Raw genomic sequence first — 144,179 nt, 5'->3', positions numbered from 1 at the left:
AACTTTTACCTCAGCAATCTACGTGTAATTTAAATAAGATGTTAGATCCGCACGCATACTCGCTAAACTGACTGTAGTGACTATGTGAGCGGATCTAACATCTAATTTTAACTAGATTGGTACTTAAGTGGCTTAAATTTATTCAACTTCTTTCAGGAAGATTTTCAATTTTCTTGTCATAAATGCATATTGTCAATTATTATGCTTCCTGTCAGTTTGTCTCTACGTAACCCATACCCTACTATTCTTGCATAGTGTTCTAAGGATTTAAATAGCATAAGCATACTATGCCGAAATAGTGCACGACTTCATTTTCTGAAGAAAAACTGACTGCGCCCACGCCTGGGAGCGAACTCACAACCCCGAGATTGTCATTCCGACGCGCTACCGATTACAACACAGACGCCGTTATAAATATCAATGTACTATAATATATATAAACTTAGTTTCAAATATTTTACACTTAAGTAGCTGCAGAACTGTAGCTCTCAGAAAAAATATATGTTGACAGACCAGAGAGCTACAGTGCCACCCATTGAAAAAACTGTATATTTATTGCGCATCTTCGAAATTCTTACCTCAATTGAAAAAAAAGCTACATTTCAAAAAAGTCCTTACTCCTCTATAACTTTCGTAGTTTACACTTGTACTAAGTGCGTTGGACCGAATTCTCGTGAAGACCAAAATGGCAGTATAAATAGGCAAAATTTTCAATGATTTCAATTTCAGGGCCAGGAGGGCTGTTAAAAACAATTATAAGGAATGTTTTATTGTGGAAACAGTGAAAGAATATGTTAGAAACACACGTTTAGTAATATTTTGAGATGACAGTTTTAAAAACACTGAGAAATAAATCGAGAAACAGCGCACAAAAAGTGCACAATAAATATACAGTTTTTTCTATGGGTGGCACTGTATCTCTCCCGTCTGTCAATATATATTTTTTCAGAGAGCTACAGTTCTGCAGCTAACACTTAAGATGAAAAATAAACAAAATAATTCTTCTAAAATAGTTTCTTGCAATTGACCCCATCACTCAACTACTATTCTCTAAAACTATCTGTACATTATACCTAAAGCCTCCGGCTTGTACACCATGTGTCAAACCCTGACTACTTTTTAAGAATAGTGCATGCAAAATACAACACTATTATATAAATATGCACACTTCATGAGTTCCCTAGTTCATTGAATAAAGGTACACATACCTTCATTTTACATTTAAGGACATACGCAAGATACCTTACCTACTGATAATTTTTCAAGATATTCTAAATTTAAACTTATAATACATGTACCATTTAACATATTTTTAAACAAAAAATCAGCATGCATTTCCAGGGATTTTGAAAAGATATTAAAGTTTGAAAAATTTTGCATTATTCAAAGAAAAATGTACAAAAATTACAAAACATAAATTCCAGATTTTTTTTATCAAAATTGTTTTAGAAGAGATTTACAAATCCATATATAGACAATAAAAATATTGCACACAGGTCCTTCATTTAGTGGAACTCTTCAACTCCAGGGAAGAACCCAATAAAGTGCAAACTACGTTGCGTATGACCTTAAATGCCCGTTTATATAAGAGAAAAATAAATTAAAGAACTTGTTCTAATTAAAATAATGAAAAAAAAATCCTTATTTAAGCCTTTAAGTTTAATTTTTAATTAAGAAATTGACAGATGAATAAGAAGAGTAATATACAATATAATACTTCTTAAATTAATTCTCTTGGTTCCATTCATTAGATATTCAATATTCGAGTCAACACTCTATACATGAATGAATTATCAAAAGTTTTGTCCTTAAAGTTTTCAATGGATCCACAGATCATGAGGTGATGTCTCCTTTTATGTGTATGTATCTGTGTACACTGAAAAAAAAGAAAGTCGCTGTGTGATGAAAAGGATAAACCAGAAGTCTCTGATGAGACTGTAGCTCTCCTGGTCTATATGTATAACAAAGAAAAAGTAACACTTGGATTTGAAACTTTGCAACAGACAGCAATAAATAGAATTATGTATCTAAGTGTAGTCTACTTGTGTGCCACATTATATTGAAATCATACCAAAATTGTAGGTGGAGTAGCGTTTTAAAGGAATTTTACAGAAATTTCTATTTTTAGTAACCATGGCAGCACCGTTCATTGAAATGTACCTTAGTGCAGTCTAAGTTATATTGAAATCAGAATAAAACTGTAGGAGGAGTAGTGTTTTGAAAAATTACAAACAGATAGACAGCTAGACAGACAGACAACTAGAAGCCATGGACAGACAGACAGATGGACAGCTAGACGGATGGACGAGGGACACCTTCCTATCCCATAAGCTCTTCTGGTCTCTGACCAGTAGAGCTAAAAAAAATATCAAATTTGATTTTTTTTCAATGTTAAAGAAATAAAACTGCAAAATTAAATTGTAAATGGTTGGTTGCGTACTAATTATTCAAAGTAGTTTTTGTTGTATGGTTTGAAAAATTTTATTATTCATTCTCTCTATTTTCACAAAGAATTACCTTTGCATTTCTTGTATCTACAAGGGGGACAAATCTTCAAGTGGTACATGTACACTATATGTCAGCTACTATACCTTCATTTTCTGTTAAAGAAAAAAAATAGAATAAATCATACAATACCAATTACATGTATAATAACAAAGCATGGATTAAATTTTTCACTAAAATTAGAAAATGAATTGAATATCGATCACTCAAATTTCTTGATCCAGCCAAAATGACTGACGCTAAAATTTACCCCTACTGAGGTCGAAGTATAAAAGTATAAATTATTTTTATCTATCAATATACCATAAATGAAACTTTGTGCATGTTCTGCATTCATTTACCGGTATCTGTATATAGTAGTTTTATGCCCTTGAGAATTTTTCATGATGTCATGCCATAATATTTCCATGTCTGTTTTTTTTTTTCTGTTATCCTGCAACATTCATGAGAATGCGGTCTTTATTTCTTTATTTCTTAAACATCCAATATCCTATCAATTCTAATAAAAAATCATATTATTAGTAATAAAGCTAGAACTTTTTTTTATTTCATTTCCAATTAATAGAAAAAATATTTTCACAAATAAATAAGTAAAATAAAAAAGTCCTAGCATTTTTGTCTTTCATAATTTACTTACACATAAGCATCTACATGATGTATATTTTTTCCCCTCAAAAGAACATGAACATAACTTAATAATGATATTCCTAAGTATGTATTCATGGTATAAAAAATGAGTTTAGCAGTATAAAGATTGATTTTTCACTCAAAGTTTTAAGACTGTTTTTCAGAGATTAAAAAAAAAACATTGATTATATCAATAATCATGTGGGTACATGTCCTATGTAAACTTCAGAGGATCAACCAATTTTCTAACAGAGAATTAGTAATTTGATATTTGGATACTTCCAAACAATATAAGTAGGAGTTTGGGGGTTATTAATTATGTCCATCATGACATGTACTATAAGCACTGACCCCCCATATCTCAAAATTTATCTTGACACCAAAAAAAAAAAATAATAGTACTTGCAACACATGCAATGTTTGTTAATCCCTAGTACACTACAGTAGTAGGATACTTTTAACCATGTCTGAGAGAAGATAATTAATTTTCTAATCAGTAATGCTGATGACTGTGATCAAGATACTTATAAATTGTAACTTGCAAATTACAGACAAATTTAGACATGACAGTATAATTTTTTAAGTACAATCATCAGCTGGTGTACACATTGAGAATATTCGAACGAACGAATACTAGCCTACAACGTTGTCATTGAGGAAATTCGAACGAAAGAATAATATTCCGATGTGTATAATTTTCTGACGATTATTTACTTTGTTAACTTGTATAATGTACTACTGAATAACCCCATCGACTGCTAGCTCTGCAAACACTTTACAGTGACAGAAATTCATAAGATTGTTTCATCAGTTAACGAGGAATCAGGATGATCTATAGATCTTTAGACTTCAAAAAAAAAAGAATCTATGAGCCATGTATTAACATGCTTTAAATGAAATAAATAACAAATTCAATAATTCTAGATCTACTTACAAAAATAGAGCAGGTCTTCGTCATAATTTTGTTTACAAACATCATGTGGAAATTCCAATATCCTCATAATCTTGTCGCCGTTTTTTTTTTTTTGGTTGGTATTGGGTAATTCTAGGAATATAATGCATCCGTCTGCACGGTAACTGCGGTACTACTCTTTTGCAGGGCAAAATTATAACGTTTGGCGAAGTTTTTGTTAACAGATAATTAAATGACGTATATTTAACAATTACTTTTACGTCATATATCACCAAACTAAATCATTTTGCCCTGCAAAAGAGCAGTACCGCAGTTACCGTGAAACGGTCTATTTTTAAGAAGTGAATCCATAGATAGAATATTACTGCTTCTTTTTATTTATTGGTTTATCTTTTTTTTAATTTAAACAATGCATAGTTCACGAGAAAACAAAGAAATGAAATAAATTATCAGGCCTATTTTTTCAGATTTTTTTTGTTGTTGTTGTAAATACTGCCATGGGTAATAATGGTAATTAAAATGCCCAATACCAAAAATATTAACATTTTATATAAATGGGACATCATCATGATCATTGAGAACATGATAAGAAGGAGGAGGGGTAGTGGACGGGTGGGTAGTCTCTCTGTATCTCTAAAATAAAAATTAATGTTTCCCTTGAAAAGTCAAGAAAATTTTATTTGCATGGTCAGTGGGATATTCAGTACAAGTTTAAAAGTCCAGTCAGTACATAGCCTCAATAAAGCCCCTTCTTCTTCTTTTAATTCACGACATTTTGATATATTGGTAACTTTCTATGATGTTCAAAATTGTATCATTCACCAACCATCCTTCATGTGATAATCAATAGTAACCTATAAATTTTTGTCACTTCAAATCCCATTTTTGTGAAACATAGAATGAAAAATCAAAAGCTATACGAGCATTCATTTTACTTTCATAAACATGATTCAAGTTTATATTTTCGAATTTTTTGACAAACGTTTGTTTGTATCATCTGTCCTTAAGGGGGGGGGGGGGATGCAATTTTATATTAATTGTTTGCTATCAATTATGAACGATGTAAAATTGTTTGGATTTAATTTTTAAATTGAAAATGAAAAAAAAAATATGACTTAATCCAAAGGTTTAGTAAAAGCATGGAGTTTGTTTTTCATGAATTTCTATTGTAGATTCATTTGTTAAATCGACTTGCTGTGTGTTAATATCCCTTGTGTATGTTTTGTTAGTTCCAAGCAAATTGTGACAGTTTTGCTACCTGGGGAAAACAAAAGACTCTTAAATGCCTCTAGGTATATACATACATGTATCATACCCTATGGAGATCTGGGGTGAAGATATTGGTTTCTTGGAAGTTAGCAAGGGGAGGGGGGGGGGGGTAGGTTTAACAGCAGACTTAAGTTGCTTTATTAGTATTCAAACATTTACTGCAAGATTAAGAAAAACAGGTAATACGACAGAAGTTGATTATTTTTCTGTGAAATCAAACTCAGATGACAAATATCAAAAAAAAAAAAAAAAAAAAAAAAAAAAAAAATCGGATTGAGCTTAACTTGGGATCGACACCCCCGTCCAAAAATATAGTCCCGTCCAAAGCTAAAGCGTTTAGAAGTCAGCAGAGTCAATATCTCGAAGTGGGTCTTGTGACGCATTTTTGAATATGTCCTATTATTGTTTTTTATCGATAAAATAAAAATAAATCATTTATAAAATTATAGCTTTAACTCTAGCTTAAAGTTATCTATGTCCGATCTAGGACACTATAGCATAATACGATACTCTTTACAGAGTTATGTCCCTTTCTAGAATGTAAGTTATAGATTTTAAATACTTATGGTCTTTACGTTTACGTGATTTATTTTTTTCATCTAAACAATAATAGCCAATGTAACTTTTATTTTAAGAAACTTTGGACGAAAAGGAATTTTTTTTAAAGTTTAGTAGAAAAAAATGACAATTTATAGATCCTTGATTTAAATTATAGTAAATAATCAAAGCGGTCCCCTTAGGACTGTTGGTATATAAAGAAGATAATATGTCATTCTACTATATAACTTCAATCACCTTGTTTTAATGTTATCCTGTAGATCACATTCGCATTTAAAAATATCTTTCGTGGAAGACCAAACTGATTAAATTGTAAATAGTAAAAATGAATAAAAATATATAATTTGATATTTGAAAGTTAATGATGTACCAAATGTAAATTCCGTGTGAAAAGTAATACACATATACTTAACTTTCCTATCAATAATCTTGTATTCAAAGTGTACAAACAGTACATTTCAGATACTAGATGCAGGACTTGTGAAATAAAACAAAGGGCTAATTGCAGCCATATGTCTGCCGATAAGGCCACTTGTTTAATTTCAAGTCTATTTCAGGTTTTTTTTTATATACATGTATTGAAATCTTACGAGATTGTACAAACTTAGCACTGCACATCAACACCAAATGCAGAGTAAGAGTGGAAAGCTAACGATTCACACATTTTATCGTTATTCAGTAAAACAAAAAATAAAATTAAAACAATTTTAAAAAATCAAGCAGAAGAAATGTTGCCCCCATATGCAGACGTCTCTTTTACGCTACAAATATTATGCAACAAAATTATAAAAGTTGTATGCTTCTATAAATTCTTCATCAGTTGAGCCCTCCTCCTTACATGTACCCCACCCCATCTCAAAAGAGTACTGAAATTGCTTCCAAGGCTTGATTGTATTTCAGTATCTTTGATTTGCTGAAGAATTTTCAAGAGATCTAGAGTAATTTATTGATTCTGGAAAATCTTATAAAAATGTTGTAAAAGAGTGATCAGATTGAAATCATTGAATGGATTCCAATTTCACACCTTTGAAAATATATTGTAAAATTTAGCCTGAAGGGAATATTCTCACACCTTTTTTTTTTCCCAGAACTTCAATGTAAACAGTGATATACACATATATTCAACAATTCATTTCCACACCGACTGATGATGACTCGAGCCATTTCCTGTTTATTATCAATTTGTGTATATACTTTGTTTTGGAGTACCTACTCTAAAAATTATTTTAAAACATTTTCCAAGAAAAAACAACAACATTTTAAAGTGTTGATTAATGGACATACAAAAATATGTATAGTTATAGTTTTTTTTACTGCAAAACAATGAAGATGACAATGGCTAATAATTAGTAAATATAGTTAACCTTGTTAATTAAGTTTAGGTAACAACATGTTGGACTAATTATGTTGTTAGTGCTATTATCACATGAAAACAGTTATTGGTATCTGTTTCAAAAAAAAATAAATAAATAAATTCAAAATACATGTATTTGAATGTACACATGAGGCTTCATGGTTTGCTCATTCAAAGATCTGTTGCAACTCATTTTCATAATTAAAAAACCATCATTTATTCAACATTTTATTTTTTTCTTATTTAACAGATTAAAAATATATATTCATAAAATATACTTTTCTAACATTTCAATTTAATTTTACCAATTTATATATATGCATACATATAATATGACCTTTCCTATTACAATGCATTCAGTACTGTCTTTTATGGTGCAGATTACAATCACTTACAGAATTTAGACTCAATTTACCAGAAATTGTATTTTTCATTTCATAACTAATTGTTTGGGAAATTTAATGATAATAATAAGTGTATAAATTAAATGAAGAATATCTAACTGTGCCATATTTCATCGTAAGTTTTTGTATGAAGAAAAACTATATAGGTATACATCTCAGCTCTTTGATTCATTCCTTGAAAAAATTATCAATATAATTACAATCCTTTAAATTTAAAAATGACCCAAAATTTAAAGTTATACTGATATAGAAAAGAGTAGAAATTCTGATACAGAAAAAATTAAGACTTCAATTTTCATAGGGAACAATTGCCATGTTAATTAAACTCACCTAATCATACTGGTGTGTTCTCTTAAATGGCTATATATAACTTTTTTTATTTCTCAATGAAAGAATCTGGGGGGATAAGCCGAGCCATATGCCTACATAACGATCGATAAAAAATCAATAAATTCATTTTACAAAAATTTCACTTTTTGTTGAATTAATGTAATGCTTATTACCATTTGCATATAAATTTGACAAAATCTGAATACTGTAACAGCGAAAATGATTCTGATTAACACAACAAAATGGCATCACGCTCAATTTTCACAGAAACTGACATAAATTGGATGATATAACTACATTTTTTAAATAGAGTGGGTCATCGTACCATTTTTTTGAGAACGATTAATGAAAGGCAATGGAAAGATGTTGCTTTTTACACTTGCAAAAATTTGGTATGAAGACCCACTCTACATAAAAAATTAAGTTAACTTACTTAAATTTTCACCGTGGTCTTAAAAAATTCTAAGTCCAAAAACCCTTGCTAAATATAGAGAACTGTATGCTATTTAAATGGAAATGTTAGTGTGACTCCGTGGTCTAGTGGCTAGCGATGAGCTCTTTAAAGGGACGTTTATTGAGGAAAGTGTTCGAGTCATGCTCTGTTTTTTTTTTTTTTTGTTTTTTTTTTTGTTTTTGTTTTTGTTTTTGTTTTTGTTTTGTTTTTGTTTTTTTTTTTGTTTTACTTTATAAAAAATGTCTATAGGAATAACATATTTTTCACTGGAAATAAAATATATACATGTAGTAATGAACTTATTTACAGTAAATTATTTAAAATGCCGGATAAAAATTATAATAGATATTTGAATACTTTTATTCCCGTTTTATTTATTTTAAATAAAAGCGCTTCTAGATCACCATTATCATTATATACGATGTTAACATTTTTATAATATCCCCGCAATAAGTGTAAACACTCAATATGCAGATTAATTAATAGAAGTCCTTACCCATGATACACATTTGTGACAGTAAATGAAAGTCAACTGTTTAGCTTGTTTAGAATATAAATATCATTTTGAAAACTACGGTAAACATTAAAATGCTTAAGTAAATTCGAACAATTGAGAAATTTTTTCCAATAAATGTTCTTGCATAGCCGAAAAATGGGCATGGGCACATGGCTCGTCTTATCCCCCCAGATTCTTTTGCCAATTTGATATTATTTTGCTTGCAATAGCATGTACTTTCTAAATGTAAAATGATAAATTGTAAGAGGACTGAAATTTTCATACGGAGAATCCATCATCATATTATACTCTGTCAATCGTACTGGTGTGTTCTCTTGAATGGCCATAACTTTTTTATTTCTCAATGAAATTTTGCCAATTTGGAATTATTTTGCTTGCAATAGCATGTACTTTCTAGATATAAAATGATAAATTGTTAAAGGACTGAAATTTTCATAGGGAGAATCCATCATCATATTATACTCTGTCAATCGTACTGGTGTGTTCTCTTGAATGGCCATAACTTTTTTATTTCTCAATGAAATTTTGCCAATTTGATATTATTTTGCTTGCAATAGCATGTACTTTCTAAATGTCAATTGATAAATTGTAAGAGGACTGAAATTTTCATAGGGAGAATCCATCATCATATTATACTCTGTCAATCGTACTGGTATGTTCTCTTGAATGGCCATAACTTTTTTATTTCTCAATGAAATTTTGCCAATTTGATATTATTTTGCTTGCAATAGCATGTACTTTCTAAATATAAAATGATAAATTGTAAGAGGACTGAAATTTTCATAGGGAGAATCCATCATCATATATACTCTGTCAATCGTACTGGTGTGTTCTCTTGAATGGCCATAACTTTTTTATTTCTCAATGAAATTTTGCCAATTTGATATTATTTTGCTTGCAATAGCATGTACTTTCTAAATGTCAATTGATAAATTGTAAGAGGACTGAAATTTTCATAGGGAGAATCCATCATCATATTATACTCTGTCAATCGTACTTAATTGTGTGTTCTCTTGAATGGCCATAACTTTTTTATTTCTCAATGAAATTTTGCCAATTTGATATTATTTTGCTTGCAATAGCATGTACTTTCTAAATGTCAATTGATAAATTGTAAGAGGACTGAAATTTTCATAGGGAGAATCCATCATCATATATACTCTGTCAATCGTACTGGTGTGTTCTCTTGAATGGCCATAACTTTTTTATTTCTCAATGAAATTTTGCCAATTTGATATTATTTTGCTTGCAATAGCATGTACTTTCTAAATGTCAATTGATAAATTGTAAAAGGACTGAAATTTTCATAGGGAGAATCCATCATCATATATACTCTGTCAATCGTACTGGTGTGTTCTCTTGAATGGCCATAACTTTTTTATTTCTCAATGAAATTTTGCCAATTTGATATTATTTTGCTTGCAATAGCATGTACTTTCTAAATGTCAATTGATAAATTGTAAGAGGACTGAAATTTTCATAGGGAGAATCCATCATCATATATACTCTGTCAATCGTACTGGTGTGTTCTCTTGAATGGCCATAACTTTTTTATTTCTCAATGAAATTTTGCCAATTTGATATTATTTTGCTTGCAATAGCATGTACTTTCTAAATGTCAATTGATAAATTGTAAAAGGACTGACATTTCATAGGGAGAATCCATCATCATATATACTCTGTCAATCGTACTGGTGTGTTCTCTTGAATGGCCATAACTTTTTTATTTCTCAATGAAATTTTGCCAATTTGATATTATTTTGCTTGCAATAGCATGTACTTTCTAAATGTCAAATGATAAATTGTAAAAGGACTGAAATTTTCATAGGGAGAATCCATCATCATATATACTCTGTCAATCGTACTGGTGTGTTCTCTTGAATGGCCATAACTTTTTTATTTCTCAATGAAATTTTGCCAATTTGATATTATTTTGCTTGCAATAGCATGTACTTTCTAAATGTCAAATGATAAATTGTAAAAGGACTGAAATTTTCATAGGGAGAATCCATCATCATATTATACTCTGACAATCGTACTGGTGTGTTCTCTTGAATGGCCATAACTTTTTTATTTCTCAATGAAATTTAGCCAATTTGATATTATTTTGCTTGCAATAGCATGTACTTTCTAAATGTCAATTGATAAATTATAAGAGGACTGAAATTTTCATAGGGAGAATCCATCATCATGTCATATTACTCCGTTAATCTGGTGTGTTCTAATGAATGGCCATAACTTTTTTATTTCTCAATGAAATTTTGCCAATTTGGAATTATTTTGCTTGCAATAGCAGGTTCTTTCTACATGTAAAGTGATAAATTATAAGAGGACTAAAATTTTCATACGGAGAATCCATCATCATGTCATATATTACTCGTTAATCATACTACTCTGGTGTGTTCTCTTGAATGGCCATAACTTTTTTATTTCTCAATGAAATTTTGCCAATTTGATATTATTATGCTTGCAATAGCATGTACTTTCTAAATGTAAAATGATAAATTGTAAAAGGACTGAAATTTTCATAGGGAGAATCCATCATCATATTATACTCTGTCAATCGTACTGGTATGTTCTCTTGAATGGCCATAACTTTTTTATTTCTCAATGAAATTTTGCCAGTTTGATATTATTTTGCTTGCAATAGCATGTACTTTCTAAATATAAAATGATAAATTGTAAGAGGACTGAAATTTTCATAGGGAGAATCCATCATCATATATACTCTGTCAATCGTACTGGTGTGTTCTCTTGAATGGCCATAACTTTTTTATTTCTCAATGAAATTTTGCCAGTTTGATATTATTTTGCTTGCAATAGGATGTACTTTCTAAATGTCAATTGATAAATTGTAAGAGGACTGAAATTTTCATAGGGAGAATCCATCATCATGGTATACTCCATCGATAGGAATTGGTGTGTTCACTTAATTAAATTACCATAACTTTTTGTACTTTTCAATGAAATTTAGCCAGTTTGGAATAGATTTTTTTGTCATAGCATTCAATTAGTAAATCAAACCTAATAAATGAATTTGTGTATATTTTTTGAAACATTAAGAAAATGACCAATGGGAGACTTTTTTTCTACTCAAGACCAGGTTTTAAAATTTAAATAAATTATTTGAAAAGGGAGAGCTTTATCTGCCTTATAAATACAGTCATAATTACTATTCAAAAATAGAAATTAAGTTTTTAAAGTCAGATACCTGCTTGCATATAACATATGAATTTATTTGACCCCTAAATTCATCTGTGAAACCTGAGTGGACTACAAGTTTTCTCCTTTTATTTCATGCAAATTCACTTGGCTGAGTACTTTTATTTGATAACGCTCTCCGAGTGAAAACGCTACCATGATTAAAAATAATTCAACATTCATTTAAAGTAGAAAAATATAGTCGTTATAGAACAATTGAATACTTTATTTAGAATGAAACGAAACGCCCGGAGTGAATCCAAATAGTCGCGACGAATCCACCCAATACCGATCAAGATCTCCACTGCGCTTTGTATTCGTAGTAAAATTACACATTCTGTAAATGCATTGTTGCAACTGTGATGCAAGAACAGGGAAAGATGCAGTCTGCTGAAAGGATTAATTCACGTACTTTTAAATCAATTTAGTCTCATTTATATTCATTTTATTGAGATATTGGTTTAATACGTAATGCTTGAATTAGTCCACAATCACCTCAGCGCAATTAATAAGTCAAAAAGAAAGGTGCTTTAGTTCAGTTCAGTTATGGAATTCCCTCCTATGTATAAGGAGCACCCGAGAAGGTGGTTTCATAAAATACATTTAAAGGTCGGAAGTATTTCAGCACTTATAATTATAACCCATTACAAACCTATTTCAATGATATTTTACAAAAATATTTTAGTTACCATTCATTATGAAATCATTTCAAGATAGATCCATGCAGAAGTCTATTTAAGGTTTATGATAAACACTGATAAAAGTAAAGAATAACAATTTTATATCTAGACCACAGCATGTATATAATATGACAGTAAAGTTTTTTTTTATAGTGATATAAAGCTAGAGTAGAAATATTAAAGTAATGATTTTAAAATGTTAAGTTTGCAATGAATTATATGGCAAAAAGCTTTCAAAAATAATTTTGACCCTTGACTGTATTAGATTAAAAGAAGATGGACTGTTTTTCCCTGTACATTAAAGAGATAAAAACAATTTCCATTCTCCTGTAGGATAAAATATTCTATAAATCATTTTGTTAGAGAACTTTTAATCCTATTAGTGACAATTATAGAACTTCTTGTCCTATTTCACAAATTATGGGATAAAAAATCCCATGTAAGGTTAAAAATGGGAGTTTTGCTTCTATAGGAGAAAAAATCCCACAGAACTCATTTTTCTCCCACAGAATAATGGTGGGATATTAGTTAGGAGAGAAAATCCCACCATAATCCCATGGGATTTCTTGATTGCAGGTGTAATATCTTTTAATCTAGAAGATATTCAGGTGTAAAGGTTAGTCCATGTTGTGCGACTAAAAAAATCCCACCAGATGGCATAAATGGTTTCCATGTATCTTTGGAAAAGTGGTTGGCGAAAGTCCGGACAAATGTCGTGTCCGGAGTTAAATGTCGCACTGTTATTTATAATTTTGTCAATTACTTGCAATTACAATTACATTGATTTTTTCAAATGTAATTAATTACTCTCAATTACTTTGACAAATGTAATTAAATACATTTCAATTACTTAAGTTTTATTTTTAAAAAATATTGAGAACAAATACATATATAAACGGCATTGAGATACGCAAAGCATTATGTACTGAAATGTTTTTTACAGTTTTGAGTTCAGTTTAATCATCATCAGATTTTCAAACACAGCATCACTCAAACGACATCTTTCTGGTCTGAACAGTTTTCCAGCCACGCTGAAAAGTCTTTCAACGGGTGCTGAAGTCACTGGTACAGCTAAATACCTTTGGGCTAACCGAGAAAGACAAGGAAACGTGGAATGATTTTGACTTTAAAATTTTCAGAAACATTTTCTGGGACATTAAATTCATCCAATGCTATTGAATTCATGTTTGGTTTTGAATAAGGTTTTTACTATAGTGAACTTTTATTCAGTGTTTTTGTTCTTGGGTATTAGAGGGGTTCCCACCTGGACAAAATTAGACCTCTACCTATTGCCCTGGGCAGTGTGACATGCTGTATAAACAAATTAAACATTCTGAGACATTTAATTTTGCACAAACACAAGCCCATGCCACACAGGTATACTGAACTGTGTATCTTTAAAAGCACCTTTTAAAACTCATAACTTAAAAAAAAGTAATTGAAATGTATGTCACAATTTGTGATAATGGCATGGAAATATTCCCTCGCTGTAACCAAATCTTTGAAAAAGAACAAAGAGTAAGTGCAAACAAGTTTATTATAGTGCTCCAAAAAAATGCAAAGAATATCTGCACACCTCCACACACACACAACACGCACATCTACAACACTCGCACAAATAAAATAAAAAAAAACAAACAAACAAACAAACAAACAAACAAAATAATAATAAACAAAAAAAAAAAATAATGATAGTATCAATATACCGACTATAATAGAGTCATACCAGACCCGACAAATGTTTTATTGCCATGTGCGAATAAAAATCAAAATCGGAAACACTGACTGGCGAGACCACAGAGGTTGACCCAAGACGTTACCGTATACTGTTCATGGACACACAGTCCTTGGTTACTCATGGAATTACGGTTACGATACTGTCCAAAGGTCGCACGTCCCTCTAGCCTTCAACGCCTTAGTACGTAGAATTTCCTCGAATGTCTCAGTATGCCATAATGTTCATCTGCTACTGTGAACACGCACATACACAGCTGGTCACCGCTGCCAAAGTTCTCAAAATTACTCTACTGTCCACACAGGAAAACTTCTCGAACACACACAAAACATTCAGGCCCAAAGCACGTAGCTATTTCTCTCGCGACCACACAGGTCATACAACATTTGTACTTAGGAAGGACACACCTTCTCACTTCTACGGCCTGCTCAGAACTAACTTACACGTAGACAAAATTGTTAAAACCGGTCTGACAGCCGTGACCAGCTATCCGTAACGACTATACGATGAGAATGAACCTATGGTACACCATAACCAACATAATCAAATTAAACAAAATTGTGACAATGTAATTGAAAAGTAATTGAAAATACATGACATTTTTGGAAATGTATTTAAATACATTCAATTACTTGTAATTGAAGACTGGCTCAACTACAAATTACCTCCAATTACTTTAAAAAATGTAATTAATTACACTCAATTACAAATACTACTTACAATTACCCCATCCCTGGTATCAATTAAAATTTTAGAAGCAAGGTCAGGTCCAAACCTTAATATTTTTCCTAGTCATTAAAGATGAAAAATTACTGTTACCAATTATAACATTACATGTATAATGTCTATGACCTCACAGATAACACTTCCTAATTGGGATAAATTATATACATGTAACTAAAATAGATGTCGATTATCTCGAATCTTCCCTAAGTTTCTGAAGTCATACTTAAGGAATCTATGCTTCGTTTGTTCACGTATGATATTTTTCTTCTTTTCACATATATAATGAAGAAGTTATGAATTATATATAGATACAAATTATATTTATGCAAACCAGCACATAAACTGACCGTTAAGAGAGATGAACAGTTTTTACTGTTAGTCAGGATTTTTCACTGAAAACTGTTTACAGACCGGAATAAGTTTAAGTTTGCAAATAAAACCAAGCTTGCAAGATATTGTAGCCCCTCCCCCTCCCACATGTATTTGATGCATTTTAAAACTTTTAGTCTTTACCATAAGCTTCATTTACTTCAGAAAATCCTCCAATAGTTTAAATCCGTGAACTAAATTCATTTTAGCATCCCTTGGTCACAGTCGGATTGAGCCCTACACTGTATGTATGATATTGATCAGGTAGACGGAACATTCCATAGTCAAATGTACAATAAAGAATTATTAGTATAAAAACAAAAGCCTTACAATCGGTATGAAACACTAACAGCCAATCTGTCTGTCAAAATTGCTCAATTTTTCTTGTAATTTAACGATTTTGTCGAACACAAAACATCTAAGTACTGATTACTTTTAAAGAAAGCTCGGGTATATTGTTGTTATCCTGGTTCGTCAGTCCGCCTGTCCCACTTTTTTCCTTCTCAAAATCCACTTACAATTTAAGCAGTACCTAGTTCATCTTTCAGAATATGATAGTTCACTTGGTGTCTTAATTGTAAATGTACAAAAGGGTTTCAGAGTTTATTTTCACCTTGGGCAAAATGGAAGTTGAAAAAAGTTTTTTCTTTTCAACGGAAACCTGGTTTTCAAAACTCATCTTACATCAGTTTACGCAGTAGACAAATCAAACTGGGGTGTCCTGTAGATGTGTAATGACGTTTCAAAATTTCATTTTCACCGTGGAGGAGGGGGTCAAATGGGGGGTCGAAAAACGATCTTCTTTACAGAATCCTGGGTCCCAGAACTCCTAAAACATTTTACCCAGTTGCCAAATCTTCGTTTGAAAGGTGAATTCGTGGTGTCCTGTAGTTGTCCAATAAGATTAAAAATTTCCACCCTGGAGGCCAAATGGGGTCGAAAAACGACGTTTTTCATTTTAAGGGAACCTGTGGACTTTTTCACAAAATATTTTACGACTAAAACAAAATATTTCCAATTATCCAAAAAGTATCCAAGCTATACAGTAGTTCACAAAAATTATATTTCTATTACATTACAATATGTCGTGAAGAATAATTAAGGGACAATGAATAACTTAATTAAACAAAGAAATTACATAGTTGTCAAATTTTAATCTTAATCGTAAGATTTTTTGTGAAAAGGACTACTGATTCCCAGAATCCCTCTTACTTTTAAGCAGTAGCCATTTCATCTCTTACATGATGATTGGTGGTGTTCTGCATGCATATGTGCACTAAGGTTCTCAAATCTTCATTTTCACCATGGAGGTTAAATTGGGGTGGAAAATTTACAAAAAACCTTGCTCTCAGAAATCCTTTATATAGTTGAAGAATATATAAGTTCACTGAAGTCATTCGCAAGAATAAAAAATACTGGTATTGCATCGAGTACATATGCCACCCCTTCCTCTGTCATTTAAATTCAAGACACATGATCTCGATTTCTTGACCCATTCAAAGGTTGTAGGTAAGAGAGGAATCTGGGTACATTTTTAAAATACACTGATATTTAAGAGCCAGTCAATACGTCACTACTTCCTAGCTATATTCTCGTGAATAATTTACCTTATCCATTGACAGTCTCACAGTAGTATCGTCAGAGTTAATGAGAACTCCTCGGACATTATTATATTCACTGTAAACAACAAATAAGTTTCGAACACTGTACGTACTACACTTAATCCCCCACCCCAAACTCCTCGATGTTGCTATATAATCCAGATAAAACTTTTGTGTTAATGTCTAAGACATTTAATTTAACCTTTGAAACACAAGCAATGAAAAGGGAGAGGACAAGGAACAGTGATCCACCCCAAAAATCCTTTAAACAATACGAATTGTGAACAGGGCAATACACATACACTGTACCTTCTGAAATCACAATAAGGTGGGATCAGGTGCCTAGACTGAGGAAGATTCTCTGTCGACCGATAAACTACAGTAAGCCGTTGTATTGACCAGATAAACGGAGTATTCCTTAGTTAAAATTAGCATAAAAATTGTGGTCTGAACAATCGTAGGAAACATGTCAGTCAAAATGCGACTCAACGATAGATTGTATTTGCAAACAAAATCATAATAACTACCGAAGAATCTGCAAAATACTGTGTTTAAAGGAGATGTGAAAAGCCATGTAACATTAACTTATTTGCCAATAGCCTACCTTGATTTCAAAACTAATTGTCCTCAAACCACGCTCTTAGGAAAATATAGTTGGAGACATAAACACCACATGCGGGTACTAATGTAATATTACCACATAAATAGGGGAAGCTTAGATAATCCCGTTTGTCATATAGTTTAGTTGTTAGTTGACCATTAATGTCTTTAATTGTCAGTAAAAGTTCTAAATATGAGACAGATGTAGCAGACTCTGTGGTGTCTTTTACTTCCGAGTTCACTGGGCTATACATGTATATGAATTTAAAAGTATTGCTAATTGATGATATATATCTAAGTGTCGAATTGAGGGCCACAGCCAAGATGTTCTTTTTCTCGTGTAAAAGTTTCTGAATAAATTATGCTTTATAAAAATTTAAAAAACGAGTCAACTAATAAAAGAGCACAATTTGTGCCCTCGGAATTTCAAAAGATTGTTGGAAGACCTGATCTTCAAAGACTACATAGCTATTGTCAATGAGGAACCCAAGGATCTTCTAAATATCAACTTAAGAGTATGTGTATTTCGAATAAGAATGATTTTTAATTAGGTAATTTTGTAGAAAACCAATTACAAGATATAAAAATTTGCGAATTTCTTTTTTTGTTGAAGAAGCAGTTGTCTATAAAACCAAAAATCTGTCTTTAATTTTTCCTGAGGAATAGTTATATAAAGTGTAATACATATTGATATCATTGACTTTTGGTAATTTCAAATTTTCCATATGCCCTTTAAAGTTTTTAAGAATCCACATTTGATTTATACCACTGAATATGTTGAAGCACAGTTCGTCCGAAATTTCTCCTCCAAAACAGTTAATATTTTTGTGAGAAGTAAAGAGAGAATTAAGGAGAGGTTTGGTAGAACATTAACTGAACCCTGCAATTTATCTTTGTAGGGATTTTTATGAATTTTTGAAATTTAGTATAGGTGACGGTAAATCAAATTAATTTCCGTTGTCTGGAATGTTAAGAGTTATAAAAAAAACTGAAAACTTATTTTTGAAGAATTTCATCCTCTGAAAAGAAAACAGTGAGTATAAGTTTGATTACTAAATATTAGGGATGTCAAATCGGTCGATATTTGATAATCGGTTACTCGGACGATTTTCCGATCGAGTACCCGGGTACTCGGTAAACTTATAAAATACAAATGTGTTAATTTTATTGAGACCAGTTAAGCCCTGTTTAACCCTATCGATATTTTTTTTAACGTTTTTTATGCCTGTACACAAACATCGCGCAAAACGAGAGATTTTTTGCACTAAATTTATTTATCAAATAAACACAAAAGACAACAATGAATACATCAATAATTAGAAATGGTTTATACTTCTTGTTTAGGAAGACGATTTGATCAACGCAAGAGGAAGACAGTATGTAACGTAGATTTGCAATGATTAGACAAGCGCAAGAAATTGTTTTTAAAGAAAGAGACGGTGTCGAGATCGCTAGACATATATTATTTAATTAATACATGTATGTTGGTTGTTTTCTCCATATACTCTATGTTTATTTTGCACAGCTAATATTAAACATATTTTAAATCTTAAGTTCTTGCCTTATGGGGTTTTTATTCACTTTTGAAGTGGTAGCGGCATTTCTTTGTATCGCCGAATTCGCTACTGTATGCGAACTAAATTATTTTAGGATAATAAACCCTAATTAAAGCCATCCAAAAAATAACGGATCGCAAGAGGTGATACATGTAACAGCTGTTTACCAGGTGATTGGTCAAGGTAATTACTGTATAAACAAGTACACAGTCACAGACAATAACGGGTATTAACAGGTGTGGGGGACGCTAATTACAATGTAAACATGGACAATTCATTTTGAAGTTGCATTTTTTTAATAAGTTTTGGATAAAAAAAAAATATACTTTTTCTTTGAAATAGGAAAATATATATATATACATCTGAGTAACCGAGTAGCGATTTTAGTATTCGATACTCGGACGTTCGATCGAGTACCCGGTTAACCGGGTACTCGTTGACATCCCTACTAAATATGGAATTAAAGCTATCTTTAAGATGCAGTTGTCAGCTGAAATCATAACATTCATGTAGTTTTTCTTATTCCTTTAACACTTCCAGTCTACTGAAAACGGATACACAGATATTATACATGTAGTCATTTTGCCTTTTAATCGTTTGATAAGATTCTTTATATACCTCAAAAACTTTTTTTTATCTATTCTGAAAAGGTTTCAAGGTCTTCCCCTCCATATTCAATTAACCCATTCTCGAAGGAATTCAAAAAAAAGAAGAAGAAGAAGAAGAAGAAAGAAAGAAAGAAAGAAAGAAAAAATATATGAAAGATTTCGGCTCCCTGAATTTTAGAACTTTTAAAATGACTGCTTTCAGGTTGTCATTTTCAACTATGTTTACATCACCGATAATCATGTGTACAGCAGGAAAGAAAAGGAAAAACAAAGAAAACTTAGGAGGATTTTAGATGGCCAATTTCTAAGCACCGTAGAGTTTGTTTATAATTGAAAAGCTTGGAAGCAACATTTTGGTTATACATATGTATCTGTAAATATAGGTGGAATGCAAGACTGAGTTTTTATGATTAAGAATGTTGCATATATTAACAGCATCTGTGCCTTTATTTGCAAATTTTAGCTTAAGGAACCGATGGACTGATTCGGAATTGTTACCGTTCGTGACACGTGACGGTTTAAAGAGTATCTGATGGGCAACATCCATAATCACAAAAACTTACCCGTATTCTGTTGGTGAAGAATCCAAGTATGGAAAGAATTTATTTCATTTTTCACGTTAGAATACTATCTCAAAGTGCATCTACTTTATATTAGATCCAAAAAAAGCTATAGAACAAACGGTTTACATGTTCTTGGGAATATACTAGTATTGGGAAAATGGAAAAATGGGGAGAGGACTACCTAAGTTTTTAGAACTTGTGTCCGATCCCATTGACATATTGTCAATAAAATATGTTCAAAAACAATATGAAAGTGAGGCCATCTTTAAAAATATTTTTGTTTGTTCTCACTCGACCGACTGGCTAAAAATTGCCCGACTCAAAACTTTTTTCAACCTCCAGGAAACGATTTTTTTTTTCTTTTCATACCTGGATTTTCTCATTCTGTCAATATGTATATTGAAATTTTCTTGGAAAATAATGCACACCTACCTACCGACCCAATTTTTTACCGAGTCGGAAAAGGGCAAACAAACATTATTTTAAAGATGGCCTGAAAAAATAACAGAATTTCAAAATACGAGTTGTTCTCCCTGATATATCAGTTAAAGTGACTTGTTTCGTAATCTATTGGAATGTACTAGTATTTGGATGGAGAAAATGCTTGACATGTGTACAAGTATATTTTTCCTTTGTAGCCAAGAACATGGCAATTAATTCTTTAAAAAAAAAAAAAAAAAAAAAAAAAAAAAAAAAAAGGCAAAATTTGAAATCTCCGTTTTCAAGGTTTCGCAAAGGGATACTAAATTTGTTACAAGAGGCCCAGGGGCCACATCGCTCACCTGAACACTCTGGCTAGGAAAAAGCAGAAATCAGTTCAGTCTTGAAAAGTTTTGATATAAAAGTGGTTCGGGGGGGGGGGGAGGGGGGGGGGTAATTTGAACTTGAATCTTTACTTCAAAGGGATGCTTTTGAATTAATATGCCAAATAATGGCCATGCTCTTCTTAGGAAGACAATTTTTATTGATATATCATTTGTATTCCTTTGTATAACTATGATCCCCTGTTATGGCCCCTCTATTTTCCTGGGGGGTCATGATTTGAACAAAATTTGAATCTACATTACCTGAGGATGCTTGCATTTAAATATGACTAATTATTGCTTTGCTGTTCTTCAGAAGAAGATTTTTTAAAGGCTTGCTTTTTCCTATGTATTCCTATGTAAAACTTTGATCACCCATTGTGGCCCCACCCTACCCCTGGGAGGTCATGATTGGAACAAACTTGAATCTACACTACCTGAGGATGCTTCTATATAAATATAACCATTCATGGCTTTGCTGTTCTTGAGAAAAAGATTTTTACAAATTCTTCCAATGTATTTTATGTAAAACTTTGATCACCCATTGTGGCCCCACCTTACCCCCGGGGGTCATGATTGGAACAAACTTGAATCTGCACTACTTGAGGATGCTTTCATGTAAATATGACCAATCATGGCTTTGTTGTTCTTGTGAAGAAAATTTTTACAGATTTTTCCTATGTATTCTTATTTAAAACTTGGATCGCCCATTGTGGCTCCACCCTACCCCCGGGGGTCATGATTGGAACAAACTTGAATCTACACTACCTGAGGATGCTTCCATACAAATATAACCATTCATGGCTTTGCTGTTCTTGAGAAGAAGATTTTTAAAGAATTTTCCTATATATTCCTATGTAAAACTTTGATCGCCCATTGTGGCCCCACCCTACCCCCGGGGGTCATGATTTGAACAAACTTGAATCTACACTACCTGAGGATGCTACTACATAAATATAACCAAACATGGCTTTGCTGTTCTTGAGAAAAAGATTTTTAAAGAGTTTTCCTATATATTCCTATTTAAAACTTTGATCATCCATTGTGGCCCCACCCTACCCCTGGGGGTCATGATTTGAACAAATTTGAATCTTCACTACCTGAGGATGCTTCCATATAAATATGACCATTCATGGCTTTGTTGTTCTTGAGAAGAAGATTTTTAAAGAGTTTTCCTATATATTCCTATGTAAAACTTTGAACGCCCATTGTGGCCCCACCCTACCCTCGGGGGTCATGATTTGAACAAACTTGAATCTACAGTACCTGAGGATGCTTCCATATAAATATGACCAATCATGGCTTTGCTGTTCTTGAGAAGAAGATTTTTAAAGAATTTTCCTATATATTCCTATGTAAAACTTTGATCGCTCATTGTGGCCCCACCCTACCCCCGGGGGTCATGATTTGAACAAAATTGAATCTACACTACCTGAGGATGCTTCCATATAAGTTTCATATTTTCAAGCACAGTGGTTCTTGAGAAGAAGATTTTTAAATGATGCCAATAATTTTTCATGAATTCATGATTATCTCCCCTTGGAAGAAGGAGTGGCCCTTCATTTGAACAAACTTGAATCCCCTTCACCCAAGGATACTCTGTGCCAAGTTTGGTTGAAATTGGCCCAGTAGTTCTGGAGTAGAAGATGAAATTGTGAAAAGTTTACAACGACAACACCGCCGACGACGACGACGACAGACAACGGACAAATTTTGATCAGAAAAGCTCACTTGAGCCTTTGGCTCAGGTGAGCTAAAAATACAGTTTGGGAAACAGAAAAGCTTGTCATATTTGAAAGCGTAGCAATGCTTGAGCACGAAGATTACACCATTTATATTAATACTTTAAAGGTATGAACAGTATTAAAAACTGGTTTCATAAGACACAAATTGTCCAGCAAGTGTCATCTTTTGCAGACATTTAAGCTCTTCTAAAAAAAATAAAATGAAAAAAGGCTTTATTTAAAGTCAATTTAAACACAACAGTATAATATAAGCTATTTAGACTGATATAGAGAGTAGAAATGTATAATAGAAAGAACATACTATAGTATAAAACACTGCCATACAAACATGAAAGCACGTGAAATTGAACCTTTCAATATATAAAGTGAAAAGGGCTCACACATGAACAGAACATAATACATAAAATCACATACATGTACATAGTATCCTACCCAGTAGAACAACATGTGCAACATCATTAAATTTGATTTTCAATTTGTTCAGGAAGAAAATTCTGTAAAACTGTGCTACATACATGTATATCTAAATTATATTTCTCCATAATCTTATATGAATTCAATGAATCAAATTGATCATTGTAAAAATTATAAAAAGTAACTTTAATAAAATTCATTGCAATCCAGATCTACAATTAATATGAATGTAATATTCCTCTACAGTATTAATGTGACATGTCTTATTATATAAATATTGCATGTAGTTGAGGTAACATTGAAAATTTTCACCCCAAGAAAACCATTGTCAACCGAGGCGCAGCCGAGGTTGACAATGGTTTTAGCGGGGTGAAAATTTTCGATGTTTATTATATTATACTGAATGTTTTATACAAATACATATAACAATGAACCTTGCGCACACAAATTCTGCGCAGTCACTATTTTTTGGAATATCACCCGTTGTCAAGCAATGTTGACTGTTGCTGTGCTGGAGGGTGTGGCTTGATCATTCAGCGGGTAATAGTGTTTTTTAACAAATGTTTCTCGACGAATCAGATTCAACTAATTTACATTAAAGTATAATATAGATATATATGTTCAAGATATGTTATCAATGTATACATTCAACCAGAAGTACAGGAGTAGATGGGAGGCTATAAATAGCCAATGTCTAAAAACTGACAAGTACCTGTGAAAAATAATTGTCTGGTACAAGTATACTTTTTGTCTCATTTGATGAAATATGAATGGATTTCTCTTGCTAATTACCGTTACTAGTTGCACATTGAATACAATGGTTACATTAATAAAAAGACACCTTCTTGAAAACCGTTAATCAAATTCATTTATAAAACAATACATTAGGTCATGTAAATTAATCTTTAGATTTTTACCTCCTCTAGCCCTCTCAAAGAATACCACCATGGCATTTCATTTCATGTTAATTTGGTTTTAAACTGGATTTGGGAAAAAAATACAAAAAGAAAAAGAAGTTGGGGTCGGTTACATACAAAAAAGGGAAAAAAACATTACATACAATAGTATGGTAGAATTGAATATGTGTGAATAAAGCTAAAATTAATGTGAAAAAATCTGAACAATTTGTATAAAGAGAATACATGTATATAAAAAATTAAAAATGACATCCACACACCTGCCCTATTTTTGCTAATTACAATAAGCCCTACCATGGTGTAAACTACATGTTCTTTTTAATGCCTTAAAATGACTTTACTATCAAAACATTTATCGTAATTAGCTTACATAGTTAATGTTAAAATATGGTTTATTTGAAAATTTTGCAACCACAAAATACACATTGAGTTTCTAAATCTTTAAAATAAAATCTTTACAAGATTAATTCGAACAGAGATTGTCTAACATAAAAGAATGTATAAGTAAGTAAGTAAGTAAGTAAGTAATTTATTTATTTATAGTGACATGTGTACATAATTAAATCCTTTGTTTACAAACTGTATAAAATAACAATTAACACCCGGCCCATCGGGCCTATATGCCACTTTAAACACAAAATTGAAATACAATATATAAAGAAAATAAAGAGCACAACGTTAAGGGATAAACAAAAAAGTAAATAAACATAATTTTGATATATATACATATATGTATTTTGTATGCTAAGATTGGTAGTGTCTGTTATTAGTAGATAAATATGACACTGAAATACATTCTTATTTTCTGAAGATAACGGACTGTCTCCGCATACATGAAAAATATAAATATTTTGCAACCTGTCGAGGATAATTTGAAACAAGTATACTTAGTAAATCCATATCTGACGATGCCGTTTGATTAAGACCAGTGTTTTCAAAAAGTTTTGAACGATATTCAGAGTACATAGGACAATGCAATAAAAAATGAATTTCGTCTTCTACATTATTTTTAGAGCAAAAGGTGCAAATTCGATCCTCAACAGGTTCCCCATGATATCTACCGGTTTCTATTCGTAGTGGTAAAATGCCACATCTAAATTGTGCTAAAATTGAACGTAAATATTTAGGCATATCAAGTACTACATAATTTTCCCTTCCAAAAGTTGTTTTAAAATAAACGTAAGTCCGCAATTTAGGAATGCTTAAAATCTCATTGCTCCAAAGGTTTGAATAATAATTGTGTATTTTTGATTGAACCATATTTATATTTACCATAAGCTTTGACTCAAAATAATAATCCAGCTCTAGTTGGTGTAATATTTCTTTCAAATCACTGCACCAGTTATTCCTACACTTATTGTAATCAACTTCAAAAACAATTCTTGTAATTCGATCATTGCTAAAGGATAAAACTCTATTCCAATATCTGATTACATTTATCCAACGTCTATACTGACTGGGAATCCATCCAGTGTCTCCATAAACCCCCAGTGTGGGAGCAAAGCGGTGTACCCCAATAAAATACCGAATCGCTCTATTTTGAATATTATCTATTGGTTGGAATTTTTTGAAACCCCAGACACTGGATGCATAATCTAAAACAGGTATTACACAAGAGTAAAATAGTTTTTCATAAGCATTAAACCTGAAATCTTTATTACTATGAATGGAAGATATAATTTTCCCAAGAGCACGTCCCCCTGCTTTAGCAAGATTTTCTGCATTTTTCATGAAATTACCAGTGTGCGTAAACGTTATACCTAAATACTTATAATTCTCAACTGTTTCTAACTTATTAAGTCCAATAGTGAATTCAAAATTGGTTGCTCTTGACCTTGTTTTATTGAAATGTACGCACTTAGATTTATTGGTGTTTATAAGAACTCTCCAACGTCTACACCAGCTATGTAGTTTATTTAACATATTTTGTAAATCTTCTGGAGACTTGGCTATTAAAGCAATGTCATCTGCGTATAATAAGATAGACAATTTTCGATCTACTAGTTCTATGCCCAAATTAAGCTTATTAATATCCTGTACCAGATCATTAATGAAAATTGAAAATAAGGTAGGTGATAAATTATCTCCTTGTTTAACACCAGTTTTGCACCTAAACCAATTTGTAATCTTATTATTAACTCTTACACAAGATTCTGAACTTTGGTAAATATTTTTTATCGAGTTGTAAATTTTACCATCTATATTATGTAACAAAAGTTTGTAGAGCATCATATCTCTATCGACAAAATCAAAACATTTTTGAAGGTCAATAAATGCAACATAGAGATTTTTATTGTTTTTAACTAAACTATTCAGTGTAAATAAATGATCTTCACACGATCTATCCTTTCTAAAACCATTTTGTTCATCTGCTAGAATGTCGTTATTCTCTAAATAACTCATAATTCTTTTATTCATAAAGGAACTGTACAGTTTACTAATACATGACAATAAGCTCACTCCGCGATAATTCATAGGAAGACTTTGTCTGAAGAAGGATCCTTAAGAATAGGACAGATTATTGCTTTCCTCCACACCGATGGGATCGTGCTTGCATCAAAAATATGTTGGAAAAGACGACATATTGCGTTAATAACAGCTGGATATTTCAAAACACTGTAAGGAATTTCGTCGAACCCACAAGCGGAATTAGATTTTGCACGCATCACTATATCAGATATTTCCTGAAAAGATACATCATAATTAATTTCTTCATTACACTGATAAAATTCTTCTTCCATCCGACTTTCTCTGATATATTTATCTGATTTTGATTGATTGTAGTGGTCGTTATCAAATTCTGTACTTCCACACCCGTTGTACAGATTTTCAAAATCAACTCTCCATCGTTCCAAGATTTCCCGTTCGTTAGATATAACATTTCCTTCATCATCCAAAACCTCCATTGGTATGGTGTGTTTATTTCTAGGGCCAAGATTTCGAATTTTATTCCAGAATTCATTTGGGTTTGTTGAGCTCATATCTTCAATAACATTAGCAAATGATTTCTTGTAGGTGCGTTCAGCGCGTCTAAGAGATTTATCAAATGTATCTCGTGCTTTGATATATTCCCGTCTAAGTGCAGATTTGACTTTTCTCTCTCCCTTATATCGTATGAATTTATTTTCTGCTTCCCGCGTAGCGTTCCATAGATCTGTTAATTGGTCAGTCCAGTATGGCTTGCTATGTTTAAAACGTTTATTATTATTACTTGGTTTAACTTTAGGGATCTTGGTTTCCATTTCATTATGAATTATTTCACATAGTTGTTCATAAATCTCGTCAATACTTTCCTGTGTTTTACGACTGTTTTCAATCAGATTAATTGTTGCTATCAGAGCAGACCTTCTCAATTCACTTGACATAAAATCATCTGGAATCCTATGAAATTGAAACCGATTTTGACAATGTTCAATTTTTGGGGTATCAGAAACTAAACAACAGTCGGAGATATTAAATTCACACATGATGACGGAATGATCAGGAAGTTTTGATTTTTCCCCTACAAAATTCAATAGTTCAAATTCCGCCACAATGTTCTGTATAGTTAATACCGTAAAGTTCTTGATTCGTCTAAATACATCTATTGGTACGCATATATAATCTACTACAGATTTGCCCTTCCTTGAAATACATGTGAAGTTATCATGTGGGAATCTACCATTCAATACACAAAAGTTTGCTTCATTAAGAAAGTCAATTAATTCATGCCCGTGTTGATTTACAGTGCTGTCTATAGCTGTTCGATTCGGAATATGATCAATGTCTTGAAGTGTGTCATTCAAATTGCCTATTCTAGAATTTAGGTCACCCATCACGAAAATAGCATCACTTTCACAATTTAGATAAACCTGTGTTAAAAGATGTGTATAGAAACCTTGAGCATCCCGTCCTCTGTTAGAATATTCGGGTGGTAAGTAGCATACAAACACAATGAATTCAAAATCAGAACGACAATTTTTCAGTTTTATTCCAAGGATACCATCAAATTTTCTGTCAATCACTATTATCTCAAATTGATCTATTAACCATTCCTTTATCAGTATTCCAACACCACCCGAAGATTTCGGTGCATTTACATGTATATCCTTTCTATTATAACCAAACCATCTATAACCTGGGATATCAATAATATTTCCTTCATTTAAATGTGTTTCACTAATGGCTATTATATCATAATTTAGTGCACAAATAATTTGATTTCTGAGTTCCCCATTTTCTTTAGTCCAACCACAGACATTTAAATGACCTAATTTTAGACTGTCAATAGGCCGGGAAAGTCCCTACAGGTGGTTATCGCGATTTTGATCTGGGAAGTCAGGTGGATTGTTTTGTTGTAGATTATGTGTTTTTTTCACGATTCTTCCATTGGATGTTATGCGAAATTGGTTGCCGTTTGGAATCTGATTCAAAATAGTTTTTGCGTTAAGCTCTATCAATCTCTCTGTGTGTGATTTTGAGGATCTAAGAAAGACCGATTTATATGCTTCGACATTCTGCAAATCCCGTTTCCTTCGTAGAACTTCTATTTTCTCATCAACTGAGCGGAAACTAATTTTGACTAGACCGGGTTTGCCGAAAACTCTGTTCTTTAGTCGTGCCGCCGCAACTACTTTTACAGAATCACTAAGGTGTCTTATCATATCGTTAGCAATCTCAAAAATGTTATCCTCTTCATTCTGCGTAACGTTATTGGCGATTATCGTGAGCTCAGGATCATAGAGTGTGTTTGTATGATTTTTCTTGTTTGTACTAATAACCAATTCTGGTTCGCATTCAGGGCGTTCTATATTCTCAACCCTTTGTATTCTTTCAATAAGTGTGTCAACAGACCGTGACAGCGAATCAATCTGTCCCTGGTGTCTCCCAAGTTCAAGGTCAAAATCTGATTTCATTGCTTTGAATTTGTCGTCAATGCTTGCCATAAACTCGTTTCGAAATTTATCTAGTTTGCTATCAAACGACGACCTGAGTTCTTTTTGACCTTTCTGAAGGCTGCTCAACGCGTCTGCTATAACAGTCATTTGATCAATTATTTTCGTTTCAAAATCTTTATCTTTATCATTCGGTTCTTCCTTCCCACCCGCCATTTTGAGCATTTTGTTAGGGGGCTTTTCAGTTTGCCCGTCTGACGAAAGTCTACGCCTTTCCCTTTCCGATACTTCTGACATTTTCTATTTCATGGACCACAAATATCACACAGGTTGTCAAAAAACACAGATTATACTCACTTTACAAATGTTTTTTCCACACAAAACTCCCGGGTTAAAAACCCTACCTGTCCATGTATATGACGCATAACATTCACATGTACATTTATACATGTTTTTACACATTAGTTTATACAAAATGCCATTCAAAAAGGATGGAATGTTTATCTAATAACACTAGATATATACATGAGCAATAATCCACCAGTTAAATAGACTGATGTTGTGAATAATGTGCACATCTAAAGTCTAACAAATAGTGTGTCCGCTGTTTCAAATTTACAATAACTGGTCATTAACAAAGTGCTTTTATGTAGTGATAGATTATATATATATATATATATATATATATATATATATATATATATATATATATATATATATATATATATATATATATATATATATATATATATATAATTAAGCATCTACACAAAACATAATGGACCAGGGCACAAAACTCTTATAACATCTTTTTCACTGCAAGTACAATTATTGTGATCACAATACATCCAACAAGGACAGCAATATAGCTCAGTATTACGGCAGGTTTGGCCCACTTCTTTGCCAAGACATATAAACCTTTCCTGTAAGTCCTAATAGCTTTCCAAGCATATTTATTGGCGAAAGCCCCGATAGGGAAAAAGAATAAGACACTGATATATGACAGGCACAGAATCTGGTTGAAGGTTTTCCAGGGACGTGGTGTCAAATCACTCTCTGGGACTTTTCTCACGAGGTGAGGCAATGTCATTGTGTGTGGGTTTTCTTTACTAGCTTCAATTTCATAGCTTGTAATTTTTTTATCTTTGCTTTTAGCAGCCTGGTTTTGATTTACAAGAGAGACGTCTATATGCTTTGGATCAGCTTGGCTAAACTGTGACTCAGTTTGAGATTCTTTTTCAGGTTCCTTCTCTTTAACCCGGAAAGCATTCTCCTCCGTGGAATCCATTATAACGTCACAAACCTCAACGATTTCACTGAAGTGAATCTGTTAATTAAACATGAAAATGACAAAATACTTTTGTCGATTTATATGTATAACATCTAAAAAAATGTTCTTTTTGAATTACAATTGAAGCTATGTGGATGCAGCCACTTATTCACTTAAGGTTCATAATTCAAAATAATAATATGGAATATAATGTTTATGAGAACTGAAGATCAATTTCTTTATTTTTCTCTTGCAAACTGGAGTAAATTTTCTATATTTCGTATGATTCAAAAACAAGACACCAACAAGGACTTCAATGTATTTCACATGCACTGTTTTAGGGTCTAAGCATCGTTTTTCAAGGGGGGGGGGGGGGGTTCAGACGAAAAATTAAAGAGAAGCAAAGTAGAAGTAGCTGAAAATAGTTTGATAAGAAAAAGAAAAGAAAGGGGAAAAAACTTAAAACTGTTCTATTTCGATAAACCTATTTCGCGGGGAGAGGCGTAAGTCCCGGTATAGGTTTACTCTCTCTCTTCTCTCTCAAATAAAAAATGAAGTGGGAGAGAGGGTTGCAACTGGTGTTGTAAAGTGGCTTTTCCCTTCTAGACACCCCCCTTGGAAATTTGGTATATAGAATTCTCCTCCCCTAAAAATGGCTATAAAGTAGATTTTCCCCCACGGAAAGATGGCTTAATAGTGGGATCCCTATTTTACAGCCAGATACCCCACGGAAAGATGACTTAATAGCGGGATCCCCCCTTTAACAGCCAGACTACCCCTAGGGAAAACGTGCACGTATATAGTAGACTTCCACCTTTTTCCATCACGGTTAAGGATGCGATTGCAAGGCGTCACGTGATCGAATCATGTGATGTTTAAAAAAAAGAAGATTTACGATAACAATTTCCGGAATAAGCAGCGTGATTATGATTACGCCCATGACAAAAGGTCTTCGAGACAATATTTTTAGAACATAAAAGAATTAAATAAAGATGTGACGTTGTAGAGTGTTGGTGAGCGTCGACGCAGATTTTTTTTTTTTAATCCACGTTTTGTTTTTCGTTTTGACACGTCTAGCTTTTGTCGTAATTCTGTGAACGCAGAAATCTATTTCATTAATAAATTTAATTTACACCTGGATCTTTATGTCCTCTAGTTTTAATTAAAATATTAGAATTTTAGTTGAGATCGGTTTCTTTACATCCTTGAATAGATATTAATTTCCTAGAAGCTTGACGGCGTGATTTCCTCAGTGATTAAAATCTATATAGGCCTAAATGAATGAACAGATAAACGAATGCGATTTTGATATATACGTGTATATAGACCAGTTTGGGGTTACATGCTGGACATGAACATATTTTTAAAAATATCGCAGAGGAAATTGTTTCCCTCTGTAAGATCTTCTCTAGCATTTTCAACACTTACATCGACTATGTAAACATTGATTCATATATAATTGCATATCGCATATATTGCGTAAACATTTGTTGGAAAATGTTTTTTGCACCATATTTGGTAAATAATTGAAACTCAACACACTTCTTCTGACAGAAAAGTTTCTTATTACAAGTTTTCACAAATATAGCAGGAAATGCACGTGTAAGAATGACAGACGAAATAAAGAGAGGTTAACTCTGACAATCGAGGTACTACAGAGGTATACCAGAGAGGGAAAATTATTTTGAGCAGATAATTTTTTTTAAAAAAAGTCAACTCGTCATGCCCAAGGGAATATAGTTGAAAAATGAATTTAATTTTTGAAAATTCACGAGGACATGAACAAAGAGACTTCAAGCCGGGAACCCCGTAAGCATGAAGCACAAACTTATAAATCAACGATTATTTTTTAACATTCTTTGTGCCGCGGGCCTATTTTGGGCCTATTTTCAAAAACTACGTTAAGTGCCATGGGCCTATTTTGGGCCTACTGTTAACTCATTACGTCACAGGTAAAGCTGATTATGACGTTCCGTCATCATTCTGAGCTTCGCGCCATTTTTGCCTCTTGTTAAAGAAAACAATCAATCATTTTACCATTCTATTACTGAAAAATTATCTGAAAGAAAAGGAATTTTAAACGGGTATTTCATTTGTCTTGATCTTTAGAAAATGTGAACAATGCATTCTGATTTGAAATTAAGCAATTTTATCAATATTTTCAATTCTTGTCTGAACGACACAAGCAATCAAAGTTCAAATGGTAGATAAAAAATATTTATCTTAAACACGAGAATAATTTACCATCACCTACAAGAACTTAGTGTTTTGATCATGGAAATACTAGTAATGCAGTATCATATTGTAATTTTTGTAAATATTTTTTTATCTTAAATCGGCATTATATAGTATACAGTTTAACAATGTAACATTTAAGCCTTGAAGAGCCTTTTGACCGACTTCAAAAAGTTTTAACCTCAGGAGCACAACAAAGAGTTTATATTCTACAGAGAAAGTTTTAACCTCAGGAGCATAACAAAGAGTTTATTTTATACAGAGAAAGTTTTAACCTCAGGAGCATAACAAAGAGTTTATTTTATACAGATAAATGCAGTTTACAACAGATTACATGTCACAGATGTCTGTAGATTCCTTATTTTACTCGAGTACTTAATAACGCGAAATGGCCCAATAACGTGAGATCGCGAGAACAATAATTCACGAATGGGTGATTTATCTAGAGATTTTACATAAATTAAAGCACCACAAAAATAAATGCGAGTAGTTTTATTTCGCGAGTGGTGCTATTCGCTAATTACGCGATAATTTATTCCCCGCGTATATTTAGGAATCTACAGTAATCAAAGAAATTCGGCAAAGATACAAGGAACTTTACAGATAAACCTTCAATTCTGGAATACATGTAGTCAGTGCATAACATTGCCAATTGCCGGAGAAGACTGCTTGAGAATTACGGCTCTTATTTCTGCAAGAAACGACTGTGACATTGAACCTCTGCATGTTTATATGTTCCCATCCAATTAATTCCATCAATTCTGTTTGTTCAAATGACCAATACAGGTTTCTTTTAGGCAGGAATTTTTATTTACTGGCCGGGGGGGGGGGGGGGATTACTTTTGTGCATGCTTTTCGTGTCAGATTATAAAATTAATGCAAGAATTGTGGTATAGATTTTTACAATCAGAGGGTAGGCAAAATATCTTGTCGGTCGAAATTGGGGCAAGTACCACCCCATCCCCCCAGGCAAATACCCCTAATATCTTGATTTCCTCTCAACGTAACTTAAACTAGTAGAAATATATTACTTTATTTTCTAACAGCTATGCGTGGCATTTCTAATGAATTAGATATGTCAATTAACGTTTCCCTTTGCTCAAAAGTCCACAACCTCTCCGTTGTAATTTTGAGAAATCATAATATACTTAATATATATACAGTTGTAACCTTGTCCGTTATTTATCTACCATGTTATTTCAGTTGTAGGATCGCACATTAAGTGATGCCGATCGGCAACATGTTTAGCATGATCGTGTACTCTGTTTGAATAACATATGAAAACTTTTATACTTTTTCAGTTCAATTACTACTTACATGTACATGTACATGCACATTGTAAGTTACATGTTGACGGAATATTTAGTTTTAACAAATGAAATGTTTCTTATTTTTTTAAGGACCTTGAAGGTGTTTATATATCTAGCACCAAATTCAAAGCACAAGCACTTGTTTCTTTGATATTTTTTTTTAACCCATAGCATAAAAATAACATTATTACACTATGGGTCAAAAAATTATTACAGAAACAAATGCCTGTGATTCAAGTCATAAACACTGTAGGAAAATGTTGTAATAAAATCACAATAAAGGACAAAATAAGTTTTAATAAATCAAAGTCTTTTCATTTGATTGACTCAAACAATCCACAGATTGCATCCGAGTTGCCGTTCAAGGGTGGTAAGGACGAAGAAAACTTACTGTTGGAAGTAACGTACGTCTTAGTCGGTGTATATCAGATTATTTTTTATAACACGATTACAAAATGTGACAGGAAAAGATCAACGTATAAACGTTTGAACAAATATAAAATAATAATAATCCAAAACAATACAAGTGGTTCAGGGAAAGGCGTGAGTGTGCACAGGCCCGTATAACGCGCGGGGGGGGGGGGGGCACACTTTTTCCTGAGTAAAATTTTTTAATATTAAATCTTTATTTGATGCTGCCCCCACATACTTTTTTGCTGTAAGGTCAAGCACTGGCGAGTTCAATAGGTTTTTTTTAATGTGCACCAAAAAAAGTAAGAACCATCCCCCCCCCAACACACAGATAGAATTTCCATGTTTAAAAATACTTTCACTGGTACATGTAGATCCCTAAAACTTATTAAGTAGTTATTTATGAATCACTGTGTTTCAATTACACTGCATTTGTATACTTTTAACTTTACTCGTGTTGCGATCATTATATTATGCAGTATATACTTGATCCACGGGTACGTGACGTTACATATTGTTCTTATTTAAAAAAAATATAACCCCCTACCTAATCTACTAAAAAAAATATTTGAACATACATTTTGTTTGTTCTGTAAATGTATTTTTTTTTCGGAGAGGCCTGTCGTTGTAGAATTTGTTCTTTTATAATGTTTCTATTTTAACGATTTTCTGCAGAGGCGAAAAACCATTTATACCTAAGTTACCTACATTGTGACGTCACAGTTACGTTACATCATAGTTTCAACGTAATAGATAACTGTCACGGCACTGTACGTAATTTGAACTGGAAATATGTACGGCAGCAAAACAGTTTACACTATAGCTTTGACGTGGCATTATGACGTCACAATAGAGATATGTAGGCTTACCTAGTTCATGAGAAAATGAACTGTTTTCTAACTTGCAAAGAATTTGAAGGAAAAATATTTGCAAATGTAAATATTAAATAGCGAATCACTAAAATTTGTCAATTAAAGATAATAGCTTGGGTTTATATATTTATATTTCGCAGATACAAGTTCTCTGAAATAACCTATTCATTCAATGTATTCAAGTGACTACCCCCTTCCAAGTCACAGTGCAGAGAGATCTCGATAAGTGTTCAGAACATGAACAATTTGGCCATTGGACAATTGTGCACTGGTTTATAATGTATATATTGATAGTGATATGATAACGGGATGAATGTTTTGGATATGGGAAAAATGTCCATGTTGTTGTTTTTGTGTACATAATACTTTTATCAATCTGCTCTACATATAAAATGAGCAACCACCGCAAAATTTTCAGAAAAAAAAATATTAAGTAATCTTTACGTATGTTTTTTATAGTTTTTTTAACAGATTATGCATATTAAAGGTTCAGCAACAAATCATCATATGAAAATTTATGAAATCTTTGAATATTTTAGGAAAGGGGGTGGGGGAGGGGGGTGGTACTAGTATTGAAATGCATGTAGATTCAAAATGAATCTGATGACCCCACTTCATATTTTAACCATAAGTCACTTATAATAATTAGTACAAAATATATTAATTTTAGGAAAATTCATTGGGCAATTTTTTGTCAAGACGTTGAAAACTGCTCTTGGGATGAAAATATTACTGCAAATTTACAACGACTACTCCCCAAAGCAACTGTGGCATTACTACATCTATCAATAGTTTCCGATACAGTTTTTATTTTCAATGAATATAAAGCATATTGCTTAATACCTGGTGAAAATTATTTATTTTGTTTCCATTTTGATACCTGTATGGCATGCTTAAAATTTCACCTCATAAATATCAAAATATTGAAAACCTGTGGTTACCATGGCAACCATATCATCCTTATATCCCTGATGATCATAGTTGATATTTTCATATTATGATACCACTAACGTAAGGCAAATTATATGCAAAAATGAGAAAAATTCATAGAGCGGATTTTTTTCACGGACCCATGCAATCTCTTCCTCAAGTTTATGGCCGACCATTCTTTGCAATTATTTGCAACACATGTATTTAAAAAGACATTATCATTTAATAAGGTAGTCAAGATATATTATTTTGTTATCACTGTTTCATATTTACTCAAACTATGTTTTTTAAAGCTGATTTTAACTTTTTTAGTTAATTAGTTCCAAAAAACTTTGAGGGATAAAAGATCCCATGGCTTGCACATGCAAGCAAGTATCATACAATGTTAAAAAAATGATTTTGAATATTAAGTTGAATTAATTGCTTAAGTTCAATATTCAAGTAGATCTATATTGAGTTCTCATTATATCGCCAGTTTCATTGTATCGCGGTATTTTCCAAAAATTAGGATACATATGTAGGACTCCAAAGTGCGATGGGACTCCAAAGTCCGATGGTCACGCCAAAGTCCGATGATCTGCGCCAAACCCCGATGGTTTGACACACCAAAGTCCGATGGTGCGGAAAACAATTAACGTTTATGCAAAAATGCGCTGCCGCGCCATGCCAAGGTATGATTGTTTTTAAAAAATACAAATAGCGAATCTCGCTGCATTATGTTGTAATTGTTCTATCTATTTCTGTCGTGTTTTCTGTTTTGAATTCCATATAGGTGTTGGTCTTTGGTCGGACTACGTTCTGGTATGCTTTTTCCTTGACCTTTGGTGGACAATGTCGAAGGTTGCGCTTCGGGAATCACAACACACTAGAGGCTTTCTTACAGATGTTATCTATGTGTAAGTTGTTCTTCAAGTTGTCACTGAGTTCAACTCCTATCTATGTATGGATGGTGATCTACTATCTTGAGTGGCTCCCCCTTCATGGTGTATTTGAAGGCTTTCTTTCTTGTTGATGTTCCAAACTGCACGATAGCGCACTTCTAGATGTTAAATTCCATTTGCCAGATATCACTCCAGTTCACTAGTGTACTCAAATCCCTCTGTAGTTGTTCATAGTCAAGTTGGCAAAGTACGGGTCTATAGATGACACAGTCATCTGCGAATAATCGAATAGTTGAAGTGATGTTGTCTGCGATGTCGTTAATAAAGATAAGGAACAATGTTGTTCAAGCACAGTTAGATGTTACAGATGTCGTGCTAGATGTTGCGTTATCTACTACTACCTGTTGTTGTCAGTCCTTTAAGAAGTTGTCGATCCATCTCTGTGTTGTTCACTGGATGCCGTAATATTGTAATTTAATTCTTCGGCAGTATGTGTTGAACTTTGTCGAGCGCTTTTGAAAAGACCAGTATTCCCATATCAATTTGCCTTCCTTGGTCTAAGTGTTTGGCCATGTCATCAGTTGTCATCAGCAGCTGGGATTCGCAAGATCGTCTAGCTCGAAATCCATGTTGATTTTCATGTAAGATGTTTCCTCTCTCTAGATGGTCCATGATCTGAGATTATGATGTGCTCTAGCATTTTGGATATAACTGCTGTGAGTGAAACTGGTCTATAATTTGCGGATGTTGTTCCATCATCTTTCTTATAAATTGACACTATGTTCGCACTTTTCCAGTCTGTTGGTATTTCTCCTCTGTCCAATGATTGTTGAAATATAAATGCTTTTACTGGTGTTATGATGTCGACTGCTTGTTTTAAGAATGTGATAGGTGTCTTATCTGGTCCACTTTCTTTTCGTTTAGGCGTTGAATGCTCTTTCTTACACCCGAGTCTGAGATGGCGATATTTCTCATAGGAGTAAATGGTGATGGTCCATTTTCCGGGATGTTGTTTATGTCCTCCTTGGTAAATACTGATGTAAATTGTTCATTTAATATGTTTGCTTTTTGCCAGTGGTGTTTCTGCTATCTTCCTTTTAGCTTTCAGTGTTCCTATCCCCATAGTATCTTGTTTCCAGGCTTTGATGTATTTCCAGAAGTTTTTGGTTGTTGTGTCCTCTACTGGGTCTAATAACGTGTTCAGATTTTTATCATATGATGAATGGATCTTATTCCGTACCAGCTTCCTGTATTCTTTAAAGGCTGTTGACTGCCTGCTGTTTTTTCTATGTTTCAAAGCATGTTTGTACATCCGCTTTTTCTTTTGTATCATTCGCTTTATCTTCCTTGTCATCCACGGTACATCAGCCTTTTTCTTCACTGCCGTTTTGGGAATCCATGTGTCCATAACTCTGAAGACTGCATTTTATAAGTAGTTCCAGTTTTCCTCTATTGATTGTTTAGCCCTATCTTCTCAATTTACTCTTTGCTACCTCCCAGTTAGCTTTCTTATAGTTGTAAACTGTTTGATTAATCTTGGTAGACTTTGTTGGTTTGAGTGTTGTTCGGATAGCTAAGATGTCGTTGTCACCCATTCCGATGGGATGTGATGTTATAAATAAGTCTATAGTCCTATCCTGACATGTTGGTTATGTGTGATCTTGGTCCAGCTCATAACAGTCCAGTAGTGATACAAGTTTATCACAGTGTGATTTATCTCTTGCTCCCTGAGTGCTACAACCCATGGTCCAGTTGATATCCCCAAGGTGAAAATCCCCCCCCCCCCACCCCCCGGAATATTTTGCAGTTCTTTTATTTAGCGGACTTGAATAATTTAGACAATGATAATTCGATTATTGCAAAGCTTCAATCGATGACTTTGGTTCTCGGTAGTAAGATTAGGACTGTATCTTTCCTACATGTAGTTAACTTCACCCACTTTAGTTCGCATGCAATATCAAGATCTAGCTGGACAGTCTTCACAATCGTAAGTTGGCTTTACCATGATGATCACGCCCCCTCCAACTTTATCTATAAGAGTTTTCCTATCTTTCCTGTATACTTTGTACTGGTGTTCAGGTGGAATTCCAAAGGGTAGAATTTCTGCATCTAGATAATCGCCGTCTAAATAGGTCCCATCATGATGACATCTGGTTCCATGCTTTATATGATATTAGAATTTGGAAGAACTTTTTTACGCAAAAGAAATAAGTACCGCGATATTACGAGATTTCTGTCATACTTTAAAATAAATTTTAAAAATGTGTATGTTATACATTATTTATATTTATTATACAGTCGACAATATACATTTTTCGTTCACTGACGTATGCAAGTACATATATATGTAACGTGCCCTGTTCAAGACATTGATTTGCTTTCCATATACATGAACAATTTTTTTTAATCTAACTGAACTAAAAACGTGAGGGGGAAACCCTAGACTTCGGGGAAAAATCCGCTATGTAGTTTCTCTTCTCCCTAGGGGAAAAAATTACTATAGATACATGTAGCCAGGTTTCCGCGCCGGGGGAGGGGAGGGGGCCTAGTACTATGAGGGAAAAGCTACTTTACATGAAAAAATACTTTATGGGGAGAATACCTAGATACACAGCCAATTCAAAGGTTTTGGATTGTTAATATATAAAACTTAGTTGAAATGTTGTATCCTAATTTAATTAAATACACGCCAATGATGAGAATTACTTACAATTTGCATTGTCTCTTTCTATATGTAAGAGAGGGGGATTTAGTCCTCAAACCTTATAATACGTAAGAAAGTGGCTCGAAACCTTTGAACAAGTACTAAGCATTTTATTCTCAAATTTAAAGTAATATCTGATCCCTTGATTTTCCCATCTTCGACATAGGATACTATATAGATATGTTTGATACCTACTGAGTGTAAATACACATAATATATATATTTTATTAGCTGCAGAACTGTAGCGTTATGGTTTTATATTATAGTGTTTGACCATAACGCTATAATCTCAGCGAGATCCGTAGAGAATAAAAATTTTGGTCTGGTATCCGTAGAAATACCAGACCAAAATTTTTATTCTCTACGGATCTCGCTGAGATTAATAACGCTACAGATCCCATGATATAAATAAAGTACAATTTATGGCGCAAAATTTTCTGTGCACGGTTGGGAATGTATTTCTCCACTTTCCAGCACTGGTCAATCAACTACCTTTCATTCCTTAATTCTAGACATTTTAGTACTAACCTGACTGTATATTTTATCCACCTCCTAACCCTTTATAGCATAATATACTATATTTACATCTTAGAAAATATCAAAATAGTTCTTCAAAATGAAAGTACCTCTTAGTCCACAGAAGAATTTTCTTTATTTACTTATCATGTACCGTTGTACGTGCAGAATGCATCCCTTATATTAACCTCTATAACCGTTAAGACATCCACGTTAACATTACGAAATCTACATAAGGTTATCGACTAGATTTCCCAATACTTTGAACCCGATGTAAAAACATTTTGCGCCCACACTACTTGAGAAGAGCTCAGATACTCAAATTAAATGAAAGAAAAAGTGAGCAAGCTCACATACCCCACGCTCCCCAAAACTCGACAATGCAACACGTAATGAATGACACAGTGCATTTTAAATACACAGTATAATTCAAAAAGGGGCATTACTTAAATTGCAAAAATCATCACATCAAAACTTCCTGCATATAAGGACATTCAAATCTTTGTATGTTACAAATTTAATTGGGCTGAAATTTCTAGATAAATAATGGAATCAAAATTTCTTAGTAATATACAAATCTATACATTATGTCTGAAATACCTACAAAGTTTCAGGAAATTCAGTGCAGGAGTTCTGCTGACAAACTGTTATTTAAATTCCTCAGTGATTATGATTTGTTAATGAGTGTAAATCCATGTCCAACACATGACAATTTACACATTTAAATAAATGATGGAAACAAAATTATGATGTAGTCATATGAATTTGTTTATATACTGTACTTATGAAATTATTTAAGGCAAAGAACCAATTGTGGGGGGGGAGAGAGAGAGAGAGAGAAGTATCCAAGATTTTGTGTGTTTGTGTGTTAAACCATTAATATTTTGATCTCAAAACCAATAGGGGTCTTTTAAGGTCATAAAATATTTCAAATAAAATTTCATTACAAAACTGATTCCAGTGGATTTCCTTATTACCTAACTGGAAAGTTTCTTCAATAATAGGCAAAACTCTTAAGGCAAAACTAACGGAATCGGAATTTCCTGGTAATGTGCACATCTACACACTGTGTACTAAATATCTGCAAAGTTTTACCAAATTCTGTGCAGTGGTTTAAGAGGAGTTGCGCTGACAAACTGTTCATCTCTATATTCAAGATATGGCCAAACATCTAAGTTAAAAAAAAAGCGAAATCCCCAGAAAAAATAAAGGAATCGGAATTTCCTGGTAATATGCACATCTACACATTGTGTGCTAAATATCTGCAAAGTTTGACGAAATTCTGTGCAGCGGTTTATGAGGAGTTGCGCCGACAAAAAAACAGGACTGACGGACTGACTGACACACTGACTGACTGACTGACGGACGGGTCAAAAACATTATACCCCACGCAACTTGTTGCGTGGGGTATAATAAAAAATTAAATATAGCATACATAAACTTTGATCCGCCTCTACAGACTTCAAACTGCAAGAGACGGTCTAGACTGTGACGTCACATGACGTCGACGTCGTAAGGGCGCTTTCCATTAACGTTGCGACGCTTGCAACGTTGCCAGAAAATGGTTATGTAAATGGAACGAAAGGCATAATAGATGCAATACATTTTTGTTTCGTTTAAGCTCCCTGCCATAACTAAATCTAAATACTTGATAACTGCGGGACGTTTTTCGCCATTTTCGCATGGAATCCTGGTTGCAAAGGAATCCTGGGAAGGTTGCACCAAAATATACAGATTTCATTTCGAATTTTCTCTGTTCTTACAATTAAGTCTATTGAGCTCGACTTCGCGAGTGGCGCTTGCTAATAATTCTAAATTAGTAAATTTTACAAATAAACTCCGAAACGCCTACACCCGAGTATAATTATGAATACTTAATTACTCCTCTAGGCTAATAGCGAGCGCTGCGAGTTCTAACGACAATGCCTGGGCGAATAGAAAATTCGGACTTTGCACATTGATCCAAATCATTTTTTAGGTCACCTGAGTCACTCAGGTGACTTATTGCTATCTCTTTTCGTCCGTCTTCGTGCGGCGTGCGTCGTCCGTCGTTCGTAAAATTTTGTACATTTTCAGCTTTTTCTCTGGAACCAGCGAACCAATTTCAACCAATTTTGGAATATAGCACCTATGGGTGAAAGGGAACAAATATTGTGAAATTCGTGCCCCCCCCCCCCCCCGAGGTCTGAGGGGTGGGGCTAAAACCATCAAAATTAATGCAATCTTTAAAAATCTTCTTCTTTACTCCTGGACATCAAGCAGTCAAACTGTTGGCAAGATTGTAATAAGCATCGAGCCCTCTACCTAAATTTTGAAATTCATGGCCCCAGGGTCAGGGGTTCTGGTGCTAGGGTGGTGTTCTGTTGACTATATAGTGATAATGCATTATTCCTCAAAAAATCTTTTCCTCTGCTCCTGGGTATTCAACAAACAAACTCAATGTATGGTCATGGTGAGCAAGTGTGTCTCTTCCAGAATTGTGAATTTCATAGCCTCTAGGTCAGGGGTTCTGGTGTTAGGGCGGGGCTCTATTGATTATATAGTGAAAATGCATTAATTCTTTGAAAATCTTCTCCTCTGCTCCTGGGTATTAAACAAACTAATTGAGTACATGGTTATGACGAGCAAGGATGTCTCTTCCAAAATTGTGAATTTCATGGCCCCTGGGTCAGGGGTTCTGGTTTTAAGGCAGGGCTCTATTGATTATATAGTGAAAATGCACTAATTCTTTGAAAATCTTCTTCACTGCTCCTGGGTATTAAACAAACTAACTGAGTACATAGTTAGGATGAGCAAGGATGCTTCTTCCAAAATTGTCAGGGGTCAGGGGGTTCTGGTGTTAGGGTGGAGCTCTAACACCAGAACCCCTGATTATATAGTGAAAATGCATTAATTCTTTGAAAATCTTCTTCTCTGCCCCTGGAGATTATTTAAACAAAATAAGTGCATAATTATTATAGGCAAGGATGCCTCTTCCAAAATTGTAAAATTTATGGCCCCAGGGTTGGAAGTTCTGGTGGAAAGGGGGGGGGGGGGCTCTATTGATTACATGTATATAGTGGAAAAGCATATCTTTGAAAATATTTTTTTCTGCTTCTCGTTATAAAGCAAAATAGCTAAGTGTATAGTTATGAAGTGCAAGAGTGCTTCTTCCAGAACTGTGAGTTTCATGGCCCCTGGGTCAGATGTTCTGGTGAAGGGGGTGGGGGGCTCTATTGATAATAATATACTGAAATGCATAAATTCTATTAATTAATCCTGTCTGCTCCTTAGTGTTGAGCAGATAAACAAATTTCATAGTTATGATAAACAAGGGAGCTTCTAACAGAATTTTTAAAACTTGTGGTCCCAGGGACAGGGGTTCTGGCAAAAAGGGGGAGGGGGGCTTTTTGATAATATAGTGGAAATGTGTTAATTCTTTGAAGTGTATGATGATGAGGGAAAATGCATTGTACCTGTGAAATTCTTCTCTGCTTCTGGGCATATCAGAGGCAAAAAGTTTTAATAAGCAAGGGTATTTTTACCTGTTTTTTTTTTTAACATCCGGACCATTTGATAAAACATTCTGGACCTGAACAGTGCTTTATTAATTTTAGCTCACCTGAGCTGAAAGCTCAAGTGAGCTTTTCTGATCACCCGTTGTCCGTCGTCCGTCCGTCCGTCCGTCCGTCTGTAAACTTTTCACATTTTCAACTTCTTCTCAAGAACCACTGGGCCAATTTTAACCAAACTTGGTACAAAGCATCCTTGGGTAAAGGGGAGTTTAAATTGTTAAAATAAAGGGCCAAGCCCCCTTCCAAGGGGAGATAATCAAGAAAAGACAAAAATAGGGTGGGGTCATTAAAAAATCTTCTTCTCAAGAACCACTGGGCCAGAAAAGCTGAAACTTATGTTGAAGCATCCTGAGGAAGTGTAAATTCTAAATTGTTCAAATCATGACCCCCGGGGGTAGGGCAGGGCCACAACAGGGAATCCAAGTTTTACATTGAAATATGTAGAAAAAATCTTTAAAAATCTTCTTCTCAAGAACCACTGGGCCAAAAAAGCTGAAACTTATGTTGAAGCATCCTGGGGTAGTGTAGATTCTAAATTGTTAAAATCATGACCCCCGGGGGTAGGGCGGGGCCACAATAGGGAATCCAAGTTTTACATTGAAATATGTAGAAAAAATCTTTAAAAATCTTGTTCTCAAGAACCACTGGGCCAGAAAAGCTGAAACTTATGTGAAAGCATCCTGGGGGTAGTGTAGATTCTAAATTGTAAAAATCATGACCCTCGGGGGTAGGGCGGGGCCACAATAGGGAATCCAAGTTTTACATTGAAAAATGTAGAAAAAAATCTTTAAAAATCTTCTTCTCAAGAACCACTGGGCCAAAAAAGCTGAAACTTATGTGGAAGCATCCTGGGGTAGTGTAGATTCTAAATTGTTCAAATCATGACCCCCGGGGGTAGGGCGGGGCCACAACAGGGAATCCAAGTTTTACATTGAAATATGTAGAAAAAATCTTTAAAAATTTTCTTCTCAAGAACCACTGGGCCAGAAAAGCTAAAACTTATGTGGAAGCATCCTGGGGTAGTGTAGATTCTAAATTGTAAAAACCATGACCCCCAGGGGTAGGGTGGGGCCACAATAGAGAATCCAAGTTTTACATTGAAATATGTAGAAAATATCTTTAAAAATCTTCTTCTCAAGAACCACTGGGCCAGAAAAGCTGAAACTTATGTGGAAGCATCCTTGGGTAGTGTAGATTCTAAATTGTTCAAATCATGACCCCTGGGGTAGGGCGGGGCCACAATAGGGAATCCAAGTTTTACATTGAAATATGTAGAAAAAATCTTTAAAAATCTTGTTCTCAAGAACCACTGGGCCAGAAAAGCTGAAACTTATGTGGAAGCATCCTTGGGTAGTGTAGATTCTAAATTGTTCAAATCATGACCCCTGGGGTAGGGCGGGGCCACAATAGGGAATCCAAGTTTTACATTGAAATATGTAGAAAAAATCTTTAAAAATCTTCTTCTCAAGAACCACTGGGCCAGAAAAGCTGAAACTTATGTGGAAGCATCCTGGGGTAGTGTAGATTCTAAATTGTAAAAACCATGACCCCCAGGGGTAGGGCGGGGCCACAATAGGGAATCCAAGTTTTACATTGAAATATGTAGAAAATATCTTGAAAAATCTTCTTCTCAAGAACCACTGGGCCAGAAAAGCTGAAACTTATGTGGAAGCATCCTGGGGTAGTGTAGATTCTAAATTGTTCAAATCATGACCCCTGGGGTAGGGCGGGGCCACAATAGGTATTACAAGGGGGAAATCGGGTGAAAAACAGCAAGGCCAAAGTTACTCAGGTGAGCGTTGTGGCCCATGGGCCTCTTGTTATTTTACTGAGAGAAGTTATTCCCCTTTTCCATCCACCTTTGATTATTAATCACTGTAAATAATGTATTTGAAAGGTTAATAGAATAAGATAATTATGCAAGAATTTTTATTGTATAATACAAAAAGTACTTTCTTAGTTCAGGTAGACCTGTATATAATATATAAATAAAAAGGAAACAAAAATAACGTATCTTATTAAATGTTCTTTAAAGACCAAGAGAGGTCACCCTGAAAGGTTATATATATGGATTTAAAAGTAGTACAGGAGCACTAAAAGTTTGTTAATAGTCTACTTGGTGATAATGATAAGTGGGGGACAGATTAGAACTTATTTGATGAGTTGATTCTGAAAGTTAGACTAATTACTTTGTTGATCCTGATCTTCATACTTCTCTTGCTTTTGGGCAACAAAGCTTCATCTATCAATTTATTTTATACTCTATGGATCCTCTAAATTGTTGAATTATACTCAGGTGACCGTTAAGGCCCTTGGGCCCTTGTTTTTTTTTTTTTTGTTTTGTTTTTTTTTTTTTTTTTGGCAGTAACCTCTGGACCAACAATGGAACGCGAATGCATCTCGCTGCTAACCACGTTCTCGCTGTACATAACATCAATTAAAAGTAGCTTTAACAGTGCAACATTTGACACGACACTGTCCAGACTTTTTACTACCATTTCTAATTGTGATGTCCAAAAAAAGTTTAGTATAGCGCTTGATGGGATTTCTTGGCAGTATCACATGGTCTCATGTTTACTCACAAACATCTTTTTTTAAGATATGGAGTCCTATAAAAGTCAGAATCCCATGGGAGAATGGTGGGATTTTTAGTCCTAATTCTGATTACTATTAAACAAAATGCTGAACTTTTCAAGACTATTCAAACTTTCTTAAATGAATGTGGTCGTTTTTTTTTAAAATAAGCTTACTTTTTTTTCTTCTTACCAATTCAAATTATATTTGTACACTTAAAGAACTTTTTTTTTCTTTCTATTACTACGATGTATATGTAGTAGACCATATGTATATATGTTTTTATTTTGGCAATTTTACAAAATGTTGTATTAGGAGAAGACTATCTAAGTTTCTGAAGTTGTGTTCGATCCTTTTGACTTTGTCAATAAAATATGTTCAATTGAATTCTGATTAGTGGGATATCATAATCTATGGGACATATCGCATGTTTAACAATGTATGGGAGGAAATGTCTCATTGCGTGGACCCTGAGGTCCACGCAGAAAATATATATTGGCGGAGTTAAACCGGATGCCATGGGCTTACGTCAGGCTACGCAATGGGCGAGGAATTGCTTGAGAGTTCGCCTCTAAGTTAACTTGCCCGTAGAACAATTCGCCCTCTTCGAATCATTGGCAAACTCCGCTCTAAAATCTGCGCCTCATATTAAATGTATTTTTTGGCGTAACCAAGATCTGAATTTCTCTTTAATACATATATCCTTGTATACAAACTAAATTCTATGGTGCAAGCATTTTAAATGAGTAGGAAGAACTTATAGAGATAGCTTAACAGCTTGAACATGTTGAATTAAAACCACTAGGTTTTAAAAGATAGTCTTTGCCATGTCTACCGGCATTAGTTTTGTGCATCAAGGTTTGCAAAATAATTTGATAGACAGCAATCCAAATATAGCTTGATAAAGGCCTGTAGCAATGTTTTTCCATGTGGGGGAGAGGGAGAAACATCCCCCCAAAAAATTCTGCGTACTACAGATCTGTGCTACACGTGTACCATCTATCTTTCCAATGATAGGATACTTCCGTATAAGTCTAGTACAGATTTGTTTGAACATATTTTATTGTTTAGATATTACAACAAAAGGATCGGACACAAGTTCTTAAAAATTAGAACGTCCTCTCCTTTATAACAATTAATTACACAAAATAGTGTTAAAAATTAAACTACACTGGAACCAAAGGTCAATATGTATATATTTTACATCGGGCTCAAAATGATACAAAATCTATTCGATAAAACTAACTGAAATTATTATTCACAGCTAAAATATGCCAGGAAAGTGATAGTTTCCGGGTTTATTGCTTTATAAACATGAGGAGTGCCGAGTGCAGAAAGGAAAATGATCGAAATACCTATTTCCGGAATAATATTATATGTTTATTATGTAATAATACGGATTTTTTTCTCTAGAAAGTTAATCACAATACCAGATGTAAATAGTTTTGGTAATACTACACAAAACACGATACATTTTTCAACATTTTTGCCTATTTAGTGTTTGATCGATTTAATATTATGTGAAATTCAAGTAATCAGAAATCATGACAATTCTATAAATAGCTTGTAATTGAACTTACCCCTATTTGTTGAACATTTAAGAATATCCGCTCCTCAGCCAGGAATTATAACTCTTAAAATTATTAATTTTAAAAAAAAAAAGTCTCCAAAAAAAGCTTGAAATGAAATCTGTTTTCATTGCGGGTGTTTTTATTCGCGTTTCCCGAAAATATATTTGAAATATTTGATAATTTTTTTATTTACAATATGATTTACTATAATTATGAACTTTAAATAAATACCATATGAGTAAATACACATTTCTTTGAGAATTCAGAGTCATTTTGTGAGCATTTTCAATATCTCAATGCAACTCCTGATTTTCAAAACATATGGAGAAATGGTGTTCATTCTTCTCATTTACATATCGGCCATATTGGAGCTATAATGGCGACAGATTCCATAAAGGTTTATAAAGAGAACGAACAAAAACCCGCAGATTTTATATTCTAACTATTTCGGATAAAGTTCTTCCGCCGATATTTAGATTTTTCTTATTATCTTCTACCGGAAATGACAATATTGTTGATGCTAAAGTGAAAGTTGCGACCGCCTTTTTAATTTGAAATTCCGAAGCGAGAGTATACTGTTTTAATGAAGGAAAGAGCACAGAATTGGTGTCTTTATCATTTTTGGTGATTAAATGTAAGTGTTTATTGCAAGTTGACAGAGTTCTTCCGCCGATTAATAGGTGCAGACGAATGCCTATTTTTAAAAAATAGAGATGATTTATCATTTCATGAAGAATAACGACCGCCTTTTTAATTTGAAAACGGCAATTTCTTGCATCAGTGTAACCTATTTATTACCAAAAAAGATGGTTTCATGAGTTTTCAACTGTTTGTAACCCAAAATTCTGCCCAGATAATCATAACTATGACAGAGGCTTAAAAAACAAAACAAACTGTGCTTGCAGGATGTAATAATATGTTGACGGTGCGACCGTTAGGGCGAGCGCAGATATTTATTCAGGCTTAATTTAGATCGGGCTCAATCGTCAAACTGCACGTGACGGTGCGTCTAGACTCTGACGTCACATGACGTCGTAAGTTGCATTACCAAACCGAAGACTGAACATTGTTGACTTTAAAGAAGAACGTTTTATTTACTGTTTATCTGCAATATATCCATTAAATCAAGGCGAGTTTAATTTTTGTTAAACTATTGTTGTTATTCTCGCGAGAACGTAGCTTAAACAAGCGATGCATTGTGGGTCCAAAAGAAAGGTTGGATCAATGTGTAAGTCCGAATTTTCTCTTCGCCCAGGTGTTGTCGTTAGAGCTCGCTGCGCTCGCTATTAAAATTTAAAGAAATTGAATATTTCGAGTTTATGCAGGATCTTATGAATATTAATGAGAAGTAAATTACTTGGGAGCAACCTCATGAATAAACTGTACATCATTTCTCCATATGTCTGGATCGGACTATACCTTAAAAATTTCCCGCGGTATACAAAGCGTAGCGAAAAATAATTTGTTGTTGTTTCGAATTCGGGGAAAATGATCAATTACTTGAGTCACGTGGTGACGAATATATCTAAGACTTGGTCAATCTGATGAAAATCAGATCCTTTGATCCGCTCACATAGATCGCTCTGATTAAAATCAGATCCTTTGATCCGCTCACATAGATCGCTACACAAGGAGATCCTTGTGTAGCGATCTATGTGAGCGGATCAAAGGATCTGATTTTTATCAGATTGAAGAGTTGGTCTCTTGGCTGGGTGTCAACCTCATCATATCATATAAAAGATACCCACTGTTGTTTCTATGTCTGTCTTGAGAACCGCAGCAGGAATACTTTTTTAGGTCCGGCTGATTTGTTGCCATTCTTTATATGTTTTATAGCTGATTTAAGTTCCTCTTTGGTTGGTTCACCATGTGCTATAATTATCCAGGACGTCTATAACTGGCAGTATGTGAGATGGATTAGCTGGCTCTGGTCTAAGATTTCTTCAAAGTGTTACATCCTTTTTTTTGCACGTTTCCTATCTTATCTATCACAGGTGGCTCTGGTCTATTATACAACTTCTTTCATTTTCCCTGTTCTTTTGGCTTGTTCTGCTTTCTCTGCCAGTGAATCTACATACCTCGATCCTTCTGTCTGCTCGAATACTATACTACTCATATCTAAAGCTTCTTAATTCCGGGTAGCTAGCTTTCACTTTGAATTTTTATGATCTTGTTCTATTGGAATTTACACATGCTTTCTTTTCTTTTATCTTTTATTTGTCTGAGCCTCTTTCTCTCTCTCTCTCTCTCTTGACATCCACTCTTTAAGATGGTAATATTTAGCATACTTGATTCTGACCATCCGGCGCGCCCGGGTAAACCGGCGATGACCGGCGACACACTTGATTCTGAGCCGGTATTGCGCACGCATCAAGCCGGGTGAGCCGATTGAGCCGGAAAAATTTGATAGGCTCGGGCGGCTTCAACATAGCGTCCTTGGGGATAGTAGTGATGAAAGTTGTTTGTTTTAAGACGTGAAGCTTTTGATCGAGGCACGCTTGTGAAATGAACATATTTTCAAAAAGTGTAGTCCTTTTCTATGCTAGATAATGTTTTACGATAGAAATACAATATTTCTATTACTTTAAATGAGCCTGTTCGCTTGATTCTAAGAGCGTACCGGGGTTTACCCGGCTTCGGTTCGGCTCGGCCGAATTCTATCACAATCAAGCATGCTAATTATTTCTCGGGGACCAAACACTTCCTGTCATATGTTGAAACCATGGTCTGATTCACTCTCACCCAAGTGTCAATCGTGGCTTTTTTCCTCCAAATATTAAACGCCAAAATATGGCTAAAATGCTGTCGACTCAGCAAGTCTTTCACCAAATGCTGGAGATGTAAATTCCTTTGGTGAAGCATTTTTATTTGATTAACACCTTCAAAATGCTACCATGATTAAAACATCGGATCATTCATTTATTAGGAACAAAATTACTGGTGGATTTAGAGGGGGCCCAGCCCCCCCCCCCCTTTGTGTCCAAAATATACATGATTTAATAAATAAGGTTTTTTTTGTGTGTGGCCGTGGGCCCCTACCCCGACCCTAAATTGCCCCCCCCCCTTTTCAAGATTCCTGGATCCGCCACTGAAAATATGGTCGTTATACATGTACATTGAATACCTTAATGTCTTTATCTTTCAAGCATCCATACCAGGGGCGTAGCTTGACTTTAAATTCTAGTGAGGCAAAACCATACATATACATGTAGGAGCAAGAGGTCTGGGGCCGCCTTAAGCCACTAGCAGGTTCCGCGGGTGTTGTCATGGGGGGGGGGGGGGGTACTCCGACAGAAAATGGAGTTGGGGGTTTTAAAATGCAATGAAATTTCATTTACTGTACTGGTTTCTTTAAGACTTCATATTGTAAAAGAATGTAAAAGAGTTAATAAATATGTTTACTAAAAGTTTTGAAACATTTAAAGGTGAAAGCTCATCTTATTAAACTTTGCTTTCATTTCTTTAAAACTTCAATTCAACATTATAGAACTGCTTAAAATGTTAAAAGAATTGCCATTAATTTTACGTATTATCTGCAATGTATTTTTGATTATGGGAAGGGGTGGTGGTGGTGAAAAATCTAGTGAGGCAGTTGCCTCATTGCCACAATGGAAGCTACGCCCCTGCATACCTTTGGGAGTTGGGCCTGAACAATTATTTTTTTCTTAGTTTCAAACGGGCTGCAACTAAATGGTGATCAGAAGCTACGTGTCCTTTGATGTGAATAATATCATATCCCGTGATATTCCGGAAATGAGTATTTCGATCATTACTACTTTACGATTACATGACTTTTAATAAGCACTTCCTGTTTCTATTTCGAGGCAAAATAAATTATAATTAGAAAGTAAACAACTGACTGTAATCTGCGTTCACGCAATAAAGGATAAATTTGAGGAAAAATTGTGGACTGAGAGGTAATATTTGGTTGGTTTTATGTATTTTTGGCCATGTAGTTTCGAAGTCTGTTTTCTGGTTTTGTCTGGAACATATTCTTGTTTCACACTGCTAAAAGTTTTTAAATTCATAACAGTTAAGTTCAGGGTACGGGCTTTGTGTAATTACATCCAAAGCCTTATAGGTGTTATTCATGATTCGCCTTAAGTATCCATTCTATAAACTTTAAACGATTGATAATATAGAAATGGAGAAACATTAAGAACATACATAGTTGTCTATCTGTCTATGACTCAATTGTCAGTCACATGAATGATGGCCATTTGCATAAGGTAAATGTCAAAAAACGAAAGTGGGAAATTTTACATGAATTTATTTAAATTATAACTTTGTGTTTACAAATCACTACATTTAGCTACATAGCTTAAATTATCGTTGCTTTAATTAGCTATTTCATGTATTTCAAAACAACTTTTCACAATTTTGCTTTTTATTTCAAATAGACAAAAATTGCAAGTATATGTCTACTCATATTTATAGTAGGGATTTTCAAAAAAAGTAATCCAAAGCAGAGATCATTTAACATTGCTGCGTTTGAACAATTTTGAGCAATAGATGTACTGCTATTTCCATAATCCATTGTTTGAGTAACTGTAAACCACCTTGTGTGTGCAGTGAGGCATGGATAAGTATGATTACTTCACATTGTGCTTATTGATTATTAATCAATTATCATGTTATGCATAACTTTGTTATCATTCAAGAAGTGACTGTAGCTGCTGCTGTTTAATATAGCCCCAAACTTTTAGAACTTTGATTGCATTTGTGATGAAAAAGACGCATTTTCAAGAGTGATTTTTTTTTCATGAATTGTTTTCAGATCAGTCAAAGTTAAGAATTATCACTGCATCAAAAGGCGATTTTCTGCACATCCTGAGAAAAATATTAATTTTTAGAAATAATTATGATTTAGAAGCTAAATATTTAGCTACTTCAGGTAGGTAAATAAAGTAATTCAAGCTGCGTAGCTAAGTCTAGTGATTGTACCAGACATGTTTACATAGGCAATGGTCAGTATTTGTACTTCTGGTACAGAAATTCTGAATACAATATTTATATATTGTTTCAAAACTCAATTTTAAACACTATTGTAAAATTATTTTTATATTCATATTATAAATTACATTACAGAAATAAACTCCAAGTTGAGTCAAAGTCTATGACCAGACAATGGCCTGCACAGCCAGGAATGACTCAATGGTTTTGGAGAGAGAACCTTTGCAACTAAACCAAGAAACACCTGCAGAAACAAAACCCAATCACGATGATGCCGAACAGGTAGAGTTATCTCTCCTGATAGAAAACCAAGCACCTAAAAGCAATGGAAAAAATGTATCAAGTTATGCAATAGACCCTGCATACCAGAACACCACTGAAAACCCATACAGAGAAACCACTGTGACAGTGCCCCACCTTGTGAAAAAAGTCCCAGAAGATGACCTGACACCCCCACCCTGGAAAACCTTCAACCAGATTTTGATTATGTCATATGTCAGTGTATTTTTCTGTCTTTGTATTGGGGTTTTCGCCAATAGGGAGGCATGGAAAGCCAAGATGTATAATGGGAAAGGTCTGTATGGCTTAGCTCAGAAGAGGGCCAAACGGGCAGTTATAATCAGCTACATTGCTGTTGGAGGTGGATTTATAATGATCTTATTAATTATACTTGCAGTGACAGGTGCTTTGTAAATTCCCTTTTATCCAGGATCATAGTTCACTCTATTTTGGAGTGTTATGTTGTATATATATATATATTGGTGCATAATTATATTGAATGTGTATACATGCTTCTTGACTCACACCCATTATATCTTATGTTGGGAAAAAAAAACATTTCAAATGGAATATAGTTTTTTTAAAAAAATCTATTTATTTAGATGCAAATATATGCATTTTTTTTCAATTATGTACATTGGACAAAGGAAACAGCGTACTTTTAACTTGTGATAATAGATTTGACAGATTTTTTTAATTCATATATATACATTTTTACATCTGAGAAAGGACTTAACACAAAAAAAGTGTAGATTTCCAACCTGTTAAGTGAAATTCAAAATTATTTAGAAGCAGTCATTAAATCTAAACTAACATTGTCAATAATACTCTAAAAAGATAGACACAAAATAGGATACCTGATAAATTTATATCATCGTGATATATATATGAACTTGTTAATATTATTAAATGCAATTGTTTTTATGAGCTTTCATGTAAAAGTTGTGCTGATTGATTTTAACCATAGTATTTCATATACCCATGCATTGCCATGAGCATTTTATAATCTGCCTGATGAAATCAGTTATAGAAGATATACAGTGTACTAGTCCTTGATTTTCACCTTCATAAACTTGCCAATTTTTCACCATTCTGATATACACATGAGGTGAATGAGTTAAGATGTTATGCATTGTTCTGTATTATTTTTTTTTTCCACTACAATTTTCAATTTATTGTGCCTAACAAACATATATGGTACATACCAGAATTTTAATGTCACCTAAAGAAAGAAATGTTTTTATAATTCTTTGATTTGTTTATATCTGTGAAACTTTTACTTCACAACATTCCCTATTTATTATTTGACATGTGTTTTGTACAGCAATTCTTAAAACCAGTCTCTTCTACGTACAGGCCTTTGCATTGTAAAAAGAAAAAAAAAACAACAACAAAACAAAACTCAGCATTATGAATCCAGTGTTATTTCCTGCACTTGGTGTCAGTCGTGTGCGTGATGTATGATGCAGCTCATACATTTTCAGTAATACATTATTGATTTTATAATCTTTCTAAAGCAATGTTTCTAAAATAATATGGTATCATGTGGCATTGTTGAGTAAGTTTAGACCTATCATAAAATTTCTGCTATAAATGATTGCCAGACTAAATGCCATGAAGTATATTCCAGTATATGCACACACATTTGGACTCGGTTGTTAAATGATTAACAGTTCTTTGATTGCTCTACTGGTAATGCTGCTGTATTGTTCTTTTTCAATCATTTTTTTTAATTAATTTATTATATTTTTTAATTAGATGCAGAGTATTCTTCTGTTCAGTGGATATTAATAACTTTTGTCTTACCAAGATTGCAAATTATGAATTTTTTTTATAACTATTTTTCTTGTAATGGCACTTTGAATTATAAAGTTAAATTTAAATTATCTAAACATTAATTTATAAGCTACCTGTAAAGTATACATTTATTTTCCAATTCTGAGAATCAGACAATGATACCAGAGGTAAAAAGATATAATATTAATACACTGTAGATGTGTAAAAGATTGGAGTATACTTTTTTAAATGTCTCTAGTCATGCTAATGTTAAATTGTCAACAAAACAACTATTTTAAAACGCAAAATATTTAAACCAGTTTCTTTTTCTTTTACCAAGAGCTCACATTCTATATCAATACATATCATACAGGTAAAGCACACTCATTTGCTGAATAATTTTGTGCAATTTTGTTTATGAAAAACCCGGTTTCTCATACAATGCATAACCTTTTATAAAATAGTTTCCCAATTCCACAAACTTGATTTTTTTGATTTGGCCATGTGGCTGACAAGTATTTTTTTCAATCCTTTTGAATTGAACACATACATGTACATGGTATAACCTGAGCTGATTTTACGGATGAAATCCAAATATATTTTAAAAAGTTTGTGTTAATAACTTTGATAAGTAATCACTTAATATTTAGAGTATGCACATTTGATCACTAAAGAGTTAAAATATTGCATCAAGAATCTGTCAGATGAAAAGTATTTTAAATCCTACTGTACAATGTGATACCATGTTAATTTGATAATGTGCATTCAGAGTGATTTCTGGGTCAAATCTTCGGTCTAATATGCTTTGTATTTACTTCATCTGTTACCATGAGAGATTGGACTACTAGATCTAGTGGAGTAACTATCTCTTTTTTTTTAAGATATGAATATACATGTAGCATTTACTGCCACATAACATATTTTTTTACATATATAGAAAAGAACATGGGAGAAAGGCAGAGAAAATGCCTTTAGCTAATTAAACCTTAGCATTTTTTGTGAATTATTTCCTCAATGTTTATTAATGAATATTTTAATGAAAATATTAACTACATTTACATAAACCCAACTGTTGGTATTTTCCTCAGCTTGTTCCTATATGTTTTTTTTTTTTTTTTTCATTTCACTATGCATCCAAGATGATGTAGATGCATTTTAGGTTGTATTAATCACCATGATTTAAGAAAGTCTTACAAATCCATTTGCTTTTGTTCATTGCATCATTACATCACATAATATTGTTGGGTTTTTTTTTATAATCATAAATAAATAATCCCCTACCTTATAAAAAGTGATATCTTGTTTATTTTAAGGAAAAAATATAACCTCAAATACCTGCTGAAATATTGTATATTGGTATGTTGCACAGTGAATGTTCACTTTAGATGTATACCAAGAACTTTCAAATCCAATCTGGATTATAATCCTACATATTTTGACCATCTTTACATTATTAAATAACTTTTGCTTTCATTCCCTCAGTGTATCCGACATACAAAGTAGTATAAGATAGGGATAGTTATTTTTGTATAGTGCAATTCTGTGTCACATTAGTGTATACATGTACATTTTTAGATCTAAATTTTACCAAGGATCATGTTTTCAACATGGGAAATATATTGATGTTGAAGCTTAACAATGTTGTTCAAAGTATGATTCATTATTCAATTCATTTGATTATAAATATTTTACAAGTAAACTTTGCTTTTTTGATTGATCACTTTACCACTTTTTTAACAATTGCAATATACAGTAAAACATGCTCATAGTGAACTGTCAAGGACCAACAATTTTGATTTGTTAGATCTGTAATTCGTTATATCTGTTCAGTTCACAACACATTTTAAAACCATGGGAAATGAAAATCACTTTGCTTTTAAGCATAAATTCATTATAAAAGTTTTTGCTATCACCATGTTTTACTGTAATGATAATAATGTCACACTCCAAGGAAGTCCTTTCAAAGAAATAAACATAATAATTCTATGGTGAAGTATGCATGTAGAATATTTCACTTCAAAGTAACTTCGAAAGTGAGAGCACTTTTTTTGTAACAGTAAATCTCTTAGATATATCTTTTGAAACATCAAAACAGAGCAGTGGATATAACCCACACAAGTATGGTTTTCCCAACTGAGTGGTATAATTAATAACACATCACAGCTCAGACAGACAGTACAACTTAGTGTTGGACATTGTCCTTATGAAGACTCAGTGATTGACAGGCATGTAGTATCGTTTTTGAAAGGGGGGGGGGGGGGGCTGGCAACCAGAAAATAATTTGACAAACTTACATGTACCACTTACCTGAAAAAACTTGGAAAGGGTGGGGGGTAGGTTCCAACTTTTCCCCACAAGGAATTTTATTTAACACTTACAACTATTCTGCAACAAATAGAGGGGGAGGGGGTGCATTTGGCCTTTTAATAAATATTTTCAACAGTAAAAGGTATGGTCTGGGAAAAAAAGTTGGGGAGGGAGGCTGATACTATGTGCCTCCTTGAAATGTAAATGCCAAGGTGTAATGATTTTTTTAAGTTGTTCCCTAGAACTTTTCTTGGTAAACATGAAGAATAATTCTATAATACATAAAGTACAAAGATATGTTAATTGTTTATCAAACAGGGAATTCATGCCTCATAAACAAGCCATTCTTTTTCTTCTAATTTGATTGGAACACATTGAAACTTTTCTCTTTTCTTTAATTACTAGATACACATCGTAATTGTCTGTACATTTCAATAAGATCCTTCTTTGTCATGGAAGATGAAGAGACACTAGGAATATCAAGGGATGGCAAAGTACCCTGAAACAAAATCAGTCATGTATGGTATTAATCAAAAATCTCAATCCTTGGAAAGTCATACAGGCCTCTTCAGAGTACTTGTATCAATAATTCTGAGGAATTTTTAAGTGGCCTTATAAACTTAGTGAATGTGAAATCCTCTTGTCTGTGTTCTGAATACCAGTTTGTTCATGGGAAAATGAACATTTCTGGCTATGACCTCGTAAACTTTTTAGGGTAAAAAAATACTTGCGTTAATATCAAAGCATTAGATGTATTCTAACTCTAGCTTATATATGCTGTATCAAGACAGCCATGGTGTTAGATACATACTTCTTTCTCCAATTTATTCCTAAATGTGTATAACAAGTAGGTGACTTATCTGTAAGATTTAAAGTTTCTAGAGTGACATTTTTCTGGATTAAAAAAAAAGATAAATATTATACAACCTTCAGTAAGCATTCTTTGGAGTTTTCATTCTTCCCTGCATTCTTGAATTAAAAAAAAAACACTTCTAAGTGAACAATTAACAGTATTAAATATACATGTATTTCATACTTACACTAGATAATGAATAAAAGAGAACTATTTTTTGCAACATATTGTATGAATTTCAAAGGAAACTCATGAAAAAGACTGACTGATTGTGTTTTGTTCAACGACCCATTCCAGAAATTTTCACTCATATAGAGACATCAGTGATCGCTGTATGCTGGCGAAAGGCTTCGAATTTAGACCTATATGCAGCTCTCAGGGCCATTAAGCAGGGAAGGTTCTTTATCATGCCAACGCCAATACCATGCCAAGGGATCAAAGTTTTTAAGGTCTCATACAAAAGACCCACAACTTTCACAGTTTCACTGCTAATGCCGGGCACTTGGCGAGGGAATAGTCACTATATAGTCTTAAGTTTGATGTGACACAGCAAACAAGAATCGAACCCGGGCTTCCTGATCATGAAGTGAATGTCCTACCACTAGGCTACTGTGACCGGTCCATTAAAAAGAAGACCCTTTTTAGATGATGCTTTAAACCTTAAAAATGTATCCAAGTGTATCATTTTCTGTTTGAACCATAGATTCTTGCCTCATATTTTACTTAATTATTTTACTTTGACATGTTTAACCTGTTTTATATGTACATCCATTAACTAGCACCTATTTATACATACATAGTTAAACAAGCACCTGTATACGTCTAGAGGCTGCTTCTCTGACTGCAGCTGCTAAAGCGATTGGTCTTGTAGAGATGGTGATTTTCAGTGATGGCCCATCTACTCCAGTGTCCAAAATCTCCACAGATAATCTCACTAGCTCTCCTGATGGATCCACTAATCTTGCTTCTTGGTTCAAAACATCTACTTGGTGTTGACAATTTTGAGTTAAAAACTTCAAAACGCCTTCCACATCTGTAAGAGATAAAATAGTACTCTTTCGAAACTATCACAGGTAAAATTTCACTTATGACTCAGATTTTAATTATTTTTTATTTATTATCTTCTCAAAAGAAAAGCTAGATCATAACACAATACTTTTAACTGTAGTAATGATACATGTAAATGGTGTCTTTGATTAAGAGTATAGACATACCTTGGCCATAAGCTGAGATTTCAGGATTTTTCAGTAGAGCAGCAGGTACAAGAAGATGTACTTCAGATAACTGATCTTCCTCCATTCTTGCTGTGCATTTGGTTTGCATTGTATTTGCTGAGGGGCGACTTAATGCCATCTTCATAATTGAAGCATGCAACGTTAACCTTGTCTGGCAAGTTTTCTGATACAGACATTTTTCATCATAAAGAAAATTGAGGATGTCAAGTATTTCTTGATGAACCAAGATTGGTAACAATAAGCTACTTTTCTCTTCTGGTAAACTTTCAAGGTCATTTGGAAAATGGAGACAAAGAGTTAGTGTAACATGGTAATGATTGTTTGTGTTTTGAGATGGCAGATTAACTTGAATGAGTACACTGTCACTATGTCTAACACCTCTGTCTAACCTTTCATTTGCAGAAGTTGTTTTGTTTGGATTAGACTGATGAACATCCACAAGCAAGCTCCAGTCACATGACAACTTTAAACCACTCTCATTGGTCACTTTACAAGATAAAAAGAATTCACTACCCCTGACTTGCTGCAGTACAGCACACTCACACTTGAGCAGTCCTTTGTATCTTATGAGATGTGAGGCTATATTTAGTTGGGAGATGAATTCTTGTTGTCTTTCTTCCTTGGTGACTAGTGTCTGGGTTTGCAGGTGACAGTTTTCAATAGCAGTGAGGAGTTCCTTGATATGCTGACCCTGTTTTGTTGCTCTGTTGACAGTGTTTTGTTTTATTCGTACGTTGACATCTATCACAGATACTCTTCCTAATTTTGTTCTGCATAATACGTGAGAAGCAACCTCTGTAAAAAAGAAAATAATTCATCTGAATGAACAAAATATTAAAAGATACTTAACTTCACATCCTAAGTACATATATGATAGTGTAATACTTCAAAAATTCAGTAATAAATACATATGTATAATAATACTAAAACAAAAGATGAGGTTGTGGAAAAAGTATAACAAATTCTTTGATAGCATTGTATTTGACCCATCATATCAGTCTGACATTCACCTTGATAAATAAAATCTGAAATTCTTATCTGAACTGATTTTTTATAACATACATTTAAGACAAGATTTAATTTGAGGAGATACTAACAAAGTTAAATAAACATTTCAAAAGTATATATAATACTTTATCTAAAATCTTATTGGTATAATGGAGCAATGTCAAATTCAGTTATTTTACAAGTTAGTAATTATATATATATATATAAAAAAAAATACTTTACTGTACTAATCACCAAACAAAATGGAAATGTAAAAACCACATTAAAATGAAGTTCATGTTAAGATATATATATGTCATTTATATGTACCTTCAACAGCAGAGCAATCAGGTACACAATGGATCTCCTTTGCACAGGCAAATTTCAAGCTCAACATTTTTTGCACTTCCACTTCACACTTGTCATTACTATCAGAGACCACAACATCCGCTACATAGAGATCTTCACCACTGCTAATGTACAGTTTACGTCCAGTAATCCTAAAATCCACTACAGAACAAGGAACAGAAAATTGAACAAAGGCTGCTCCAAACTTTTCATTGTGTGTCAGAACAGCACAGTCTCCATTTGAGGAACACATCACTAGACAGTTTATAACTTTTTGGTCTATACGTGTATCGGAATCTGGTCTGTTCATTTCTCTGAACGTCAAATTACCTGATTGAATTCTTAACACAGGTTTACTGGTTGGGTATAAGAGCATGAAAGGTGAGAATTGTGAGGATAAGATGTTGGTCTTTATGGGACTGTAATAAACTGATCCCTCCCCTAATGTCAGGAGTAAAATTGGGGAATTGCATAGTGGTACTACCTCACCACAAATACTTTTAAAAAGTTCACATGAAATATGTAGAGTGGAACTGCTTCTTCTTCTATCTGAATGATTAATCAAATCACATGTCAAAACAAATAGCTTACAGCTGGAACTTTTCATGTGTCCTCGTACTTCTAGGATGTTTTCTGTGAGAGACTCAGCCAAACTATGACTTACATCACTAGGGTATGAGTGCACTTTAACACAGTTGTCATCCTCTGTGACTGTAAAAATGAACCCCAAAGATTGGCAGACATCTAGAACTGGACACCTCAAGGACAGAATGATATGGGATGGTGTTAAAGTATAAACAAAAGTATCAGGGCTGACAGCAGCTGGTCTCTCAGTGGCTTCACAAACTGGAGAGGAGGCATCTAACAGGTCAGTGAAGATTTGCTGGTTTTCTAAAGAAGTCTGGAAACTGAAAAACAGTGGGAAATCAAAATGCTGATATCATGCTATAAAGAACTCTCAATAATTTTGAAGTGAAAAGGTGAATTTATCCATTTGAAGAGGCTGTTTTAGAATTTCAATCATTGAAAGGGTTAGGGTGACAAATTGCTTCCTGTCACCCTTATTGAAAGCCCTGCTATAGTACATGTATTCATTTTATATGTTCTTTATATCATTACTTTTACTTTATAATTGGATTACATTGAATCAAAGTTTTATCAGTGAAAGAGAAAATTCATAAATAGTTTAGAATTACTATATTTCTAACATGTCTCTGAACTGAATTTTACTCAAATTATGAGCCCTTTTCTTGTACAAATTTGAATTGAAAATAGGTAGTTCTATCTTTTTTTAAAATCATTCAAAAGTTTTTACTTACTCAACCTGTGCTTGCTCATACTGTGTCTTGAACTCTGAAAAACTTGTTCTGTAAATTTGTCCTGAGACTGACCCTAGAACTAAGATCCACCCCTCTGCTTCAGAGTCATTGCTTGGTGTTATTGAAAAGCTCTTTATTTTATCCGGTATCCGAACAATGGCCTGAAATTATTCAAAAAAGTATTGGCAGTGTAATTGATAAAAAAGATTATATATTGTTATACTAGTATTTTTATGTTGAAATAGTCAAATCTGACTGGTTTAGAAACATTTGATAAAAAGTACTACCCTACTGTGTGCATAAACCACACCCTCAGGGCTCAGGGTAACATTACTTAGCAATGGTTGAAAATGCATGACAACGGGTAACAGTATGAAAATTTTTAACTGCACAGAATGTTTGGGTGTTCACCATGACACTTTCCTTTAAATTCATTCTAAATACACTCAGTATAACCACAAAAAAATATGACCAAATATCGAGGTACGAGCCATGCAAGGAACCCCAATTGCATTCCTCCAAACTTCTGCCAGAATTCATTTAGACAAACCAAATTTCCACAAGAGTTTTAATCATGGATGTAAATTATCCTAATTTGGAATGCATAATGCTGTACCTGGTAATGTCTCTGTGTTAAGAGATACAAAAAGCACTATGGGTTGTTTGGCATTTGTCAAGCAAATTTTGTGTGAAACTTTCCTAGAATTCTTTTGCTACCACAATTCCATGTGATAATGGCGAATATAACAGGCCTGCTGTTGTAGTGAAGATTAAGTTCTTATAGGGAGTTTAAAAGAAACAAAAAATAATTGTATCTGCTCTTGAATGGTTTTCATTTTAAAAAAAATGCACTATCTAAGACTCCATTAGTATGGAAATGCAGCTAACATAAGACATCATGTGATGTTTCAATCTAGACAGTGTCTCGTACAGTTTGAAGAGTGCAGGTGGGGAGTCTGTTGTGTCAATTATAACACACAACCATTTGATCTGTCATTTCAATCTCATTATCAAGAATTGAGTTGAGACACATTGCCTGATAGCTGAGCAAAATTAACTTAAAGAAAATAACACACAATTGTACCATAAAAGTCTTTCTGGCTTTATGGGACTTGATCACATGACCAAACCTGTATTTTATACCAGGTCCAGTACATTTAGCTACGTAGCTAAAATTACCTACCGTAGCTTTATTTACCTACCTCAGGTAGCTTTATTTAGCTATTTCAAGGCAACTTTTCACAATTTTGCTTTTTATCTTAAAAAGACAAAAAATTGCAAGTAAATGTCTACTATTATTTATTCAATGTATTATTTAAAGAGCAATCCAAAGCAGAGATAGTTTTAACATTGCTGCGTTTGAACACTTTTAAGGAAAAAATGTATTTCCATTGTTTGAGTAACGTACTGTACCCCACCATGTGTGCAATGAGGCGTGGATAAGTATGATTGCTTCACATTGTGCTCATGTTCACCAAAACTGGTTTACTTTGTTATTTCATTCTACAAATAACTGTTTGGTCACAAATTGACTGTTGTATATAGCCCCCAAACTTTTAGAACTTTGATTGCAATTGCGCAGAAAAAGACACATCTCCAAGAGTGATTTTTCATGAATTGTTTTCAGATGAGTTCAAAGCTGAAAATTATCACTGCATCAAAGTGCTATTTTCTGCACTTTCTGGGAAAAATGCTAATTTAAGAAATAAGTTTGATTTAGTAGCTAAATAAAGCTACTTCAGGTAGGTAAATAAAGCTATGTAGGTAATTCAAGCTACGTAGCTAAATCTAGTGTGAGATTGTACCAGACCTGTATTATGTATACATTTCCAAAAAAAGTTTTAAAATGATACTCTATTTCTTAATTGAATGCATGGCGACTTTTTCTAAAAAAAAAAAAAAAAACATCATGTGGAGTAAAGCAAAATTGTGCACCAGCACTAGTACATGTAATACACATGATTCAGAATATTGTAGGACTCATAGGTAACATTGTACATTGTATCTCTGTAGTCTGTTGTAAATAAATTCTAAGCATGTGTTTTTTTCAGTTGATTCATTAAGAAGGTCTCACCTGTAATTTCTCGTTTCTAAATATATTAACATTTGTTGGTATACAGGAATGAAAGACTGAAATTGACGATTGAGACATACTATATATTTCTTTCCGAATTTCCCGCAAAATCATGCGATTTCCGGGACATGCATATCTTTCGTCGTACGTAAAATGTTTCGTGGCATGTCCGATAGACATCAATGAAGAGGCCCAAGGGCCTTAACGGTCACCTTGGTATAATACAACAATTTAGAGGATCCATAGAATACAAAAAAAAAACAAAAACTGATGGATGAAGCTTTGTTGCAAGAGAAATAGGATGATCAGGATCACTGGAATAATTAGTCTAGACTCATAAATTAAATTCTAATCTATCACCCATTTATCACTATCACCATGCAGACTAATAACAAACTATTAGTTTTTTACTACTTTTAACCCCATATTGTGACCTCTCATATTGGCCTCTCTTGGTCAATTTTATTTGAGGCTGCGCCTCGGTTGACAATGGTTTTTTGGGGGTGAAAATTTTCAATGTTACACTCAACTAAATGCAATATTTATATATTAGAGCCCTGGCCAGGACCAGAACATTTGACCAAATGGTCCTGATGTTCAAAAATCTGGTAAAATATCCTTGTTTAACGTTTGCCTTCGATATGCCAAGGAACAAAGAAGATTTTCAAAGAAATAATGCATTTTCACTATGGATTCAACACAGCCCTACCCAAACACCAAAACCCATGTCCCAGGGTCATGAAATTCATAAATTTGGTAGAGGTACCCTCATCATCATAACTATGCACTTCGTTGAAGATTTTCAAAGAATCAACACATTTTCACTATAGTAGCAATATAACCCCCCACCCCCACCCCACCCCCACCCCCCGAGAAACACCAAAACCGTGGAACACAAGTTTAAAAAAATTGGAAAAAGCACGATTGTTCATCATAACTATGCTCTTTGTTTACCTGCTTAACAAAAAGGGACAGACAGGATTTTTTAACAGAAATAGTGCATTTTCACTATATTATCTATAAAGCACCAGAACATCTGACCTAGGGGCCATGAAATTCACAATTCTGGAAGAAGCACTCTTGTTAAACATAACTATACACTTAGTTTCTTTGATTTATAACCAGGAACAGAAAATATTATTTTCAAAGGATTTAATCATGCTTTTTCACAATATAACCAATAGAGCCCCCCAACCCCAACCCTTGGGCCATGAATTTCACAATTTTGGAAAAGGCATTATGGTTTATCATAACCATGCAGTTAGTTTGTTTAAATAATACCCAGGAGCAGAGAATAAGATTTTCAAAGAATTAATGCATTTTCACTATATTATCAATAGAGCTCCGCCCTAACACCAGAACCCCTGACACAGGGGCCATGAAATTCACAATTTTGGAAAAGGTATCCTTTTGCATCATAACCATGCACTTAGTTTGTTTAAATAATACCCAGGAGCAGAGAGGAAGAATGCATTTTCACTTTATAATCAATAGAGTCCCGCCCTAACACCAGATCTAGAACCCCTGATCCTGGGGCCATGAATTTCAAAATTTTGGTAGAGGGCCCGATGCTTATTACAATCATGCCAACACTTTGGCTGCTTGATGTCCAGGAGTAAAGATTTTGAAAGATTGAATCAATTTTGGTGGTTTTAGCCCCACCCCTCAGGCCCCAGTGGGGACAGGGACCATGAAATAGACAACTTTTGTTCCCCTTTACCCATAGATGCTATATGCCAAAATTGGTTGAAATTGGTTTAGCGGTTCTAGAGAAGAATTATTATATAAGCTGTCCTCGATTTTAGTGTAAGCTTTAAAAATATAAGAAATTATCAATGTTCATAAAGATTATATGCGTCTGTAATTACATAATATAATCAATATTAGTTTTGTGTTTACTAGATTTGTAGGTCAGTTTTGAGAAGTCAAAAATGTTAGATAGGAGGGCTGGAGCAGCAGAATCACCAGGATCAAAAAGAATCCCATAGAAAGCCTAGAGGTTGACACAACGATTATGGAAACACCTGAGATTCGTACATAGCACAGCTACCAATCAGAGATCTGATATTGTTATTTGGTCTCCATCCTCTAGGTTTACAGTGCCGACGGAGGGTAGAACCAAAAAATCCCACTAGCGGAAGCTGAACAAGTAAAAGGATTTGGTTGGAGAAGTCAGCAGCGAGACTGGAGAGTGTGGCATCCTCCAGTGGAGATGCCGAGGATTTGTGGGGGCTTTCCATGTGGAGGGATTTGCGGGTCATCGGAATAACAGGAACTGAGAGACGGTAATTTATCAGAGGTCTTAGGGAAGCAGAAATGGAATCCATGTGTTTATGGAAGAAGCGTGAAGAGCAGGTTGTAGTGGACAGGTCAAAACAACCTGTGAAGGAGATCCACTTGATGACAGGACCATGATGTATTGTACTGTAGATTCCTTATTCTTAGCGAGTATTTGATATAGCGAAATGGCTATATTAAATTGCGAGAACAATAATTCGCGAGTGGAGGGTTGATCAAGAGATTTTATATGGATTTCAGTACCATAAATGGTGCTTCTCGCGAAATTACGCGATAAATACTTCCTCGCAAATATTTAAGAATCTACAGTATTCTATCAAGATGTATACAGGCATATGCTGGTATCTAAAATGATTAAAGGAATCTCTTTCTAAAGGAAATACAGTCAACCTTGTCATAGCGGTCACCTTTATCCAGCGGGCACCTGTCCTATGCGGTCATTTTATTTCCTCCTGGGCAATAAATTTTCCTATATAATGTAACTCTATTAAGCGGTCTCCTGCGTAACGCGGTCAGCGGTCATCAAATTTCATGGAAAATCGCCGTTTTACCTCGTATACATACTCATATTGAAATGCATGAAGTGTTATTATATTACAGTGTACAAATGTACCATGCAGTATTTGACCTATTCGTAACTTTTGCATGGTTAATAGGAGAACAAGGCTTTGTAATTTAGTATAATGTGAATATGCCAGGTTAGCAGAAAACATACAAAAATTACACTGGTAAAGAAAAATAATGTACATGTGTGTTTGTAGTATTATCGTTGGCCATTTGAGTCTTCATTTGGGTCTCCATTTACTTCCATTCCGCTTTTGGTGAATTCTTTCACCCAGTGTTCTAATCGCCCAGGCGACCCATTGCTATCTGTTTTCGTCCGTCGTCCTGCGTCAACATTTGAACACTTTTTTTAACCCAAGTTCTTCTCTAGAACTGCTGAACTTATTTCAGCCAATTTTGATAAATAGCACGAACAGACAAAGAGGTACAAAAACTGTGTTTTTCATGATCTCTCTCCTTTGGGGCTTGAGGACCAGGACCAAACTACTTGTATAATTTTTATTTGCATTCTATAATGTTCCATTTTTATTCTATAATTTTCCATATGTATTGTATAATTTTTCGTTTGTATTGTATAATTATACAATAGAAATGGAACATCATACAACAGAAATGAAAATTCATACAATACAAATGGAAAATTATTCAATGCAAATTGAAAATTATATAATACAAATGGAAAATTATACAATACAAATGAAAAATCATACAATACAAATAAAAATTAAAATATAGATGGAAAATTAATTATAGAATACAAATAAGATTTTTACAATACAAATGAAAATTATACAATACAAATGGAAAATTATACAATGCAAATGGAAAATTATGTATGTACATTACAAAAGATCGAAATTTTGCAACGTTTGACATGCCATACCTTTTAATGAACAGAACATTACATTTTCATGGTTGAAAAAAATCAAGTAAAGAAAATCTGCATATATTATCAGTTTTTGACTGCAACGTTTGCCACTTTGTTTTCTGGGACATCATGCGACATCAAAAAGAAGAATTTAGTCAGAAATCGATCGAATGTGCACCGAATGGAATGGAAACGTGCACAGACCTTCGGTGAAGTATTCTCTATGTAATGTGAGAGCTTTTTTTCCTTTAGTTGTACTTATCATTGTGCTACTTTCGATTTCGTTTTTCCAGTTTTACACAACGCTATGCTGGTTTTATCGAGATTTAAAAGGGCTCATTGAAATATATTTATTGTAGCTAACGCATTTTAAATGTAATATGATTTGTTTTTGTATAACTATTAATTGTCTGCGCACAGGCGTGGCCATGTTAACTTTTTGCTATTTAACTTGTTTAATATAGCTAGCAGAAAAATAAAGGTTTTATGCTGTATTTACACGCATATTTTTCTGCGACCTGTCGTAACAAAAACAGGTAATTCCAAGGTTATTCCATCCAGTTAATTAATCCATCTTGTTCGCGGACAATTAAATGATATTCACGTAAAAGCCAAAGTCTACGAAGAGGTGTAAGTGACATAAAAGAGCTAGACTGTATAGTGTTTACAAAACATTTAAAAATTTCTTTGAAAAATACATTTCAGAAATTAGTTAAGTAGTTAATTAGTTAAGTAGTTAATTAGTTAAGTAGTTAATTAGTTAAGTGCTTTAAAATGAATTTTGAAGATAACGAACAGTGATCATCCTCAAAATTCCACGTAAAAATACATATTATGAGCAGATCCAACCCAGACCTCTGAAAACAGAGGTGGGATCAGGTGCCATGGAGGAGTGAGCATCCCATGTCAACCGATCACCCGTCATGAGCCCTTTGTCTTTATTGGGAATACGGAAAAATCCGTAGTCATGCAGTTCAGTATGGAAATAGGAAATTATATTTTCATGCATAATATATTCTGTAGCGTGAACCAGTGGACCTGAATCACAAAACTTAGGAAAAATGGGGACTAAAGGGGCCATAATTGTCTTAGTGGTTGGTGTTTCGGTTGTATACTTCACAAACCGAAAATCTCAAACGGAGGAACCAGTTTCATTCAACTCTTCGTATGATTACATCATATGTAAGTGTTATAAGCCCTAAATATGGCTTTGTTTCATTTCAATCAAAAGAAGTCATTGGAATTGTAGTAATTGAAACCATCTTACTGGAAATATTTTATGCCAATAAGCTGAGTATTTTTATTTACGTGAATTTACTGCATGGTGTACTGGAATCTTAATTGTACGTAGTGGAAGCTCTTGTGTACCAAGTTGGTTTTACTGTGAACAGTTATATAAATATTTATTTTTTTATTTTGATAAATATCTGTTCAGTGGGAGCTGGAACAGCAGGGTGTGTACTTGCAAATAGACTGTCAGAAGATCCAGAATCATCGGTTCTTATTCTAGAAGCTGGGGGTTCCGAGGATGAAAACATGAACATAAGTATCCCAATCGCCTCTTCAAGTATCCAGCTATCAAAGCAAGACTGGAAGTTCCGAACTGTATCTCAGAAGAAGGCATGCTTGGCAATGAAGGATAAGGTACATTGAAACTCCATAAAATATTGCATGCACCTTCTTTAAAATTGAATCCAAAATACTTTTTAAACATTTTAAATGTAACAAAAAAAGTCTGCATGTTGAATTAATATTTTTAGAAGTGTGCATGGCCGAGAGGAAGAGTACTTGGGGGTACAAGTAATTTGAACTTTATGCAACATGTTCGCGGCAGTCGCCATGACTACCATGGCTGGGCCAAGGAGGGGTGCACGGGTTGGAGCTATAAAGATGTTCTTCCGTATTTCATTAAATCTGAAGATATACAAATTCCAGAGCTTCAAAGTTCAAGTAGGTATTTTATTTAATAAGATTAATGTTTACTTGAAGATTATAATTTTTAATTTTTATTTGCATTTTTTCCTTTCATTTACATAGTTTCCTTTCGTATTCTTTTAAAGTAGAAGAATCTTTGATATATTTTTTTCATATCTTTAAACAGCGTATCATGGAAAAGGGGGATATTTGACAATCAGTGACGGAAGTGCCACTCCTCTCAATAATGTGTATAGCAGAGCAATGCAAGAGTTAGGTCACCCTATCACAGACTGTAATGGAAAATCGCAAATAGGTAGATTGGAATGTTTTTTCTTAGATATTTATTTAAATAAAAATTATGAGTATTACGATTATCAGAGTTTAATGTGCTGCCCTTTTTTTTTTTTTTTACAAATTCTTTTCTACACGAAAAAAGGACTGTAAGCCATTCATGTCGTGTTATTGCATTTACTGAAAACATCTGGTATGATGGAAAGAGAAATCAAATGCTGACCATATAAAAAAAACATGTATCTGAAAAAAAAAAGAAATTTTTAGGCCATACATTATTAGTCTTCATTGCCTTTTTTTATCGGAAGTGTCCTTCATTTAGCCATCTTTTCTATACATTTCTTAGATGTATACTGCTTTCATTTTTATTTTAACATTATGTGTATAACGTAAAATTTTAACATGATTTTAATCCTAAAGGATATTGTACGTCTCAAGAAACAACAAGAAATGGAGAGCGTTGGAGTTCCGTCAAAGCATTTTTACGACCGGTAATGAAGCGACAGAACCTGCATGTCTCCTCGAATTCGCATGTCACTAAGGTAGATGAATATTAATTTAGGCATTACCATGGACGTCTGGATATCTTTAAAGAATTCATCTTTTTGGCAACGAAAAGTCCAATAAATCATTTCAAAAATAGTTCCATTGTCTAATGTTTAAAACAAAATCTTTCTTTCAAGGTTCTGATTAAAGATAAGAAAGCGATCGGGGTATCGTTTGTGAAGGACAACAGGAAGTACGTCATTATGGCAAATAAGGAGGTGATTGTCTCTGCAGGCGCGGTGCAGTCTCCACAGATCCTGATGTTGTCTGGAATAGGACCAAAGGAACATCTCAAATCCATTGGGGTACGACAAAAATACATATTGCAGACAATTTTTAATGCTTGAAATGGCGAGCTATAGAACACACAATTTAATACATTTGGATTTTTTTAATTAACTTTAATGCATTTCTAAAATACGGAAGAAAAAAATGAATAAATTACACTGAATCATCTAGTACAGGGATATCCTTTATTCTCTCATTCTTGAATATTTTAACTTTTTTGCAACTTTATTAAAGTTGTTTTAAAAAAGTTGTTAACAATAACATCATTGCTATTTAGATCCCAGTGGTTACAGATCTACCAGTTGGGGAGAATTTACAGGACCACATTATGACTATTGTAGATTTTCATGACAACACTTCGAGTGTGACCACCAAATCCAAGATTATATCACCAATTACCATAATTCAATACTTGGCCTTTAAGTCAGGTAAAGCTTATCGAGTTATCTTCCGGAAATTCTTATTTTGGAAGACGTTTTACTGCTAGCAGCATTTCAGAGAGCAGAGAAAATACTTATTGCTCCTTTGTTCACTATACCCAATATGACAATGTACATATAAATTTATATACCATATAGTAATCTGTGTTTAGCCAAAATGACACTTAATTAATGTAAAATAGAAAACTGCACGCAAAAACTTTGACAAATAGAATTTCCTTTGCATTGCTTGATTTCATATTTTACCCAATTGTTTGAACTTTTGAAGATTTTCACAAGGCTTTCTAATGGAATAAACATAATTTATTGAGTTTGTTAAATTTAATTAAAAATAACTTTTCAGTAAAGTAAATATTAAATTTATATTATACATTATTTGTGCTAATCTGTTTTTTTTTTTTATTATTATATACTTTTTTCAAGATTTAGTAATGTACGAGTATTATTTTTCACTTGATATTATTCAAAGGCGTCTTTTTTTCATTTTTTAGCATTTTGTTTGATATTTTTTCCCCACACCTTCGAGAAAAGATGTACAGTAGGTCTGTATTTGACAAGACAAGAATTCCTCAATCTTTTTTAATTTAGGTTTAATGAGCAAAACGCATCTGGAGGGAACTGCCTTTCTCACGGATGACGAAAAATTACCGCCATCTCTTCAGTTTCATTTCTCGAGCCTCATGTTTGATTCAACAATGGTTGACTTGCTTTTTAGTCTTCTTAATCTTGACCAAAAGGTAATTAATCATATTTCTTTTACAAATACATCCAATGAATTTCTACAAGATAATATCAGTATAATATTTTCTAAATCATTGACGACATAAATCAATGACTGTATGACACAAAAGTAACAAATTCTTCTTAATATGAAATCTTCTTTGTAACAATGTTTATTATCATTTTAATTAAATTTATTAGCATTTGAAACATGATTTATTTAAAAAAAAAAAAAAGGAAGAAGAAGGGGAAAATGCATATGAAAATATCTTGAAAAAATCATATTCAGTGTTTTAAAATTCTAAAGCTAAAGGATGGCACACAGAGGGCATTTCAAAGAAACGTAGATAGAAATATAGGGACATTTATGGGATTACCAATTCTTCTTCATCCCAAGAGTAAAGGGACCATACGCCTTCAAAGTGATGATCCCTTTGATCCGCCACTTATAGATCCTAACTATCTCGACCACCCGGATGATATCAAAATGTTTCTGAGAGGTATGAACGTTTACAGCTATGTATGCTGGGCCTGTATATGGCACACTGGATACTTACATAGCTGTGTTACTCAATGGTATTCACATCTGTTGTCTGTTTATTCCAAAAACGATATAAAGAATTGTTGATAGTCAGTATTAAGTATTATTTCAACATATACTTCACAGAATTTGGACTTACGGTGAAGAATTACGAATTTGTTTAAAATATAACTCAATTTATATTGATTTGATTATTTTAAATATATATATCAGATCCAAAATTCTTTGAATTATTTCGAATCGCAAAAATTCTCATTTTTATCATAATTCAAACCTAATATTGGAGAAAATCTTATCTTTTTTAAGATACCTGAGGCTTAAAAAATACATAATGCAAAAATGGATCTAAATTGAGGTATTATGTAGTCTTTTTATTAGAGATAAGCATACAAATGTTGTCCTTTTCCTAAATTGCTTATGGAAATACGTTTGTCGGTATTTTAAAATTCTTTTTCAGCTTAAATTATGACAGCTTTATTGATATGTGCACTGTATTCTACGATTAACTACTGATTAATGTTATAACGACCTTATTGATCTTTAAGGAGTGCGGGAGATGTTGAAACTTGGCGACACTGCTGCGTTCAAGTCAATTGGTGCCTCTTCACAGGATCCATTAGAGGCATATACACCTCAGTGTGACAACACTTCTCCTGGTTCAGATGAATACTGGATCTGTAGACTGAGACATTACACATATACAGTGTTTCATCCTACGTCCACTTGTCGAATGGGTGCCAAACAAGATCCAACAGCAGTGGTTGATCCTGAACTCAGGTGTGTTTTCATAAAGCACAAGTTCTATTCCTAGGTTTTAAATGTAATATGCTTCATTTATAATTTTCTTAATGCTGGCCACAAATATTGGAATTGGTAGCGGAATATGACATGTAATCTAAAGGTCAATGTTTACAATGAACAACAGTTATTTTCATGTGTCCGACAATCTTATTTTCATTACACAGAGTGAAAGGGGTCTCAAATCTACGAGTAGTTGATGCTTCTGTCATGCGCAACGTACCTTCCGGAAATACAAACGCTCCAACCATAATGATTGCAGAAAAAGCAGCAGATATGATAAGAAATATTGACAGTGTGAAATCTATTAGAGAAAGAACTGATAAACTTTGATTTATTTTGCACATGTACAATGAAACCGTTCACTATAAGTGAATGGCTGTACAGGGATGATGTTAATCAATGATAGGGTTATTATAGGTCGTCAATCGTGGATATTTCATAGGTGACACAGATCGTGGAAGACCAGGAATAGAGGTGAATATAAAGTGAAAATGATGGGAAATGTTGCTACAAAACATGCATAGTAACACACATCATTGAATAACACATCACTGAGACAAATCCTGCAGGTATAAAGTCAGTGTAATGTTTACAATTCTTATAATTTTAAAGGAGGAGTAAGTAAATGGAGGAGTAAGTATCCCCTGTCGACCGATCAAACCTGCCTTGTGCTCCTTGTCATGATAGGGCAAACGGAAAAATCCGTAGACAATTCTGTGAAAACAATTGCCTAACAATTTGTAGGAAAAACGTCATTCAACATTTGACCTAAAGATAGATTGTACTTGCTGACAAGGGCATTGATTATAACTCAATTTTAAGCAAGTCTTGCTTGCTCTCTCTCTGAAAAATATATCCTAGTGCCCCTTTGCTTTTTACCTATGATAATTACTCACTGTAAATAATGTAATTGAAACTTGAACTGAAAGCCACTTTAGCTTTTCCAATGTCAACTTTCCTCATTATGTAGTAATATTCTACTATCACCTGTAGATGGTGTAATTTATGTCTCCCAGCTGATTCGAAATGCAAGAGCATGTTATGAGTACGGTCAATTTTTCAGCCTAGGCATACAACTAACAAAGTACTCCATAATAAGGAAAGTTGGTTTACCTGATGATTACAAAGGGCTGACGGCAGTTATGTCCGGTCGACAGGGGATGCTCACTCCTCCTAGGTACCCTGATCATACCTCTGGTGTTTCCAGGGGTCTGTGTTTTAATCCTCTTCATGATTTGTATTGCTTTATGATTTATGAAATCGATCTCTGTTCGTTATCTTTTCCTTCTTTATTCACATATTTAGCTTCCTCCCATAAGTATTGCCTTGGCATACTTTGAAAACAGTACACTATTTTTGTTGCTAAAGAATATGACGTTTTTACATTGAAAAAAATAAAAATCTTGAAAAAGAATCTTTTGAATGAAAAGGAATGTTGGAAAAGTCTTTGAAAGATCATTGCGAAAAAGATAATTTACTTTGATATTTTTCTTGTTATTTCTCTGCAATGACGTACGTGTCCTTTACAATCTAAATCTTGAACATTTTGGGGGTGGGTGGGGTGAGGTGGGGGATATCAAAATATTTCAGGGATCGTGAAAAGTTAGACACTGTTGCGTACAGGCCGAAAACGTTTGGTTCTCCATTTTTTTTCTTCACATATTCATATATTATGTTTGGCAATGCCTGACAGAGTTCAAAATCATTGTAAAGCATTAAATAATCTTTATAACAAAAGCCAAAAGTAAGTTAGGCCTAGAAACACTTGAATATTTCCTAATTTTATCACCCTCTGTTCAAAACTATTCAAAAAATTCCTTTTCGTTTGCGAGATATTTTAAATAAGAAATATTTAGAGCCCACTTTATTTTCATACATATATAATGCCTTATCCATAACAAGGAAATATTTAAAAATATTTACTGCTAGAAAATATTTAAAAATATTTTAAAAAAAAAAAAACTTTATCAATATTTGTTAAACTTTAACCTAGACATGTTGCTGAGTAAACTAATGTTGATATTTTGATAGGTTTACTGATATCTTTAACCTTCAAGGAATTGATTAATTTATCGAATATAGTTTCTTATCTTAAGAACACGTTAAAATGTGAACTTGCTTGAAATTAAGCACGAATGTTTCTCCATATATAATAAATCTGTGAAATACATTATATAATGCATAATCAAATAAATAAACTTATTTAAAAGGTATTGTAATTTTTTTTTTAATTTAAAAATATTTACAATGTTGTTTTTTTTTTTTTAATTTTGTATTTTCTAGAAATAACTTATTGAACTACATTATATGATAGACACAAGCAGATGAAAAGGTCACTATTTGTTTACTTTTTACTTCTATTCAGGTCAAAATGTAGAATGATTACCTTAGGAATAACCAGTATCATGTGGTGATATTCTAAGCTGATGTAGTTACTGTACGCGTTCAGTTAATGTGGTAATGTATTCTGATTTTATACACCAATAGCCTCTTAACATTTTATTTTTTTTATTTAAAATGTCATTTACCTATAACTGGAAAGGCGCTATAGGCCTTCTCGTATAGATTCTGTCCCTCATTGTTTACAAATCCACTATTATTATTTAGGATAAGTTAAATGTTTATCATTGCCATATAAAATAAACATACTGTAAGTGTTTTGCAATTTTTTGTAATTTGTACTTTGAACAAGTAATATTAAGGAGTACAACTCGAATCAAATATACATGTACAATGGTCAATATGTACGGTAGGATGAAAGGAACATAAAAGACGAAATCGATAGTAATTCGACCAACGTAAACAAAAATATATTGTTAAGAGTTTTAAGCTCAGGACTTTGTATGGTTTCTGAGATATTTAGAAATAAGAAGAAAAGTTTGTTAAAGATATTTCACGAACTTTCTTCCAAGATGTTGTAAAAAAAAATAAATAAGAGGAAAAAAAATCTATGTAAATAAAAACAATGGATGTGACCATAACAAGTGACAGTTCTAAAATCAGACAGGAAAAAGATGTCAAATCTAGAATCAGGCAGGAAAAAGATGTCAAAGACAGACATCCAACAACTACAAAATTGTCCTTTCTAGACTCTTAGTGAAGTGATTTTACTTTCAAAGCCGGTGATACATGAATGAATTGTAGGTATTACTTAAAACAGTTACTGTCTGTGCATTTTGTTAAAGTTGTATTTTATTAAGCAGATAAAACCATAAAAAAACATGATGTTAGAACGGGTGGGTAAAAGGTCATGATAATATGGTGCAATGGGTGGGTAAAAGGTTATGATGATATGGTTCAATGGGTGGTAAAAGATTATGGTAATATGCAAAATTAATGTGATTATGTAAGCACTTTTCTTACATGTAGCTATTTTCATTTTAATTGAACTTTTTCATTATAATATGTGAAAGACTCTTTAACTTTTTTAAACAATTCATGAAAACACATTGGTTATTCACAAATACACAATAATCCAATTAAATCAGATTTAGTGTTCAAGAGATGCTTTATTGCATAGACATTTTGAAGATAATTCCAGTGTAATTAAAAGAATATTCAGAGTCCAAAATATAAACCTTGAATTGTTTTGATACTTTGATCTTGATAGTCATTAGTGTGTTTGAGAATCTATCTATTTGCTTTCTAATTTGAAATATGTTTCTTTCTTTTGAAAGATTTTACACAATATCAATTAAAGCATGTCCAAATAACTCTAAAAATGGCTTTTAATAGAATTAACACATTGAAGTGAAAATGTTGCTCGTAAATGCTAATAGTTTAATATGAAGAATAGAATTATATCCAAAATTTTTATTGAGTATTTCTGTTGCATTATGCTTTATTTTTTATGGACAGAATTTTTTTGCAGTGAACCAGTGAACGGTAATTAGAAAACGATGGGATCTAAAGGGACCATAATAGCGTTAATTCTCGGTGTTACAGTTGTGTATTACACAAACCGAAAGACTCCAACAATGGAACTTATCTCACTCAACTCCTCGTATGATTACATTATATGTAAGGAATTACTTCAATACAGAACGATGAGGGTTATTAACAAATGCTTAAGACAGCCGGTAGAAATTTTCTGTAATTTTTTTTTAAAGTAAATAAACTGATTTAAAGAACCTTTACTATTTTCCGTTGTTTGCAATTTCCTTCAGTGGGCGCTGGATCGGCAGGATGTGTCCTCGCAAACAGACTGTCGGAAGATCCGGGGTCATCGGTGCTTGTTTTAGAAGCTGGAGGTTCCGAGGATGAAAACGAAAATATAAGTGTCCCAATTGCTTCAGGCCTTCTTCAGTCATCGAAACAAGACTGGAATTTTAAATCCGAACCCCAGAAAAAAGCATGTTTGGCAATGCGGAATAAGGTACAAATCACTTATATTAGCAACTCAGGAGCATTTTATATGCGACAAAAGCACAAAAGGCAATATTAAGTATGTCAAAGTGGAATAACTGCTAGTGCTGTTACTTACATATTAAAAAATGATATAGAATTTTTTAATTTAATCTTCATCACCGAAACCGTTCACGGTATCTCAGTCGGTAGAGCGCTCGGTCCGTGATCGGGAGGTCGTGAGTTCGAATCTCGGCCGCGACTGACCTAAGTCGATAAAAAATGGGTAGCAACTGTTCCTTCACCATGCGCTCGGCACCTTGAAGTGAAAGTTGCGGGTCCTTCGGATGAGACCTCAAAAACCGTGTCACGGTAGGCGCTGGCACGATAAAGATCCCTCACTGCTCAATGGCCCTGAGAGCCGAGTAAAGGTCAAAATTTGAAGCCCTTCACCGGTATATGGTGTCGTCTCTATATGAGTGAAAAATTCTCGAATGGGACGTAAAACAACATACAATCAATCAATCAATCATCACCGAAATGGGTGTTTGTTATCACAGTGTATTTATAACAGCATTGCGCAGATGTAAAGAAAAGAATTGCAATTATATATATATATATATATATATATATATATATATATATATATATGTATATATGTATATATATATATATATATATATATATATATATATATATATATATATATATATATATATATATATATATATATATATATATATATATATATATATAGACTGATTCCATTTTGTGAACAAAATGTTAAGATCAATCACCATTTGTCCTCTGAGTACTAAATTTCCATTGAAAATGCTTGGAAGGCCAAATAAAAATAGTCCTATTGATCTCCTCTATGCAAATTAAAATTCCTCAACCTTCTGATCCCCCTATGAATTTCTTCCTTAACACATGATATTCTAAAAGAAATCTTATTTATAATTAAAATGCACAAAATTTTAGCATAGCATGCGGGGCAAAACTATACATAAATGACATGTTAACCTGTTAATTTGATAATTATCAAAAAAGGATAACAGTTATTCATTCCGTGGCCACCCAGAGTTATCTCTCTTATCAGAGAGTCAATGAACCTTAAAGTTAGGTTAAAGGCAATGCTGGGTCTAAAATAACTTGTGAAGTCCATTTAAAATTGTACAACTTGAAATTCCAACTTCATACTTGCTACAATGATGCATGGTGCCAGACGGAATGACCTTTTTATCTCAGGTCCAAAGATCTCATGTTGGCAACAGGCATCATAGTTTGTACACGGAATTTTAAAAGTACCACTCCACCTTTCACTTTCATAATTCCATGTGGCTGAAATTAGTTTATCTCACTGTCAAATAGTCGAAGAGCAGTGACTCAGGTTCGACAATTGTTTTGACACAATTTAAATATTCGTAGGTGAGCACTTGGCTTCATGAATTATTAAAATGTATGAAATCCAGTTGCAAAAGATTTGTCCTCTCTGCAGTGCTCCTGTCTTATTTCCGAAAAATTTAGAACTTTCTCGACATTATTATCATCATTATTGGATTCACATGGATTTGTTTGTTTGTTTTTCTTTGTTTTGATTTTTTATAAATTATATAATGATATCTCTTGTGATTACTTTAGCAATCTTCTTGGCCAAGGGGAAGAGTACTTGGAGGTACAAGTAATTTGAACTTCATGCAATATGTCCGCGGCAGTCGCCATGACTACGATGGCTGGGCCAGAGAGGGATGTAAAGGATGGAGCTATAAAGATGTTCTTCCGTATTTCATTAAATCTGAAGACATACAAATTCCGGAACTTCACAATTCAGGTATAATAATGAGTCAAATAAGTGGTATAGTCCAAAATGAAAGGTGTTAAAAAGGGAAAAGAAAAATAATGTGTTTCTCTGTATGTGGAATTCAACTACTGCAAATTTCTTATTTTACGCGAGTTCTTAATATCGCGAAGTGGCCCAAGGGCGTCAAACAGCGAGAACAATAATTCGCGAATGGGTGATTTATCTCGAGATTTTACATACATTAAAGCACCATAAAAATAGAAGCGAGTAATTTTATTTCGCGAGTGGTGCTTCTCGCTTAATAATGCGATAATTTATTCCTCGTGTATATTTAGGAATCTACAGTATGTTATTTCCAATTGTTAGATCTTAAGCATTTCCACACAATTGTTTCATTCTAAGGAAAATGAAATAGTTTTTTAACTCATTATTTACAGAATATCATGGAAAAGGAGGTTATTTGTCTGTCAGTGATGGAACTGCAACTCAGCTATCTACAGTTTATTCCAAAGCAATGGAAGAGTTAGGATACCGCATCACAGACTGTAATGGAAAATCGCAAATTGGTACATTTTGACTTCTATATGAAAAAAGATAACGAAGAATGTCGATCTAAAAAAAAATTTACAAAACAATACAACTCTGAGAAATGGGCATAAAAAATGAACCCCAGGAAATTTCAGAGGTAGGATCAGGTGCCTCGGAGGAGTAAGCATCCCCTGTTGTCCGGTCACACTCGCCGTTAGTCCTATGTATTGATCAAATAGATTGAACATTCCGTAGTCAAATTTAGTATTAAAACAAAGGGCTTACAATGTGTATGAAACGCGTCAGCCAAAATACAACCCATTGATAGAATAAGTTTGTGGACAAGGTCATTATAACGACCATAGAATTTACGAAATGCTGACTTAATTGTACATTCTCTCTCTCTCTCTCTCTCTCTCTCTCTCTCTCTCTCTCTCTGCATGTATGTCAACGTTCTTCCAGTGACTTTACCCTCTGTTTTTCACTCTTGGTAAATTATTTGGATACAAAGCTACGTTTTTAAAAATAGGCTATGTACGTGTGTTGCGTGAAAATTAAATTTTATGGCCTTTTATTATGATACGTGTATATAACGTTAAAGCTTTAAACTTGGCAGCAGAAAGATATGACTAAGGAGTGGCTTATTTTTGCCTTGATATCCCCAGTTGGTCAATGGTCAAGTCACTTAGGAGGATAGTTTTAAGGAAAATATTTGGAAAGCCTATGAGGGACTTAGTTGGCGCTGTCAGGTATTGGTTGTGAAATAAACACAAAGGGAACACTGAAGTTTTAGTAACCTTAATTCTGGCTGAATTACAACTGTGTACTAATTATTAAGAATTGCGTCATGGTTACATTTTTTTCTACACATTTTTTACCACAGACCCCTTATTTAAAATGAATTAGATAACATTTCCACGCATTTGTAGGACACCTGAGTCATTCAGGAGACCTATTGCTATCAGTTTTCGTCCGTCGTGCGTCGTGTGTTAACATTTTAACATTTGCAGCTTCTTCTCTGAAACCAATGAACCAATTTCAGCCAATTCTAGCATATGGCATCTATGCGTGAAGGGGAACAAAATTTGCGAAATTTGCCCCCCTGGGGCCTGAGGGGTGGGACTAAAACCATCAAAATTAATGCAATCTTTAAAACTCTTCTTCTTTACTCCTGGACTTCAAGCAGTCAAACTGTTGGTATGATTGTAATAAGCATTAAGCCCTCTATCAAAATTTTGAAATTCATGGCCCCAGGGTCAGGGCTCTGGTGCTAGGGCGGGGCTATATAGATCATGTAGTGAAAGTGCATTATTTCTTTGAAAATCTTCTTCTCTACTCCTGGTTATTATTTAAACAAATTAAATACATAGATATAATAAGCAAGAGTGACTCTACCAAAATTTTGAAATTCATAGCCCCAGGGTCAGGGGTTCTGGTGATAGGGCGGGGCTATATAGATCACATAGTGAAAGTGCATTATTTCTTTGAAAATCTTTTTCTCTACTACTCGGTATTATTTAAACAAATTAAATACATAGTTACGATAAGCAAGGATGCCTCTTCCAAAATTGTGAATTTCATGGCCCCTGGATCAGGGGTTCTGGTGATAGTGCGGAGCTCTATTTATTATTTAGTGAAAATGCATTAATGCTTTAAAAATCTTCTTCTCTGCTCATGGGTATTATTTAAACAAACTAAGTATATTGTTATGATAAACAAGGATGCCTATTCCAAAATCGTGAAATTCATGGCCCTAGGGCGGGGCTATATAGATCCTATAGTGAAGATGAATTATATCTTTGAAAATCTTCTTCTCTGCCCGTTGGTATTATTTAAACAAACTAAGTACATTGTTATGATACGCAAGATTCCAAAATTGTGAATTTCATGGCCCAAGGGTCAAGGGTTCTGGTGAAAGGGGGGGGGGTCTATTGATTATATAGTGAAAAAGCAAAATTTCTTTGAAAATATTCTTTTCTGCGCTTCTGGTTAAAAAGCAAAGAAGCTAAGTGTATAGTTATGATGAGCTTCTTCCATAGTAGTGAACTGCATGACCCCTGGGTCAGATGTGCTGGTGTAAGGGTGGGGCTCTTAATAATATAGTGAAAATGCATTAATTCTTTTAAATAATTCTGTCTGCTCCTTAAAGCTTAGTGTTAAGCAAACAAAGTGATCACTTATGATGAGCAAACTTCTGGTCCCAGGGTGAGAGGCTCTGGTGTTTCTCGGTGGGGACGGGGGGGGGGGGTGCTCTTTTGATAATATAGTGAATCTTTAGTAAAAATGCATTATTTCTTTGAAAATCTTCTCTGCACGTGGGCATATCGGAGGCAAAAAGAGTAAAAATTTTAATAAAAATCTTTGAACATCAGGACCATTTGGTCAAATGTTCTGGTCCCGGCCAGGGCTCTATTAATTTGTATTCTACTGAGAGGAGTAATTCCCCTTTGCCATATACTTTTTATAATTAATCACTGTAAATAATGTACTTGAAAGGTTAGTAAACAAGAGAATTATGCAAGAATTTTTATTGTATAATACAAAAAGTACTTTCATAGTTTAATGATCAGGTAGACTCGTAAATAATAGATAAATAAAAATGAGACAAAAATAACTTTTCTTATTCAATGTTCATCAAAGACCAAGAGAGTCCAATGTAAGAGATTTCAACAAGGAATTAAAATAATACAGAAGCACTGATAGTTTGTTAATATACTGTATGGTGATAGTGATAAAAGGGGAACAGATTAGAACCTAATTTATGAACTGTTAATGAACACTAGACTAATTATTTTGTTGATCCTGATCACCCTATTTTTCTTGCTTTTGGGCAACAAAGCTTCACCATTCAGTTCATTTTATACTCTATGGATCCTCTAAATTGTTGTATTATACTCAGGTGACCGTTAAGGCCCTTGCGCCTCTTGTTAAAAAATGTTACATTCGGATCCACTTTTTAATCTGTGTCATTAATGAAATCAAAGAGATGACATTTCAGGCTTTCTGAAAAGCCAAACTTGTTATTAACACAATATAAGTTGACCTATCACTTATAGGTTATTGTCCTTCACAAGAAACGACAAAGAACGGAGAACGTTGGAGCACTGTTAAAGCATTTCTAAGACCTGTCATGGGACGCCAAAACCTACACGTCTCCATTAACTCTCATGTTACTAAGGTATCTTGACATTTATGATTTTATCATCAATTCATAATTTGGACCAAAACAATGAATGTAATTTTTAGCAGTGTAAAGAATATCTTTTTCTGTCTTTCTAAGATTCTGATGAAAGATAAAAAGGCAGTTGGGGTATCGTTTGTTCGAGACAACAGGAAGTACGTCATAATGGCGAACAAGGAGGTGATTGTCTCAGCAGGTTCAGTGCAGTCACCCCAGATCCTGATGTTGTCTGGAATAGGACCAAAGGAACATCTTAAATCCATGGGTGTATGACAAAAATATCCCACAATATTGATTATATATACAAGCAATTTCTTAATAGAAATAAATACACATTTAAACAAAACTGACGTCACTAAAACTCCTTAGCCCACTTGCTTGATTTTTCTGAGCATCAATGATAAAAGATGTAGCATTCAAGACATTTATAACAATGATTTGAAGGCTCTATAATTTTATTATTGGCAGCCCGCCTTTAGAGACACAATCAATATAATTATTATTTCAATCCCAGAATCAGATATGCTCCACACTTTCGATCATGCATATCCCAAATATTATAACGCAGTTTACTGGGTTTGTATCAATGAATCGAGAATCTTACATGACACAACAGTTAAATATTTTCTATGTGTCATTGCTTTTTAGATCCCAGTGGTTACAGATCTGCCAGTCGGGGACAATTTACAGGATCACATCATGACGTTTTTAGATTTTCACGACAATACTTCGAGCATGGCAACCGAAGCCAAACTTTTGTCACCAATAACTTTAATAAAATACTTCGCTTTTAAGTCAGGTAAAGCTCTAAATTGATAAATAAAATTCTTTGATTTTTTAAATTTTATTTTTATAAACATTTTTAGGATTAAAAATTGTTTGATTGTGCACTGTGCTTTCATATATATATATATATATATATATATATATATATATATATATATATATATATATATATATATATATATATATATATATATAGATCAGGGGCACGTAATTATTTGTGAAATTGAGTAATGGAAACAATAATTAAGAATTCTATATACTCTGACCAGTAATTTTTAAAATTTATATCTTATAAAGATTCAACATATTTATTTTTATACAAAGGGATGTTAAGCAAAACTCATCTCGAGGGTACAGCATTTTTCGCCGAGGACAAAAGTCTCCCACCACCGCTTCAGTTCCATTTCTTCAGCCTTGCGACTGATCCGGCTCAAGTGGATATGTTTTTAGATAATTTGAATATAGACAAAAAGGTAAATACTTTCAACAGTGCTTTACAGCTGATAAATTTACCAGTCAAAATCATGATTGATTATAATATCACAACATTTCTCTATAAATCTTATTAAAACTTTTTATTGCAACCAACGTCTGATTGAAAATTGGCTGGTGTGTTCTTTGTATCCATGAAAACACAAATTCTGATTTCCATGAACTTACAAAATTTTTTTGTTAATAATTAATTTTTTATGTGTTCTTGGTAAATGTTTTAGCTCACTTGAACAAAAGGCTAGTGTAAGCTCTTCTGTTCGAAATGTGTATTGCGTCCATTTATCCTTCTGCAATCTGTTAAAATTTTACATGTTCAACTTCTCTCCAGAGTCAAAAGAACTTACCACCCAAACTTGCCTCAAAGCATCCATAGGTAATGAGCAGGGATAGGGTAATTGAAAAAAAAGTGGTTGTATTTGAATGTAATTAACTACATTTTTCATAGTAATTGGAGGGAATTTTTAATTGTTCATTTTTTTCAATTACTTGATATTTAATTAGTTATATTGAATAAATAAGATGTAATTTTAATTTCTTCACATATTTCATATTTATTATATCCATATAATAGGAATATATCTCCATCATAGACACATTGTACTGCCCTTTTTATCATTAGAAACATCTTAAATGCGTATTTAAGTTATACATTTTAAATGAATGTTTACATGCTACCCCATAAATGATTTTTATATTTCGTCTTGAGTAAAATAATGTTTGCTTATAGTCATAATGTGTATTTGGAATTTTATAAGTTTTATGTTTATCCTAATATTTGTACCCTTCTATTTAGCCATGAAACATTTCATCCTTTGTTGCTTGATCATTCATGTTAAAAAAAAGACAGAGTTTGTGTCATAATACGACTCCCTTGTTGAGTGTACTGAAAAATCTTTTAAAGGTTTTCTGAAGAAAAAAAACAGGGCATAATACGTCTTACTCATATGCAAGCATCTTCTTGTTTCATGCAAGCATCTTCAATATTGTGGCGTCAAATCTATTCAAATTATGACCCCCGTGGCTACGTGGGGACAAAATAACGTTTTTAAAAATATTTTTACAGATTCTTATGTAAAGAACAGTATCGATACAATTAGCAAATTTGATCTAGTCATGGTCCTTGGGGATAGGGTAGGATTGTAAATAAGCTTTAAAGGGGGTACTTTTGGGAAATTTATAAACGGACATTATTATTCAAATATTTAAGCATCCCTATATGTTTAGAGGTATTTTTGTTGAAATCATGACCCAGGGCTAAGGACGGGTCTAAAATAGAAAATATAAGAAACACCTTTGCGTTTCTTTTTTACAAAACATGGTTGACAATAAAAGCACAATTCTTGAATGATACGCATGCATCCCTTTGCAAGGAACATTGAAGTTTGTTCAAAACATGACTTCAAGGATTAAGTCCGGGCCATCAGTCTAGGACAAAGGTTATAAAGATTGGAATTCTTAAACAATTCATAACCTTAGTAAACTGTAGAAATGTACATGTACAAACAGTATTTATTTTATGCAAATATAAAGCTACGAGACGGCAAAAAGAAGGAATTGAAAAGGAACTTGGAGGGAAATAGAGGGACATTTTTTGCTCTTCCAATTCTTCTTCATCCCAGGAGTCGAGGGACAATACGCCTTCAAAGTGATGATCCATTTGATCCGCCTATTATTGATCCAAACTACCTCGACCACCCAGATGATATCAAAACACTCTTAAAAGGTACATGGATAGAATTTTAGACTTAAGTAGCATTTTTTGTTTGCATGGCATTTAGGATATTATTCTGATTTGAAAAAAAAAACTTCAGAGGGAACAGTGTATTAATCAAACATCCAATTACTCTATAGCTGTCAAAAAATCTGTTCAATATTATTAAAAAAAGAACAGAAACCAATATCTACCTTATAAATAAATCTACTAGTGTACAAAATACCATATCAGGTAATGATGCTGCTTAAAATACACTTGAATTTTAGATTTTCAAAAACTTGTCATTAGATTCTTTATCAACCGATATAATACATGTACCATTTATTTCGGAGTGTTTCATGTATTTACCAACAAAATACACGGAATATATATATATTTCCAGGAGTACGAGAGATACTAAGGCTTGGTGACACTGCAGCGTTTAAGTCAATTGGTGCCTCGTCAAAGGATCCATTGGAGTCATACACCCCACAATGTGACGAAATAAAACCAGATTCAGACGAGTACTGGATCTGTAGAATAAGACATTTCACTTATACAGTCTATCATCCCACATCCACATGTCGAATGGGAGCCAAAGATGATAAAACAGCAGTGGTAGATCCTGAACTAAGGTATTTTTATATTTCAGATGTGTTTCAGTATTACATCAATTTGATTATTATTAATATATTGGTAGCAAAATTTCAAATTACAACCAGAAAATGGGAAATACAATGTACACCTTTTTATCCATCTAATACAGAAGGTTTTTAAAAAGCAATATTAAATGTTAATATGAAAAATTAGAAAATAATTTATTTTTGTATCAAGCCGTACGGTTTGAAAAGAGCGATATTAAACATTAAATTGAAAAATTAGAGAATAATTTATTTTTATTTCATGCAGAGTGAGAGGAGTCCAAAACCTTCGAGTCGTCGATGCTTCCGTCATGCGCAATGTGCCCTCCGGAAATACAAATGCTCCAACCATAATGATTGCAGAAAAAGCTGCTGATATTATAAGAAATATAAACAGTGTGAAATTCATCAGAGAAAGAACGGATAAACTTTGATTAGTGTTGTACAATTAGAAATTTTTTATTTGTATTGATAGGTTATAATTGGAGAAATGTGATTTATACTACTTTTTCCCAATCTTTAATCTTTTCGTTGTTTCAGAATTTAGGGTAATGATGATGATTTGGGTTGCGTGTATTTGAATTGGATAAATGTTGCGACGTGTGTTTCTGGGTTACAGGATTGTTTGATTATTATCAGAAATACTCAATGAAAAATTCTTAAGTAGGACGTTTGCAAATATTCAAGCAAGTAGTTTATAGATGACTCAGGTGACCTATTGCTATCAGCTTTTGTCCGTCGTCATGTGACTTCCGTCTGTGGTCATTAGTCAGTCGTCTTTCATAAATTAATCTTTGATATTTTCATTTTCTCGGAGCCTCTAAACCAGTTTTAACGATTTTTATATATAGCATTTTTTTGATAAAGGGAAACATAAATTGTGAATAATTTCATGGTCTTTGCCTCCCTGGGACCGGGCCTGTGGGGTGGGGCCAAAACCTTCAAAAATAATGTTATCATGAAAAAAGTTTTTTCTTGCTCCTGGACCTTACGCACCAAGTCTAACTGTTGGCGTGATTATAACAAGTAATGAGTCCTCTACGAAAATTGTGAAATTCAGAAATTCATGGTCAGCTGCTCTGCAAATATTGCTCCGCACAGTGTCTGTATGAAGTTTTGATTCTTTGTGTTTATGGGTCCATTAATGAGTCTTTGATGGGAATTTTTAACCACAAATGAAAACCGCTTCTCAGTTTATAAAGCATAAACTGCGCTAACCCAGGTTATATAGTATAACTTGGGAAGCTATTAAATTCATTCCTTAATTAAACAGCTTTACGAAAATAAATTCAGTTTAAAAAGGTATCTATTTGTACACTTCCACATTCCGTTGACTTCTTCAAAGTACGCCTTAACAGTGCTGCGTATTTGATCTCACTGCATTAACAGACTTTAGTTATTAGACGTCACTAACTTGTTTGACATGCAGCGTAAAGAAACAGAGAGGTGGATCAATCTATTTCACAATCTTTACATATTGGCATGATCGATAACAATTTTAAAATATTTTTATATTGAATGTTGACGCATAACAAGACGTACAGAAATGACACAAATACTAGTTTTTGGATTACCGGTATTTTATCAACGTTAACTTTATAGCCTATATTAACAGAGTCTATGACGTAGTCAATTGTGTCATGTGACAGGTATCCTTAAATAAAGTACACAATGATAATTTTCTCAGTAATATCGTGTCCAAATGATAAAACTTTATTTTAGTTAATCATTTATTTCAATATCAAAATAATCCAGGGATCGACAAAAGTTAGACAAAGTTGCTTTGAGGCCGAAAAAGTTTGTTTCTTACTTTAACCATGGTTCTTTTTTTTTTTTCGTTACTCATTCATATATCGTGAGTCTGGCAATGCCTGTCAAAGTTCAAAATAATGATAAACCATTGAAAAAATTTCATAAACCTAAAGCAAATTAGAAACAATTGAGAATTTCCTAGTTTTAAATATTTTCTGTTCAAAAACAATTCAGAAATTCCTTTTCGTTTCCGAGATATTCATATAAGAAATTTTGAGAGATCAGCTATAATTTTCATACATGTTTTATAATGGCATTTCCATAACATAGTATGACATAATAAAAAGTACGGGGGAAATGGGGGAAATAACATTTAAATATGTTATTTTCTATTGTATGACTACAGTTCTTTGTTGATCTTATGAACAACATCTTTACTAATATATTAGAATTTTGTGAAATTTAATTAAACCTAGACGCGATGCTGAGTAAACTAATTTTGACAATGTGAGGGGTTCACTTATATATTTTTAGCCTTCAAGGTGTCAATTCATTTACCGTATGTTGTCTTTTCTTAAGAACACGTTAAAAATTAGGACCACCTTGAAATGAAGCACGGATGTTTCTCCGTATGTAATAAATCTGTAAATTGCATAATTATATTTTTTAAAGTGTCGGGGTTTTTTTCTTTTAACTATTGGTAAATTTATCATTTTGTTTTATTTTCTTTTCCGACAGTAACTTATTAGACATTATATGATAGACACAAGCAGTAGAATGTTTCCAACCCGACACTTAATCTTTGTTTACTTTTTACCCCATTCAGGTCAAAATATAGAATGGTTACCTTAGGAATAACTAGTATCATGTGGTGATATCCTGAGCCGATGTAGTTACCGTCAGATAATGTGGTAATGTATTCTGTGATTGTATATATTTATAGCCTCTTAACATTGAACATTTTCTATTTAGAACTTTGCATAAGAAAAGTGAAAAGTCCAGCTCAGATTAAGATTGTACGGTAGGAAAGAAGGAATATAAAAAAAAGAAACTGATAGTTAGTTCATAAACTTAAACGACAAAAATATTTTAATGAGCTTTAAGCTCAAGATTTTGTATGGTTTTTGAGATATTTAGAAACAATTAAGAAAAACGTAAGTTAAGATATCACAAGAAGTTCAATAAATAAATAAGGGAAAATTAAATGTGAGAAACGCAGTCAAATCAACACAAAGACGATGTAACCATAAAATTTTGTACAATCAGACGACAATTCAAAAATCGGGCGAGAAAAGAATATCAAAGAGAGAAAACCAACATATAGGATATTGTCCTTTCTAGTCTCTACATTACGCAATTTTACTATGATATCAAACTTTTAACACATGAATAAATTGTACGACGATTCTCCGGATGGAGCCCCGTGCAAAAACGAAAGAAGAAGAAAATTGCATGTTTTACAAACAACGGTTAGTAAGGATGCATTTTGTAAAAGACTCAAGTTACTAATCAGATAAAGCAATGATAATCATCATCATCATCATCATCATCCATATATATGGTTCCAAGGGTAGATGAAAGGTCAAATAGATATACAAAAATCATCGTGTGAGCACCTTTTTACATGCAAGTTTTTTCGTCAATGTATGAGAAAAACTATATAATAATGAATTACCTTAAAAATTATATGATTCGAGAAAACACTTTATTACAACAATCCCATTAAGTAAGATTTAATGCGATGATTTATTAAGAATATTGAATAAAATAACTTTAGTATCAAAGATTTCTTTGTTAATCTTCACAATGTTCTAAAGAAAATCATATTGTAAAAGATTTACCAAAGTGTAGGTAAAATGTTGTTTGCTATCTCTTGCTCATAAATGCGAATAGTTTCAAAGAATAGAAATTCTCAATGGCACCTGATCCCACCTCTGATGTTTTAGAGGTCCGTGTTTGCTCTGCTCCAAATGTGCATTGTTTAATGAAGTTTTGAGCTTCAATACTGTTCGTTATCTCCATATATTTTATATAATAGGAAATATATATCGACGACGTATTGTCAATTAACAATAGTTATTTCCATTCTTATGTCGATACGATATATCCCGGTGAACTTGAGATATAAGATACTACAGAGTCTGACACATCTGTTTCATATTTGGATATTTTACTTGAAAAAGACGTTAATGGTAGCCTAACAACCACGCTTTATGATAAACGTGATGACTTTAACTTTTCAATCGTCAACTTCCCTTACTTATGCAGCAATATACCTTCATCATCTGCATACGGGGTTTATATCTCTCAGTTGATTCGATACGCAAGAGCATGCTCTACGTACATGTATGTACATTTTCTAAAACGAGGTAAATTATTGACAAACAAGTTGATGAAACAAGAATATCAGCAGTCTCGTTTAAAGTCATCATTTCGTAAGTTCTATGGTCGATACAATGACCTTGTCAGCAAATACAATTTACCATTGAGTCAAATGCTGACTGACGTTTTTCATACTAATTGTTAGGCCATTATTTACACACTGAATTGTCGATGGATCTTTCCGTTATTTCCTGATCATGACACGGAGCACACGGCGGGTGTGACCGGTCGGCAAGGGATGCCCACTTCTCCATGGCACCTGATCCCATCTCTGATGTTTTGGAGGTCAGTGTTTGCCCTGCACCTATTTTGTAATGTTTAATGGACTTTTTAGCTTGAATACTGTTCGTTACCTCCATATATTTCATTAAGTTATGGTACATTATGCTTCATTTTTTAATGACAGAATTTTTTTGCAGTGAACTAGCGAATCGTAATTAGAAAAAGATGAGATTTAAGGGGGGCATAATAGCGTTATTTCTCGGTGTTATAGTTGTGTATTACACCAATCGAAAGACTCCAACAATAGAACTTATTTCTCTCAACTCTTCGTATGATTACATTATATGTAAGTAATTACTTCAAAACAGAATGATGAGGCTTATAGCAAAAGCTTATGACAATCTGAAAATCTGTAGCTCTCTGGTCTGAAAAAAAATTGGGATGCATGGACGATCATCCCGATTTTTACAGGCCAGCAACCTACAGCTCTGCAGCTAGTGAAAATAGAACTGTACTTTCACTTTTTGAAATTCAATAACCTATATATATTGCCGTTATTTGCAATATTCTTTAGTGGGCGCTGGATCAGCAGGATGTGTCCTCGCTAACAGACTTTCGGAAGATCCAGGGTCATCGGTGCTTATTTTAGAAGCTGGGGGTTCCGAGACTGAAAACGAAAACATAAGTATCCCAATTGCTACAGGAAGTGTTCAGTTATCGAATCAAGACTGAATGTTTAAATCTAAACCCCAAAAGAAAGCATGTCTTGCAATGCGGAACAAGGTACAAATCACTTTATTAGCAACTCAGGAACACTTTATGTGCGACGAAAGCATGTGAGGCAATATTAGGTATGTCAAAGTGAAAAAGTTACTTAGAGAACGAATCGGGTTCTCTATCGTAGATACAAATTTGGGGAGGACTAGTGCGAAGTAGGAGTGTCCCCCATAAATTTGAATCCACAATAGAGAACCTGTCGAGTTCGCTAAATGATTTGTGACACGATTCAGTCAAAATACCGGTAATCACCTTCCACTTTTGCACTGTGTTCTGCAGTATCCGCGGATAGCGTAAGGTCCCGATTAGTCTTGAAAACGGTTTGACTAATTATCACGTGGAAATGAGCTCTCTTGATTTCTTAACGGATAAGGTGGAAAAATTACCTTATTACAGTCTGGTGACATTATGAAGATTGAGCATGATGTACTTGAGTTACTTCAAAATCTTACATAAGATAAAAGATCCAAATTTGTATCGTTTCATTGGACTTTCGAGATTGAATACTGTTCGTTATCTTCATACTTCATTATATTACTTAGATATAAGGCTTTCCATAACTGCTGATTTTCCTTTTTGTTTGGATCGAAGTAATATGTAGATTCTAATCAGAGTTCTCTTTAAAAAGTGATTGAGAAAATTCGACTTTTTAATTCACAAGGTAATTTTAATTAATTTCCAAGAAGGTACTCCCTCTTTTATGCTATTAAAATCAGAGTTTACCTCATTTCTATCTTTGCTTTTAGACTGGTATGAATTTGTTATTTGAAATCCTCACAGAAGAGGCCCACGATCATATACGCTCACCTGTTTATTTTATGCTCAATCTGATAAATGTACATGTGTATACATATTTTATGTAGATTACAGAATAACTTGTAACTGCTTTCTTGCCCAGGTACAAGGGAGCAAGTATACATTTAGAGGCAAACTCTTACGTGCGGGTATCACTGTCTTGTAAAAGCATCTATTTATTATTGGATTCACTTGGATTTGTTGTTTTCTTTAATACAATGCATTATGATTTCTATTTTAATTTTTTAGCAATCTTCTTGGCCAAGCGGAAGAGTACTTGGGGGAACAAGTAATTTGAACTTCATGCAATATGTCCGCGGCAGTCGCCATGACTACGATGGCTGGGCCAGAGAGGGATGTAAAGGATGGAGCTATAAAGATGTTCTCCCGTATTTCATTAAATCTGAAGATATACAAATCCAAGAGCTTCAACACTCAGGTACAATGATAACTTTTATACGTTGTGTAGTCCTTAAATTTGAATCCAAAATGAAAGGCGTCAATAAAACGAAAAAAGAAATTATCTGTTTCTCTGTATGTGGAATTAAACTGGTTATTTCCAAATGTAAGGCCTTTACACATTTCCACAAAAAGAAATTGGGGGATTACAGGAACCAAAAGCCAATGTAAGCCAATATATATATTGATCTTGGTGTTTTTTCCCGAAATGCTCTTAATAAAATTAGATAAAAAGGGGAATACACTTATGCAATATTTATTGTAATTCTTATCCGGCATTTTTAATAATGTACTGTAAATGGATTCATTATTAGATATATATTCTCTTTTCCGTGAAAAATCTTTTATGCCTATGCCAACTTATTATGAAGTTAAACAAAACCAAAAAATCAAAACATTAGAGCAAGATTCGAACGCTTTCTTCAATAAATGTCCGTCTAAATAGCTCCTCGCTGACAACTACACCACACAGTCACATAAATATGGTACCAATGTTTTGTAAAGTGTAAAGAGAAAGATCTTTACATCGCCTTTCATTATTTGCTCTCAAAAAATCTATACTTATAAATTAATAAATTTTGCAAATAAACTCTGAAACGGGTGCCCCAGAGTTCTTACTTACTCCTCTAAGAATACACACGATACAAGATGATGTCCGTAAACTATATCTAGATTTCACTTGCATTGTAAGTATCGTACATTAAATTAAAAGTCTACTTTTATTTTCTATAAACAGCCATGAAATAGCAAAAACGTGAGTACGGTGGCGTTTCCGGTTGGCGGATCAAAGTTACTGGCAATTTTTAATGAAACTGACAACAAGCAATCGTTAATTTATTTCATTAAACGTCATTACTGAATTATTCAATCAAAACTTGATTTAAATGATATAAAGGAAATAAGTTGTGATAACCGATTAAAAAGGGAAATGTGCAAATTATTTTCGTCATTCACCGATCGTAATATTGACGGAAGCTTCTAGAACATCATATAGAATCGAGCCCGATGTTAAAAAGAAAAACAAAAAAAAAAGGGTTTTGTGTGAATGGTCATTGAAATAATGGTAAATCATTGATAACACTGTAAGTTGTGAATATATTTATATATCGAAAGATTATTACATATATGTAGTAGGTTTTTCTAATAAATTCATCGGTAAGATTTGTATATATTCCTCACTGAGAGCATCGTGGCAACGAATCCGAAGTAAAATTTGTACTTCGCAATAAACTTGCTTACATGAAAAGAGAATATCAATGAATAAGGCATTATTCAAATACAATTATGTTGTATAATTTTGTGCTTTAATTAATACATTTCAGTTTTTCTCTGAATACAGTCTTTTGTATCAAATACTCGGCCTATTCCAGTGGCGGATCCAGGAATCTTGAAAAGGGGGGGGGCAACCAGTTGGGGTTGGGGTAGGGGCCCACGGACACACCAAAAAAAATGATTTATTAAATTTTATGTATATTTTGGACACAAAACGGGAGGGGGGTTGGCCCCCCTCTAAATCCGCCAGTGTATTCATAGGGCTTAAATAAAAGCTAATTTTTACACAGGTACTTTTAGGTCTTGGATTATAAATATGTATACATGTACCTTATTGATATGTAAAAAAAAAAAAAAAAAAAAAAAAAAAAAAAAAAAAAGAGGTAAGGTACAGTTTTTACATATCAATAAGGTACATACATATTTATAAACCAAGACCCAAGTACCTGTGAATTCTTACCAAAAAAAATGTATTTCTCAGTTAAATGTGCATATTCACTGCTTTTGTTCGTGACGGAAATGAAATAAGAGCATTTGAAGTAAAATATCCATAACATAGTACATTGTGTATAACAGGTTTCACAATAAACGTCAATTAATGATATTGTTATTTAAGTTTTACAGGGGTTGGGGGGGGGGGGGGGGTTGGGGGGTTGGAGACGTACTTCTACTTCATGCGGGATTTTGAACAAAGTATTTCTTCCTGCTATAAGCCTGTAGGCTCTCAGTAGAAACTACTATATATATATATATATATATATATATATATATATATATATATATATATATATATATATATATATATATATATATATATATATATATATTATTAGATTTTTTCTGTCGGTAGTGGTATAAATTTCATCTAGTAAATAAATAAATAAATGGAGCTATGACACAATTCAAAAAATGTAGTTATAGCATCCAATTTATGTCAGTTTTTGTGAAAAATGGGCGTGTCGTCATTTTGTTGTGTTAATCATAACCAATTTCGCAGTTACTGTATTCAGTTATTGTCGATATTGTACGCAAATGGTAATAAACATTAAATAAATTTAACAAAAAGTGGAATTTGTGACAAGTAAATTCATTGCTTTTTCATTTGTCGCTATATAGGCATATGGCTCCCTCCGAACCCCCACTAACCCCTCCATTTTTTTATCCTGTATACAGAAAATAGAATAATATTTATATTCCTTATTTACTAGGGATGTCAAATCGGTCAATTTTTGATAATCGGTTACTCGGACGTTTTTCCAATCGAGTACCCGGGTACTCGGTAAAAAATGTAAATACAAGTGTATTAATTTTCTTGAACCCCGTTAAGCTCTGTTAAATCTCAAAGCTGTTTTTATCACGTTTTATAAATGTATATAAACATCGATTCCAACGGAAATGATTTTTTGGTACTAAATTTATTTATCAAACACAAAAGACGCAATTAATACATCAAAAATTACAACGCAATTGTTTACAGTTCTTGTTTAGGATCTGTTTCATCAAAAGGAGGACAATCTGTTACGCATGTTTGTGATGATTAGACTAGCGAAAGAGAAGGAAAGGTCGTTGTTGGGATCGCTAGTCTAATATTATTTCATATGCTGATTGTTTCCCCCGTATACACTAAACTTACTACGCAAACTGACTTTCAACATTTTTTTTAATCTTTAGTAATTTCTAAATATTTCTCCATTTTCTTAATACTAGTAATTACACATTTCATGACATCACTAAAACTCTTAAAGCTACCTGTTCGATATTTCTGAGCATTCATATCCCGTATATCAATGACAAAAGGTATGAAATTCAAGGTATTTATAGCAATGGATTGAAAGTCCTGTATTTTCATCAATTCATAAAGGCATAAAGATCCTATGCTTTTTCTTTATAAAATATATCGTAGTTTTCAATTTCATGAACTGGGTTTGAATGTATCGCGTATCATGCATTGCTTAATAGTTACATATTTTCTCTGTTTCGTTGCTATTCAGATCCCATTGGTTGCAGATCTGCCAGTAGGGGAGAATTTGCAGGATCATGTTATGACGTTTTTAGATTTTCATTCGAATACTTCGAGCGTGGCAACCGCGGCCAAACTTTTGTCACCAATGAATTTGATAAAATACTTGTTTTTTAAGTCAGGTAAATTTCTTAAAGGATAAACAAAATTCTTATTTAATTCTTTTTAAGATTAAAAATTGTTTTATTATGCACTATGTTTTCGTAGATATCAAAAAGCACATGTAATTATTACGAAAAATATGTAATGAAAACGATAATTAAGAATTCTCATAAACTTTGTCGAGTGATTTTACAATTTATGTTTTATATTAAAAAAAACTAACGCATATATTTTTTATACAAAGGGATGTTAAGCAAGTCTCATCTGGAGGGTACGGCGTTTTTGGCAGAGGACAAAAATCTCCCACCATCACTTCAGTTCCATTTTTACAGCCTTTTGACTGATCCAGCCTATGTAGATATTTTTTTGGATAATTTGAATTTAGACAAAAAGGTATATACGTTTTTTTCTGAACAGAATACAAAATGCAATAGTGCAAAATTTTAATTGGCTATATTATCTCAACATTTCATATAAAAATCTTATTAAACTTCTTATTGAAAATTGGCTGATATGTTCTTTGTGACCACGATAACATAAATTTCGGTTACCATGAACTTATAAAATAATTTTTGTTAAAAATTAATTTTTTAGGTGTTTTTGGTAAATTTTTAGGTCACCTGAACAAAACGGCTAGTGTAAGCTTTGCTGATCAAAAGGTGCATTGCGTCCATCTATCATTTTGCTGTCTGTAAGCTTTTTACATTTTCAAATTTTTCTCGAAAAGCCAAAAGACCAAACTTGCCTCAAAGCATCCAGGGTATTGAGCAGGGGTGAGCTGTTAGAGTCTTATGTTTTAATTCATTCTTTAAAAAAATGTTTAAAAATGTACTTTGAAATTAATTAATTACTTATTAGTATTTGTGACTAAATTACCTTTTTAAGCACTATTATTTGATTGTAATTAAATTGAAAACAACAACAAAGTAATTGTAATTTGATTAATTACTTCTTAATATAATTGGCCCCATTCTTAGTAAAGATTCACACCTTCTTTCAAAGAGAAATTATTATTGAATAGTAAAAACATCTTAGCCTTTTTAATACATAGGAAAATGTGCCTTTCAAACTTTGTTTTCAAAATACTGGGGACCCAATTACTCGCACAAACAATCAAGTATTCTTGGGTAGGGTAGATTCAAATTCGTTGAAATCATGACCCTAGGTTCCTATGTGAGACCTTTATATGGAGACAATTTTCCAGTGGTAATATATCAGAAAAATCTTTCTTAAAACCAGCATTAAGAATACAAATATATTATCATTTCCATATGATTAAGCATCAAAATTGTTTGGAAAAATATTGGATTAATACTATAAACCGACTTTTTTAGCATTCAAGAAATTATTTCCGACCTTCTATAACTCGCGAATATTAATCGCCGCGAATCTATTTTGCTTTGTATCTGTAGAGAATGTTTCCTCAATCGCGATATTTAATTGTCGCGGATAGATTTCAAATTGATGAATCGCGAATAAAAGATGACGCGAATAATAGTTGGTTTACAGTATATAAATATAGATAATATAAAGAGTTTCTTTGAAAGAAGAGCAGGGACATAATTATTCAAATATTCAAACAATACATTGTGGTTTAGATGCATTCTTCTTGGAGACATATCTCCAGGGCTAAGAATGGGTCAAAGAAAGAGAATATACACAGGGAAAATACCTTTTTACGAAACATGGTTTGACAATAAAAGCACGATTATTCAATGATACGCATGCATCTCCTTGTAAGATACATTGACGTTTGTTGGAAGCATGACTCGGGGACTAACTTGGGCCATTGGTCTGAAACAAATGTTATAAAGAAGTGTATTGATATGAACAAACAAATGTAAACGACAATTCATAAAGCTGATATTAAGCCTTAGTCAACTGTAGAACTACTGTGCATGTACAAATCAGTATTCTTTTTTACGCAAATATGAAGCTACGGGACGGCAAACAGAAAGAATTAAAGAGGAACTTAGAGGGAAATAGAGAGGCCTTTTTTGCTGTTCCCATTCTTCTTCATCCAAAGAGTAGAGGGACCATACGTCTTCAAAGTGATGACCCATTTGATCTGCCTATTATTGATCCAAACTATCTCGACCACCCAGATGATATAAAAACACTCTTAAAAGGTATATGCATAGATTTTTTTAATCCAAGAGCAACTTTTGTATTTGCACAGAACTTAGGATATAACTTTGATTTGCAGAAATGAAAAAGGTGAAGATAACGAACAGTGAATAACCATATCCAAGAACAGTTATTATATGACTGTAAATTCCTAACTCTCTGATTGGCTGCAATCGAACATTGAAGAAAGAATGTTCACTTGTCCGTGATCTTTCAGGTGAATACAAGGATTTATTTTTCTATATCGGACTAAAAAAGATTGAGAACTTCCAAATTGATACGAATAATACTAAAAAGTTTTTCACTTGAACTCGACTTCCATTAAGGTAAACATAACATTCAGGCAAATAGAATCAGGGTGGGGCAGTACTCTATACCCTCTTGATACTTTTTAGTTCACCTCAACGAAATTGGGGGGGGGGGGGGGGGGCTTTTGTGATACCCAGGTTAAAGTTTTTGGAGCAGTTTTCTTTTCAAGTACTTCTATGCCCTATATTAATCAGAGATGCATGGAAGATGCTTCTAGTGTGTTTCATTGTTCCAGCCAAGGATTCAGATGCTGCAATTTCAGCTAAGGAATGACCAGGTTAATTTTTTGGGAGCAGATTAAAGTTTTTAGTACAGGTTAAAGTTTTTGGAGCACGTCTTATTTCCAAGTAACTATAAGCCCTTTGTTGACCAAACTTACATGGATGATACATCTAAGGATGCACACTACCAGGCTTACTTCGGATGCTGGACCTGACCTACATTTTCCGGATAAGTGAACAGGTTAAAGTTTTTGGAGCAGGTTTGTTCTAAAGTAACTATAAGCCCTATGTTGACCAAACTTGCATGGATGATACATCCAAGAATGCACACTACCAGGCTTGCTTCGGATGCTGGACCTGACCTACATTTTCCGGATAAGTAACCAGGTTAAAGTTTTTGGAGCAGGTTTATTCTAAAGTAACTATAAGATCTATGTTGACCAAACTTGCATGGATGATGCATCTAAGGATGCAAACTACCAGGCTTGCTTTGGATGCTCGATCAAACACACATTTTCAGGATGAGTAAACAGGTTAAAGTTTTTGGAGCAGCTTCATTCTTAAGTAACTCTAGTGCCTATGTTGATCAAACTTGCATTGATGATACATCTAAGGATGCACACCTATGGACTTGCTTCGGATATTGAATTTGACATACATTTTTTTCAGAAAATGGACCAGGTAAACGTTTTGGGTGCCGGTCTATTACAAAGAAACTATATGGTCAATCTGAACTATACGTGCATGGATGATGCATTAAGGGATGAATACTCTCAAACTTGCTTCAAATGCTGGATTTGAATTACATTTTCTGGATGAGAGACTAGTTTGAAGTTTTTAGATAAGTCTATTCTCTAGTACTTGCAAGCCCTATCAGATCAAAATTGCATAAATATTGCATCTTGGGATGTACACTGCTAGATTATTAGCTTAATGTGGGACTTTGCCTTACTTAAAGACAACATTCGTTGAGATGAGCTCTGTAATCTCTGATTGCCTTTTTTTTCTGTGAACGTACATATCTACTATATTAATTTAGTATGACAATGATAATTGAAAGACTGGTTCCCCTCACTTTTTGATACAGTATAGTCTAATCTCTCCTACGTTTATGAACTTAACCCCGTCCCAGAAATATAATTTGGAAATTTGGAGAATTACTCTCTAGTCAAAGATTTTTTTAGGTAACTTGTCTATTTTATTTGTAATACCCCCTCTCCATTAAAAATCTATGCTAGGTGACTGATATATTTTTTTTAACATTGCACATAAATAGATCAAGAAATTCCAGATTAAGGAACACCAAAGGTTTCCAAATGCCAGAATTTAATTTGCGTGTAATTCTTTCATTATCAAAGATAACATAATAAAAGTATATATCATTTGAAAGCTTGTTAAATTTACTATTTAATTATCCTAATAAAAACTTTAATTAATAACTTATTTAAAAATTATTGAAATATTAATGTAAATTTTAGTGCATAAATATTTTATAAATCAAGCTTTTTATATTTAAACCCTCAGAGTGGTCATTTTGCCTCAAGGTAGATTAAAGATTGATCTTAATAACTAGATCTCAGATTTTTGATAGATCTTCTAATTCAAACGTAACCAATTTATTAGCCTAAAACATTTCCCTCAATAATTCCAAAACTAAGCTGGATATCAAAAATCTGAGATACGATTTTGTGAACACACATTTGAGAAGTCGCCCGCATGGCACATTGGTTAGAGCGTGTGCTCTAGAGTTGCGGAGTAAGGAGTTGATCCTTACGTCGTGGGTTCGAATCCCACTGTGGGACGTGGAGACCGGTCGTTTGAATGAGACCGTATAAATCAAGGTTCCATGTCGCAGTAGGTGCTGACACGAAAAAGATCCCTCACTGTTCAATGGCCCTGAGTGCCGAGTATAGGTCAAATTTTGTAGCCCTCCACCGGCAAGTGGTGGCGTCTTCATATGAGTGGAAAAATTCTTGAGAGGGACGTTAAACAACAAACAAATACATTTGAGAAGTAACCTATCCAATTTTCAGAGAACTTTGTCAATAAGTAAGGGAGCTGAATCCTTTGAAATAATACCACAATGTGTCTGATCTTTCTTTACAGTAGAGGGCAAAAACCCATTACACAACAAAATCTGCCAAAGCTAGGAATACCGGTATATGACACCTTGGAGATTCAGCATTGGATACCTGTCACTTAGCCATATTTCCTATGCATATTCACAAGAATGGGGGTTCTTTTCTGTACATGTATTTAGATGCTTTTAATTAAGTAAAATAGGTTCAATTCTTAATCAGAAAGATTTCACGGCAAAATGGCAAGAGCTAAGCTTCACCTCCTATTTTATGGTCATCAGTGATTTGTTAGATCTCTTTCTCTAAATCTATAGTTCCTGTAGTTTAATTACTAATAACCTCTGAGTGGCTAGTGAAATATTCCCCAAGTGGTCACAGTAATTTATTGCCTCTTTCATGAGCAGGCAGTCACAGATCAAATCAGAAGCTTCATTAACGGAACATTTACATGTGGCAGTGTTTATGTTTCATTATTGTTAAATAATTAGAAAACTATTTCATAATAACCAAGAATTTTACATGCATTATAAAGTAGTGATTAACTTCTTTTTCTTAGCCAAAAATCTCAAAATTGTTGAAAATCTTGAAAAAAAAAAAGCCTTTGATGTATCCTTAATACAACTGGTTATGTATATTTTAATCCCACTTCTTTCAATTCGTCCGCCGAAATATTGCCGACTCGACGTTAAACAATAAACAATCAATCAATCTTTCAATGCGTTTGGCAAGGACTAGTAAAGAAGTAAGAAGGAATGGATTGCTTAACAAGTTTGTATCATATAATCATTGGATCATATAATAAAACAATCGTTGCCTTTTTCAGTCAAATGTTTAACCACCTTTAAAGTACAATATTCATCTTGCCCTCCGGTCTCGTAGGCTACTGTACTCCTCAGATGGTTAAATCATCGAATTGACCTCAAGCAATAGTTGTATAATGTTATTTTTTAAAGTGATATTTGGAAAATTAAAAAAAAAATTAATACCCATTATCATGAAGATTGGCTTTATTAGTGTATTTATTATATAATAAATTATATCAAAGACATTTGTTTGTGAATTGTCAATGGAACTTCAGTAAAGTGTTTTAATGATTTTTAACTAAATATGAATTTTAGAGTCGTGCCATTTTTGAAAGAATCTGTTAATTTTTTAAGGCTTGGCTTGTTTCGGTATGATAAACAATTTATTGCATGAATGTTTGGGAAATATTAAGATATATTCAGCGAAGAAAAAAACATGTTTTCATTTCCAGAGGGCTTCGTTCGAGGGGGATGTAAATAATTAATATACGGCACCAATTTTGATGCATCGAGGGGGATACAATTTTTTGCGCTGTAAAAACGTTCATATATCCCTCACGATCATGCAATAGATATATAATATTGAATGCGAATATATTGAATCAGCTGTTTCTAGAGATTAATATTAAGCATGATTTATGTTCTATAAATTGCAAATATAAAAACTATAGTAGTGTATAATATAAAGGGTCATTATTTTTTAAAGATGTCACAAAGTGGAATTCAAATAATGGTACTGTAATTTATAAATATACAAATTTTCTTTCACCTTAGTTTTTGGCATAGAGAAAAGTATAAATGTATATGAACCAAAAACCTTAAAAAAATGTTAGAATTTTTTTTAGTGAACCTTTTAGTAAAACATACACAAACATATACATAAAATACATAAATGACAGTATACACATATAACTAGTTAAAATTACAAAGACATGCGGCATACTAGACATAAATTACACACATAGAAAGAGACATATATAGCATGTATTTACACAGGACAATACATAGAAATAAACATAATTGATCAAACAAAAATAGCACTTATATTCGTACTGTCTAAAAAAATAATCTGTAATTTAATTTTGTTGTATTAAAAGATAAGATAGCGCTTTAACTGGATTTAAAAAGTATACTTTAGTAACAAATTTATGGTTAATTAATTAAAATGAACAAACATACTGGACATAAAAACAGAAGTTTGAAAAATTTGAACTAAAGAGTAAAAGAACTGAATTTGAATACTAAGATTTACTACTTTGAATACTTAGAATACTAAGATCAGCAGGAGACACACTTACAGAAATCTCAATTCCAGAATAAGAAATTTGAATTGACTTAATATTGTTACGATTCTAATTTCTTCTGGAAGTTTATTCCAGAGTTTGGCTCCTGCATATCTAAAAGAGTGTAATCCATGTTTAGTTGTTCTTATCCTAGGCACCTGTACTTTGTTGCTTTTCCTAAAATTATATACTAGAATTTTCTATATTCAAAAGATCGTCAACAGATTCACTATCAACCAATATTATACCAGCTATTTTGGAGTGTTTACTGTATTTACAAACAAAATATACGAAAGTATCTTTAAATAAATTTAGGAGTACGAGAGATACTAAGGCTAGGTGATATTTCGGCATTCAGGTCAATTGGTGCCTCGTCACAGGATCCATTGGAGTCCTACACCCCTCAATGTGACGAACTAAAACCAGGATCAGACGAGTACTGGATCTGTAGACATTTCACTTATACAGCTTATCATCCAACATCCACATGTCGAATGGGAGCCAAGAATGATAAAACAGCAGTGGTAGATCCTGAACTAAGGTATTTTTATATTTCAGATGTGTTTCAGTATTACATTAATTTGATTATTTTTATATATTGGCAGCAAAGTTTCCAAATTACAACTAGAAATTGGGAAATATTATGTACATCGTTTTATCTATTTGATACAGAAGGTTTTTAAAGAGCAATATAAGCGTTAATATGAAAAATTAGAGAATAATTTATTTTTATATAATGCAGAGTGAGAGGAGTCCAAAACCTTCGAGTCGTCGATGCTTCCGTCATGCGCAATGTGCCCTCCGGAAATACAAATGCTCCAACGATAATGATTGCAGAAAAAGCTGCGGATATGATAAGAAATATAAACAGTGTGAAACCCATCAGAAAGAGAACTGATAAACTTTGACTAGTGTTGTACAATTAGAAACATTTTACTTGTAATGTGAGGTTATATTCGGATAACTGCCATTTTGTAGTTGGTTATTAGTCCCCTACCGGTGAAACCGGAGGGGACTATAGGTTTCCTCTGAGTCTGTCCGTCCGTCTGTCTGTCTGTCCCTCTGTCTGTCTGTCTGTCTGTCCCTCTGTCTGTCTGTCAGTCTGTCTCACTTGGTTTTCCGCACTTTTTTTCCTAAACTCTTGCAGATATTGAGCTGATATAAAGGTATGTGAGTGTACCTTGATGAGTTACAGATCAAGTTTGCATTCCGTTCCGCTTCATTGATTTTTGACGGAATTACGACCTCTTCAATTTTTAAGGGTTTTCTGCAATTTTCTTCTAAACGCTTGCAGATATTGAGATGATTTTTGGTATGTGACTTTACCTTGATGAGTTATAGATCAAGTTTGCATTTCGTTCCGCTTCATTGATTTTTGACGAAATTATGGCATTTTCAATTTTAACGGGAACCAGATTACACTTGCCGGTAGGGGACTAGTATTGCTAATGCAATACTCTCAGAATATTTGTTTTATTTCATTTTTCTGTTCTTTTCATTGACTAATGAAGGCTGATATTTTCAGGATTTAAAGTAAAGATGATGCTTTGGATTGGATTTTTGAATATAATGGGTCCTGTCTTACTGTGTTACAAGTTCTTATTACCAGGAATACTCAATTAAAAAAATCTTAAATAGGATGTTTGCAATTGTGCAAGCAAGTGATTTTTGTAGATTAAATTCAGATTGAGTGTACAATTTTTTTTCTTTTGTACTTTGTTTTTAATGGTCAGATTGACTTGTAAGCAATAAGGAAAAACATATGTAACCAAAATATTTCATACTAGTATTTAATTTACCATACATACTACTAAAGAGCAAGAGACTGATTGAGGCGTGTATGCTGGGTTTACTCTGACAACATCACTCTTAAAATTTGTGACTGTGACAATTTTAGATGTAGTTAGAACTGTCATATACAGTCAAATAAATATATCTACATTCAGAATTGTTGCAGATAACCAGACAATCTATTTTGTTGATCCTTTATTGAACTATTTCTTGCATTTGTGCCCAACATACCTTACTCTATCAATTTGGTTTGCTTTATTATATCATGATCAAATTGCAATTCTGTGAATCTTTACAGGGTTGTATCATACTCAGGTGACTTTAAGGTCCTTGGGCCTTTGTTACGGCTTTCAATTGTCAATTCCTTTTAGAGGAATACTTATGTCACACTTTCCGACTTTTTGAGTTTTATGACTATTCATTTTCATCTTTTTAAATAGATATATATGAATCTAAAGACACTCAGACTTTATTGATTGGTTCTATAATTCTTAAAAGAGCGTTTAGGCCTATGGGCCTCTCGTTTAAAATTGTCTTAATATGTATAGAGCAGTTGAGTTGAAAAATTATATTTTTAAAGGTTTATTTTACATAGTTTGGAATGGTCAGAAAACGCTCAGATACTAGTATTTTATTTCGTAACATTCAGCTAACATCAAAGTATAGGGAAAACACTGCAAAGAAGTGAAGGCTTTGTTAAAAATGATCTGCAAAATATAATAATAAAAATAATAATACTACAAAATAGCTATTTTCCGTAAATGTTTATAGAGTACCATCTTGAGTTAACATAAGAAGTAATATAAATACAAAAAGAGATGATCAAAATTATCATGCAGTATTCTCTTACAAGTTCATACAACTACGGTCAATAATTTTTAAAGAAATCCTATATAAAAAGTACGAATCGTGGGGAGGAACCAGTAACTTTTTTGAACTTTTTTTTCAAATCCTTTCAAAACAAACAAAACAATCATGGACAGACATCAAAAACACAGAACCCTGGAAACACTAGAGGGGGGATCAGATGGCTAGGAGGAGTAAACATCCCTTGACGACCAGTCGTATCCGTCTATTGATCAAATAAACAGTATTTGACGGAAAATGTAATCCGTATTCACAACTAATGATAAAGAAAGCACTAGCCGTTCTCACTTTGGTGTACCGAATAGTCTGGGAGACATACACCATATGCAGAGATTAGTGGATTAATACTACTATATATGTACTATCAATAAGTAACGTTGACGGTTAAAAAAGCTAAAATACAAATGCTTTAACAACTATTGATTGCAGAAAATGCTACAGATATGATAAAAAATATAGACAGTGTGAAATTCATTAGAAAAAACTGATAGATTGCAACACTAGCAATTAGCACCATGTAGATGAAGACTGGTACACGGGACAGAATTCATCAGAAAATGATTAGGTACCGATACATAAACATGAAATTTTATTAAAGTTTTTCATATTTTGTATACGTACTCTCCTATTGTAAAATTAGTATTTAATTGACAAGTTAACATACCAGATATACATACCTGAAACTTCAGTGCGGTTCAATTTTTATCATTACTGTCCAGGTCAAAAGTACATCTGAGGATGTTTTGTAATGGGCTAATATAGAGAACGAGAGGGGTAAGCACATACGACCTATAACTGGACAATCTCCAAATAATACTTATTAGGTCTTTCCACCTTTCTGTGGAAAGACCTCTTGAAATGCTTATGTTTATTATTATTATTATTATTTTTCTTCCCGGACTTTTGAAACCGCAAGACTTATCGAAAAACTTTATAGTTCATGATACTGGATATCAAAAGTTATTCCGAAAAACGACCCCCCGTGTTTGACCTATGACCTCTTACGAAGTTATTGCCCCTTTTGCAAGAATAGCTTGTTATCGCTACTCCTTTGAAACAGTAAACCGTAGAGGTATGGAACCTTCACCAATGTCTTCGACTGATTGAGGGGACTCTTCAATCTTTTCATTGCGAAAGTATTTGTGGACCCCTTTTATGAGTTATTGCCCCTGAAAGTTTTTGATGTTTACGAATAATTAAAAATTTTCAAAACGATAAGTCGTAGAGACATAGGACCAATTGCATAAGATTCATTGACCTTTGACCTTAAAATATATGCAAAGGTCAAAGGTCAAGGTCATTCAAAATGTGAGAAATTCAGTTCTTTTTATATCTCTTTTGTCTTTCAACATATACTAATTATCTTTGCATCATTAATATGTCCTTTTAAAACTATTTCAAAGATTTCATACTTGTCCCCTAAGATTTACCCCTTTAAAAGTTATTGCCCCTTTTACTGAAAACCTTGTTATCGGTACTCCTCCGAAACCGTAAACCTTAGAGGCACAAAACCTTCACTAATGTCTTCAGGGTCTTTAGACACAACTTCAATCTATTCAGTGCGAAAGTATCCGATGACCCCTTATATGAGTTATCGCCCTTTAATGTCGTTACACTTACTATTAAACCTTGTAACTTAAAACTAAAGGTCGTAGAAGCATGGGGTCAAGTGCAATGTGACCCTTGACCTTTGACCTTGAATATTTGTTCAAGGTCAAAGGTCAAGATCATTTCAAAAATTTTTAATTTTTCATTTTTTCTATCTTTCAAGCCATTTATGGATTCTTTTTGTATAAAAATTAACTTTAGAGAGTAAAATATGAAAAATATATGAAATTTAAAGAAGGTGGAAAGACCTCTAATTGTTCGAGAACAATTAGTCTACTAGTTTGTCTTTTTTATTCAACCATGTGTTACCGTACAATGGTAACAACATTTGTACATGTTTCTTTGTGATCTATGATGATAAATGTTGCATATATTCTCGTTCATACTTATAATGGAATATTAGTTATATAACAAGCTAGAGGTCTATTGGTCTTGTTATACAACAATCTAGAGGCCTGTAGGTTTTGAGGGTCTCCTCTCACCATCTATGATAAACACGGCCCAATATGGAACTGGAACTCCACACCCATGTAATATGAATTTTCCAATCTGGTAGAGAATTTTTTGTTCACATTGAGGTATATATGTTCATAATGTCCAGGAGTAAGAAGTAAAACATTTAAAAATGTATGAGGAATTTTAAATACATGTATATGACAATTTAGCCCTCTCTTGGACCAAATTTGGATCAAATCTTAAAAACATCGGACATGAATTTCATGAATTTCAGTAGTTGCTCAAAAGTCAATAATATTTTCAAAGATATAAACATACTTACTTTTCAATATCATGACAGTTTGGCCCTATCTCGTAGCCTGATTCCTTCACCCAGGTGACATGAAACAACTCTGGTAGAGAACTCAATAAATATCATTACCATGGAAAGAATTACATATTACCACTTTGTGTCCAGGAGTTAAAAAATGAATAATTTTCAAAATACGACCAACTAAGCACGGTCCTTTGGCCTGAGTCCTGTTTCAAGATGTAATTATTCTCAAACAAGGTCAGTTTCTCACACAAGAAACACCTTCAAAGTTTATGCAGTCCATTTACTTTATAAAATGTCTTCATTTTCCTCTTCTTCTTTTTTTTTTTTGGGGGGGGGGGGGGGGGGTAGCACAAGATGAAAACAAAAAAAAATAGTTTTGCTTATTTAATTTTATAATGTAAATTTTCAGGTAGTGTAGATTGACGTTCGTTCAAATCATGGGATAAGTGGGAGCTTATAAAGTGAGCTAACTGTTTGTTAATACCATGCAGCAATTTTTTCCTGCTAGATGTCCAGAAGTAAAGAAGATTTTTGAAGACTTTTTCGTTCTGGCTTCGTACTCCATGGGGACGTGGAAATTCAAAACTTTTTAAACAAAATTATCCATAGATCCTGAATGAAATACTTAGCTAAAACTAGTTTTAGAGAAGGAGCTGAAATTTTACAATAATGAAAGAACGACAAATGACCTAAACAAGTATTCCTAATCTATTAATCTATTGGGCAAAATACTTATCAATTTTGCGAAACACTTTTGTTTTAGAGATCAACTGAACAGGTTCTTGTACTAAATTTTGATTTCATCACATCTTATAAAGCTATTTTATAGTGAAACCTACCTAGGTGAACTTCAAGAACACGATGATCCAAAAGGGGACCGTAATAGCCTTAATACTTGGTGTCATTGCTGTATACTTCACGAACCGCAAGGTTGGACCACTAGAACTTTACTCATTCAACTCTTCATATGATTACATCATCTGTAAGTAAAGATGATATTATACATTACACATTTTTTAAATAAATCTTTCATTCAGAAACGAAAAAATGGTCAGACGCAAAAGAAAAAGTCACTAGGTATATTTGACGATTTGTCTTAAAATTCAAAATTTTTTTCAGTAAATTTCTGATTTTCATTTCTCTTTACGCAGTAGGAGCCGGATCGGCCGGATGCGTCCTCGCAAATAGACTTTCGGAAGATCCAGAATCCTCGGTACTTATCCTTGAAGCCGGGGGTTCAGAAGATGAAAATGGAGACATAAGTGTTCCCATCTCCTCTGCATTTGTTCAGCTATCAAGACAGGACTGGATGTTCCGAACTGTACCTCAGGAGAAAGCGTGTTTGGCAATGCGTGACAGGGTAGGTACGCATTTCTTAGATTTTTAGAATGAGCAGAGCCATGGACATTCTTAATCATTTTGAGAGAAAATTTTAGAATGGTGACTCAAAGTACGAGAAAAAGAGTTCTATGGATTTATAAAGATTATTCCAAAGGAAATCAGAATCAAAGTTGTGTGTTGGTGTCAGACACCAATTGTCTACACTATATTATAAAAACTTATTAAATTTCAAAATACATGTATATATAATCACTATCAAGTAGTATCTAATTATATTTTCTTTATATTTGTTTTTTCAGAGGTCTGCCTGGCCACGAGGAAAGGTTCTTGGCGGTAGTAGTAACTTAAATTATATGCAATATGTTCGTGGAAGTCGTCATGACTACGATGGCTGGGCCAAGGAAGGGTGCAAGGGTTGGAGCTATAAAGATGTCCTCCCGTATTTCATAAAATCCGAGGATATTCAAATTCCAGAACTTATGAATTCAGGTACATATAACTTGCTTGAACGAGTAATGTGGCTGTTATGAACTGAAGAAAGACTATGTTTTGAAATTACAAATTTCCATGGAAATGCAATAATTATAAACGCTTCTTAGGCCATTATTTACATACTGAATTGTCGACGGATTTTTTCGTTATTTCCTGATCATGACAAGGAGCACACGGCGGGTGTGACCGGTCGGCAGGGGATACTCACTCCATGACACCTGATCCCACCTCTGATTTTTTGGATGTCCATGTTTGCTCTGCTAACTATCTATATTGTTTTAATAGACTTTGAGCTTGAATACTGTTCGTTATCGCCGTATTTCATATAAACTTATATTGACAATAATCGAAAAAGAAATTCTGAAATATATATTCTGAAATATATATTTTATTTTTCAATGTAACTTTAACTAAATATCCTTTTACTTTTTAAAGTGGTTTATGAAAGTTTAATTACGTTATTTACATGCACTGCCTTTACTAGTATATGGCAAAAGTATATATTATTGTACCCTTCCCATAGAATCTACCAGTATATTTTTCAAGAGAGAAAAAAAATTGTTTAGCGTACAGTGTGTACGTCCTAGTATTTTAATTTTTAGCCTACCATGGAAGAGGGGGATATTTGTCCGTCAGTGACGCGACTGCCACTACCCTTGGTAGAAATGTATATGCACGTGCAATGGAGGAGCTCGGTCACACTATCACAGATTGTAACGGAAAATCACAAATTGGTTAGTCTCGACACTACATAGAAGTTACCTTAACGAAGTAAAGACTCGTCACCAACATTTTTTATCAAAAATTTATCGATGACAAATAAAGAATAATACAGAAATTTTGTAAAATGTAAATCATTTCGTGTCAACAGAGAATGGGAGTTGAAAAGGTAAACAATGGAAATATTCCAAGATTCATCTTCAACCACCACCTTTTCTTCTGCTGCTCCATTTTATCTTCTCCGCATTAGCCTCACCTCACCTAATTATTCCAACTTCCCCACCTTTTCTCTCCATTAATTTCTTCCTCTTACAAGCTTTGTATCATCTACTCTTTTTGTAAGCTTTTTACAATTCCATTGATTTACATAGATTAATGCATGATACATTTTAATAGGTTATTGTTCTTCTCAAGAAAATGTCGGAAATGGGGAACGTTCGAGCACCGTAAAAGCCTTTCTGAGACCCGCCATGGAACGCCAGAACCTCCATGTCTCCATCAATTCTTATGTTACTAAGGTAAATTCAAACATGGCTCAGTACATATATATCATCATTTTTTCTTATCCATCCTCACGAAATTTATATGGTGTGATATTCAAAAATATGAATTCTTTTTGTTAACCATCGTTAAGAAATTTAAATGGAGTGATATTCGAGAGTACATGAAAATAGACACTACCTTAATTTGTGTCTAAGATCCTGATGAAAGATAAGAAGGCAGTCGGAGTATCGTTTGTGAGAGACAACAAGAAGTACGTCATAATGGCGAACAAGGAGGTGATTCTCTCAGCAGGTTCGGTGCAGTCTCCCCAGATCCTGATGTTGTCTGGAATAGGACCAAAGGAACATCTCAAATCCATGGGGGTACGACACAAATATGCAATTACCTTTATACATGTACATTATAGTTATACAATTTATGCACAATAGTTACATACATTGAATTTTTTAGACTATATCATGTAGGTTTTACAACTGGTTACGAATTTCTTTTATAGTTGTTGAATATTTTTACTCTGTAGAATATAATTGAATTTGACCTATTTGACAAAGATAGACTTCTATTCAGATCCCAGTGGTTGCCGATCTGCAGGTAGGAGATAATTTACAGGATCATTTGAAGACGTTCTTAGACTTTCATGACAATACCACGAGTTCGGCCTCCAAAACTAAGATCATGTCACCCATATCACAGATACAATACAAGGCTTTTAAGTCAGGTAAATTCAAAGACTTTTGAAACAATGATTCGAAATTTCAACTTCATTCTGACATATTGTCTTATAATATGTCAAAAAATTGAGTTTCTTACATAAACTTTTATCTAAATCGCCAGTGACTGGCCGGCACTGAAACAGGAACCACTAGATTACCGTGCAGCGTTTACCCATCTTCCTCATATTATAAAAAGTGCGTAATTTGTAGTGCAATGTTTTACTTAAACATTCTTCAAACTTTGTATAATCTTTTGAACAGTTACAAGATTCAGTTATTAGGATTTTTAATGTCATTTCATTATAAAGACTGTGCAATTTTTAATCGCCACTATACATTCTACACCCAGTGATTGCATACATTTGAGTCATTGAGAGATACTCAGTAGTATAGACCAAACTCGGCCTTTTCTTTTCAGGTCGGTCTGATCCGTTGTGATTAAACTTGTTTCAGTCATTGTTTTTGTATCCCGATTTAAATCTATAACTTTAATATACCTTTTCATTATTTGCGTTAAAAATGATTTGGATGCTTTATTTCACAGTATGCAGTAAATATTATTGTAGGAATAATGAGCAGGCCTCATACGGAGGGAACGGCGTTTCTCACGAAGGATGAAAAGCTTCCGCCACATATTGAGCTTCATTTCTTCAGCTTTATGTATGAGCCTGAGCTCACTGACCTGTTCTTAGACATGCTTAATATAGATCGGAAGGTACATGTTGTTGTATTTCTCTTTGATATCAAATTAGTTGATAAAGCTAATGTATGCAGGAAACAAACTTGCTTTTTGCATACAGGTGTCTATTGATTTGCCTTTTTAATTTTTTTTTTTTTTTTTTTTTTTTTTTTGGCTTGTGCTTGTCAATACGAAGTTAAAAGAAGGAAAACAGAGGGAATTTCAAAGAAACAAAGACAGAAATATTGGGACATTTAGTGTGCTTCCGGTTCTTCTTCATCCCAAGAGTCGAGGAACCATCCGCCTTCAGAGTAACGATCCTTTTGATCCGCCACTCATTAACCCAAACTATCTCGACCATCCGGATGATATCAAAACGTTCCTGAAAGGTATTTAAATTTTAGGTCTTCTTCTGTGTTTTAAATCAAGTTTACTATACTCTATCTGATTTGACATGTGTTACAAATGGTAGGGTTTGGATCTGTACATAAAAATTCAACTTATTAGGTGAAAGATACTATGTGTTGGATGACCTATTCGTGGTTATTGAAGCTTACACGTTTTGCCTTGTATTGCTAAAGCATAATGAATTATTTAACATCAAGAAATTATTGAATACCAAAAAAATATTGAATAGTAAATTGTAAATATTCATTTAAAAGTCATGTAAAGGTTCTGGTACAATTTGTTTCAGTTACCTTTTGTACAACTTCATTAGTTCATACAAGTACATCGTCACAAATATTGCAGTTTGGGGTTTTTGTGGCATATTTCTAGGAGTTCGGGAGGTTTTAAAATTGGGTGACACTACAGCTTTCAAGTCAATTGGTGCCTCATCCCAGGATCCTCTTGAGACTTACCTCCCACAGTGTGACGATCTTTCTCCAGGATCAGACGAGTACTGGATCTGTAGACTGAGACATTTAACGTACACAGTCTACCATCCGACGTCCACTTGTCGAATGGGAGCCAAGGATGATCCCACAGCAGTTGTAGATTATGAACTTAAGTTGGTTACATTTATACACTTCATCATTTTGCAGTGTTTTCATCATTCTACCTTTTTATCATTTTTGGGCAAATGATAGAATTTTTGTATTGAAGATTTTAGCTATTCTTCGTGATGATATTCAGTCTCTCACAATACATGCATCATTCTGTAAATCCTAAGATACAACAGATACTATTCAGAAGTTTTCACAAGTTTGAAGGAAAAAAGAAGAAAATTTTACTTTACAGGGTGAGGGGAATTCAGAGTCTACGAGTGGTGGATGCTTCCGTCATGCGCAATGTGCCCTCGGGAAATACAAATGCTCCAACAATTATGATTGCAGAAAAAGCTGCAGATATGATAAGAAATATAGACAGTGTGAAATTCATAAGAGAAAAAACTGATAAATTGCATTAGTACCATGTAGATGATGACTGCGTGGTACAAGTGACAAAAGTCGTCAGAAAATGAAGTACATGTATATGTACATAAAATGAAAGATATTACTGTGTATACGTACTCTTCTTAAGTACGTGTTTCATTACAGTTGTAGCTGCAGGAAACCAATGGAGACAGTAAGCTACATGTGAAATATTATTAATATATTTAGCCTCATATCGATGTTTATGTTTTAAGACAGGGTAAGAAAAAAATAAAACGTAAATTTTTAAACATACTTTGTGTTATCACAATGCGGGTAGAGAAGTTGGCGATCGTTTAGAGATTGATTCGTGTTGCAAAATTTGCGAGAAATTTAACTGTTGCCAGACCATTCTCATCATCTCTCTGCGCTTTCCCAAATGTCTTATGTTCTCCCCAAAGTTTTGACACTACCATAAGGAGTCTCTTAGCGATGCAAAGGTTATCAGTCTCTTAAACCATTAACACAGAGATGGCGACTGTTGACGTTTGCTGGTCATATCTTTCAACGGCCGTCCAATCATCGCCATGATCTTTCAGTGGTCTCGCACAGGTCTCAACTGTCTCCGTTGTCTCGTTGAAGCTTTTACACTACCTAAAACAGTCTTTCACCGATCTCAAAGATATTTAGCCTCTCAAAAAATGCCCACCCAAAAGGCGCAGAAAGCTTAAGATCGCTTGGATCTCCCAATGATCTCTCAGATGTTTTACAAAAGAACACAAAATGTTTTGAACGCATAGAAATCTGGCAGCGGTTTCTTTCGGTCATACAGTGATCTCTTCTGGTGACACTTGATCTCTCGGCAATCTCCGTAAATCTTCGATCGTAGAACTTGTGGAGATCGCTATAGAAAATTTAATCTACACACAATCTCTGAGGGATCTTTCTATATGCTCTCCCTAAGCTCATAGATCGCTCATTGATCTCGACAGAATGCCATGAAATATAGCAATATCCTGAATGTTTCATCGCACAAGAGTGCTCAATAACATTTATAAAGAATTCGACAGAATTTTCGGGGCTTTCAGAGATCGCAAAGAGATCGGATAAGTTGTACATCATTCAAAGGTTTCTCAAGATCTCCATGTGTGTAAAGGATGCCTTATAAAATGCCCAATAGATAACCCAAAGAGCAAAGAAGGGTACCCAACGATCTCTTGGGAGAGCAACTTCTGCTGGAGTTCTTGATGAAATATCCGAGAATTGTGTGAAATCTGAGAAAAAGTATCAAAGCAATTCTTCAATTTTTCACCGCACAACTAGCAATTAAAATTATCTCCCTAAAAATCCCTTTACACACTTGAATTCAGAAAACCGTTGAGAGGCCTTTGAGCGATGTAAAACTTGTCCGATTTCTTCGTGAACCCTGAAAGCATCGAAAAGTACGACTTTGTGTTAAAGTGTGGAGATCTGGGAGATGAAAAATCATGGCGATGACTGGGCGACTATTGAAAATGTTCAAAGACAACTGATGAAATGTTGGTGAACTCATTGTTGCTTACTTAAATGGGGAAAGTACATGCAAATCTAGGCCGCCAAATGACATGTTTAAAATGCTTGAATTGATTACAAATTGAGTAATCAACTTTAGATTTCAATTTATTTCAGATTAGATTCTGAGGGCAGATCACTATCACTGCATAAAATATCATGGAATTAGAATTTCGTGTCCAGTGTATAGAGGGTTCTTACTAAAATAAACCACCTTTTAATAAAATGCTTTTTTGAATCCCTGTTTGCTGTTTGTATGAAGATGTAGATGGTTGTATTTTTTTTCTTTGTTCATTTCCGAGCTCTTTCGATCTGCATGGAGTCTTCAGAGACATGATGACATTGTGTATAATGTTTCTAGTGTGATATAACTCCATGAAGTTGTACGTCTGGAATATTAATGAAAAATTAATTTCGTTTCTATTTAATTTTTTTTTTCGAAGATTTTACTACTAACCAAAATTTATTATATATTTGGACATCCCCTTTGTCAAAAGGTCATCTTTTGAGTGGAGCGAATAATTTTGTTACCGACTTAACAAAGTCTCTCTGTGCTTACCTATTGCGCATGCGCTTGTGTACATTCCTCCAGCCAACCGATAAAACACGAACAATGAAAACTAGCGTTAATTTTCATCAATTTATTTTATTCTGTGTGCAGATTTGTGGAAAGTAAGTTGAATAAAACACAGTAAAATATATTTAAAAGTAAATCATATATTTATTTGACAAAGGAAAATCGCTGACAGAGTAAAACATATCAAACTGATCAATGAGAGGTACTTGTCTAACCATGAAAAACTCTGTAAAACTTGATTTTACCTTCTTGACTTGATGTGCTATTATTTTTGCAAACTTTTTAGTTAAACTGTTTTTTTGTTACTATACAGTCGTTTACAATTATGTACAGCACTTTTTAAAATGTGTTTAATCTTCTCTTTTTAGTTAAGCAGGAATGTAAAAGTAAACTGAAAAAGATAAGTCACAGGTGAGAATGGATACTAATACCCAGAAGAAAAAGTTGCCCGATCGGCCGTTTTATCTTCCTCAAGGAGAAACAACTAGTTCTAGAATTATCACTGAAGCAAAAGAATCTCTCGGCAATAGAACAGGCTTACAGGCAGTAGTAACAAAGAGACCATGCACACCCAGGGATGCCACAAGATCTTTGTTTGGTGCATCAAGCTCCAGAACCCCAGAAAACAGACCACCAAGTTCTTTCAGGTTTTTGTTAAATATTTTTGTTGTCTTTGGGTGTTGTTTTAGTGGCTCAAGCATCTAAGGGATATCTTTTTAAGGTTCCCAAATTGGGAACCTCAAAAGATACCCCGTAGGTGCTTTGCCAATCCTTCATGTTCCTTAATATACTGTTGTTGGCCAGTTCCTAATTTTGATAAGTGCCAAATAGTCAATAATTCTAGAACTAAAAATTGATATATATATAAATGTGCAAATCTGAGCTATCATGCATTGCTACAAGAAGACAGATTTTTTAGTATTAGTACCAGTACAAATTATAGAGTAATACATATGTAATTATTCATTTTGTTATAAAATTTCATTTGCACAAATTGTAATTAACAGCTTAGGATCTCGTCACTTTGATGGATCTGATACCTCTAGACCAGCTTCCAGAGGACGCCTTCAACCCATCAATCATGTAAGATTCCTATAAAGTATTTTTTGTCAAATCTTGCTTCAAGAGTAATATAATAATGTTTCCTGTAATAACTGCATAATGTTTTTTTACTATAATTGGGTAGACTTTACTTTACCGGTCCCCAGATCTGCAAGATCCTCGCGCTCATTGCACTATGACATAACATTTACGTCACTCAACTGATTAGGGTTAGTTTTGCACAAGTTTTCAACTGATCAGAGTTAGTCTCGCATCCGTACGAGAGATTAGGGATAGTCCTCACACATGGGTTAGTCTAGCATCCACCTGGGAGATTTGGTTTAGCCCTCGCATTTCATATAAGAGATTAGGGTTAGTGTCTTGTTCTTTTAGATTAATTAAGAAATTCCTTTGCATCTGTATTTTTTGCAAGATCTTAATTCAGTTTCAACGACATCTCGTTGGTTTGTTTACATGAAAGAAAAATGGCTAAGTACGAAAGAAATGGCACTAAGTATGCGCCGCACGCGCTTCTTTGACAATTATTTTTTGTCTCCTTTTCACTGAATAAACAATATTTATTACTTTTTTCAGAGAACGGGATTAAAAACTTCATTTAAAAAACAAAGTTTTAAACTAAACTTTTAACCATAGAATTCGATTTTGAGGTCAAAAAGGCTTAAAACCTCATACTTTTTACTTTTTTCGATCGCTCACGCGATCTCATATTTATTGAAGTCACCTACAGCAACACTATATTTTAGCGCATTTTTCTGGAGACGGGTAAAGTGAATCGTCCCCTATAATCTATTTGCCTGGAATATTTTTTCATAGCTTGGAGTTATAAAATTTTAGAGAAATGTCTGTCAAATTTAAGAATCAAATTATAAAATTAAAAATTATGCATATATGTATTTTTATGCCATTTACCATCAGAATTTACTTAGACATAATACATGTATTTGATTGGATCTGAAATTCAGAAGCTTCATTGTAGAATTATGGGTCTTTCAATACTCTGTTTTAAAAGATACTGAAGTAATAAATTACGTTCAATAAATAAAAAGAGAATGACATGTACTTGACATGTTAATAGCTATGTGGAAACATTGATATTCAGGAAACAGGCACATTTCTTAGCTGAGATTTTCGTTTTCCTCTTATATGCATAAAGTAGTACCAATTAGTTATCCCCCCCCCCCTCTTTATATGATGACAGAAACTTTACGTGTATTGGAATTCAGACCTCCACAGTTTGCTTTGATGCATGTCTTCCTGGTTTAATTAGAAAATAATCAATTATTTAGCACTCAGTATATAGATGTAGAAAATATTGCCACTTAATTGATTTCTTTTTCTCCAACTCTACTGATCTTAAACGATATCGGTGTTTCTTCATTTATCTTCAACTAATTAGTTTTTAAGAAAATTCAATGTCTGTATTGCACTTAGAAATGCTGATTAGGTTTCATTAAAAAAATTGTGATCGTGAAAAATTTTCAGATTATTTTGAAGAAAATAAATTATGTATATTAAAGACTTTTTTTACTGCTTTTTTCATCATTTCTTTCCATGCTTGAGTCTGGGACTAATGTAACCATGTCTTAATTTCAGACACCTATTTTCTCTACCCTCTCAGAAGAAGTAAGCATGTTCTTTGTTTGTCTGTCTGTAGCATGCTGAATTAAATGATGTATACAGGGAAGGGGTAGGGGTATAGCAAGGATAGTGTCCCAATATAGGCAGTTTAGTTTACAGCTTTTAGTACTGTTGCAAAATGTGGATGAATTTTTTTAGGAATACAGAATACATAAAGGGGTGATGGAATACATGTATTCAAAAAAAGAGAAAGTTTCATTCTGTAGTGGTTATTGTAGTTTTATATGAAATGCAATGTTAATCCTGAAAGAATGATAATCTGTATGAAAAAGGGTAATATTCAAAGTAACTTCAAATATTAACATTTTAATGTAATATACCCTTGTTGTATATTGTCATACAGATGTTAATTTCACAGCTTTTTTAATACAACTTAATTTTTGTTTTGAATATTTTTTTAATAATTTGATTTGTGTTATCTGAATTTTTATATAATTTTATTTGTTTGTTACTTTCAACCTTTATTTATATTGTGAAAGTCCTCATTGTGCATTTTAAACTGTTGATTATTTGTGACTAGATAAAAAAGGGAAGACTATATTTAGAATGTTAAATTTCCATTGATACCAGAAACCCAAAATTCCTACAGAAGAGGAAATAGACTCAGGATTACTTCCTCCAAAGCCACCATCTGACCCCAACAAAGTTCAGAGGGGGAAGGCTACCAGAACACGTCTACAACAGTCCACCAGTGTAGAAAGCTCTCTAAGTTCAGAGGTCAAATCTGGACTAGAAACCAGTCCCTCTGATGGTAAGATTACTTACCTAGAAATTCAGTACCGTATAGTTCAGTTTATAAAGTGAAGAGACATACATCACATGTCATAGACAGTACAAAATTCAGATGTTTAGCACATGTATGTCAAAAATATGTGCATACTGAATATGAAATCTGTAAAGTTTTGCCAAGGTTACTATAGACATAATCTATTCAGTTTAATGTTGTTTTTACATGTATATACATCACATCATTAAATACCATTTGTATCATTTTGATAAATACTACCATGTGATTTACTGACTAAATGTAACAAGAGTTTTTTTTTTCCCCGCTGATAGGAAATCAGGTGATAAAGAATGCAGATGAGTCAGTTAGAAGAGTTCATAGTGGTCCAAAAGAGAGGACCCCGATTCCTGTGGAGGAAAGGGGAGAAGGAGATGGGAGAGAAATGCCCCACAGAGCGCCTAGCTCAGCCTCTGTTCGAAGCCCCCCTCGCAGGTATATGTACACTTCACAATGCTTGTATGCTACATGCAGAATAGGGACAGTTGTAATAACTGATTTATCACATTTCATGTAGAAAAATAATGTTTAATACATATGTTTTAATCTGAAGAAAATTTATGTTGATTTTGCAGTGCTGAGAGTAGGACAGGAAGTGGTGGTACAAAGAGGACATCTAGTGCTGGGAGTACAGGCAGGGGAGGTAATCAATATGTTAAAAAATAAAGAGTAAATAAAATATATATATATGCCATACGGATATAAAGAGGAAAAATAATAAGGAAGAGAAAGGTGAAAAATACGTGTATAGTCAAACCTCTTTATCTCGAACTTAATGGAAAAACATCGGGATATCTGAAGATTTGAGATATTCAAGGTAAAATACCTAAAGAATAAGGGGTTGGGACTTCCAAATCACTTTGACATATCCATGGTATTCTAGATATCAGTGTTCGAGATACAGAAGTTAAACTGTATAAATATTTAAAATGGTGTACTTGTTCACTGATGATTCAAAACATTTATATGAATTTTAAAGACTTTTTCAAAAGATGAGAGAAAAATTCTACAAATTTCTATCTGTCTAAGGTTCGGCAGGTAGGAGAGAAGAAGAGACAGCAGAGGAAGCCTTATTTTTCAGTCAGAATATAACCCCACTGTTAGATCGAATGACTGATGCAAGCAGCAGTAAGTCTCTTCATTATTTTCTTCATTATTTCTTTGTACATTGCAAATGTAAACTCAAAAATCAGCATGATGGAAAAAATGGAGATTCTTTTTTTTTCTGCTTTTGATGTGAATCACAAAAAACAAATGTATGTTATGTAATGCCTTTTGTCTGTTGACTTATTTAACATATCAATTATGATCATAAAATTGTAACTAAGTGCACATATATACCAGTATTTTATGAAGAGACTTCATAAGTCAAGGTCAAGTTATCTGTCAGGTATATGTTATAAACAAGTATGGGGGAACACACATAAAACTTGTCCACCATAGGAATTTGCTACTACTTGGGCATTATCTTTTACAAACTTGGGTAATCTTTGTTTTATCTTACAAGTAAGCATGTATGTTTTCCAATAGATTTTGAAAATGTAAACTGATTGCTGTATTACTCATTTTTAATCTTATTTGTAGAGAAAGATGCTAAGAGACTAGGGCAGGTGACAGAAGAATTGTACTCCTTACTGCAGAAGGAAAACTTACTTGGCAGGAGTTGTAAACAACGTACCACTATCCTAAAATCTATATTTAAACTTCTTGATGTAGAGGACTCACGTATACAGCTCAAACTGGCAAGACTGATTCTTGCTGTAAGATTTTTTTTTTGCATTGATTGATTCAGAATACATATATTATTAGAGAAAGCCTGATATACATCGGAAAGAAATATGTAACATGTATAATGTATTTGAACACTGGTTTGTTTTAATTCATTTTCCATTTTTTTTTTTTTACAGTTGAAGGTTACAGGAACTAATCTCCTAAGTGCTTGTAAATTGGTCTTCAAAATTAGCAGAAATGAAAAAAATGATCCAGAGTTTCTTAAAGGAGATATTCTCGGTAAGTTTAGTTTGCAAGCATTGTCTTTACATACATGTACTATCAAGGTTATTGTACATGTGTTGTGTTCAACAAGTTACTACTAGTATCTAGGTGACATCAACAAGCATGATGTTTGGAAATAAATGTTTAATTTGACGATGATGAGTTAACCCACATGAATATTTGTTTGATTGAAAATTATGTGTTTTTCAGATGTACTTATGGACACACTGAAAAGCACAGATCCTTTCAATGCTAGTGAAGCCCTGGTATTCTGTATAGGGTCCTTAAAACTGTTAACTGGTAATTCTACAATAGTCAAACAGTTAGTGAAGAAGGACTGTATAGAAAGCCTGGCTATTCTCCTCAACAGTATTAATAAAACTGTGAGTATACAGCAACACAATTATTGAATCTCTTCAGTTGAATTTTTAGCTCCTTTGCATAACTCGTGCATAAATTTTACATCAAACTTGCCACCAAGTATCCTTTGGTGAAGGGGGATCAATTTTTTTTTCAAATGGTCTTGTCCCTTTCAAAATACATGCAGTGTTATTTAGAAATAGTTGGAGAAGGATGGGTTTATGTTAAGTATTTTTAAGAACAAAGGAGCTAGAAAAAATAAAACTTCAATGTATGTGGAAGCTTCCTTATATTGTGAAGAGTCGAGTTTAATTATGGCCCCCTGAAACTCAAGATTGGACCTAAAAGGGGACAAAAGTGGTACATGCAATTATGTTGGAAATAGGAAAAGTCTTGACATTTCTTTTTCTCAAGAACTGAAATGTGGGCTTTTATAGAAATGTACAGTTACTGTAGTACTGTTACTGTAGTAAAAAAAAAACTTTAAAAAATTTCAAGAACTACAGTATTAAACCCAGTATTTCAGGTATTTTCTTTAGTTGTCCATTTTTTGCAGATAGGACAAATGCTTACAGCAAAGCGAATTTTGTTCCCTTTTTTTTTTAACATTTCATGAATTTAATGGATATAACAAATTACTGTTATAATGAAGCAAAATTGCTCATCCCTGGCACTTCATTTTAAGTGTGTTTTACTTTATCTTCATATACAATTATACATGTACTTGTAGTCTAGATTATCAAAACATACCCTCCAGAGAAATAATGGGACTGTATAAGGAATCAATAATGGTTTAACATTTCAATATAACTACTGTACCAGCTCAATGTGGTCTATTCATCTGCAGGAAAATTATAAGAACATTTCTGTCATTTTTGTAGATAAGGGAAGGCAGTGAGCCAACAACACAGATAGGAAACATTCTTATCCAGGTAATTTTAAAATCCCAATTCTTCACTACTTGTATATTATATCTGACATTTTTTGTAAAAATTGAAAAATGATTTAATAAGTAAGTCCTATTACTAGTAGTTAGCATAAGTTTAGCAACTTGAGTGATTCACATTATAGAGATCCATGTATTTCATAATACTGATGACTTTTTTTTTAAAGCAAAAGAATTCTATAGAAGTATTTTGATGTCCATTTTACTCCATTTTTAAGCCCTTCACTGCATGTTTTGTTGTAGGCTACAGCGGCTTTGAGAAATCTGGCTGATGCTGGCTCCAGTAGAGAGAGGTTATTAGGATGTCAGGCCATTGAATCCCTCTGTCTCATCATAGACAGTTTTACATCAGATGGGGACCTCATGCTTAATATCTCCAGAATATTTAGGTAACTAGTGATGTCTTACTATCAGACTATTGTTGATATAGATTTATTATATGCGTATGCTGTAAACATCTGGCATTTGATGTCAGCTTACCACTTGACTACAAACTAAATAAAAACTTGAAAGTCAATGATCCATGGCGTAGATAAGGCATGATAAAGCTGTCTCAAAATCAGAGGAGATGTGAGTATTTATATTAAAGTACATATGTCTAATAATAAAATTTTTAAAATGGTGATATTTTATTCTTGATTACAGTAAGGTGACATTGCACACAGACTGTTGCACTGCCCTGGCTGATTATCCGACTTCATACAAATCATTTGTCAGTGTCCTCCAGAAACACCAGCACAAGTCTGTAAGTTTATCAAGTACTGTAGATTCCTTATTTTACGCGAGTACTTAATGTCGCGAAAAGGCCCAAGGGCGTCAAATCGCGAGAACAATAATTTGCAAATGGGTGATTTATCTAGGGATTTTACATGCATTAAAGCACCATAAAAATAAAAGTGAGTAATTTTATTTCACAAGTGGTGCTTCTCGTGTAATTACGCTTTAATTTATTCCTCGCATACATTTAGGAATCTACAGTATACACACAAGTTCTCAACTTATCAAATCAAACCATATACTCTTAGATTAAAAAATGAACCAATGTAGGCACATTGTATGCTCATGACAAGTTTTTGACTGAATAATACAGTGAGAAAGTTTCTGAGTAACAATTTCAAATGTAAGAATTTGCAGATATTATCTATAGCTTGGGTGATAATTTAGAGGATCAGTTTCCTAGCATGTTTCAAAACAGGCATGTTATCTTTAACCAGCGGATGTTTATTTCTAGGATGTGGTGGTGCGAGTGAGTTTTGTGTTAGGGAATATGACAGCTAAGAATGAAGTGGCCAGACTCCGCCTTTTCCAGGAGGCGGGGTCTTTTGACATCCTTCTTGCCTTGTTTAGGTTTTACTTGGAACAGGATGTTAAGGTTTGGCATTTTAACCTATTTGACATAAACATTCCAGTATCAAAGAAGCATCATGTAAGATAAAATATTCAACATTATTAATACCAAAGCTGGATATTGATTTAAATATTGCAGTTTATGTTCACTGAAAAGATTTGTATCTCACTCTCCATTAAAAATTTATAGAATCAAGGTAAAGAGGTGAAGAAAGAAGTAACAGAAGATGGCAGCACTGTTAACAAGACAGAGGATGTACTTATAAAGGTCATCAGGGTCATAGCTAACCTGTCAATCAATGAGAATGTGGGACCAGTCATATGTTCTAACTACCAATGTGTTGATTACCTCCTCAAAGTATTAGGTAATGCGATGATAGATAAAACAGATAATGGCATTAAAGAATTAAAGATTAAAATGAACTGTCACATCTGCATTTATTTGAGATATGTGAAATGATGAAGAAATAACGATAATGCTAAAAATAAGTTTTTAAAAGTTACCTCATGCTAGTAAATTGTTAAGCAAAATTGATAATTTTGTTTTTGCGTAAATTTGTTTTTTTGTTGGTTTTTTTTTTTTGAGATATAAGAAATCATGAAGAAATAACTGTAATGTTAAAAATAAATTTTAAAAAGTTGCCTCATACTAGTAAATTGTTAAGCAGTATTGATGATTTTGCTTACAGAAACAAAAGATGTATCCAGTAGTGAAGAACTTGTACTTAATACAGTAGCAACTATCAACAACCTCTCCTTCTACAACACCAAAACCAGTGCCATCACTACACACCAAGTCAGGGTATTAGAAGGTGGGGTTCTATCAAGAACTGAATATTTCACGAAAATACCTTTTGTAATGCCTGTTCAAGATCAGATTTCAAGTTGATTTTTATACTGTTTAGAGAAACAAATTTTCTTTATTTTTGCATTATTTATTAGTGAAGTAGATACACAGATGAAGGTTTGCTTTGTTTAATTAACCGTCGTTTAATTAACAATTTATTTTGTAGCCCTTCTAAAGCTGGTACTGGCTAATAACATGGAGGCAATGGTTGAGGCTTGTCGAGTGTTTGCCAATCTCACTAGACAGAGAGTGGTCCGAGACTTCCTCACTGAACAGAAGAGTAAGTCAAAGGAGATAGTCAGGGATAAAATCATAACACCTCTTCTGTCTCTAAATAAATTCATTCATTCATAAAAAGAGTATTTTGAAATGTTTTTGATTTAAACTCTCAAATTTAGTTGATTAACAGTTCACATAAATTTTTATGCATAAGTTCATCTTTATAAATGTTTTATTTTTAGTTGACAGAATGCTTGTTACAATGCTGGACTCAGGAAACCGTGAAGTTGTGTACATTTCCTGTGGAGTTCTCATCAACTTTATGGTTGATGAGGAGAAGAGGCCCATGTTAAAGCAAGAACATGGCATCAGGAAGTAAGTTCTGTTATAAAAATGTTATATTGGGGTATATTGACATTGAAAAGGTGAGGAATTTCATATGTAGGATATTTGAGAACTCTTCAAACTTTGCTTTGAATATAGTGCCAGAGTTATTTTTTCAGGAATAAAATTTGTGTCTTACTATTTGGACAACGTTTTTCCTATGAAGTGGATTTTTTCATTCTCATTTGAAATCCCTTACATACCGTAGAGTTGCAAAAGTCTCATGGGGATTGAAAAAAAATGGGAGTGTTCCTAAGAACACATGTACTGCCCTACAAAACAACATAAGGGAAATAAATATAGCTTATGTATGGACAACTTTTCAATGACTTTCATACAAGTACTCTGGTACATTTCAAAAGATGTTATGTAAAACAGTGTACTTGTGCAATGTCTCAGACTTACCTCTCATGGTTCTCAAGAGTATTGTGTATATCAACATTATGAACTATTTTGAAAAGCAGGTCAAAGGTCAAGTTCAATGTCACTAGGTCAGTAACCCTGGTATTTTACAAAAAACATAAGAAAACTATCAAATCCTTACCTCTTACAGTTAAAAAGATGTAATGTTTAACTGACAGATGGACAGGCAGATGCTGGGTTAATTGATCTCTAAGTGATGCTCTGCTTTGCAGGCAAAGTGAATATTATTCCTAAAACTGGTTTTTATGACAATGCCTGAAGCTAATTTATTTTATTTAGCTGTGTTTATAAAGTGACTGTGTTGTATTTGACAGATTAGTTGAGGTACTTCGAGACTTCAGTAAGACAGATTGGGAATTAGCCAGTCTAGTTTGTCAAATTCTGTGGAATTACAGTGGTAAAATCACAAGTTCTAATGACTGCTTCGGTCAGCAGGAGTCTCAAGATCTCATGGAACTTCTCATGGAGTTACTCGGTAATGCAGTGATCTTTATAAATATATACAACAATATGACACTGTAAATACGGTATTTTTTCATAGAAGACTACATGTAATTTAAAAAAAGAAATTTTCAAAATGTACATGTTTTAACAAAGTACAAAGTAAAAGAAATAAGTCAAACAATGACTCATTATGTGTAGTAACTTAACATTTTGTATTTGTTCATCCTTTCATTTGATCTTCAATCAGTATTTTTCTTTTATACAGACAGAGACTCTGCTTTAGATTTATCGTTTAAAGAGGATGAGGAAATGACAGACTATTTTGAGGAAACCTGGACAGAGCAGTTTTGTCCTGTGGCAGAACAGTTGCTACAGAGGATAGAGACACACCAGTCTGACCTTGAACCATTAGAAAACCCCAGCGGGTCATAGTCAGGACTCAGACCTAGGATCTTATATTAATTTAAATAAACGAAATCACCTCTATAAAGAATATGCATTAAGATACATTTAATATGAGAGACGTCTACCTGAATTTTGTGTGTTGGTAAAAAGTATACCTGCTATTAATAGTCATTTACGTCAAATTTGTTATGATGGACTATTCCTGTAATTGTCCAATACTCATTAAGAGAATAAGTATGGATATTTATGTATAGACACAGGATATGTCCATACAATTGAATTGTACTTGAGGGTGATCTTGCTTGTTTTCTGATGTCATAATTTTTTATCTGAAATCCAGTTCTCTAGTCTGTGAGCTAAATATTGGTGAGTGAGAATTGCTTGCTTGTTAGAACATATCAGTGTACTGATCATTCCGTCCATGAGTTGTCCAAATACTGACATAATAAATCTACTGTGTTCAAATGCCAGAAAATCCGTCCATTTGTTTTTCTGTAGACAAGCTATAGCTATGTGTATGCTATAGCTATGTGTATGTGTGTAATGGATTATGAATTCTGTAGTTTGATCTCTTCTTATGCATTTTATTCTGTTGAAAATTTTAAGGCATTTTTTTATGCTGATTATATGGCAGAAGTATATTGTAGTTGAAACAGTAGACCAAGTCAATTTAATTTTACCATGTTAAGACTCTAAACTGGAACATGACTAAATTTTTATATTCATTAGAAACTCTTAGTAAGCTTTCTGATCAACATTGATTATATATCTGTCAGTCAATCTAGTATAGTATACATTCTTCTGAAAGGCTGTACATGTATACTAAAACAGAATTATTTACCAGGTAAAATAGTCATCCCTATACTAGTAGTTCCAAGTTTTGTTACTTTCTGAATTGGTCAGAATTCTGCAACTCTATTTCATATTGGCTGCTGATTTTTTTTTTCTTGGGGGGGGGGGGGGGGCTTTAGGGAAATTTTATACGAAGTCATTTAACCTGCCATGCAATGTAGATTTTTGCAGCCTTGATTCAGAAGAAGGAGACTGAAGAACAACTTAAAACAAAAACGTATTCAGTTTAGGCACATTTTAGAATTATTTCCTTAATCCTTGTGTAACTAGGAATGGTATTTTCTGAGATATACAAGCTGATGAATGTTGCTGTGAGCATTGTGGATATCTGACTATATCTGTTGCTTTTTCCCTGCAATACTATACATTTAATATGCTTTGTGATAATAATAAACAGGTCTTTTATTACCAGTATGTGAAACTATGATATAAATACACATACTGTGAATTTAGTGCGTTATGGATTGTAGATATACCATTTTATTTCTTAAAAAAAGGTTCTATTTCTGTACGTATATTGTATTTATTGCCTATATTTATTTATTCTGATTCTCAGTCTATGAACACATGATATTGTTATTGATTGTTAATTGTTATTTTGAATGAAAAAATGACATAGTGATGAAAGTATTGTATGTACCCTTATACTAGTATCCCCGTAAAATTCTTATTCATCCCCGGTTTGAAAATTTATAAGGTAAATTTTAAAACATATAAGTAGTTATCAGCCTGCGTATTCTACAGTGATGTTATAAAGCACCAATGGAAACAGCTTTTATATACAAATGTTAGTATTTTTCTGTTTTGGATCAAAGTGGATTTCATAATCATTTAGTGTGGATGTGTTTTTATTGTGATGTTTGATATACAAATTATCAGTATTGGTTTATTTAACAACATGCTAGCCAATAAAACAAAATAAACTTTCTTTTCTCTTCATTAGAATTGGAAGAAAGAAAAACAAAAGCTGTATATACAAGCTTCATTTCTTGTGTTTCGTTGGTTTTGATGATTTCTAACTGAAATCGTGCGTGACATATCCGTTCTTTGAATTAGATAAAGTGAACGGGTTCTGCAAGTGTCGTTATTTTCACACACGCGTCCACAGAGACCTACTGAATTAAATACCTGTATGTTCAAGATATATTTTTATCCATATCACAATGATGCAGAACATAAACCCGGTTGCATACAATTTGAATTTAACATAAACGAGTGATGATAGGTTATGTCTATTTTACATTTCAAAAGCGACATGCTCCGTAATTTTGGGCAAATCATTGATGTTTCAGACTGGTGAGTGTAAACCTAAATTAGAGGTACTATGAGAACTGAGCTCACAAAATGAAAAAGTAGGAAGTGCACAATGGCACCATGTAAGAACGATCCTGTAAAAGTATTAAATTTTATTCAGTGCTAAAGGATGAGTTGCAGATAAATAGTTATCCTCGGTATTATAGAAAGAATGGCAGTGTCCGTGCTTTGATATGGGAAACCCTAAATATGTGTCCGATCAAAAAGTAAAATAGAAAGTGCACAATGTCATTATGTAGTAAAGATTCTGTTAAAGTCTCATTAAATTTTATACAGTGGTATGAGGAGTTGCAGATAAGAGATGGGTACCCCAAAGCGTCACGGACGGACGGACACCCCCATCACTATACACCCCACACTTGAAAAGCGGGGGTATAATAATGTTTTATGAATCCTGAAATATCGATATCTTTGCATCCCACATCGAAAAATATTGCAAAATACAGTGTATCTAAAATACACTGCATATACACTGTATATAAAATACAATAACTGAAGTATTACAAGTGCCGAGTTCTGTCAAATGTAAAAATGTCGGGACATTTTTGCCTTTCTGTTACTATTCGATTCCACTTTACACTGTTACAGTAGATGTATTCAGCTAGTGTTCGTACTTTGATTAGATTTATTTTGATATCATTTTTTTTCTTTATTTACTTTGTGACGACTCCTTTTTTTCAAACTGGTAAATTCTCCATAATTCTAAGTATGAAGAAAAAAATTGTATGCCAACTTTTTTTTTCACGACAGATATAAATGTTAGAGACAAAATACTTTTAAAGGAATTTTTATTTTAAAATACAAATATATTCATTTTCGACAATCCTCATTTATGCATCTTAAAATAAATTATTGTGAGAAAAAATATTACGTTATTTAATGATTTAACAGTGAAGTTTAATGAAGTAAATAAAAATTGATGATATGGAAATAAATATGATTACAGCATCATAGGATAACTTTGGACTTGAAGATATTCTACATCTTAGGGAGTCATATCTGAAAAGGAAAAAATGAAATATCAAATTTAAATCTCATTCAGTGTAACTGACCTCATAATGAAAAATACATGTAATTTGAATATATGCAGACATGTTGTAAATTCTGAATTTACCGGGTGGCATTAACATGTAAATTTTTTACTTCTTGAAATGCAAACATGTTCTGGTAAATTCTATAGATATGTTAGGTCAACCAACTGCATTTTCATTAAATAGATTTCCCAAGAGTTCTGAAGTTTTAAAAATTTTGCAACTTTAGAAATCGTAACGTGTGCGAAGAAAAAAAATGTGTATTTCAAGTAATTTCTTTATGGAAATATCCAAAACGTTATGGACACCCTTACATAGTGCAGATCATTACATTAATATTTTCTGACATTGTTAAATGTACTCACTTTTAGATTCGAAACAATTTGAACCAAATTTGGTAAAAACTTCAAAAGAATTAAGAGCAATATTCCTTGCGGATATTCCGACTTCTAGCCTATTTATCTTTGCGTATAACAGATTGAATATATTCATAATATCGTATGAAGTACAAGGAGTTAAATACAAACCTGCTGAATAAACCTCTGATTTTTTTCTGATATTCAATCTCAATCAGTGAGCCCGCAATCCATCGCTTCCGGTCTTTGAACGGGTACTCGTATCCTTGCTTACAGTCACACGCGTACGCCGTACGCGAGAACCGGAAGCCTTCTATCGGACGACACTGCTCAAGAAAACAAATTAAGAATATCATGTGACTCGTTTCAAATTAGAAAAAAAATGTTTGAGATTTACAAATTAAAAGTTTGGTGAAAAAATTGTCAATGAAAAATCACACTTAGATAGAAAAGTTGCTTTATTACACAATAAGTTATGTTCCACCATTGGAATTCATTTTAAAAGCAGAGGTCAATTAGACATGATGATATTCTTTTAAAATAATTTTGACACCTAAACATCATTAGCCTAAATTATAACGTTTAAGATAAAAGTACTAGTTTTGCTTGGACAACGTTGATTCCTTTAGATTAGATAAATTCTAACAAAGGTATAGACGCTGTACATAAACATCTGCAACGTTAACACTCTTAATCATAAAAAGTTCAGTCTTGTATTTCACCACATTTTAAGTTGAAGTCTGCATCTTGTATTTCATACAGATGTATCTCAACCGTTGCAACAACAAAATATTATAAGCAATTTCCTCTTCAGTGCGTAGATATTGGCCCTCTATATCCTCGTGATTATTCTTCTTCTTCCTCTTCTTCCAACTACAGTTAAGCTGGACCCATCATCACTGGTGATGTATTTCAAAATGACGACCTCAAAGTTATAATTTTAAAAAAGAATCTAAATTCAGGCCCTGATCTTTCAAATGGCAATAGAACTTCATTTCCATTATATGAATTCCATCAAAGAGTATGCAAAACGATGGGCTAAATATGAAATGGAAGACCTTGAATGTAAGAATGGAGTAAGTGCTTTAGATATAGAAGTTTACTAAACATTGCATTAGAAAATTAAAGGGCTAAATGAGAACTATCTATCCTTCCGTTTTCAGTAGACCAGAGGTGAGAAAAGAATTATATTGATTGTAACAATATAGTATTTGCTCATTATTACAAGTGAATTTTTGCGGAGACCAGTCCTTTGGATGAGACTGTATAAACCAAGGTCGTGTCGCAGTGGGTGCTGGCAGGAAAAAAGATCCCTCTCTGCTCAAAAGTCACAGTGCTGAGTACAGGTCTCCACCATCAAGTGGTGGCATCTCAATATATGAGAAAAAAATGAAGTGAAACATACAAAATACACTAGTGCATTTTAGGGGAACTCGGTTTTAATGCCACATTTCTTGTCCAACCTGTACTCACAGTTCTCTTTCTTCAAAATCACTTTTCAGTTTTTACTTGTAATATTCAAGTCAATGGAAGTGAGCTTGATTTATCTTACGTATACTGAATTCCAAAAAGTCTTTAAAATCCTTACAAAGATATATTGTGCAACCAGCAAATGTTTAACCAAGCCCATATCTTTACTCCTTACCAAACAAAACTGCTATGAAGGAGAAACTTCAGACAAACTGTGCTACAACATTTTCAATAGTGGCATGAATCAAATGTAGATAATAAAAAACTCTAAAGAACTTTTGAAAAATTAAAAAGAATTAAACTTTTTACAAGATCAGTAGAATCAAAACATATCACTTTTCTATGAAGAATACAATCCTTCATAGGCAACTGCTTCCTAAATAAAGATAGAACTAGGAAGTTTCCATATCTTGGAAAGTATTACAAATATACTTTGCTAAAAATCATTCTGATTTTAAATATAATACCCTGAAGTTTATAATGTATGAAAAAGATGCTGGAGTTCCTCATTGACAATATCTATATTATCTTTGGAGACAAGGTCTTCCAACATTCTAATGGAATTGCGATGGCGCGGACACTTATTCTTTATTAGTCATCCTGGCTGTTTCTTATATTCGTATGAAACAGAATTGATTATGAAAAACTTCTACACAAGAATTGTTATTGTTGTTGTTTTATCTTCTATTCAACATATAGATATATCGACAACCTTTTGTCAATTACCAGTTAATTTTGGATGTTATACTGATTGGCCGACTAATAACTAAACTGTATTTCAAACTGGATAACGTCAGCTTTTCCGTCGCCAGCTATATTCCAACAGCACCAGCATATGGGGTTTCTTTCTCCTAATTTATAACTGAATACATACGCAGTGCCATCTCTGTGTAAGATCAATTCTTAAACTGAGACAAGCTACTGACAAATAATTTAATGTAACTTGGATTTCAACAACCCTGTTTTAAAGAAAGCTTTTCGCAAATTCTACGGTTTTTATAATGACCTTGTTTATAAAAACAACCTATCGTTCAGTCGCATTTTGTCTGATCTGTTTCATAACATTTATTAGGTCACTGTTTTTAAAAAATTGACTAGGGAGCACTGAAACTACCTGATCAATACATAGGGCTCACATTGGGTGTGACCGGTCAACAGGAGATGATTACTCCACCTAGGCACCTGATCCCATCTCTGGTGTTTCCAGGGGTTCCTGTTTTTGCCATGATCGCGTTTTTTTTTTTTTGTTTTTTTTTTCGTTTTTTTTTTTTTTTTTTTTTTTTTTCGTTTTTTTTTTTTTTGCTACTGTATTTATAAAATTGGTCTTTTTTCGTAGAAACCCTCCTGAATATTAATAATTAATTTGACTTTGAGGCGAAAGGCAAAGATCATATTGGATCATTGTCTTAGCTGACATGCACATCCAAATACCGTATACCAAATTTGAAAAGCCTTGGTGGTTAAAAAAGTTCTATTCCGAAAAAAGTACCCGTCAAAAGACAAATATTTTGATTCCAGGATGGTCATATATGGACCTTTGTACCTTTCTTTATGATGACACATGTATTAACCACATAAATATCACAAGTTCATAAGTTTTTTTTTAAGAAAGACATGGCCCGGAAATGCTGATTGTAAACGAGTACACTTGCAGTACATGGACCTTAAATACTCACTGTTGTAGACTGAGTGTGACAGCGAGCGGTGTTTTTAAATGCGTTGTTGACATTGAAGGGCTGTGGACAAGGATTAATCTCCAACAAATCTAAAGGAACATCAACGGTCACTACCCCACTATAATTAGATTCAAAGCAAAGAAACGATCATAATTAAATTCTTTCTTAAAAATTTTACTCTAAAATTAAAAATAATTCTATGATATCATGCCACCGATGAGAATAAAATAACGTATTTTTTTTTTCTTTTTATCCTTCTGTTAAAAAATTTTCCATCAACTTTGAAAAAAAATATCGGTTGGCTTTATCTGTAAGATTTAATAAAATCATTACGCGTACTTACGTAAACTGAACTTTTCCTGATAACTTTAACATTTGAAAAAATGGCACAACATACGTCATTACCCACGCGTCTATTCGGCCATCACATTTGAATTCGGGCGGCATCCAGATACCTTGCTGTAAAGTAGGCGCGCGGTACCCCAAAGGGGAATGTTCATGTGTCTGACTACCCGTACCATTAACATCCGAGCGCATTTTTGAGCGGATACGAAAAAGCTTAAGAGATTCTGTGTTGGTATTCCACCGATATTTCATCTCTCTGTACCAAAGTTCTAAAGTATAATGCTTGTTCAGTCCAGCAGAGTCGATGACATAAAATTCTTCGTTTTGCCTGTAAGCGTATGGACCGAAGTACTCGCGAATCGATTCGTTTGGACTTGAATATGTGTAAGGTTCGAAAAATATGCCACTTGATAATATTTTGTAATCGGCCATCACATTGGCTAAAACTTCTCCGAATAATTTTTCATAATGCAAACGCGCTCCTCCTCGAATGCGACCGAAGGTCTCCGTATCTTCCGTGTTCTGAAGGTAGGCGGAGAGGAAGTGGGAAAGACGGACTGCCATGCTGGCCTGAGATTGAAACTGGTCAGCAACCCCGTACCCGATATCACCGGGTAGGATCAAACTCGAGGGAGGTAGGGTTTTACAATTAGTCCCTGACACACTTGACTTGTGGCGGTAAATCTTCACCATCCTGTTATACGCTGCTTGGTCAAACAAAGGTCTGTCGTAGAATGACCTTTTACGGCGGTTACTCTTTCTTTTGGGGGTATTTTTCGATTTTAGATCAATTGATTTTACTGATCTCTTTTTAACGGATCCTGTATTTAGCTCTTCACCAGAGAATTCGATATGGACTGTCTCTATGTTATCAACAGTCGGTAGAACGTTCAAATCTGAAAAGAAAACAATGTCAACAAGATGTTTGTGAAACACTGATACCCCCGTATGGCAACTTATAGCAAAGGTTAAACTCTCTCAAATGCAGATTAAATATGTTGGTACCCAAAGTAAGGTCTTGTCTCGAGGAATATACCTGTGAAATATGAAAGCTCTAGCAGCAACCATTGAATAGATATGGAAAAAGTTAAAAGTTTTTCAAAAGTAAGTCAAACATCAAGGTCAAATGCTCAAAATTAATGGTGCCCAAGGAAAGGCCTTCTCCCAAGATATATACAGGTGAAATATGAAAGCCGAAGCATCAATCTTTCAAAAGTTATGACCAAGGTTAAAGATTTTCAAAAGTAGGTCAAATTCGAAGGTCAAAGTCAATGGATCACAATTGTTGGTATCTAAAGGAAGGTCTTGTCACAGGAAATGGACATGTTAAATATGAAAACCCTAGCACCAACTGTTCAAAAGTTCTGTCCAAGGTCAAAGTTTTCCAAAAAAAGGTCAAATTCTAAGGTCAAGGTCAAAGGGTCAAAGTTATTAGTATCCGGAGGAAGGTATTGTCACAAGGATTACATATGTGAAGTATGAAAGCCCTAGCACTAACCGTTCAAAAGTTATGGCCAAGGTTAAGGTTTCCAAAAGTAGGTTAAACTCCAAGGCCAAAGGGTCAAAGTTGTTGGTATCCAAAGAAAGGTCATATCACAAGGGTTACATAAGTGAAGTATGAAAGCCCTAGCACCAACCGCTCAAAAGTTATGGCTAAGGTTAAAGTTTTCCAAAAGTAGGTCAAACACAAGGTCAAGGTCAAATGGTCAAGTTGTTGGTATCTAAAGGAAGGTCTTGTCACACACGTGAAGTATAAAATCCATAGCACCAATTATTCAAAAGTTATGGGCAAGGTTAAAGTTGGGTAATATTTTGCAAAACTGGGTCAAACTCCAAGGTCAAAGTCAAAAGGTCAAATATGATGGTACCCTAAGAAAGGTCTTCTCACAAGGAATACACATGTGAAATATGAAAGCCAGAGTTCCAACCAATCAAAAGTTATGAGCAAGGTTAAAGTTTTTGCGGACAGACAGACAGACGGACTGACAGGACAAAAACTATATACCCCCGAATCTTCGATACAGAGGCATTAAAAAGGAGTCATTTCATTGTCATGATACCGGTTTATATCTGGTGAAATCTTTATAAATTTTACAGGTACTATACTTTAATATAGTACTTTAATATTTTCTTGATCAGTATGGCTCTTTCAACTTGTTATCATTATGGAAATGTAAATGCGCATTTTCTTCAACTTCAAAAGAAAATCGTATAAACAAAGATACATTGCCGAGTTCAGCAAAAGCTCTACAAAGTCCGTATCTTATTTCACAAATGTATGATTTGTTGTGAAGAGAAAAACTTCAGGGGCTCGTTTCTCAAAAAGTCGTAGATTTGGGCCTAAGTTAGTCCGACTAAGTAAGTTACGCCAAAATTTAGACGGGCCTAAATCGCGTTTCAGAAAGCGGTGTAAGACTAGGCCTAAGATTAAGACTTCTCCGCTAAGTACTAAGCATGCGCAGATCGTATTTTATTTGGTTTAGAGACTACAATTACATGTTGCCTAAATACAGAAGTAAGCATGAGTGCGCGTGCATGTTTTCTCTCTTCACCATCTTTCAAACAGATATTACGCAAACCTATCTGTATTTTCAAGGTCAAAGCTTTAAATTAAGATAAATATTTTTGTATGCTCAGATAAATTTTAAATATCTATATAGGTACAAATTACGTTTGAAAAACATAAAAGTGCACGTACTCAAGTGTGATATTTCGATACAAATTCGTACATTAAAACCCAAACGAATGTACATAGCATATGTACTTGCAAAAAATTGGAATACATTAAGCATTAAGAATTTTACTGAAGTAATTTTTCTTTGAAAATAAGTCAAATTGTCTTTTCTTTTATGTTTTACATAAAAATGAATAAATACACATAAGGTAGTGGCAAAAAAAATCCTCCCAAAAAATCTGAAAACTAAACTACCAAAAAGTGGGAGTTGCGGGGGGGGGGGGGGGGTGTCAACTTCCCAAATTAATGTTACCAAAAAAACTTCATTAACTTTCCAATCAAAAACCTAATTACTGTCCAAGTCATGTAATTTGCCAAGTCAAAAAGCTAATCAACTAACCAAGTCATGGAATTATGAAAATTGTCAGTGCTCGGCCTTACAGCGACAAAAAAGGGGGGGGGGGCAGCCTGCAGCATCTCAAGGAAAATTTAATATAGCAAAATACTACACTCAGAAAAAGTGCCCGGAGGGTCGGGGCCCACTGACCCCACCGCGTTCTACGAACCTGTGGAAAATTAACAATTATGAAATCATATATAATTAAAATATGGATAAGAGATTTTTGAAAATTTATCAGTTGTATTGAATTTATAATTTCATAACAGAATAATCAATTCTAACTGAATTAGATTTCTTGGCATTCAAGCTCATACATGTATTATAACACTTTGGATATACATATAACATTGATATCGATATGATAATTTACACAGTCCATGTAAAAACACGCATATATACAACATTTCCATTAGCACACGCATTCTCAATAAAGGTTTGCAATTGCTCAATTAGTTTTTAATCAATTTCTTGTAGTCCATATTACAGGCAAGCAATCTTGTATTTTTATAGATTTCTGAAATATTTTCATTTAACATATATCCAGTCGGGATCTGATTTATTTAGATCGGGAAAGATATAAATTTCAACATCACCATCTTTTTCTTTTAAATCTAGTAATTTCAATTTTCATTAAGAATATGATCATATTATATTTCTTTTATAGATGCTGAATATTTCTTAAAGATTTTATCTAGATTTAAAGATATTAACAAGTCATGATTTTCATATTCATAAATACTTTTAGATAAGCAAAATTTCTTCTTCTTGATATGTTTTATGAGTATAATGCATTAAATGAGAGCAAATTTGAAACTCTATTTCTCATTTACAATAAAAAAAATTTTTTAACACATTTACCACTTTCTTTTCAAATGCATGTAATATAAAGTGTTTATCTGATAAATCGATCAAAAGACACTCTCAAACAAAATTCGTCTGAGAAAAGTACGATAGATTGTAAATTAATTAAAAACAAGTACCTATTTAAAAAAAAAAAATGATAGACCCATCTGCACATCTTAAACGCCATGACAGTTTGTACTTTGAAATAGGAAAAAACAGTATTACGGACAAGATAATTAATTACTGGAACATTTTACAAATTCATATTTTTCTGTTCTATAAATTTTATATTTGATAAAAGAGGAAATTAAGGTAAAAGGTATATCTAAATGTATATTGTTTGAGGAGTTAAAAAAAAAAAAACATTATCCATTTCAAAAATTAAAAATTACATGTATCAGGGACCCAGTGTGTGTGTGGGGGGGGGGGGATGGGGGAGGGGATAGGTAATTGAGTAACCAAAATATTCAGCAAACTTTGACAGTACATGAAAACAAAAACTGAAAGTGTAGGTCAGCCTAAAATACAACTTAATTTTTAACAGAAAACACCATTACTGAAAAAGCGGGAGGGTTGCAGCCCCCCTCCCCATACTACGCGTGCCTGCTTTTTTTTAAAACTCGGACACTTCTTAATATCTTATCCAGTTTCACAATTCAAAATTCTTACTTATAAATTTCTAGCTCATCAAACCCTTTTACGGAAAAAAGTCTGCATCCTCGCTGGATTTTTAATACCCTTCTATTTACCTACATAATAATTGAAAATTTCACGATTTTTCGCATATCATATATGTACCTGATTAGATATTATATCGTACACGTACAAAATAATTATTCTTTTATCTCTTTATGACCAAAACACTTGCCACTTTTTTCAAGATGTGTACAGACTAAGAACTTACACCTACTTATGAGCAGGCGTAGATTTAAGCTTAACTTTAGTCTCGACTAAGTCTGTGCCTTTTTGTGAAACGCTGCTTAGTCCGATTTTTGGGTTTAGTCACTGACTTAGTCCGGACTAAACTTACGCCCAGTCGTAAGCCTTTTTGAGAAACGAGCCCCAGACGTAGCGAGCTACATCATATTCTAGTCAAATGCGGATTCCATTTAAATCACCAATTTTTTCAGAAGCTAATACATCAAAAGTATAACTTTTCTACACTTATGCAACCATTCCTCAAGGTAAATAAAACCAGACTTTTTGATATCACAGATCTAGACAACTGCTTCTTCAATAACAATGGGACTTGGAAGTTTTCATATCATGTGACTGCTCATTAACAAAGTTTTATTCTTAATTTTTTTTTTTTTTTTTTTTTTTTTTTTTTTTTTTTTTTTGATTCTACATACAAGTACTTTTAAGTTGATATTAAAAGGTAGGATGCTAGAGTTCCTCATTGACAACATTAATGTTGTCTTTGAAGACCAAAGCTTGAAACAAACTGTTGGAATTCCGACGGGCACTAAATGTTCCCTTTATAAGCCGACTTATTTATTTATTTATTTATTTTTATTTTATTATTTTTTTTTTTTTTTTGAAGCAGAATTTATTCAAAATCTTTTACATGAGATAAGAAAACACTTGCTTTGGCCTTCAACTCGACATTCAGATATATCGACATTTCATCAATTAACAACATATGTCGACTCGACATATCGCAGTGAACTCAAATTAAAAGACATCACAGAGTCTGCCATATCTGTTTCATATTTGGACATTTTACTGGTTAAAGATGATATGGAACAACTAAACTGTTTGACAAACGAGATTTCAACTTTAATTTCCATCGTCAACGTTCCTTATTTATAAAGTAATATTCTGCTATCACTTTCATGTGCTGTTTACGTCTCCTAATTCATTCGATACTGGATTTCAACAACTTCGTATATTTAGAAGCGGTTATAATGACCTTGGTAGCAAATATAACCTATCAATGGGTCGTATTTTGGCTGACTCTTTCATACGAAATGTTAGACCTTTGTTTTTTTAAAAAGATTTGACTACGCAATGTTTCCTTGATGAATTCATAAGGCTCATGGCGGTGTGACAGGTCAACAGGGGATTCTTACTCCTCCCAGGCACCTGATCCCGCTTCTGGAATTTCCAGGGTCCGTGTTTTATGCCCTCTTCACAGATATGTTTTGTTTTATAGGTTTTTTGAGATCGATCACTGTTCGTTTTCTTCACCTTTTATATATTCAAGGGCATTTTCTATGTACGATCAGTTTTAAACCGGGGCTGGCCACTGACAGATAAGTTGACGTTACAGGGATTCCAACAACCTCGGTTTAAGTCAGCATTTCGTAAATTCTATGGTCGTTGTAATGATCTTGATATCGAGTATAGCCTATAATGGAGTCATATTTTGCATGCTGACTTGTTTCATATGAAATATTAGGCCTTTGGTTGTTTTTTGTTTTTTGACTACGGAATATTCTATATCTGATCAATACATAAGATTCACAGCCGGTTGACAGGGGATGTTTACGCCTACTTTGGCACTTGATCCCATCTCTGGAATTTGGGTGTGTATTTTTCAAAGATTTGTTTTGTTTGAATTTTTTTTTTAATTTGAGATCGGTCAATGTTTGTCTTCCTCAATCTTCCTCTTTTTTAAAGTCTATACTACTGTGTATAGGGATTTTAATTCAAAAATACATAACATCGCTTGCTTTTTTTCTCTTGGGATAAATCGCAGGTATTTGTGTTCGCTGATACTTAAATAAGCAATTTTGGGATACTGTTGTCGGTTAAAATTCCGCAGTACATCTTAATGTCCAGTGTGATATTGTGTGTTTTAATTTTGTTACTTAGGCTTAGTACTTACGTTCAGTAGGGGTACAGTTAAAACCTTCGTTGTACTCCGTCCATGTGGACTCTTCTATGTTAGAACCCTTGTAAGGATGTTCTATTTCTGTCGGATACCTGTAACCGTCTCGACATTTACATACGTAACTCCCTCGACGGAAACCGAAACCACTCAGGTGCTTACACTGAAATTTTATAAAACATCCTTTATTTAAAGGTTTTTGAAAATAATATGCATTTTTAAAATAAATTTTGGTGTTCAAATATTTTTTCAGGTACAAAATGAAAAATATAATATTGTTTTAATGTTTGAAGTTTTAGTAAATCTTGGATGATGGCGCACGCGTTGTTTTGTCAGTTTTGTATTTTAATCTTAAAATGAGTAATTTATCTTTGAATGTAAATTAATTTTTTTTTAACTTTAATGACAACATCAGTCACTTTGTTTGTGAACTGAGAAAATGTAGGAAAATTGTCACGAAATCGTCCATCAACGGCAAAATAGATAGGAACATCTTTCCCAGCCTATACCATTTTCCCTCATTTTGGGGAGGGGGATGTGCCCATTTACCCTTTTCATTTTTTTTTCTCTCTTATATAATTTATACGAAATACAACTTTGATTAACTTTGAAATTTACACTAAAAACATTTATTATATGTTTCACCGATTTTTTACTGTTTTTTTTAAATAAAAGATCATTAAAAAATATTTTACTTTTAGTAAATAATTTACACTAGGAAGGCTCAGACTCTTTTTTAATTTCTGCTCTGGGTATGACAAAAATTGCACAATCATCCCCATCAAGCAAAACACAATTACTAGTTTGTAATTTTTTGGAAATTATTTAATTTCTGACACTTATATGTGTACATAAGCATATCTATTGTCAAATTTTCCTACATTTTGGCAGAATACTAGAAGTATACCCATTTTCAGTTTATTACCTTGACACTTTGTATTTAACATTAATAATCTGTCTCACAGCAATAATGAACTCTCCATGTCCAGTAAAATATAGCTTCATTATCTTTTCACTTTTCGTGTTGTTTATTCATTTTATACCTAAAAAGTCTACTTTTGACGTTCGTTGTTAAAAATAATTAAAATAAATCAACAGTAGCTAGAGTTTGAATTTGAAATCTATGAACATAGCATTTTGTGCCATCATCAACTACCGAGCAAATTATACTTACTTCTCTTATTTGTACATGATTGTTTAAAATATAAAGTTACATGTACATATATTTACCTTTGAGTGTTCCTTGCACCGGTCAATTCCTGCCAGATAACTAGGTCCTGGATTTCCGGCACTGATTCCACAAGGATTGAAATCTACATGCTCGAAGTCCGTGTCCATCACCACAACTCCAACGAATCTTAGTTTTAAAAAGTTTTTTAAAATGTCAATTTTTGTCAAATAACCATGCTGAAATATTGACATGATTGAAATTAAAGAAAACGACGATTTGGTACATTTACCAATGCTTTGTAAAGTATATGTATTCATCATCTCCAACAATTGGTCGTGTTTAAAGTATGGTGAGGAAAGTGAAAGCGTACAGCTAAGTTACAACACCATGTCTAGCTATTTTTTGATCTGTTTAATATCAATTAATAGGTAACTTTAATCATAAACTCTTACCTTGGTCGTCTGAGGTGCGTCCAGTTACTGTATCGAGGCATGAAGTCTGCCACAGGAGAAACAGCGGATACTACCCATTTGTTGGATCTTGCACAGTCAAAGTATGGTCTTGTGAAACGAACGGGTAGTTTTTCTATTGGATCATTAGTTCCAGGATTATTTGGTCCGAAAAAATTAAACCCTTCAAATGTATTGTGTGTAAAAACACCGGAAGAATTGGAAAACTTTAGATTTACACTCCAAGTGAATTTTCGAGTGGAATCATAAACTGGATGTGTGTCAGGCAGCCAGAAATCATACCAAGGGTTCATTCGGTATCCGTGATTTGTATAATTTTTATTAAGGCCGCTACCAGCATCTACAACAAATGTGGTAGTGAGAGTTGGCTCCCTTAGAATATTGACCATGTCAAAAGAATCATCCCATCTCCACGATCGTGGTGCAAAAAGGGGAAGAGTTCGATTAAAGTCATAGTTAATCATCCAGTTAGGGTAGTAACAATCTTGATCGAAGTACATGGCGCTGCCATTGACTATAGGATTTGCATTGATATCAGCTGCTACAGAAAAATGAAGATAATGGACATCCGGCATAGTTTCAAAGACATCAGATGTGTTCAGTCTTTGGTATATGTAGCTAAAGTAGAAAGCCCTATTCAAGGCCAAGTTGTGCAGATGAATGAGGTTTGTCCGATTTTTATAGAAGACTTTGGTGCGTAATTCGTTATATTTCGGTATTTGTGTTAAAACATCTTCAGGCATTATTAAATCAGTTATTGGCTTTGACCTACAGTTATCGCCTGTCACGGTCCGAAACTGCTGTTCGATTTCATCAAATGCATCCCATTTCATCCAACCCAGCTCATCGGCAAAAACTATAGCAAATAGGAAAGAAACCATGAGGGAATTAACCATCATGATACATATACTAAAAAGTAATATGTCTACATAGTCCTAGTTTGTAAAGATTTTCTTTTATCTGAAAATCAAAAGGAACGCTTAGAAATGCTCGCTTGATTGCTTTAGTCTGAAGAAGGAGCGTTATATAGGGTATCGCCAACTAAAAATATCTGCGTACGTTAACATTTTGAATTATAAACAACAACTCACAGGTTAAGGTGTGAATTTAATTGTCTACACAGGACAAATAAACATTCCTCAAGTGTTGATGTTTTCCTTTCATTTAATTAATTGTAGTAAGATTTCTCCTTATTTAATTCAAATACCGGTGTCCTGTGTAGTACGTGGAAATTATATTTGGATTGCATGTACTTTTAATAAAACATAAAAGAAGATCTTGTTCTTTACTTACTTTTTA

At 33.4% G+C, this 144,179-nt stretch overlaps 10 protein-coding genes and 1 long non-coding RNA gene across 12 annotated transcripts; 6 read left to right on the top strand and 5 right to left on the bottom strand.

Annotated features, from left to right (window-relative positions):
- Window positions 1-1,668: 1,668 nt before the first annotated feature.
- Window positions 1,669-4,172, bottom strand: LOC133185911 (uncharacterized). The gene is made up of 3 exons (XR_009720972.1): window positions 4,067-4,172; window positions 2,518-2,600; window positions 1,669-1,876 (listed from the first exon to the last, which is right to left on the bottom strand). It is a non-coding gene; the product is annotated as an uncharacterized LOC133185911 (long non-coding RNA).
- Window positions 4,173-30,089: 25,917 nt separating this feature from the next.
- On the bottom strand, window positions 30,090-30,646 carry LOC133185910 (uncharacterized). Its single transcript, XM_061321202.1, has one exon. It carries the CDS (start codon window positions 30,609-30,611, stop codon window positions 30,123-30,125), a length of 489 nt encoding a protein of 162 aa, XP_061177186.1. The 5' UTR covers window positions 30,612-30,646; the 3' UTR covers window positions 30,090-30,122.
- A 21,324-nt stretch (window positions 30,647-51,970) lies between these two features.
- Window positions 51,971-56,874, top strand: LOC133185316 (uncharacterized). Its single transcript, XM_061320453.1, has 2 exons — window positions 51,971-52,068; window positions 53,240-56,874. The coding sequence occupies exon 2, from the start codon at window positions 53,279-53,281 to the stop codon at window positions 53,795-53,797; it is 519 nt and encodes a 172-aa protein (XP_061176437.1). The 5' UTR covers window positions 51,971-52,068; window positions 53,240-53,278; the 3' UTR covers window positions 53,798-56,874.
- Window positions 56,875-57,848: 974 nt separating this feature from the next.
- Window positions 57,849-64,360, bottom strand: LOC133185315 (uncharacterized). Its single transcript, XM_061320452.1, has 7 exons — window positions 64,283-64,360; window positions 62,209-62,369; window positions 60,872-61,797; window positions 59,534-60,349; window positions 59,132-59,352; window positions 58,394-58,435; window positions 57,849-57,965 (listed from the first exon to the last, which is right to left on the bottom strand). The coding sequence occupies exons 1-7, from the start codon at window positions 64,358-64,360 to the stop codon at window positions 57,861-57,863; spliced, it is 2,349 nt and encodes a 782-aa protein (XP_061176436.1). The 3' UTR covers window positions 57,849-57,860.
- Window positions 64,361-68,138: 3,778 nt separating this feature from the next.
- LOC133185312 (glucose dehydrogenase [FAD, quinone]-like) lies at window positions 68,139-75,101 on the top strand. The gene is made up of 12 exons (XM_061320449.1): window positions 68,139-68,221; window positions 69,036-69,194; window positions 69,448-69,656; window positions 69,773-69,962; window positions 70,114-70,242; window positions 70,641-70,762; window positions 70,904-71,071; window positions 71,332-71,482; window positions 72,083-72,231; window positions 72,522-72,714; window positions 73,301-73,532; window positions 73,721-75,101. Exons 2-12 carry the CDS (start codon window positions 69,074-69,076, stop codon window positions 73,884-73,886), a joined length of 1,830 nt encoding a protein of 609 aa, XP_061176433.1. The 5' UTR covers window positions 68,139-68,221; window positions 69,036-69,073; the 3' UTR covers window positions 73,887-75,101.
- A 765-nt stretch (window positions 75,102-75,866) lies between these two features.
- Window positions 75,867-87,627, top strand: LOC133185313 (glucose dehydrogenase [FAD, quinone]-like). Its single transcript, XM_061320450.1, has 12 exons — window positions 75,867-76,013; window positions 77,428-77,576; window positions 77,723-77,931; window positions 79,542-79,731; window positions 80,139-80,267; window positions 83,286-83,407; window positions 83,510-83,677; window positions 84,059-84,209; window positions 84,521-84,669; window positions 86,219-86,411; window positions 86,785-87,016; window positions 87,291-87,627. Exons 2-12 carry the CDS (start codon window positions 77,456-77,458, stop codon window positions 87,454-87,456), a joined length of 1,830 nt encoding a protein of 609 aa, XP_061176434.1. The 5' UTR covers window positions 75,867-76,013; window positions 77,428-77,455; the 3' UTR covers window positions 87,457-87,627.
- A 3,975-nt stretch (window positions 87,628-91,602) lies between these two features.
- Window positions 91,603-104,574, top strand: LOC133184969 (glucose dehydrogenase [FAD, quinone]-like). The gene is given in 9 exon segments (XM_061320033.1): window positions 91,603-91,724; window positions 91,953-92,161; window positions 93,200-93,389; window positions 93,521-93,576; window positions 96,673-96,823; window positions 97,048-97,196; window positions 98,740-98,932; window positions 103,940-104,165; window positions 104,367-104,574. Coding segments are annotated over 9 exon segments (1,461 nt in total). The 5' UTR covers window position 91,603; the 3' UTR covers window positions 104,533-104,574.
- Window positions 104,575-109,519: 4,945 nt separating this feature from the next.
- LOC133185314 (glucose dehydrogenase [FAD, quinone]-like) lies at window positions 109,520-114,571 on the top strand. Its single transcript, XM_061320451.1, has 11 exons — window positions 109,520-109,644; window positions 109,814-110,022; window positions 110,303-110,492; window positions 111,098-111,229; window positions 111,612-111,733; window positions 111,914-112,081; window positions 112,287-112,437; window positions 112,999-113,147; window positions 113,308-113,500; window positions 113,889-114,120; window positions 114,351-114,571. Exons 1-11 carry the CDS (start codon window positions 109,524-109,526, stop codon window positions 114,517-114,519), a joined length of 1,836 nt encoding a protein of 611 aa, XP_061176435.1. The 5' UTR covers window positions 109,520-109,523; the 3' UTR covers window positions 114,520-114,571.
- Window positions 114,572-116,623: 2,052 nt separating this feature from the next.
- Window positions 116,624-128,391, top strand: LOC133185311 (armadillo repeat-containing protein 2-like). Of its 2 annotated transcripts, XM_061320447.1 has the most exons (21): window positions 116,624-116,686; window positions 116,960-117,238; window positions 117,599-117,674; window positions 119,247-119,276; window positions 119,862-120,042; window positions 120,351-120,510; window positions 120,651-120,718; window positions 121,105-121,203; window positions 121,660-121,835; window positions 121,983-122,085; window positions 122,281-122,453; window positions 123,312-123,362; window positions 123,620-123,765; window positions 124,022-124,121; window positions 124,608-124,748; window positions 124,914-125,088; window positions 125,413-125,535; window positions 125,737-125,850; window positions 126,032-126,164; window positions 126,911-127,071; window positions 127,306-128,391. In XM_061320447.1, the coding sequence occupies exons 2-21, from the start codon at window positions 117,009-117,011 to the stop codon at window positions 127,470-127,472; spliced, it is 2,607 nt and encodes an 868-aa protein (XP_061176431.1). In that variant the 5' UTR covers window positions 116,624-116,686; window positions 116,960-117,008; the 3' UTR covers window positions 127,473-128,391. The 2 variants fall into 2 exon arrangements, with proteins under 2 accessions (XP_061176431.1, XP_061176432.1); XM_061320448.1 differs by lacking the exon at window positions 119,247-119,276.
- Window positions 128,392-130,451: 2,060 nt separating this feature from the next.
- On the bottom strand, window positions 130,452-141,398 carry LOC133185308 (uncharacterized). The gene is made up of 5 exons (XM_061320445.1): window positions 141,237-141,398; window positions 134,488-135,385; window positions 134,145-134,262; window positions 131,170-131,324; window positions 130,452-130,610 (listed from the first exon to the last, which is right to left on the bottom strand). The coding sequence occupies exons 2-5, from the start codon at window positions 135,180-135,182 to the stop codon at window positions 130,496-130,498; spliced, it is 1,083 nt and encodes a 360-aa protein (XP_061176429.1). The 5' UTR covers window positions 135,183-135,385; window positions 141,237-141,398; the 3' UTR covers window positions 130,452-130,495.
- Window positions 141,226-143,776, bottom strand: LOC133184968 (uncharacterized). The gene is made up of 3 exons (XM_061320032.1): window positions 142,863-143,776; window positions 142,470-142,596; window positions 141,226-141,402 (listed from the first exon to the last, which is right to left on the bottom strand). The coding sequence occupies exons 1-3, from the start codon at window positions 143,774-143,776 to the stop codon at window positions 141,226-141,228; spliced, it is 1,218 nt and encodes a 405-aa protein (XP_061176016.1).
- Window positions 143,777-144,179: the final 403 nt, after the last annotated feature.

This window comes from Saccostrea echinata, unplaced genomic scaffold, assembly GCF_033153115.1.
Source record: "Saccostrea echinata isolate AGI-Se365-2 ecotype Australia unplaced genomic scaffold, CSIRO_AGI_Sech_v1 ptg000012l, whole genome shotgun sequence".
NCBI lineage: Eukaryota > Metazoa > Mollusca > Bivalvia > Ostreida > Ostreidae > Saccostrea > Saccostrea echinata.
Note: the sequence above shows the minus strand (reverse complement) of the source record. Positions and strands in the feature narration are given on the sequence as shown.

What these genes read in the sequence shown, in the direction of transcription:
- LOC133185910 (XM_061321202.1), bottom strand. Translation starts at nt 30,611, where the DNA reads ATGGATTCCACGGAGGAGAATGCTTTCCGGGTTAAAGAGAAGGAACCT.
- LOC133185316 (XM_061320453.1), top strand. Translation starts at nt 53,279, where the DNA reads ATGGCCTGCACAGCCAGGAATGACTCAATGGTTTTGGAGAGAGAACCT.
- LOC133185315 (XM_061320452.1), bottom strand. Translation starts at nt 64,360, where the DNA reads ATGTCTCAATCGTCAATTTCAGTCTTTCATTCCTGTATACCAACAAAT. An exon ending in TTAGAAACGAGAAATTACAG is followed by an intron (nt 62,370 to 64,282) that starts GTGAGACCTTCT and finishes GAATAATTTCAG; the next exon opens with GCCATTGTTCGGATACCGGA. An exon ending in CCAAAGAATGCTTACTGAAG is followed by an intron (nt 57,966 to 58,393) that starts GTTGTATAATAT and finishes ATTTTGTTTCAG; the next exon opens with GGTACTTTGCCATCCCTTGA.
- LOC133185312 (XM_061320449.1), top strand. Translation starts at nt 69,074, where the DNA reads ATGGGGACTAAAGGGGCCATAATTGTCTTAGTGGTTGGTGTTTCGGTT. An exon ending in TTCTTAATCTTGACCAAAAG is followed by an intron (nt 72,232 to 72,521) that starts GTAATTAATCAT and finishes AAAATTCTAAAG; the next exon opens with CTAAAGGATGGCACACAGAG. An exon ending in TATCAAAATGTTTCTGAGAG is followed by an intron (nt 72,715 to 73,300) that starts GTATGAACGTTT and finishes TTGATCTTTAAG; the next exon opens with GAGTGCGGGAGATGTTGAAA.
- LOC133185313 (XM_061320450.1), top strand. Translation starts at nt 77,456, where the DNA reads ATGGGATCTAAAGGGACCATAATAGCGTTAATTCTCGGTGTTACAGTT. An exon ending in TAATGGAAAATCGCAAATTG is followed by an intron (nt 80,268 to 83,285) that starts GTACATTTTGAC and finishes TATCACTTATAG; the next exon opens with GTTATTGTCCTTCACAAGAA. An exon ending in ATACTTCGCTTTTAAGTCAG is followed by an intron (nt 84,210 to 84,520) that starts GTAAAGCTCTAA and finishes TTTTATACAAAG; the next exon opens with GGATGTTAAGCAAAACTCAT.
- LOC133185314 (XM_061320451.1), top strand. Translation starts at nt 109,524, where the DNA reads ATGATCCAAAAGGGGACCGTAATAGCCTTAATACTTGGTGTCATTGCT. An exon ending in TAACGGAAAATCACAAATTG is followed by an intron (nt 111,230 to 111,611) that starts GTTAGTCTCGAC and finishes ACATTTTAATAG; the next exon opens with GTTATTGTTCTTCTCAAGAA. An exon ending in AACATCTCAAATCCATGGGG is followed by an intron (nt 112,082 to 112,286) that starts GTACGACACAAA and finishes ACTTCTATTCAG; the next exon opens with ATCCCAGTGGTTGCCGATCT.
- LOC133185311 (XM_061320447.1), top strand. Translation starts at nt 117,009, where the DNA reads ATGGATACTAATACCCAGAAGAAAAAGTTGCCCGATCGGCCGTTTTAT. An exon ending in TCAACAGTATTAATAAAACT is followed by an intron (nt 122,454 to 123,311) that starts GTGAGTATACAG and finishes TCATTTTTGTAG; the next exon opens with ATAAGGGAAGGCAGTGAGCC. An exon ending in TTACCTCCTCAAAGTATTAG is followed by an intron (nt 125,089 to 125,412) that starts GTAATGCGATGA and finishes TTTTGCTTACAG; the next exon opens with AAACAAAAGATGTATCCAGT.
- LOC133185308 (XM_061320445.1), bottom strand. Translation starts at nt 135,182, where the DNA reads ATGGTGAAGATTTACCGCCACAAGTCAAGTGTGTCAGGGACTAATTGT. An exon ending in GTCACACTCAGTCTACAACA is followed by an intron (nt 131,325 to 134,144) that starts GTGAGTATTTAA and finishes TTTCTTGAGCAG; the next exon opens with TGTCGTCCGATAGAAGGCTT. An exon ending in ATCAGAGGTTTATTCAGCAG is followed by an intron (nt 130,611 to 131,169) that starts GTTTGTATTTAA and finishes TTTCCTTTTCAG; the next exon opens with ATATGACTCCCTAAGATGTA.
- LOC133184968 (XM_061320032.1), bottom strand. Translation starts at nt 143,776, where the DNA reads ATGGTTAATTCCCTCATGGTTTCTTTCCTATTTGCTATAGTTTTTGCC. An exon ending in ACGCACCTCAGACGACCAAG is followed by an intron (nt 142,597 to 142,862) that starts GTAAGAGTTTAT and finishes TTTAAAACTAAG; the next exon opens with ATTCGTTGGAGTTGTGGTGA. An exon ending in GGTGCAAGGAACACTCAAAG is followed by an intron (nt 141,403 to 142,469) that starts GTAAATATATGT and finishes ATAAAATTTCAG; the next exon opens with TGTAAGCACCTGAGTGGTTT.